Raw genomic sequence first — 144,179 nt, forward strand, 5'->3', positions numbered from 1 at the left:
AACTTTGAACAGCCAAGGTTTTAGATAGTCGCATTTTCAATTAAGAGTTTTACCATCAAACAGTACAGGTTATTGATGTTTCTTCCTCCTATTTAAAACATTTACAAAAAAGCTTGTTCATGAAAGATCTATATTACTAATATTTAAAGTGGAAGAGGATAAACATTCCTTGAAATATAACCCATTGTTCGATAAAAACACTACAAAATTACAAGAAAGTTCTAGATCTCTATAAAATGTTTTTTTCCAAGACAGAATGATAAATCATCATTATTATATAGAGTTTTAAGTATACATGAATGTCATAGCTATATTGTCACGTGTGAAATGTAATGATATATTTTTCTGATCTTGTTCTATAAGGAACATTTTAAGTCATAATTATGAATATTATCTGATTAATAGTATATATTTTGCCACAAGAGGGAGCTGTTTACAACAACCAATAATATTAGCTTTCCAAAATGAAAAAGAAGTAGAGAAAATGTGCAAAGTTGCAATAAATTGAATTTATGTCTTTAATAATGCCTTTTAAATATTAGGCTTGGTTGTTGTTATTAAAACCCAATCAGTTATCCAGATTTATTTACTTATACCTTCATTCAACTGGCATTGAATTCCATGGAATTTATAGCTCTTCTTAGTTATGGACAGTGTTCCCTCTAATTTTTTGGGGGGTGGGGTGGAAAAGTATAGTGTCTGAGCGGCAGTCCCTTTGGGACTGGGCGGCACAGAAATATTAAATAAATAAACAAACAAACAAATAAAAAACCCACCCTGTTTTGCCTCAGAGAATTTCAAAATAAAATACTGTACTGTGTGTCTATAACAGTGAGCTCATAATAGGGCAACTCTATCAATATCAAAATGCCACTTAAATAGTTTAGCTAGTTTCAAACTAGATTTTGATTTTCTTTCTCTCTTCCTTACTCCCATTCTTTCTCTTTCTCTTTTCCTTCCTCTCTTTTTTTCTATCTGTTTCTCTCTCTTCCTCTCTCTCTCCTTCCCTCTCACTCTTTCCCTCTCGGCTTCTGGGCAGGTTTGAAAAATTCTGAGTTGATGATGATTTTTAAGTGAGCAATTAATCACTGCTCAGCTTAGAGGGAACTATGGTTATGGATATAGATAACTCATTAGAAATACCCCTTTGTACAATGTTGCTAACTACAAAGGTGCCTCTATTTATTGGGCAGCAGATTTTCTACAACTAATTACAACAACAGGCCACCATCTAATTGAGGGAATGACCTGAAACCAAAAAGTTATTTTTATTTTCTATCAATGATGTGTAAGGCCTTGGAATTTCTGCTTGCAGAATAAGTGTCGAGGTTAGGACATAATGGGACCAAAGTTTGTTCGATAAAGAGATATTTGCAAACAAAACAATGAGTTCAGAAATGGGCTTGGCTTGGGGGAGGGACATTTGGGGGGGGGGGTGAGCTTTTCTCTGAGCGACACAGAATTTTGTACTGATCCATTTTAAATTGCTCACCACATTTCCTTCCTAGCCATGTGACAGAACATATCATATGTGGCCCGACCAATGGCACACAGAGCATGATAGAAGAGCAGAAAGATAAGCACAACCTATGCGCCTGTCCCAGTTAGTCTCAAGGAAAAAGCATGAACATACTTCATTATACAGAAAAAAATTAAAGATGTATCCAATGGCCATTCTGGTGAAGATCACAATTTTCAATGTTTTGCATATTTCCATTGCCTTGATGTTCTGAATAATAAGTACACATTAACTAGGTTTAAACCAGGTTCCCATTGCCCCCATTAAAAATGAAATTGCCCCCCTGTAGGGCATGGGCTTCACATTGGGAATCGGAGATCTAGAACATTGTATAAGAGTGGAACAGTTTACTTAGGAAAGTTGTGGGTTTTAAACCCTGGAGATTTGGACATATACTTCTTAAGATGGTTTACAGTAATTGATTTTCCAGCAGATACAGTTGGTAATTCAATTGTTCTATGTATGTTTATGTATGTTCAGAGATTATAATGGGAACAACAAAACTTACTTTTCAGGGAGAAGAAATGTACAGGTGGAGTGACTCTTCTGCATCATGTGGTACTATTAGGAACAGTTGCCCCAAAGCCAGTTTAATACCATAAGCAGGTCCTTGTGTCAGTGTTTCTTTGTTCAGACCTCTATAAAAGTTGGGTTGCTGTAGAGAAAGTTCAGTTTCCTTCATGCAAGACGTTTGTTGTATGACCATCTCATCCCAATTCATACATGTTTCTGACTGTATATACTGCTTTATTAACTGAGACTTCTAAGCTGCTTCCATCATTCATATGCTGAAAGAATTAAAAAAAAAACACCACCACCAAAATCCATTCCAGAAAAGGGAAGAGGGGAACTTTCAGGAAAGTTATAGTCATAGAGCCAAGAGTAAGGGTGTCTCGTTCCCTACAAACTATACTTAACACCATACATAATGGCTGATATTTTAAAGATCTTTATTTCTTTTTCTGTATGATTGGGTAGAAGAGCAGTATTTGAAAAAGTGTTATTTTCTTAATTTAATCCTGAGGAAAAAATCTCATGGAATTCAATTTGGGCTCAGCAACATGCTTGAAATAAATATGTTTGGCTTCGTGTAATAACAACAGCACACTTTTTAAAGAAATTAAAAATTAAAAGATGAGAAATTTGACATGGGAATTTCAGGAAATAATTACAATCAGGATTTTTTCTTTTTAAAACATGACATCTAGTGGTGACAATTCTTATTAGCTAGATTTCCAGATTGCTGAAAACTATCCATTTGGAATTATAAGGATTTATTTTCTCTCCCAGATTCCTTCCTTTTATTAAAAACAAAAACACTGGATTATTTCTTGGGCAACCTATATGGATGCAGTTACTTCTTTTATTTCTTTTTTGATACGTTTCTTCATAAAATATTTTCCAACACTGAGTCATTCCTTTAAAAATGGAATTAGTAAATTTTGTATTTGTGTTTTGTTTATAAACATTCTGATACATGAAAAAATTTAAAAACTATGCAAATACTCTAATAATGCTTAAGACTTTCCTTGTGTGTATGTGTGTGTGTTTATATATATTTGTGTCTTTCTGTACCTGTATTTCCCCTCAAATCAGATTTTGGCTACTGCCTGGTCTAGTCTCTGCAATTTTCTTGGCAAGATTTTGTTGTTGTTGTTTGTTCTGTCTGGGTCACTCCAGAAGCCAATACCAACCCAAAAAGAGAAGCCAGACACACTGGTAAAAGGCAAAGGCAGTTTTATAAAATGCAAGAAAAACACAGGTAACAGAAAATGTCCTTACAAACAGGAAAATGCTGTATCTTCAGATATATTCACGAAGGCCAAAAGTCCATGCAGCAATACAGATTTCTTGCTGCCAAGCCGAGGCTGTAGATAGCAGACCTATACCTCCCACGGATCTTCCAAAGCTGCTGGGCCACAAGCCAGGAACAGAGATGCCGAGAAACAAGACAGGATAACGCCACGCCAAGCTGATAACACTCCACATGGCTTAAAGGGCTTGCCTGCCTTTTAAACCCTGCTGATGAGGACCACACCCAAACCCAGCTGTTTCTACTTCAATGGTGAAAATATCTCTTTAACTGCTCCTTTTGTTGCTCTGAACGTCGCTGTCTCATGTCAATGACAGCTTGTGCGCCATCACCTAATGACTCCAAGCTACTGGCTGGGGAGAGCCCCCCCCCCCCCCCGGGGCTCTCATGCTGTTCGCCTTCATCCAATTCCTGATTTTCCTCTCCCCCGTCCAACTGTTCAGCCCCCTCCTCTGCGCTGTCATCCTCCTCCGGGCATGGAGCCAGCAGAGACACAGCTGGTCCCTGAGCAGCCTCAGGCTGAATCACAACATTGTTGTTTTAACTTCCTTCCTAGGAGAGTATTATTCCAGGTCACTCAGCAGGCTTTGTGTCAAACGCAGGGCTAGAACTTATAGTTTCCTGGTATCTACTCTGATGCCTTACAAACAGCCTCCCTAGACTTGTGGCAGCCGAAATCTGGGTGAACCCAAAACAATTGGATTTTGCTTGAGTTAGATTATGACTTGCCTTGAATGTCATAGTCAAATGCTGAACTGTGGAGAAAACACATTCTTTTTCTTTGTCAACATTCCTAGAGCGCCCAGTGTAAAGATAATATGATTATATAGCTGGCTCGTGTGAAGAAAATGAAGAAAGACTGACTAACAAAGCATGGCATGAAAGAAAAGTGAATGGTTGAGTAGGGAGTAGAAATGGGAAACTTGTGTTGGTGGGGTTGATGAAATCCTCAAAAACAAGGTGAGAAGTTTGAAGGACAAAAGGACAGAGTGAAAGCTAATGTGCTAACAGAGAAGTATGAAGATGTATAGTAGATGGTATTGATGGAAACCTGATTCTTTTTACCCAATTCCTCTTCCTTATTATTAACTCTTTCTGCATTATGCACATATTTCTTAACCTGGAAGGGACCAGCCTGACAGGTATGCTTATATGTACAGTATTTATATATGGTCCTACAAATTACTTTACATTATGGTTCCCCTTCTTAAATTGACCTCCCAATTCCTGAATTTAATAAGTATATTTTATTTATTTATTTGATTTATGCTTTTTCTATTTGCTTTCATATATTTGCAAGGAAGGTCAAAATAGTTGGTCATAATGATCAATAAAAGCCTTGGTATGTGCATGTTAATCCATACTCAAAAAGAATATGAATTTGATTCCATGGTGTTGTGGTTAGCTCTGGCCCAGCTCCTGCCCCAAGGAATGTGCAGGTGGATGTGGGGGAAACATCCACATGCTGCAGGCCTGTTTTACTCCCGATGGAATCTGCCGACGAAGCCTCCTCTGACCAAGGAAGTGTGAGTGACAGGAAAGAGGCGAGTTTGGCAGACAGCCCAGGAGGAGATCAGTCATCTGTATCATCCTTGGGTTCTGAACAGGAATTAATGACACATGCGTAGAGTGATGCATAGGAGACAACTGAAGGATTATTACAAGAGAAAATGAGGCCACCTGTGGTTGGGTGGGGCTTCTGTAATTAGTCCTACAGATAAAAGTGCAACCTGGTGTTTTAGCCTCATGGTAGTTTATCTGATTCATTGTTTCGTCAAGATCGTGGTTTTTGTGCTGTTCAAGATTGTGTGTGGACTCTCTGGACTTTAGAATTGGACTCAATTTCCCAGTTATTGGGTGAGCAATTGGATTGCATTTAACCTGTGCCTTGTGTGTACCAGAAAATCCCTTTGACATTTAAAAAGGGAGCTGTTTCTGTTTTTCTGTTTATAAAAACTTTTGGGTTTTCCTTTTATCGTGCAGTGTGTGTCTTCCTGGACTAATTACCCTGTAATTATGGGCGGTTGAAACACGCCGGCAGAACACATAGTATGTTAGCCATCCTGACTCTTAGACTCTCTTTCCCTGCATACTCTTGCTGCATCTATATGATCTTCCTATATTAATTTAGGAATTAAAATCTGGACTCAATGTCATACATCTTGTCCAGAATCTTCAGATTGATAATAATTTTCAGCATAACTACAAGTCCCAGGATTCTGTAATCAGTAGCCAGTGAAGGGCTCTCAAAATTTTTACTACCACACTGGGTGTGATTTATGCAAGATGCCTTGTATTTTCTTTCAATATATTTCAGTGCAAATTGGGTACTCTGGGGTGGAGCTCCATTTTTGCTACCCCGCTGCCTCCCCCCCTCCCCGTCCAGGCAGTAGCCCACCGCTATCAGTAGCAAGATGAGCTGTAATGTGTACAAGAGATTCTAAAGTTTGGCCAAATGGATCCATATTAGTCTAGGAATCTGCCCTTTCAGATATATCAGCTGTGTTAAAAATCACCTTTTAAGAAAATCTGACTTCCCATCTAAGGAGATTGATAGTCCTTCAATACACAGAATCTGTGCCTCACTTCTATTGCAACTTTCACTGGTGTTTGAAAAATCAGCTGAAGTGTATGCATTTGATAGCCAAAATCACTTTAGCTTGGAATGATTTGCTAAATTAAAATAGCATAATAATTAAGAATTATGTTAAGAATAATTAACAAATACATCAACAGCTTCCTTACCTTTCAGTGGCCTGTGTGTGAACTATGCAAAATTGCTTTAAAATGAGAGTAGGAGCGTTTGATAGGTTTCTCCCCATTTTCAAAAACTCTTCTTTTGAATGGTGAATGGTAGGGTGATGCTTGGAGAAAACACTCAAATCAAGTATTTACAGTTCAATTTTATGCAAGGTAACCATGGAGCATCTGCCCTAACATTCACAAATTGCTTTGACATTTGAATGCAAAAGCAATTTGTCAGCTCTACTAAAGACTTATCTGGGTTTTAAAAAGCAAAAGAAAACACTCCAAGCCAGGTTTGCATATACATGTTAATTACTTCACTGCTCACCCACATCTACAAATCATCCCGGAGATGATACAGAGAGAACATTCACACCATCATGTATTAAGGTAATATGGTTTTGCAATGAATTGATAAGCACATTCATTTGTAATTCAAGACATAGAAATCAAATGTGGATGCATGTGAACTACCATCTAATTTAGGATAAATATCTTTTTGACAAGTTAGTCAATTAAGTGTTTTTTCAAGAGGTAGGATTCCACAATAGCAAAAATGGACAAGAAAATTAATAAGTATCAAAGGTGAATCAAAGTACCGGGTTGGAGGATATGCAGGTCTGTCTTTGTGACATGAAGAACCACATAAAGGCTATTTCTTGCCTGATGGTTTCCGAGTGGCCTTGTGACTGAAGCGTAATAAAGGTTTGTTGTGAACTATGGTAGATTGCACAATTGCCTTCTTTGCAGAGGTTTGCCATACTGAGATGTTCAATGGATCAGAGATGGTAGCTATTACAAGATATAAAATGAGTTTTGGTTTGGATTGTCTTAGAATGCATTAAGATACAGTAGTATGATTGCTGTAAGAATGGGTATCATTGATTTTTAAATACAATTGGGGATTTTAGACAGCCGTGTAATTTTAAATTTAATTGGATTAATTTTATTGTAATTTACTGTTTTTATATGTTGTAAGGTGCCCTGAGCCTTCGGAGAGGGGCAGCATAGAAATCCAGTAAGTAAGTAAGTAAGTAAGTAAGTAAGTAAGTAAGTAAGTAAGTAAGTAAGTAAGTAAGTAAGTAAGTAAGATGTTTTCTTCTGACTGTAATCATTTGTTCTGATTGCAAAGGAAAATATGCAACAAGCAAATTAAATACATTACAGTATTTAATACAGATATCCCCTGAACTAGGATAGATCACTTACCTTTTAAAGGTACAACAGACCTACCCGCCACCCGCCCCCAAAAACCCCTACAAAGGACAAACAGCTGCAACACCCTTGGGGTCATTGATCCTTAAAACCAGCTGCAGTGCCTCTTTGCCTCTTCCCCCATCCCACCCAGATAGGACCCCACATTTTGGCCTGTTCTGCATGGAAGGAGCCATCATTTTCAACACTACCTGTTGGGAATGGCAGATGCTTTGAGGCAGGGGTGGGCTACTGCCCAGACAGAGGGGAACGCAGTGGGGTAGCGAAAATGGAGCTCCATCCCAGAGCACTCAATTTGTATTGAAAGATGTTGGAAAAAATGTTCAGGGCATCCTGCATAAGCCATGCCTACAGTGTGGTAGTAAAAATTTTGGTAGCCCTTCACCAGTGTTCCGTCTAACTTGTTTTCGGTGTGGGTGGAAAAGTATACTGTCTGAGCAGCATAGAACTCTAAATAAATAAATAAACAAATAAACAAACAAATAAACAAATAGTGGGCGCGCGCTATCACGCATGTGCGAGTTCTGACATCCATAATTCGCTCCCCCTCCTTTCTCCTCCTTCCTCTCTCATTTCTTTCCTTTCTCCCTCCCTTTTTCTCTCTATCCTTTCTATCTCTCTTTCTTTCTCTCCCTCCTCCTTCATTCCCTTTCTCTCCCTCCCTTTCTTTCCCTTCTCTCTCTCCCTCTTACTATCCTTTCTATCACTCTCTTTCTTTCTCTCCCTCCTTCATTCCCTTATTCTCTCCCTATCTTTCTTGCTTTCCTTTCTCTCCCTCCCGCTTTCTCTATCCTTTCTATCACTCACTTTCTTTCTCTCCCTCCTCCATTACCTTTCTCTCCCTTTCTCTTTCTCTCTATCCTTTCTATCTCTTACTCTTTCTTTCCCTCCTTTATTCCCTTTCTCTCCCTCCCTTTCTCTTTCCTTTCTCTCCCTCCCTCTTTCTCGCTATCCTTTCTATCTCTCACTCTTTTTTCTCTCCCTCCTTCATTCCCTCTTTCTCTCCTTCCCTTTCTCTCTCTTTCCTCTCTCTCCCTCTTTCTCTCCTGAGGCTGCCTGTGCCTACCCTGCACCCCCCACCGCGGACGGAAAGCATTCGGCATCGGCGCATCATCATCATCATCATCGTATTTTTGATTTTGTACTTTTAAATGTATTTGCATATATGTTTAGAGTTGGTTCTGATTGGATCGGCATATAAATTCTGCAAATTAAAAATGCAGCAGGCATTACAGATACCTGGCAAATGTCAAAGAGTTTGGCACACTTTCAGAAATTCTTGAAGTATTTTATTAACTGTTACCAAGCATACTCAGCACCTTGAGAAGTCACCTGTTGATTTGTTAATTTTTTTCCCCTTCCATTTTGTTATCCCTTAGAATAAAAGTTTTTCATGGCATTCCTGCAAAGAAGAGGCACTGGTTTCTTTGCTTGCAGGAAAGCTTAACAATGGCTCTTTGTAATAATGGGCATAGACTCTCAAACAAAACATAGAACACTACACCCAGGAATCACTGATTAGTTGCGTTGGTTCTAGAGAATGTTGAGATATTAAAAAAAACCCTTTTCATTCAACAGTATTTACAGAACATTTGTATGGTAATAAATAAGTCATTACAATTACTACAACCTGTTCCACCAGACCTCCCCCGCCAATCCCAAATGTTATAAGCTTCCCACATGAGAGACACCCACATTTTGATTTATTCCTAGTGAGTCAGTGGTCTTTGCATTGTCCTGCCTTGCTCAAAACTAAAGCAGGAATTACTAAGAGCTCAGCGTTTCCATTTGTTTGTAATAGGCGAACGTACAAGGCAGAAAAAGGAGGACAACAGAGGCTCAAAAGTGCTTCAGATATTAACCGTATAGAGGGCACAGAATGTGATGCTGTGTCCTCTCATTTCAAGACCAGTTGATAACCAAGTTCAGTGCAAATTTTAATTTAAAAAAAGTTCTTTCCTGCTGAACCACTCCCCCTTCCTGTGAGGAAAGGATCCATCCTACATAACCCCCTGTGATTTCTTCTGCTGTCACTTTTTGAAACATTCAGTGGCTTCGTTTCACGTTGAGCTTGTGCCTTTCCATCGACGCCAAGACAGCCTTTTGTTCTTGCCTTGTTTCTTTTCCCTCTAGATCCTTCATTACTCCCGGGAATCCAATCCCAGCACAGCCACTGACTCAACTCATTTCATGTCCGTTCGCTGGAGCTGGATAAGTGGTGGTTTGTGTTGGAATTGACAAGTCTCTTTGCAGCACAGTGCGTGTGGACCACAGTGTCGTTGGGATACCGGACAAAGGCAGGTTCGCAGAAAGGTTTCTGGCACACCTGGCAGAGTTTTTTGTCAGAGAGAAAGACGGGGCTTTCTCTCAGTTTCACCTAAAAGCAGTAAGAAGAAGAGAAAACATCTGTAAGGTTCTTCCAATTTTGTTTTTGCAAAGCCACTACTGGTGAAGTAAAAAGCTGACTAGAGGAGGTTGAATGGACATTCTCTTACACTGGCTTTCAGCATTCCTTGATATACAATTCTAATGTTTATTTAGGAACATTATTTTCTCAATTATTTTCTGTTATGTCCTCCCTATCAAGAAGTAAACTCTTCATGTGCCCCTGTTGTGGTTAGCTCTGGCCCAGCTCCTGCCCCAAGGACTGTGGATGTGGGGGAGACATCCACATGCCGCAGGCCTGTTTTGCCCCCGATGGAATCTGCTGATGAAGGCTCCTCTGACCAAGAAGACATGAGTGACAGGGAGGAGGAGAGTGTGGCAGACAGCTCAGAAGGAGATCAATTATCTAGCTCCTCCTTGGGCTCAGAACAAGAGTTAATGATACAGCCACGCATGCGGAGAGCAATGCATAGGCAACAACAACTGAGAAAGTATTATCAAAGAAAATGAGGCCACCTGTGGTTGGGTGGGGCTGTGGTAATTAGTGAGGCTGCTATAAAGAGCAGCCTGTGGGTTTGGCCATTGTGGAGGATTATCTGATCATTGTGTTTCGTGACTGCTTTACTGACTTGGACCTTTTGTGTGCTGATTTTTCCCCGCTTTGAAACTAAACCAGGGCAAAGTGTGTTTCACTTTGTGAAAAAAGAAGGACTGTGAATTACCTCACAGCTGCAAGCTAAGTATCACAGAACTGATAAGGGACTTGTACAAATTACCAGTTTGTTTGGAGACGAGTGCTCTTTGCTATACCAAAAGAGGGCTTGGTTTAAGTGAATTTTCATTATAAAGAACATTGTTTTGAATTTTCAAACGTGTGTGTGTCTGAAATTGTATCTGTGCATTTTTGGGAAGAGTCTACCAGAGAGCCTGACAAAACAGCCCCCAACTCTCCGCCGGAACGATTGTTTGCAATATTTGGCGGGTTGTCGCTGAAAAAACTCAGGTTTTTTCACAAACACAAGTGTAATGTGTTTAAGTGATGCATTAACTTATTTTGTTTCATGCTGTCCACTGCCAACATTTTTAGACACAGTAAACATACTGGTCTTTCCTCGTCTCCCACCGTAGTCACAGTGAAGCCAAGTGCTACATATGCTTCCTCATATTCCTCCTCTTAGCTTTTGGGAGACTTATGTTTGTCTCATTATCTCCATCTCTCTCCTCTTTTCTTTTCACTCCTGTTAAATATTTTTCCATGGGATTTTTTAAGGGTTATCTGTACTTCATATCTCCTGCTCTGTGCTGTATGTATGATATATGGTTCAGTGCAAAAAAAACCCCCTACTCTTTGTGGCAAAAAAAGCACATTCTCTGGGGTCACGTCCCCCCCCCCCATCCAAGGAGCCTGCCCCACTATTTGAGAAGCACTGCTTTAGGTAAACTGTAATACTTAATGGCAACGATCACAATAAATTATTGGCAGCACCTTGGCAGTGATATGAGACTCTGAAAAGGCTCCTTAGAGCAGTGTTTCCCAACCTTGGCAACTAGAAGACATTTGGACTTCAACTCCCAGAATTCTCCAGCCAGCAAATGCTGGCCGGGGAATTCTGGGAGTTGAAGTCCAGATATCTCCAAGTTGCCAAGGTTGGGAAACACTGCCTTAGAGGTTTGGTTGGATCCCTGGAAAACTTGAGAATCTAATTACAGTGGAAAGGGAAAAGCAAAGAAAAATTCCAGAAAAGTGGACCCACTCGCCCACTCCTGCTCATACTTTTTTAATACAGATATAGCACAGGAAGGAGAGAGGAATCATAAGTTATGTACATATGAACCACAAAAATACTGGTCAGTATTTAATATTGTTCTACGATGAATTAAAAAGGAGAAATTTGCAAGCAAACTCCCCCAGTGATGGCAAACCTGTGGCATGGGTGCTACAGGTGACACACGGAACCATATCTGCTGGCACACGAGCCGTTACCCTAGCTGAGCTCCAATGTGTATGTGCATGCTGGCCAGCTGATTTTCGGCTCGCCTGAAGGCTTTGGGAGGACATTTTCAGCTCCAGAGAAGCCTCTGCAGCCTGGGGAGGACAAAAAACGGGCCCACCAGAGGCTGGGAAATTAGCTGTTTCAGGCCTCCGGGGGGCCTCCAGGGGAGTGAAGAAGGCCATTTTTACCAACCCCATGCATTGAATTATGGGTGTGGGCACTCATGCCTGCGCGATAGCACATACACTTTCAGTTCGCCATCACTAAATTAGACCCAATAAACTTACGTTTTCATGCTTGTAAATAAGGTTCTCAGCTTTTGCTAAGCTCAGTGCAATCTCCGCTGTTCTTTGCGAATGGAGACTTTCCCTCATTGCTCCCATCAGAAACGAGGAGAGAAGCTGTATGGACCAGCTGGCAGGAATCAGCTGCAAAACCCAGGCAGCATCAAATTCAGCTGCATGATTGTTCAGAAGGTCAACGGCTGCCATGTTCACTTCATGGTCGGGTGTGCTGGAATTGAGATACGTTGAGAGCAGCATATGAAAAAGCTTCCGTCTGTAGGGAAGGCCTTTGCTCTCAGAATTCCATAGGCAGTAGTCCTCAGCAGCTGAGAAGTCCTTCAGTTCATGGACCAGAATCTGTAGAGCCTTTTCATGTTCTTCTAGCTTCCCGTACAGTATTGCACACTCAGCGTGAAGATCTGTGCCAGCAATTTTATCTGCCAAATGTAAATTTAAATATAAACTTTGTGTTGCAGAATAGCAAGTTACGTTAGGATAGGATTGTATTAAATCTGGATTTCTAGCATAAATATATATATACTCTGCCTGACCCTGATTCTATAAAACCCAGGACAAGGAAGGGCAATAAACTCGCCTAATCTGCATTCCTGGGAAACGGGGCTCAGAATAAACCTCTCACTATAAACAAAGCTTTTCACAACTCGACAGGACATTATAGGATCAAAGGGGGAAATTTCATTGCCTGGAGCACACAAACAAATTGCAGGGCAATTAAGAAAGATAAAGCCAGATAAAGAAGAAGCCTTCAGAGAAACTAGGTGCGAATAAACATCTGCTTTTAGGAAGTTCCAAGGAGATTGTTTCTTGATATCTATGGGAAAGGAAGAACTCAAAAGGATACGTTTGAAGCTATATGGTTGATGTATCATTTGACATGTATATGTAATTATACCCCATTTCCTTATGTTCCTAAATAAAAAGGAGCGCATGGCTCTACACCATGTCACTTCACCCAGAGAGAGACAATGTGCCCAAGCTTTCTTTCTAGGATTCGCGTTCGTGAGTGACCCCACTGGGTTGCTCTTAGCCTCTTTTGAAGGCATTGCTTTCATTAGGACTCAGCAGCATCCACAGCTTTGTGGACAGAAGGGATGCTTATTTCAATTGGGTTGGCCTGCAATACAATTCACATCCAGATATTTTATCTCCTTCTTTAGATGCACACATCAAGATACTTCTACATTTAGTGAAATTAATCACAGTTCGTGAAATCTGTACTCAATCTGCAAAGGTTTAAAGCGATACAATATTCTTGATTATTTTATGCAATAAAAACTCCACTGAAAAAATAAATTCAGAACAAGATGCCTACAAAGAGTTCTGACCCTTCATGACTTCGCATAAGGCAAAACTGGGGGTGGGGGTGTTAATTCACATACTTTTATTCTGAAGAGATGTGCAAAACATTACACATGCAGTATACATATAATAATAGGGTATCATGATTAGTCATCACAAAAGATTTATAGCACTAGTTAAAACAATATTTTTATCAGCCTCTTCAGTAGAAAAGCAAGTTTGACTGCTTGATCAAAACAAATGCCTAGTACACATACAAAATTATAGTCTACTTGTGTTATAAAAATGATTTCTTTAAATTGAATCCAAGTGGATAATCTTAACCGATAATGAATTCCGACAGCAGTCATATTCATATGTCATATATGACTGCTGTTCTAGGATGATTCTTAGACAAACTCAAGATATTACTTAGTAATATGTAAATATTCTTAAATAATCCTTAGATAACAGCAATTTAAATGAAGTAATCAGCATGAACAATATCTCTGTCACAATCTAGATGACATGGAAGTAAGCAAAATGTTTATTATCACAATCTGCCTAACAATAAACTTTACCCAAACCTTTGTCACTTATAAATAAAAATACTTAGGGTGAGAAGAATTCTTCCAGGCATATTTTGCCAACATGATCACAAATCATATTGGAGAAATGTATGATTTCTCACACGTAAGGCCCAATGATGAAGAACTACCTAATCTATTTAATTTGAATCCACTATTAAATCTTTTCTAATACAACAGGCAAATGGAGAACAACCTGTTTCTTTTTTAACTACACATCTTTGTCACCATTTTAGAAACCAACTGTACATTTTAGAAATGAATTTTCCAACCATATTAACGCTTATTCCATGGTTATCTCCCAAGTTGGCACTCAAAGGCAATGACTGATTATTTTAACCTCAATGCTTTTTCTACATGGGAGAATAAACCTGTCTAATTCCCAAATGTTATAAACTTCATGAAAAGGGGTTTAGCAGAATACTATACAACACTTCCTGAATCTTAGAACCTAGATTAAAGTATATTCCCAGATCCCTAAAACATGTAATAGTTCAAATGGCACCTTCAGGTAAAGATAAGTTAAAAATGGCAAAACAGGATCTTGGTTCCATTTCAATTAATGGAATATTCAAGTGTTCTAGCACTAATTAATGGAACCATGCTTAATGGTTAATATACTCATCCTTAATGTTTAATATACTCATCCTTTTCCCCTCAATAAAAGTATTGTCTGTTTGCTTAAATTAAAATTCTCAGTATCAAATATTGTTATATAGTATATGTTTTATAATAATTACTTGAACTGCTTCATATTAGATTTTACCAGACTTCAGATTACAGTTTGTAGGATCAATTCTGAGTTATTCTGACTCCTAAACTAACCATAAGGCAACAAAAGTTGGTTTCGATACAAGATCTTAAACATACATAACTTCACATTATTTCGTGCCTTTCTTGACATCATATCTTTGAGCCTCTATAATAAATTTCAGACAATAGATCTAAGTCTTCTGCAAGCAATCACTTATCTCTGACAAAAGCAACTGTTTCTTTGCAGTCCACCAGGCAAGGGACCCAAAAGGAGATATAAATTAGTGTGAGAAGGAGGGAGGGAGGGAGGGAAAGAGAGAGAGGGAGGGAGGGAGGGAGAGGGAGAAAGAGAGAGAGGGACAGAGAGGGAGAGACATGGAGAAGTAGACTCAAAGATTTTGGAGTCTGGCAGTACACATCAGCTCAGCCCAATATGGGACTCAAATTCAATAGTTTAAACCAGAGTTAATCAAACTTGGCATCTTTAAGACTTGTGGATTTCAACTCCCAGAATTCTTCAGCCAGCATAGTCTACAAAACTTATAGTTGCCAAGTTGGGGACCCCTGGATGAAACCCTGAAAAAAATACGTTTCTTGCTACAGAAAAGTACTTCTGATAAATGTAGTTTGAAGTGTCATACCTAAAATGAAATGAACTCGGTAAAGGTCAGATCTCTGCAGAAGACTTCGCAGTTTTGTCTGCATTTTCATCAATTTCTCCTGTGTCTCGGCACCTAGTGACTTCAGATGGAGCACTTCATTGAGGTAAAGAACTGCTAGATGGGTGTGGTACTTTTCTTTCTAGGAAAATAAAAGTAACCAAGCCATCTTCAAAACAGTTTTCATACACCACTTTTTATCAATTATTTCAATACAACCCAAAATATTAAGACATAATGTAAACAGCTTCTATTACTTAGCTATGTTAAAAGTATAATACACAAAAAAACAAAGTCACGGTCAAAGTAATTCTGGGAGAACAATATTTTAATTTCTAAAGTTGTCCAAATATATGCCTCTGAGATTAAAGGAAAGTTAAAGAAAATTAAGTCAAAATATTTATTTCATACCTGTGCGGTTTTGCAAGATACAAGTATAGCATTAGACACAGCAGATAAGAATGTCTATTTTTTTTAACATTTTAGCTAGTTCTTTTTACACAACTACAGAAACTAACACAGGAAATAATGTAAAAAGTAATTCCTTATTTTTAATTTATTGCATGTACCATAAATACAAAACCTTGTATGTGTATTTTAAAAATCTAAATTTTATACTATTCCCACCATTCACGTTTACAACATCCAATGTCATTTGGCAGTTCTACTTTGAATTTAAATATACAAGGGGGATGAGGGAGGACTCAACCCTCAAGTTACTCTACAGAGAATAAGAGAATTAGACAAATATGTTGAATATAAAACACAAAATGTAAAGGCACAAATATAACCCGGAACACTCAGACAAACACATAATTTACATAATCCCTTTCAAAGCATTAATATTCTACACAAGTCGTTACCCAAACTTACTTTTATTCTTTTCTCTAGAACTAAGTACTCCAAGTATTTTACTAGTGACACCGGATATTTTTTAAGGCATTTGATGACATCATCTGGGTTAAAGCTGTTTTTCTCTTGGTCTTCCAGGGGCCTTTTAGTGAAAATGTATACACCAACCTAAAACAATATGACATTTAGAGATTCCAGAACTGGATAAGTACCCCTAACAGACAATTCACAGACCAGTTTCTGAAACACTTGACTCTTCTTTTTAATTTATTCATATAGAAATTTTTTTGGGGGGGAAACCTTAATGTGTACCAATGACCAAAAAAAAAAGCCCAGAATAAACTTGTGCAACATTTGCTAGATATGTATTTTTGGTAACATTTTGCAACACACTGTATTACAACAGAATGTAATGTTTGAAAAAAATCAACACAAAACTTAACATATTTGCACTTCTCTCCTTAAAATGAGGAATACAATTTAGTCTTCATAAATATTTTAGCAAAAATATTGCGTTTCAGAGGCATTAAATTCTATGCTCCAAAATCAAGGAAAATAAACCATGAGAAATACTCCTCTAAAAGCAAGAGGAACAACAAAAATGAGGGTCTCTTTTAGGGGTAAAACACTAGTACCTACAACTATAATTGCACCTGAATGATAGTTTGACACTGCACTGTGACTTTTTGCAGTGTGGGGGTTATGACACTGGAATATCAAAGAGACCGAATTAAACATTTCAGGACTAAAACTCAATGTACAGATCTAATTATTCTAGATAAGGCATCCAAGCAACAGCAGTTTTAAAAAATTCCCCCAAAGGATTTAGCCACATACCTCCTTGTCATGCTCTAAGATCCAGTCTGCGTACTTCCACACCAATTCATGGTCAGAACAGGAGGTTAGGAAGTCTACAATATAGTCATAAAGATCTGTTCGTGTAGAGTCCTGAATCTCCCCGTTGACTATCTGTATCCATAACTAAAGAAACAGAAGTTTCATTTCAATCTTTAAAAGGACAAATGCAATTTTTTTTTCTATTTAGCCCCAGGCCATCCTCCTAAAATAACAGACCTTGAGGAATTTATTTATTGATTGATTGATTAGATTTGTATGCCGCCCCTCTCCGAAGACTCGGGGCGGCTCACAACAGCAATAAAAACAATATCACAGTGGAACAAATCTAATATTAAAAACATATAAAACCCTATCATTACTTAAAAACCAAACAGCAACATTCATACCAAACATAAAACAAAGTATAAAAAATAGCCTGGGAGAAAAGTGTCTCAACTCCTCCATGCCTGGCGGTATAAGTGAGTCTTAAGTAGTTTACGAAAGACAGGAAGCGTGGGGGCAGTTCTAAGCTCCGGGGGGAGTTGGTTCCAGAGGGCCGGGGCCACCACAGAGAAGGCTCTTCCCCTGGGGCCCGCCAAACGACATTGTTTAGTCGACGGGACCCGGAGAAGGCCAACTCTGTGGGACCTTATCGGTCGCTGGGATTCGTGCGGTAGCAGGCGGTTCCGGAGATACTCTGGTCAAGCCATACATATCAGTTAGGAGGAGGTAGAGAAAACTAGGGCTATGCAGTGTTTCACATTCAAAAGCAAGAAGGTGCTTTAAACATGGAGGTCACCAGCAAACAACCTGGTTCCGTGATGGCGAACCTGTAGCATGCAGAGTCATATGGTGGAGCATGTGAGATTTTTGCATGTTTCAGCTCCAGCACACAAGCACGCACTGGTCAGCTGATTCTCGGCCTTGGGAAAAGCTGTTTTGTCTTCTGGACACAAGGAAGTTTCCCTGAAGCCTCGGAGGCAAAAAAAAAATTTCCCCCAATGGACAAACCGGAATTTTGGAAAAATGCACTTCCGGTTTGTCCATTTGGGCATTTTCTTTCACCTACCAGCAGTGGTGAGTTCATACAGGTGTGGTCCAGAGAGCCGCACCAATATGAACTCACTGATTTTCAGTAATTTTTTTTCACGGAGTCTCCATGTGGAAGAAGCCCTCAGCAGTGTTTCGGATGAAGAATAAAGGTCAGCATGTAGAGGGGCTGAGGCGGGAGGGCTTCTTCTGACATGGAGACACCAGAAAAAAAATAACCCCAAACCAGTGGATTTATACCGGTGAGGCTATCTGGACCACACTGGTATGAATCCACAACGTCCTACCACGCTTCAGAAAGGCCTGTGCACATGCGCGGGGGACAGCATGGATTAGCCTAGCTAGGAAACTTAACTGATACTGATGCTGTGGATATATAAAGAACTAAACATTTTTAAAAGTGGATAAATAAAAAGGGAATACAGAAATAAATCAAGGATTTCATTGTTTTTGCATTGTCCAAGTGTTTGCTAACAATGAATTTATTGGCTTTAAAAATATCCACTTGTGACTACTTTGTTGTTGAGTTCTTAACATTGTCCTGCAAGGTTGCTGAGTATACTTCTTTTGTGCACCACACTTACCTAACTCTTATAGCAAAGCTATCAATGCTTGATAAAACAGCAGGTTCTGTTTATCAACTGGTTTACTGAACAGACTGATGCTGATTAAGGACTGACTGGCTTAAAGTCACCCGCAGGCTTCCACACCTAAGGTAGGAGTTGAACAGATCTCCCACCTGCAGGTTCAGGACCTTCATCATTCCATCACAAGTTTTGAACAGACTTAAAGTGGAAAAAGAAAGAGCCAAGCCATTCTGCACACTAACCTGGAGAGCTGCAGCATCTTGACCGTTTGAGTGATACAGGAGCCCAAGTGCAAAAAACCTGTACAACAAGGAATATGAAACAACAAGTGATTTAGGCAATACAGCAGGAATAAGTACTGTATTTTCAGAGTATAAGACACACTTTTTCACCCCTGGAAAGGGGATGGAAATATTGGTGTGTCTTTTACACAAAATGCAGCCAAAACATCACCCCATGCATCCCACTTTTGCCAAAAACAGGCTTTTTTTTTTTTTTTTTTTAAAGGGGGAACACAGAAGCTTTGGGAGACATTCAGAGTTCTCCTGGGGCTGGGGAGGGCAACACCACAATGCATGGGAAGTTTGGGAGGTGAAAAATGGGTCCATTTTTTGCAAAAACAGGGGCATTTTGCCCTCTCAGCCCCCAGCAGCACTCTGCAGATGATGATGATGATGATGATTATTATTATTATTATTATTATTATTATTATTAATTCAATTTTTATGCCGCCCTTCTCCTTAAACTCAGGGCGGCTTACAACATGTTAGCAATAGCACTTTTTAACAGAGCCAGCTATTGCCCCCACAATCCGGGTCCTCATTTTACCCACCTCGGAAGGATGGAAGGCTGAGTCAACCTTGAGCTGGTGATGAGATTTGAACCGTTGACCTACAGATCTCCCAAAGCCTCTACATGTCATGTTTTTGTGAAAAATGGGCCTGTTTTTTGCCTCCCAAACCCCCCACATGTGGTATTTTTGTCTTCCCCAGCCCCTAAGAGCACTTTGCAAGCCTCCCAAAAGCACTTCAATTTTTTGAAAACAGGGCGTGCAGAGGGTTTGGGAGGCCTGCAGAATGCTCCTGGGGTCTCTGGAAATTGTGAACTATATAAAATTAAAGGCGGGAAGGAGAGGGCAAAGAAGCAGCAGTAATAGTATGTCTAAGGAGATTCTCAGTCATCCAAATCATGATTTTCTCAAAGGTCCTTTTATAAAAGATAACTGGACTTTGTTTTTTGCTTTAAGACATTTCGCTTCTCACCCAAGAAGCTTCTTCAGTTCTCACTGAATGAATGGTGGAGGATGGAAGGATTTATATTCCTTGCAGTCATCTGGTTGTTAGCACTCTCTCTGAGCATCTGAAGAAGCTTCTGGGATGATAATAATAATAATAATAATAATAATTATTATTATTATTATTATTATTATTAATAATAATAATAATTGGATTTGTATGCCACCCCTCTCTGCAGACTCGGGGCGGCTAACAATAATAATAAACACAACATGTACAATCCAATAATAAAAAACAACTAAAAACCCCTATTATAAAACATATACACAAACATACCATGCATAACTTGTAATGGCCTAGGGGGAAGAGCTATCTCAACTCCCCCATGCCTGGCGACCCATTTATGAGTCTTGAGTAGTTTACGAAAGACAGGGAAAGTGGGGGCAGTTCTAATCTCTGGGGGGAGTTGGTTCCAGAGGGCCGGGGCTGCCACAGAGAAGGCTCTTCCCCTGGGGCCCGCCAAACGACATTGTTTAATCGATGGGACCCAGAGAAGGCCAACTCTGTGGGACCTTATCGGTCGCTGGGATTCGTGCGGTAGCAGGCGGTTCCGGAGGTAATCTGGCCCATTGCCATGTGGGGCTTTAAAGGTCATGACCAACACTTTGAATTGTGACCGGAAACTGATCGGCAGCCAATGCAAGCCACGGAGTGTTGAAGAAACATGGGTTGAAGAAACAAGCCACGGAGTGTAGAAGAAACATGGCTCTCGCGGCTGCGTGAGAAGCAAAATGTATTCAAGAAAAAACAAAAAGCACTTTGAAAAAGCACCTTTGGTTGTATCTGCAGAGAGATAGTATTGCAGTATCTGTTTGTAAAAGGATTTATTATTTTTTATTATCAAATGATAATAAAAAAAGATTGTCACTATGACGGGCTTATGCTAAAGAGATGCAGAATTCTAGTTCAATATACCAAAAGGCGAACAGTAAAGTTGACAGGGCAATTAGGATAAGAGACTTACAAAGTATAGGATTATCTGGGGAATTCTGAGCTTACTTTTTGTGCTTCTCCAGCCACGCAGCACTGTCTGCCAGAAGGCAAAAATTCTCAGAGACCAGGAGATCCAGAAGACTTTCATGATTGGACTCTGCGTAGAGTTTCAACAGGGCTGTGTCAATGTCCTCCTTGTAGCCGTTTGTGACGTCGGTGCTGCGGACCTCGCTCAGATACGTCATGAGAAATTGCTTGCACTTGGTCATCTTCTCCGGGTCCCCTTGTGTAAGTTGGTTTAAGTCAGCATATTCATGCAGAGGAGGGTGGGACCGCATGAATGAAGAAGACGTAGGCAACAGTAAAGGGTAGAGAGAAATCAGCTCACGGACATCCAGCTGGCTGCTTCTGCAATTAGAATGTCAAAGGAGATGTAATAGAAAGGAAGACAAGTATGCCTCTCTCTCTCTCTCTCTCTCTCTCTCTCTCTCTCTCGCACACACACACACACAAAACACTAAAACACGATCTAAGTATTGCCCACAAAATCATATGCTGCAACGTCCTGCCTGTCAATGACTACTTCAGCTTCAACCGCAACAACACAACAGCACGCAACAAATTCAAACTTAATATTAATCGCTCCAAGCTTGACTGTAAAAAATATGACTTTAGCAATCGAGTTGTCGAAGCGTGGAACTCATTACCGGACTCAGTAGTGTCAACCCTTAACCCCCAACATTTCTCCCTTAGACTCTCCACGATTGACCTCTCCAGGTTCCTAAGAGGTCAGTAAGGGGCGTACATAAGTGCACTAGCCTGCCTTTCGTCCCCTGTCCAATTGTCTCTCCTTATCTCATATATCTTTTCTTCCTTTCATATATCTTCTCCTCTACTTTTATATCTTTTCTTTATATATAATACTTCATGTCTATCCTCTTCAATATGTATTGTGTATTGGAATAAATAAATAAATAAATGAATGAATGAATGAATGAATGAATGAATGAATGAATAAAATAAATAAATAAATAACAACAATGCTCCTTCCTGGGTACCTCTTGGTTGGATTACTGCAAGATATTCTATATAATCAAAGACAAATTCCTTCTGTGTCCAATCACACTTGGCCAATAAAGAATTCTATCATCTATTATTCTATCTATATACATGGGGCTACTCTTGAATAGTATTTGGAAGCTACACCTTAAGTTCTGGAAGCCCCTCAGATGGCACCTGACACTGCTTTGCTTGAGCTACACTGGTTTCAATTTGCTTCTGGATCCATCTGAATGTGTTGGTCATTAGATTTAAAGCTTTTTATCTAAGAAACATCGACTCTGGATAGGACAAGCCTGCCCCACTTATTACCGGGAGACAGGCTTAATTTGGATCCTATCTGCTGAAGAGTTTTGACTGGCACAGTCCAGGCCTTTTCTGCTGTGGCACCTGCATTCTGGAATATACTCCTGTTCGAGGTGAAGTCTGACACCACACTCCTGTCTGCCTGGGAGAGCCTGAAAACTAATCTTTGCCATCTGGTCTGGAGCCTTAAAACTAATCTTTGCCATCTGTACTGAGGAGGTAGAGAAAATTCCTACCTCCATGTCACCCACTGTTTTGGTTTTTAGCTTCTCTAGTTAACGCTCTTAATTTTAATTGCTTCATACAACATTTTTACATATACAGTAGTATCTCTAGATACGAGCTGCTCCACATGCGAGTATTCCAAGTTACGAGCTGAGATGCGAGCAAAATTCTGTTCGACATCACAGCTCAAATTCAGGATACGAGCCGAGCATCCACTAGGTGGCACAAGAATTCCATGTTTCCAATTATCTCGGCGCGAAAAGCAAAATGCATTTGTTCGAGATGCGAATTGATCGACATACGAGCTCGGCTCTGGCACGAATTAAACTCGTATGTCGAGTTTAATATTATACATCTGTGTAACTTTTTAGCAATAATGGCAGAGTAATTTGTTGTTTCTTCTGAAAAGCTTTTGGACTTCCCAATCTATTTGTGTGGACAGATGTCCACTAAGATACTAGAAACTAGATTCAATTAGAAGAATACTTCATCTGGGCTCAAGGAAATAGTAAATGAATTCTGCTAGGATTGTTAATGTCTATCCAGTGTGTGCACTTGAAAACTTAAGAACATTCAGCAAGGAAAACCCAGGGAGGTTTTATAAAAGTATATTTCAAAATCCTAATCCCACTCTAAACCAATACTTTAAAAAAAATCTGCACAAAACAACCTGTTTTCAAATTGTGCGCCCCTACTATTTTTAACAAAATGAAAATTTGTTTGTTTTTTCCTATTATGAACAGAACGATATCTATTTATAAATTAAAAGAGCTTTCACCAAAACCAGGCAATAATTTCCCTTTCCTTTTCTTAGCCAAAGCAGTTTTTAAAAATATGACAATGATTTAAATACATCATATACTCAGAAAATCTGGACTATACACATTTTATATTTCAGATCAATTAAACAAACAGTCAGTTTGAATAATAGATTAATGTAATTTTTTCTTCATTGAGGACAGCCTACAAAATAATTTATTCCTGTTTTGATCCTGGCTTGCTTTTACTGCATATCTCATTCGATATATGAGAAACTTGGACTGCAGAGAATGTAAACTGGCCAAAATTCTTATCAACCACATAACACCGAGAGGTACAGAATGTAATCTAGTTCAGTATCAGAATTTTCTTAGCCTAAATACAGTCCATTAGAAATCCAGCTCCCAAATTGCTCTCCCAAATTCTTCTTGGATTGAGACGTTTAAGATTCATGTATGATTATCAAGTAATTCACACTCAGCTATTTGAGCAGCAAATACACAACCTTAAGCAAATTAATACTCTGGCAGATGAGAAAGGCAGAAGCTTAGTCCTGTCACTATCCCAATGTACAGGAATCAAGATTAGTCTGTTTCCTTAGACATCCATTGGCTAAACCCTGTGCTTTTTATATGCTTTGGGCTATGTCCTAAAAATTTTAAAGCCAAATATATGAACCTGAATGAATGATTTTTTTAAAAAAGTTTTAGTCTTTTTAGAATGGTTTTAGATTAGTTATTTATACTGCTCAAAAAAATTAAGGGAACACTCAAATAACACACCCTAGATCTGAATGAATGAAATATTCTCATTGAATGTTCTGTACAAAGTTGAATGTGCCCAACAGCATGTGAAATTGACTGTCAATCAGTGTCGCTTCCTAAGTGGACAGTTTGATTTCACGGATGTTTGATTTACTTTGGAGTTATATTGTGTTGTTTAAGGGTTCCCTTTATTTTTTTGAGCAGTGTATATTAATTGGATTTCAGATGTCTTATTGTATGTTGTGGTTAGCTCTGGCTCTGCTCCTGCCCCAAGGACTGTGGATGTGGGGGAGACATCCACATGCTGCAGGCCTGTTTTGCCCCCGGTGGAATCTGAAGATGAAGGCTCCTCTGACCAAGAAGACATGAGTGACAGGGAGGAGGAGAGTGTTGCAGACAGCTCAGAAGGAGATCAATTATCTAGCTCCTCCTTGGATTCAGAACAAGAGTTAATGATACAGCCACACATGTGGAGAGTGATGCATAGGCAACAACAACTGAGAGATTATTATCAACAAAAATGAGGCCACCTGTGGTTGGGTGGGGCTGTGGGTTTGGCCATTGTGGAGGATTATCTGATCATTTGTTGTGTTTCCTGACTGCTTTACTGACTTTGACTTTTTGTGTGCTGATTTTTCCCTGCTTTGAAACTAAACCAGAGCAAAGTGTGTTTCACTTTGTGAAAGAAGGACTTTGAATTGCCTCACAGCTGCAAGCTAAGTATCAAAGGACTGATAAGGGACTTGTATAATTACCAGTTTGTTTGGAGACTAGTGCTCTTTGCTATAGCAAAGGAGGGCTTAGTTTAAGTGAATTTTCATTATAAAGAACATTGTTTTGAATTTTCAAACGTGTGTGTGTATGTGTCTGAAATTTGTACCTGTGAATTTTTGGGAGGATTCTACCAGAGAGCCCGACAGAACAATTGTATATTGTTTTTTTTAAAAATATGTTGTCAGCTGCCCTGAGTCCACAGAGAGGGGCAGCATACAAGTTCAATAAACAAACAAACAAACAAGCAAACAAACCTAATCAAGCAGTAATGAGCTAGACCAATATTTCTCAATCTTGGTGGCTTGAAGATGGGTGGATTCAGTATTGGGCTGCAACCGGAACGGTGGGAGATGCTGTCCCGGTAGTGAAAATGGAGCTGCGCGTGTAGCTCCAACTCACTGGTGGGCGGGCACACATGTCGGTGCAAGATTTTGCTTCTGCGCATTCACCAAAAGCCAAATTTCATGCGAGGGCACGCATGCGAACGAGATTTTGGCAATTTTTGCCAATTGTTTTTTTGCTTCCGCACAAATGCAAAAGGAAAAAAAAACGGCAAAAATTGGCAAAATCTCACCCTCACACATGATTTGCTTCCGGCGCAGGTGAAGAAGCCAAATCTCATGCCGACATGTGCGGTGCGCCCCAGGGTCGCAGAGCTCCATGGGAAGCACACTGGTAGCAGCGGCGACAAGGAGCCCTTGCCCGGGGGGATTGCATTTTTTATAATTCCCCAGGTAGCATTCACTCATCTTCAAGTCACCAAGGTGGAGAAACACTGAACTAGACTGCAAGAATGTTTCTTACCCCATCGCAGCATTACCTGAAGAGCTCTTTTGCTTCAAGAAACTGGAGCTGCGCAAACTGGATAAATCCTGCTTGCTGTAAAATCCGCTTGTACATTGTCTGCAAAACAAAGGGGGAAAAACAATTTAAGTCAAAATAGCAACTGCTAGAAAGTGACTAATGAACTACCTGGTTTCATTATAATAAGGAAGGAGAATTTTTTTTTGCCCCTATTCAGAGGTCATTTGCACATTGTTTGCCTGAGATATAGATCGAGAGAGCTGGAAATGGACTGCCCTTTCACCTTGGGACTGCACAGCACAACAGTCGGGCACTAGCTAATTTAAAAAAAATAATCCTGAGTACACTCCAAAAATGTAGTTGCAGTAGAAAGTTCTACATGGCATTCAAATGACTTCTGTACTATAATTAAAAGCATGCTTTAAAATGAAGGATCTTCTGGAGAACCAATCACACGGGAAATAGCACAAAAATATTAAGTCCACTTACGTATCTTAGAGCACTCTTTCTCAACCTTGGCAAATCTTAAGATGCAAAGACTTCAGATCCCAGAATTCCCCAGCTAACCTGCTAGCTGAAGAATTCTGGGACTGGAAATCCACACATCTTCTAGTTGCTAAGAAACATTGTCATGGAGGATGAACATGTGCTGCAAAAATGCATAGTTTCAAACATGCATGGCTCAAAATATATATAGAGTGCTGGTGAGACCACATTTGGAATACTGTGTTCAGTTCTGGAGACCTCACCTACAAAAAGATATTGACAAAATTGAACGGGTCCAAAGACGGGCTACAAGAATGGTGGAAGGTCTTAAGTATAAAACGTATCAGGAAAGACTTAATGAACTCAATCTGTATAGTCTAGGGGACAGAAGGAAAAGGGGGGACATGATCGAAACATTTAAATATGTTAAAGGGTTAAATAAGGTTCAAGAGGGAAGTGTTTTTAATAGGAAAGTGAACACAAGAACAAGGGGACACAATCTGAAGTTAGTTGGGGGAAAGATCAAAAGCAACGTGAGAAAACATAATTTCACTGAAAGAGTAGTAGATCCTTGGAACAAACTTCCAGCAGACGTGGTTGGTAAATCCACAGTAACTGAATTTAAACATGCCTGGGATAAACATATATCCATCCTAAGATAAAATACAGAAAATAGTATAAGGGCAGACTAGATGGACCATGAGGTCTTTTTCTGTCGTCAGTCTTCTATGTTTCTAAAACGTGCATTAGACCAGAATATCTCCGGGACTGTCTTCTGCCGCATGAATCCCAGCGACCAATTAGGTCCCACAGAGTTGGCCTTCTCCGGGTCCCGTCGACTAAACAATGTCGTTTGGCGGGATCCAGGGGAAGAGCCTTCTCTGTGGCGGCCCCGACCCTCTGGAACCAACTCCCCCCCAGAGATCAGAGTTGCCCCCACCCTCCTTGCCTTTCGTAAGCTCCTTAAAACCCACCTCTGTTGTCAGGCATGGGGGAATTGAGATATTCCCTTCCCCCTAGGCTTATAAAATTTATGCATGGTATGTCTGTATGTATGATTGGTTTCTTAAATTGGGGTGGGGTTTTTTTTTAACATTATTTTTAATATTAGATTTGTACATATTGTCTTTTTACTGTTGTTAGCCGCCCCGAGTCTACTGAGAGGGGCGGCATACAAATCTAATAAATAAATAAATAATAAATAAATTTGTAATTTTAGGCATATTCTTCTTTTCATGAAATGCTTGCCAAAGGTTCTATATCTGTGAAGGTGAATCTTTTTTTCCTCGGATGCTGAAAGCGTACGTGTGGCCTGCTATTGCATGCACATCATCATCATCATCATCATCATCATCATCATCATCATCATTATAATGTGTGCCCAAACCCATAATTCAATGCCCTCCATGCACCCCATCCCTTGCACATGCATGCATGAACCCCCCAATGCTGCCTCACCCCCGTTCATGTGTGCACAACCCATTTGCCCATTTTTCCCAACTTCCGGTGGGCCCAGTAGGCCGGAATCGCCCTCCGCATGAGCCAAAAATCAGCTGGCCAGCATACACATCTGAGGCATGCGTGCCATAGATTTGCCATCATGGTTCTAAGCCAGGAATAGGCAAAGTTGGCTCTTCTATGACATGTGGACTTCAACTCCCAGAATTCCTGAGCTAGTATGGTTGTTTCCAGGAATTCTGGGGGTTGAAGTTCACAAGTCCTAGAAGAGCCAACTTTGCCTAAACCTGTTCTAGGCAATCAGAAGTACATGTTATTAATTTAATCAATTTATATCACTAGCAATCTTTACTAAGGGGAAATAGAAACAAAAAATCTGAATTAAGGCCCACTATTTTAAATTGTTCTAATTATATTTTTATGGCCATACAATAATTAACCATTTTCAATTATTTAGTCCTTTCACTAGTTCAAGCACAAGCTTTGTTAATCCTACAAACCACTCTTGATTTATAGTCCAGATATCTTCTACCAAATATAAAGGTAGCTGAACTTCGTTACACATTCAAAATCCAGGCTTCCTGTTTCTGGAAGAAGATAAGCATGTTTACACGCCAAGGCCAAAGTCACAAAACTGGAATGGATGTACCAGGACTTAAATTAAAATGACTAATGTCATTCAGGCAGTCCTCAACTTACAACAGTTCATCTAGGGACTGTTCCAAGTTACAATGGCACTGACAAAAGTGACTTATGAACATTTTTCACATTATGACCTTTGCAGCATCCCCATCAAAATTCAGATGCTTGGTTCCTATTAATGAGTTGCAGGGTCCCGGAATTATGTGATCATCTTTTGTGACCTTTGGACAAACCAAGTGTCAGAGTCTAGGCGGTGTACACTAATTTAAAAAGTATACAACAATTAAAATCCCAATAAAACAAGTCAATAAAAACAATCCATGAAAACAATAATCACTTCTGGGCCTAGCTCAATGACCCCAGGCCTGCCAGCAAAGCAATGTTTTTAAGGCTTTCCGGAAGGCCAGGAGGGTGGGGGTGGTACAGATATTTGGGAGCAGTTGGTTCCAGAGCGACGGAGCTGCCACAGAGAAGGCTCTCCCCTGCCGTCCCGCCAGTCAGCACTGTTTGGCTGATGGGACCTGGAGAAGGCCGACCTTGTGGGCTCTAATCGACCTCTGGGATGTATGAGGCAGAAGATGGTCCCATAAATAAGCTGGTCCTAAGCTATGTAGGACTTCATAGTTGATAACTGTTGTGAGTGGTCCTCAACCAATTCTGGCAATGATAAATTCTGAGGAGGATAAGCCAGTCCCATCTTGGTACCCTGGGCCAGTGGTTTTGCCAGCTGATGTAGAGAGTGAGAGTGAGATAGACCTGGATGAACCTGGGGGACCACCAGAGATGGCAGATATGCCAAGGAGGATAATGTCTGACTTGGAGGAGGTAGACCACGAGCCTCTGTTAGATGCCAACTTTAAAAGACTAAGAATACTTGAATGGGAAAAGGAAATAATCTGTAGTTTTTAACTCTAGGGAATTGTTGACCACTCCCAATTTTTTCACCTCTGGAATGTTAATTGGCTTTGATCGGCCGGGACTCTTATCTCTTCTTTGCTTTCACTGGGAAACAATCTTGGACATCAATACCCTTGAAAACGTCCAAAGATATTTCACCAGAAGAGCCCTTCCCTCCTCCAATCGAAACAGAATACCCTATGAAAATAGACTAACAATCCTGGGTCTAGAAAGCTTAGAACTACGGCGCCTAAAACACGATTTAAGTATTGCCCACAAGATCATATGCTGCAACGTCCTACCGGTCAATGACTACTTCAGCTTCAACCGCAACAATACAAGAGCACGCAACAGATTCAAACTTAATATTAACCACTCCAAACCTGACTGTAAAAAATATGACTTTAACAATTGAGTTGTCGAAGCGTGGAACTCATTACCGGACTCAATAGTGTCAATGCCTAACCCCCAACATTTCTCCCTTAGTCTATCCATGATTGACCTCTCCAGGTTCCTAAGAGGCCAGTAAGGGGCGTACATAAGTGCACTAGTGTGCCTTTCGTCCCCTGTCCAATTGTCTTTCCTTTATCTCATATATCATATATATTTTCTTCCTTTCATATATCTTCTCTTCTATTTTTACATATTATCTTTATATATATTACTTCATGTCTATTCTCTTCCATATGTATTGTGTATTGGACAAATGAATGAATGAATGAATGAATGAATGAATGAATGAATGAGTGAGTGAATGAATGAATGAATGAACGAACAAATAAATAAATAAATAAATAAATCGGCCAAGATGGACTATAATGCTTGTAAAATTCTGCTTCTTATGTAAAAGAATTTGCTTTAAAATAGCATCAAGTGGGATTCTTCCTTGATTTTCAATTGGTATAGGCCGGGAACAGAACAATAACCAACACTTTAAATTGTATCTGGAGACCAATTGGTAGCCAGCAGTGCAGTTCACAGAGTGTATCCAGGCACACCACAACAGCTCATGCGGAAACCAGATTCAACTGAGCTATTAACTCATCAACTGCAGTGATTCACTGTGGCTAGAAAGGTCATAAAATGGGGCAAAACTCACTTAACAAATATCTCACTTAACAGCATGTTTGGGCTCCATCATAAATCGAGGACTAACTTCATTTCTCTGCTGAATAGAATCTAATGTATATTTTGCCTTTTTTACTGTTAATTATACTTGTCTAACCACATTCACTACCAAATTGCATGCTAATTAAAAAAGCAATGTCTTAATAATCATAGTGGCAGCTACATTCTATTTAGTACTGCATTGGACACTTTAATTCCTTTAATTCAAGCTGGTTATCAGAAGAATTTCAGGAATAACTGGTTCCCTAAGTTTGCTTGCCTCCAATTTCCAGCTATTTCTCTTGCAGTTTTGAATTTGCAAGCTTTTAGACAGAGATCCCATTCTTTGATTGTGCTCAGGACAAAGGAACATGATACAATCACATACTGGAGGGCAAAGCAATTGGATGCCTTTACCAATGCAGGAAAACCAGTTGGTTATCAAAATCAGTGTGTCTCATGCTCCAAATACTTGAACTATCTTTGATAAATGTATGGGGTCTTAGGGAGGGGTCCACCTCTGGTGTAGGGGCATGTCATGACCTTTTACAGCAGCTCATATAATAATAATAATAATTGTAGTCAGTCATTATTAATAATAATAATAATGACTGACTACAAGCATAGACATGATGCTGTGGCACAGATGATCCACTGGAACTTGTGCCAGAACTACCATTTACCAGTGGCAAAGAACTGGTGGGATCATAAGCCCGAAAAAGTGGGCGGAAATGAGCAAGCAAAACTACTGTGGGACTTCAGACTGACCGAATTCTGAAGCATAACACACCAGACATTGTGATTGTGGAGAAAAAGAAAGTATGGCTCATCGACATCGCAATCCTAGGAGACAGCAGAATTGAGGAGAAGCAGCTAGAGAAATTAGTGAAATACGAAGATCTAAAAATCGAGCTGCAACGACTCTGGCATAAGCCAGTGAAAGTGGTCCCAGTGGTACTTGGCACGCTGGGCGCAGTACCAAAGGATCTCAGCGGACATTTGAAAACCATCGGAATTGACAAAATCTCCATCTGTCAATTGCAAAAGGCCGCTTTACTGGGATCGGCAAACATAATTCGCCGCTACATCACGCAGTCCTAGGTCTTGGGAAGTGCCCGACTGGTGATGAAATACGAAATCCAGCATAGTGATCTCATTTGCTGTGTTGTACTGACATAATGATAATGATAATAATAATTATATAGAAACATAGAAGTCTGAGGGCAGAAAAAGATCTCATGGTCCATCTAGTCTGCCCTTATACTATTTTCTGTATTTTATCTTAGGATGGATATATGTTTATCCCAGGCATGTTTAAATTCAGTTACTGTGGATTTATCTACCACGTCTGCTGGAAGTTTGTTCCAAGGATCCACTACTCTTTCAGTAAAATATTTTCTCATGTTGCTTTTGATCTTTCCCCCAACTAACCTCAGATTGTGTCCCCTTGTTCTTGTGTTCACTTTCCTATTAAAAACACTTCCCTCCTGGACCTTATTTAACCCTTTAATATATTTAAATGTTTCGATCATGTCCCCCCTTTTCCTTCTGTCCTCCAGACTATACAGGTTGAGTTCATTAAGTCTTTCCTGATACGTTTTATGCTTAAGACCTTCCATCATTCTTGTAGCCCGACTTTGGACCCATTCAATTTTGTCAATATCTTTTTGTAGGAGAGGCCTCCAGAACTGAACACAGTATTCCAAATGTGGTCTCACCAGCATTCTATATAGCGGGATCATAATCTCCCTCTTCCTGCTTGTTATACCTCTAGCTATGCAGCCAAGCATCCTACTTGCTTTCCCTACCGCCTGACTGCACTGTTCACCCACTTTGAGACTGTCAGAAATCACTACCCCTACTACTACTATTATTATTATTATTATTATTATTATTATTATTATTATTATTATTATTATTATTATTTACCAGATTTGTATGACGCCCCTCTCCATGGAATTGGAGCAGCTCACAACAAAATAACACAATATAACAAATATAATATTAAAAAACATTTAAAACCCAACATTAAAACCATGCAACACAATCATTCTATACATAAACTATATATGCCTGGGGGTATCTTACTTCCACCATGCCTGGCGACATAGGTGGGTCTTTAGCAATTTACAAAAGGCAAGCTGTTAGGGCAGCTTGTTCACCTTTGGTGCCCACCTATCACTCAGCTCTCACCTGTGGCTCCTGATAGCTGTAGCATGCACACGAGCAACAGCTTCGACAGGTTGGCCAAACCAGGCTGAGAGTAGCCGATGGGTCATTGACCTTCGGTGAGATAGGGACTTGTCTATCTTGAGCATGTGAAGACAGATTCCGGTGAACTGAGCAGAAGAAACCTACTAGAATAGGTCAACAGTCATGAAGGTGGTCTCTGCAAGTGATGTGGTACGCTGAGAGCACAGCAAGACACAGAAGATGCCCTAGTCAACCACTAGAAGAAGGGAAACTCTGACTCCAAACCTCCACTGCCTTGTGGCTATATCCATCATTGGAAAAGGTTTCAAGAATAAAAATTGAGGCAAAATCCAGAGCTGTAGTCCCAGAAGGAGTTCATGACTGCATACAGCCATGTTCTGATAACTCCTGCAACATACCCTGTTTCCCCGAAAATAAGATGTACCCCGAAAGTAAGGCATGTCAGAGGTTTTGCAGAATTTGCTAATATAAGGCACCCCCCGAAAATAAGGCGTAGTCAAGTTTACATACGGTACGGTAGAAAAACATACCGTACCATTCAAAGCTGTTCATAGCGGCACCGTAATAATGTGGCGACCCCTGCTGGCCCCTTCCATCGCTTTGTACCATCCAGTACAGCAGACACAGTCTGCTGCTGTCTCACCACCATTACGGTCTCCACTACAGTGCGTAGACTGTAGTTCCTCTGGTGGCCGGAAGCTGCAATAGCGGGAGTATACTGTTGTACCATATAAGTGCCGTCGTTTGTGTGGGTGGGTGCCATACTGACAGGTACCGTACCGTAATCAGTGAACCGTATGGTACACTTTCTTTGGGGGTGTCAGCTTTTCTGCCTGTGAATTTGTCTTATTTGAGAAATATAAGGCACCCCCCGAAAATACGACGTAGCACAACTTTTGGAGCAAAAATTAATAAAAGACAGTGTCTTATTTTCAGGGAAACATGGTAGCTGGAACCAATCATATTGGCCTTTACCATTGGATTAGCTTAGAGATGTGGAGAGGGAGGATCTGCTGCTTGGGTAACAGTCTTTCCTCCATAGTAACCTACCCAGGCTTCATGTTCTGGGGAGTCCAGAGGATAACGCCATGGTCTTTCAAGACCGAAGGACTTTGATAGATATCTGAATCATTGTAAGTGTGCTAGTACACTGCACCGGTAAACAAGACTTGATGAAGTCAGTAAATTGTCTTTAGGTAAAAACATTTAGATCAAGGGTAAGGCAAACCACAAGATGTTTAAGATTTTTAAAAAACATTTGTTAGAATATTCATCACAATTACAATACAATATTCATCACTCCTGAAACAGCTAATTTAACCACAGAGCTGTAGAATTCACTCAAGTGCATTCCCAGGATTACCACTGTGCAAAACATTTTAAATTTGAACCATTTAAATGTTTACAACACCCCCTCCCCCCACACACCTGAGCATAAAACAGTTTACTTCAAGGAGCAAAGAGACTGCTTCACGCATACAATATTTTTATAATATTAAAAAAAACCCCTTTTGAACTTGTAACAGAACTTTCTGAGCTCAAAGCACGCTTTGAAGTACATACTGGAAGTATTCCATTTCATATTCAAAGCAAAATAATACTCTTGCTTAAAACAAAAGATTCAAATTCAAAACATTTTGTGTGTCCTTACCTAAATCTATCTCTTAAAGAAATAATACATTAACAAACACATTTTTAACTTCATAGTTATCCGAGTACAGTCATAGATGTTTTAAAATCAGAGGCAGACCTGAAATTTCTCCTTTGGAATATTTCTTTTGGCTCCCTTTGCTAACACCAGTGCTTCTTCAACTCTTCGGCTGCCCAAAAGGTCTTGAATTTGTTTTTCCAGAGGCAGTGGGACCAAGAAGTATACCCCTTTGGTAGTAGCTACAATTACTTTCCCTGAATTTAAAAACAAAACAAAATGTCCAATTTCCAAAGCAAAGCATGAGAGAGAGAATACGTATACTCTTTTAAAGGGAAAATAAATATTTCCAATGCAGGAACCTACAAAAACACAAACATTTTTCTCTTTGTAAAATTGTAAAAATGTAATTTCTGCTAGGGCTGAATAATTCTCTTTCACCATTTCAAGGGAGAAATAGTGATCCCGGATACAAGTGCCAGCAGTTATTTAGAAGATCTTTATGATCACAAATGTTTGCTGATCTTTCATAAATAATTTTCCTTTTTATTCATTAGATGAGGAAATGAAACTCCAGTTTACAACAGTTCAGATTTGCTGAGGTTTTCCTGTTATTTATATATGATTGCCAACAGAAACAGAAGCTTTCATGCAGCAGTTAACAAAAAGTACTGTTGATGTTTAGTGTCTTATACAACAAACCAATCACTATAAATGAAATAAAGGCAGGTTCTGGGTTCTCTCAATCAAATACTTTTGACTCCTGAAGACAAGTCCCTGTAGTTTTCTGCAACAATTTTGGAAGTGACTTGCCATTACTTACTATATTCCTAGAGAGAAAGACCTGGGCTACAGTCAACCAACTGATTGGTTGGTTGTTTATTAAATGTATATGTCACTGCCATTAAATGTATATGTCACTGCCATTAAATGTATATGTCACTGCCATTTCACTGTCAAGCAACTCTGAACGGTTATTGTGCCCAAGGCAACATACAATTCCAGAGTCTCCCACCTTTTAACACAGCACTTCAATCACTAAACCAGACTGATTCTCTCCCTCTTATGTACCTTCAAAATCTTGTAGGATATGCCCATCCTTAAAGGGCAAGGTTTGCTTCTGCTGCTGGTCCAGCATGCTGTGCACAGTAATGAATTCTTCATCAAGAGCAATTACATATGGAAAATAGAGGGCAGCCCCAATCACCTTTTCTGACCAGCGAACAGGAGCTCGCTGGGAAATGCCGTCCACAGTTGCAAACATACCTGCCAATTTATAAAGAGAGGAAATTAGAACTTTTTGACCCTGAATTCCAAGGTGCTATTTGTATTTATACCTACTGCAAAAGGTTACATGGAGCATTGCAATAATTTCCAAGCATGACCCAAATTATTATTTTTATTTTTATTTACTTTTACATTTACATATTTATTTACTTATTTACTTATTTACTTATTTACTTATTTACTTATTTACTTATTTACTTATTTACTTACTTACTTACTTACTTACTTACTTACTTACTTATTAGATTTGTATGCCGCCCCTCTCCGAGGACTCGGAGCAGCTCACAACAAAAACAATACAAATCCAATACTAAAACAATTTAAAACCCTTAATATAAAAACAATCATACATCTCATAAAGATCATGCATAAAGCGAAAACAGCCCAGCGGAATCAATTACCCCATGCCTGACGACAGAGGTGAGTTTTGAGGGGTTTGCGAAAGGCAAGGAGGGTGGGGGCAGTGCTTATCTCTGGGGGGAGTTGATTCTAGAGGGTCGGGGCCACCACAGAGAAGGCTCTTCCCCTGGGTCCGCCAGACGGCATTGTTTCGTCGATGGGACCCGGAGAAGGCCAACTCTGTGGGACCTAACCAGTCGCTGGGATTCGTGGGGCAGAAGGCGGTCCCAGAGATATTCTGATATTATTGTTGTTATTATTGTTATTATTATTATTATTATTATTATTATTATTATTATTATTTATTGGATTTGTATTTACATTTAATTTAATATCACAATTCAGGGACTCTATTGCCACAGTTCAGTCAATTTCTCTGTGCTTTGGGTATCTTTAATTCTTATTGCTAGTATTAAATTTCACTTTGAAGCACAGAGTTGGAAGGATCTTAGATATTACTTGCTCATCTCTTGCTCAACGAAAGAATTATATTATCCCTGGCAAATGGCCACCCAATCCAGCTACTAGCAATGAAGACCTGCCTACATAGTCTTGAAGCAGTTCATTTCATTGTCAAAAAGATTTTTAATAACAGTTCTTACTGTCAGCATTATTTTGTTACTTAAATTGTGGTTTTTGTTCAGAAAAAAGTGCCATGGAGTTCACTAGTACTTACTTTTCAAGGGAACTATTTAGCAATCACAGTTAACACAGAACTTCCTGCATCATATTAAAAAAACAGGCAGTGGCTATTGATAAAATTCAGACAGTGCCATTTATCAACAGAAAGAAGAGGACAATTGCAGATTGTATTATAAACTATTTATCTGTTTAATAAACAATTTAGATCACACATTTCACATGTTTTTGCATACTTAAATAAGAAATTCATCCCAATAGTTTTTATTCCATTTATGAAGAGCAGTTTAAAAAAATGATTACCTTTCAGAAAATTCAAGCATATCAGAATTTTGAACCCAAAATTATATGTTTAAATTAATATCCATGGTAGAAATGCTACTGTTCTATGAAAAGAACATTAGAAATATTAAGTGACAGCTTTTAGATGATATTTAACAAAGCTTATCTATTTGCTCTTTTATATTTTTACTCCATTTTACTATTGCTATCTTGATTCTTTTGCAGAATGTTAAGGATTTTATATGGAGAAAATAACCAATTACAGCTTTAGAACTAATTGCTTTATTTAATACTTTAATCCATTTCTTTTTTTTTGATTGCTCTTATTGTTAGAAATCAGAAGGATGTACTTATCAGAGAAATGTGGAATGGACACAAATAAAATCCTAATTTCATAAAGAGAGGTACTTTCCTAAATGAACAACGAACTCTGGATATTTTTAATGATAAGACAGTAATCCAGTCTAACATTCACCAGCATTTTGTGAATTTTGATTTTGCATTTTTTTTTTTTGTGCAGAAGTCTTGCAAAATTATTATGCGGGAGGAGGAAGGGTTAAGAAAAGGTAAAGCAAAAGTCCCCAAATAATGAGTTGAAGAAACTTACCTAATCCCCCAGGTGCAGCCAACAGGAACTCTTCCCTGCCTATTCTTTTCACAATTGGTCGCTTCTCTTCACCAGTGTAAGGAAAGAGCTCCTGCGAAGCTCCAGTATTGTAGTTCAGTATAATATATTGGTTAGTGAGAGCAAGGCATAAGTAATAGCCATCCACCGCTACAGCATAAGGCTGTTCTCGCGTGCAGCATTCTTTCAAAATCTGCACTTTGTCCTCGTAGACCAAATATATTTGGATGGTCCTCCGTTTCACTGAAACAATACATACTTCCACACAGAATGGATCCCCATTAACAGGGTTCTCATTCAACGTGAACATCAGGACTCCTTTGATTCTGGCCCCAGTGGAGATGGGTTCCAAGTTGATCATGTTCACTAAACTGATGGTATTGTCACAGAGCACCAGAAGTCTGTTCAGGGCAGAAGCTGCTTTCAACTCTCCCACAGCTTTCCGGCAACTGAGATACTTATGCAGCTGCTTGGAAATAGAAAAAGGTGTTTTTTCAGAAGGGGAATTTTTCTCCTCCAGGAGAAAATGGCAAATGGAACCCTCATTTGTTCCAATGTAGAGGTTCCGTCCACAGCACTCCACACATTCGATATGGATTCGAGATCTGTCACCCATCAGCAGCTCCCACTCAACTGCGGGAACAAGCTTGAAGGCCTTGACACTCATTGTGCTTTCCAGAAGATGTCCCACTAAATGAATAAATAAAAAGAAAGAAACTGGATTTCTGGACTTCTGAGTTGAAAACTACATTGTCTTTTCATCATTCAAAACGCCAGGTTTCTCTCTTTAAAACTTTAATGGCATGAAATTGTCGATTTTCACAATACCTGTTCATCAAACTGAATAAACTTGAAGATAACTATTTTAATATAATTGAACTCTTGCATTTGCAGCTTGGACAGCCATAGAAATTGTACCTGTAAATGTAAATAAAAACAAACCCTGCTCATACATAAACACAGATCCCTCAAAATAATAAGACAGATGTTAGTTTCATGACTGCTTAGCACCCAAAACTTTGGAGCATAAAGTGGTGCCTCTACTTACAAACGTAATTCGTTCCGTGACCAGGTTCTTAAGTAGAAACATTTGTAAGAAGAAGCAATTTTTCCCATAGGAATCAATGTAAAAGCAAATAATGCATGCGATTGGGGAAACCACAAGGAGGGTGGAAGCCCTGTTTCCTTCCAAGAGATTCCTAGAGAGGCCCCACGGAGGCTTCTCCCTACCTTTTCCGGCCCTATTTCCTCCCAGGAGATTCCTAGCAAGGCCCCACAGAGGCTTCTCCCCACCTTTTCCGGCCCTGTTTCCTCCTAGGAGATTCCTAGCAAGGCCCCACAAAGGCTTCTACCCACCTTTTCCGGTCCTGTTTCCTCCCAGAAGATTCCTAGAGAGGCCCCACGGAGGCTTCTCCCTGCCTTTCCCAGTTACAGTTTTGGAGGCTTGGATTTGTAAGTGGAAAAATGATTCTTGAGAAGAGGCAAAAAAATCTTGAACACCCAGTTCTTATCTAGACAAAGTTCATAAGTGGAGGTGTTCTTATGTAGAAGTACCACTGTACTTCCATCACTTCAAGAAGTTATCATCATGAGAATTACCGGAACTTAAGTCCAATCACAATAAGTAGCCCTATATTACAGACCGGCTCAGCACAGTATGTAATATCATCTAGCGCTGGTCTCAACACATCTGTGCTACACAGTTACCTAAGAGAAATGCTGTTATTTTCATTCCAGATTTTTGGAAGCATGCTATAGGCAACTGTGCAAAACAGGTATCCTTCCCCAGTTCAATCATATTCAGATATGTTCTATTTTCATGGTTGATAAATTCTGTAGAATTTAAATTGAACACAAGAACAAGGGGGCACAATCTGAGGTTAGTTGGGGGAAAGATCAGAAGCAACGTGAGAAAATATTATTTTACTGAAAGAGTAGTAGATGCTTGGAACAAACTTCCAGCAGACATGGTTGGTAAATCCACGGTAACTGAATTTAAACATGCCTGAGATAAACACATATCCATCCTAAGATAAAATAAAGGAAATAGTACAAGGGAAGACTAGATGGACTATGAGGCCTTTTTTTTGCCATCAATCTTCTATGTTTCTATGTTCCTAATTTGCCAGTTTTCAGATAGAATATTTTCTTGGTAATATTGTATTACTTATAAACAGTGTAATCTAAGTAGGTTTATTTAAAAATAACTCTCATTATACTGGACAAGCTTTAGTCCTCAGGGGTAAAATGTTATCAGTTCGGCCCGGTTCAGGCGTATCACTAGCGGCAGCCATCCGTTGTTCCGTCCCCCTGCCGTTGCCATTTTCTTATTTTTAACGCTCTGCACATACGTAAAGCCTTCTGCCCATGCACAGAGGGTGAAAAGGCGTGTGTAATGGTGGCACATACGCAAAGCACACACTTTCGAACTTGTAGGGAAGGTAAGAAGATTTCACTGCTGCCTTAGTCCCTCTTCACATTGGTGTCTGCAGTTGCAGACACTATAACAAAAAGACTGAGCAGCTTGTAGGTTAAACCCATATTATTTATTTATTTATTTTATTTTATTTATTTATTAGATTTGTATGCCGCCCCTCTCCGTAGATTCGGGGCGGCTATCAACAATAATGAAACAACATATAACAAATCTAATATTTAAAATAATTAAAAGACCTTTATTTAAAAAACCAAACATACCCTGCATAAATTGTATAGGCCTAGGGGGAAGGGAATATCTCAATTCCCCCATGCCTGATGACGGAGGTGGGTCTTAAGAAGCTTACGAAAGGCGAGGAGGGTGGAGGCAATTCTGATCTCTGGGGGGAGTTGGTTCCAGAGGGTCGGGGCCGCCACAGAGAAGGCTCTTCCCCTGGGTCCCACCAAACAACATTGTTTAGTCGACGGGACCCGGAGAAGGCCAAATCTGTGGGACCTAACTGGTCGCTGGGATTCGTGCAGCAAAAGGCGGTCCCAGAGATATTCTGGTCCGATGTCATGAAGGGCTTTATAGGTCATTACCAACACTTTGAATTGTGACCGGAAACTGATCGGCAACCAATGCAGACTGCGGAGTGTTGGTGTAACATGGGCATACTTAGGGAAGCCCATGATTGCTCTCGCAGCTGCATTCTGCACGATCTGGAGTTTCCGAACACTTTTCAGAGGTAGCCCCATGTACAGAGCATTACAATAGTCGAGCCTCGAGGTGATGAGGGCATAAGTGACTGTGAGCAATGACTCCTGGTCCAAATAGGGTCGCAACGGTGCTTTTAGAACAGATTTTCCAAAACATAGTATCATCTAATTTACATTACATTTAGCAGGTGCAGAATGCAAGACACTCTGACCTACTTGGATGAAACCAACATTCTAATTATTTAAACAAAATTTGTATGAATGTAAGTTTGCACTACATTTAGATCTAAAAACCCCAAGAGATTCTAAATAATATTTGATTAAGTTGATTAACATGATTTGAATGATTGCACCTACTTTTTAATTTTTTCTTCTTCTTCAATACTCAATACTTACTACCACAAATATATAAGTAACCAAAGTATGGGAAATTACAATTAAGACTGTGATTAAAAAATACATAGTTTCATCAAATCTACAGATGAAACTGTCTTTCAGTCTCAGCCTCATGTACATATGAGGAATACTAATCTATTTTATGGGGATATTGTAAGACTAACTAAAAATGTAAAGTGCATTTATAATCTGCATGCACTTAAATATTAATAAGTCTATAAGTAACCAATTTACTGTAACGCACAAAATAGAAGTAACAATGGAACCTATATGGAGCCCTAAATAAACCTTTAAAGCAAGCATCCTAATATAGTTTAATTAGGAAATATAAGCATATATATTCCGAAATCCTGATAATCCCAGTATCTTCCTTAGGCATTCTACCATACCTTTAAAATGGCACTGCTTCAGTAAGTGTTCAATGACACCTGGTCTTTAATGGGTTTTTTTTCTCAACTATCTCTGCTAGCCTTGCATACTCTTAACTTCAGCTGCTATAATCGAACACATCTGGAGAACATCAGATGTGATGCAAGATTCTGGATTGAATGCAGGGAATAAAATGCTGGATTAGAAATGAAGTCCAGCCCACACTAAGCCAAACCTTATGGATGACATTATATCAGACATTGTTCTCCCAGACCAGTGGTTATCAACCTTTCTAATGCCACGACCCCTTAATATAGTTCCTCAACTTGTGGTGACCCCCAACCATAAATCAAGCGCCAATAATCCCTGAAGCTGATTGGCAGGAAAGGGGACACCCCCACTATAAACACCTGATTGGTCAGACTGTAAAAATATGTTCCAAGGTGCCAGAATAGAAGCTTTTAGTTCCTAACACCATGGGAAATTTGCGACTCCTGTGAAACGGTCATTCGACCCCCAAAGGGATCCCGACCCCCCAGGTTGAGAACCACTGCCCCAGACCTACCCAACTCATAGGATCAGGGGGGGGGGCATTGGAGGTGGGAAATATCCTTTTGAGCTTCTGCAGGAAAGGCAGAATATACATTATACGAATAAATTTTATCTATTGCAAATTATTGTCATTTTTCTCTCTTTTTTTGGCCTTTTTTTGGTTAAATTATTGTCATTTTCAGCCAGTCTTTGGTGAGCATTAATTCTTTCTCCTTCAAAAATCCTAGCAATAAATCTGGCACCCGCTGTCACTTCGGTTTTATTGTATCCAGGGAAGGATCTGGCGCAAGAGATCCACCTGTGCCAAGTCTCACCTACTTCCACCTATCTCCGCTCCCCCTGGGTCTCCATTGAGTCCGCCTTTCCTTACCATGAGCGAAGCCTCACAGGCTCTTCTCCAAATCGCCCTCCTTCAATTCCCTGCAGGCTCAAGGCAGCCTTGGCCGGATCCCGTCCTTTCCTGCCTCTTTCCCCACGGAAGATGGGTGGGACGGGGCGTTTCGCATCCTCTTGGTTACCCGCTGGTCAGGCCGGGCTTTTTCCGCCGCACACGCCCCTCTCCAGGCTGGGCGAGGGGCTGCTACACCGGCGAGGACCACGGGAAGAGGCCGGAGGCGGGAAGGGGGAAGGCAAACAGCAGGTCGGGCGCAGGAGTGGAGGCGGCTATGCAATCTGCCGCCGCTCCTCTTCCACCCTCCCCTCCTCCCAAAGCCGTCCGCCGAGGCCTCCCTGTCAGGGCAGGCCAAGCCGGCGCTACCCCCGGATCCCCGGGAAAAATCCGCGGCTCCCTTGCCCAGCGCCGGGCGTTCCCGCAGCTGGTTCTTCCTCCGGGGGCGGCTCCCCGGCCCTTCCGGTCACAAGGCGCAGGCTGACAGGCGGATTCTTCCCGCGGGCTGGTGCGGGGCTGGCTGTGTTTGGCCCGCTGGGCGGGTTTGACCGGCGTAAAGTTTCGTCAGGGCGCAATCCTCGGCTCGGCGATGGGGCGGCTTTCGGAGACGGCGTTTGGGGCTGGGTTTTCCACCGGAAAGCGGGGTAGGATTCCGCAGCTTTGGCTCCTCCTGTGCGTCGAAGGCTGGACTGAAGCGGCTTCCTAAATCCTCGGTTTCTCTCTTTTTTTATTATTTGATTGAAAAAGTTTTATTTACACACATATATGCCTAACACAAAAGACATTTAAAAACATTGGATATTTGTGTAGCGAATCTGTTGTACATTTCTTGTTGTGCTCACAACCTATTGCATAGCTATTTTTAATATATTGTTATTGACAAATCATATATACTGCTCAAAAAAATAAAGGGAACACTCAACTAATGCAAGAATGGGATCTTAAAATTGCAATTTTAAGTCCTCGGAAAGGGGCGGCATTCAAATCTAATAAATAAATCTAATAAATAAATCTAATAATAAATATAATAATAATAAATATAACAACAATAATAATAACAATAATAATAATAATAATGAGATTGATTGTCAATCAGTGTTACTTCCTAAGTAGACAGTTTGATTTCACAGAAGTTTGATTTACTTTGAGTTATATTGTGTTGTTTAAGTGTTCCCTTTATTTTTATCTCCGCTTCCTCCGTGGGTACATTTTCATTTTCCCAATATTGCGCAAATATTATTCTTGCTGCAGTTATGTGCAAAATCAAAAATATCTGACTTTTTTCAAATTTTCCCCATATTATTCCCACTAATTTTTCCTGTATTCCCACTAATCCTCGGTTTCTCAGGTGCAACTTGGGAAAGAGAACTGCTGGGTAAACGTTAGACCTAAATGCTTCTCTGATGTTGGATTTAAAACAGCGCACAGAATTGTGTTAACAAAAATGCTCAGTGTGCAAAAAAAGAGAAAAATAACTGCCCCGGAACCCCCAAGAAAAGATCTGGAGGATTGTTCACACAATTAGTTTTTTGGCCTACCTCGGCTGGTGCATTTAGTCCATTTTTATAAAAATGAACATTGTTAATTTAAAAAATTAAGGGTTGCAAATGTTAAGTGCCTGCAGCTCTTAATGACATTATTGAGTATGAGTAAGATAAATATGACATACTACCACACCTGGAAAAGACCTAGTTAAATATTTGTCATCTCAATCTGACTCTGGTGGTAAATTTTAGCTCTTTCAAAGATATTTCTGTAATTTCTGTAATTTTGACCCCATTATTTTATCTAATGTAATAATTGAGCACTTAATTACTACTATATGCAACTGATGGTTACGTTTCTCCTGATATATATACACAGCTCCAACTTCCATATATAAACCAGAAAGCAGGCCAGAAATTGGGAAACCATAAGTTCTAGTTCTTTGGGCACAAAGTCAGCTGTGTGACTAGTGGCAAGTCACACTCTCAGGCAAACCACTCATGAAAAATGATGGATAGATGCATTTTTCCTGTCTTACTTACCTTGGAGATGGGAGCCATGTTGTCCATTGGGAATGAGACTGAAACTTAGGATTCATATAGTAGAAGACTTCTGTTCCCACATAGGGTTCCCATGTATCCCAGTAGCTGAGCTGTGGGAGTTGGGCATCTTTAGAACAGTCTGTCCTCTGTGGAACTGTTTAGATTGAATGAACTCCAGGAATTCCATTTGAATAGGATAACAAACTTTGGAAAGCACAGCCAAATATTAACAACCAGTCTGCAGGTTAATGATTTCTTTATGATATCTATTGCATATAAGATATTCAGGTTTCTGACATTGCACTATGAACATTCTGAAGGCCAGCATGAATTAGATTGATAAGCAATTGATTTTACAGCCAGGGTTCTAAATTTGGGAGTAAATCAAAACAACATTTTTCAATATTGCATTTCAAGCAGAGATCCATGATAAGGAAAAAACTCCTGAAATATTTGTAGCTCTCAACAACAAAACTTTCTATATTTTGAATTAATAGAAATTATTTCTGTTCATCAGAAATGTTATAAAAATTTTAAAATGTCATTCTTTTTTCACATATTTTCCTCTGTACAATGAATGATCCATTTAAAGTTTTGTTATATTTAAAGAGAAAAACTGAGTATTCTACACTGAATAGACTGTCTTGTTCATGAATTGTTCCATACAGAATATAGACAAAATAAAGGAGATGCATGCCACCAAACAATTGTCTTCTTGCTGAGATATCTGTCTGAATGCACAAAAAGTAGCTTACGTAAGGTAAACCCATAAGGATGACACAATGCGTAAGGTTGGGTTTTACTATTTATTTCCATGCCCTATTGATTTTGCAGAATGTCTGCAACAGAGATTATATTATTGATAACACATTGGATTAATGAGGTCAGAAGGTGGTCTAGGAGAAAGCCAGGTTCAGATGAACTGAATGAGCTTATCCTTAGAGAAAGGGGCTATCAATGTCATGAATCCACATTTTAAAAGCTATTTGTAGGGTACAGGTCAAAACATCTTTACATTGAACTGGATTTTTGGTGACTTCAGAGATACATCCATAGAGATTTTCTGGTAACATCATCTCATTTTATTTATTTATTTATTCATTTATTTATTAAATATATACAAGATAAGAGGTATAATATAAATATAAATAGTAAATGGGTACAAGAAAAAATGGAGACAGTAGGACAGGGGATGGTAGGCACGTTGGTGCACTTATGCACGCCCCCTCCCGAAATGCACAGCATAGATACCCCGCAGATGAATTTTAGACAAGACTGTTGCTAAAGCAGTGTTTTTCAAAGTTACAATTTTAAGATTTGTGGCATTCAACACATACTGGCTGAGGAATTCTGGAAGTTGAAGTCCTCACGTGTTGCAAGTTTGAGAAATGCTGCTAATGAATGTTAACAGAGTTGGGAGGGACCTTGGACGTTTTCTTGTCCAAGCAGGTGATTCTATACCAATTCCGGACAAATACTGTCCGGAGCACCTACAAGTTTTTGAGGCAAGACGTTTCACTGATTAATTGTTCTCACTATAGGGAAATTTCACCATAGTTCTTTATGGAATCTCTCAATAGGTTTCCATCCATTATTTCTTGCCCAGCCCTCAGGTACTTCGGAGAATAGGTCGACCGCCTCTTCTCTATGACTGCCCTCAATTATTGGAAGACTTTTATGTCAGCTAGTCCTTCTTTTCATTAGACTAGGTCCTCAAACTTGGCAACTTTAGGATTTGTGGACTTCAACTCCCAGAATTCTCCAGCCAGCATAGCTGGCTGGAGAATTCTGGGAGTTGAAGTCCACAAGTCTTAAAGCTGCTACGTTTGAAGACCTCTGATAGATGTACCCAGTTCCTGCAACTGTTCGTCTTATGTTTAGTCTCCAGCCCCGATTCATTTTAAAATTTAAACGAGTATTCACGTAAGAATTTCAAGTTTCATTTATTGGATCAAACATAGAAAGTAGAAAAGTGAAGAATATTGCATTTTCCCTGAGATTAATTTGCCTCAACGGCAGCTAGGCTGAAACTCCCCCTTTTCGCTCGCTCGGTCGTTCTTTAAAAATGGGAACCCGGAAGGGAACCTCTATCACCTCTACTTTTTCCTACCTCCGCGGCGCTTCTGCTGAACGTCGCTCGCCGACGCGCCTCACCGAAAGGAACCTTTCGAAGGAATGCTCGGGTGGCCAATCAGGATCGCGCTGGGAAAGATGGCGGCTTCCGGGGACCGCGGGCTCTCCGCGAAGGCTGGAAGCAGCCGTGGCGACGCGGCGCGGGTGGACTCGGACCTCCTGCTGCACCCGGAGCTCCTCTCGCAGGAATTTTTACTCTTAACGCTGGAGCAGGTAGCGAAAAAAGGGAAGTCGGGGCGGCAAGGAAGCCACGGGCTGGACTCGGGGGTCCCGGTATCCGCTTTGCAGGGTCTCTTCCGGGCATATTTGACTTGGCCACAGCGCTGGCCCCCCTTAACATTCCCGCGACGTTCGTGCCCAGTCTGCAGACTGGCATTCTCCTTTTGTGCTGTTGGTAGCAACGCAGACCCGCAACCTGGTAGAATAACTAGTGATCACGCGTTCTTTATAAAGGGCAGTCCTTTATTATTTCAGAATTATGTTAATAATAAGAATTGATTCATTTAATTTTCTTGAATTTTCTTTGGATTTTTCTTTGTAAAGCAACGATATAATCATACACATTTTTTAAAAAAATATTTATTTATTATTTATTAAATGTATATGCCGCCCAACTCTGTGCCCAGGGACTCTGAGCACAAAAAACTAAACAAAAACTATTTATTTATTTATTTATTTATTTTATTCATTCAATTTTTTAAATGCCGTCCTTCTCCTTAGACTCAGGGCGGCTTACTACATGTTAGCAGTAGCACTTTTTTACAGAGCCAGCATATTGGCCCCACAATCTGGGTGCTCATTTTACCCATCTCGGAAGGATGGAAGGCTGAGTCAACCTTGAGCCGGTGATGAGATTTGAACTGCTGACTTGCAGATCTAGCAGTCAGCTTTAGTGACCTGCAGTACCACACTCTACCCACTGTGCCATCTTGGCTCTTTCTGGACTCTTAAAAACAATTTAAAAACCCACATTAATAAAATCATACATCCCTTCTGTGGCCAGATCCAGGAGATAAACCACCTGATGAGCGGCCCCAGACCTGAGGGCAGATCCAGGTCTTTAAGGCTTTCTGGAAGACCCAGTAGGGTGGGGGCAATACGGATCTCGGCCGGTAGATGATTCCAGAGAGCTAGTGGTGTTACAGAGAAGGCCTTCCCCCCCGTGGCCCTGCCAACCAACATTGCTTAGCTGACAGGACCGGAGAAGGCCGATCCTGTGGGTACTTATTGGTCACTGGGAGCTGTGCAGTAGGTGGTGGTCCCGAAGATAGTCTGGCCCTAAGCCATGTAAGGGCTTTAATCTCTTTATCTGGCCCACTCCTATTGCTCTCAGTTGATCTCTGTCTTCTGTCTCCTGCCACTTGCAAGGTGTTCCTGGCATGAACCTTTACCAGATAGCCGACGATGCCAGGATTGGTGAAGCACAAGGCAGAGCACAACACAAGGGCATCCGAGTGTAGGCAGAGGGTGGGAGGAAAGGTGAGCCAGGCAGAGAAAGTGCACCTTGCCAGCAGTGAGAGGTAGAAGATGGAAAATATCAGCTGGGAGCAGTGGAGGTGCAGGGCAGTAAGAGTGGTGGAATGGCAGGAGTAGAGGAGTACAGGGCTTCAGGGATGGCAGAGAGCAGTGTGCCTGAATGGTGGATGGAGAAGATAGAATAGAATATTATTGGCCAAATGTGATTGGACACCCAAGGAATTTGTCTTTGTGCATATGCTCCCAGTATACATAAAAGAAAAGGTAAGTTTGTCAAGAATCATAAGATAGGCACATGGGGAGAGAGGAAACAAAGGTGAGGAGAACAAGGGCAAGAGAACCGGGACTACTAAAACTGCCATTGTTAAGCAGTATCTTTACGTGATGTATTGTTTAATAACTGCATCATTTAGCAAAGGAAATGATGGCCCCAATTAGGGCCATCAAGCAAGGACTATCTGCATCTCCTCTGTTATAAACATGATACCCAATGTTGCAAATCTATAACAGGTAAATTTATCATGACACATAAGAGATTCTTTTGGATTCTCCCCTACATACCAGCAGCATAGTGTGTTAAGAATAAGGAAATGTGTAGCTTCTCTTGCTTCATTTTTGTTCCATCTAGTAAAATTTACCAACTTTTTCCTAAAAGTGTAATAATCAGAATAATCAGAATTTTTATATTAGGGAGACCTTCCATCATATTTGATAACCATCTAGTATTATAGGCATCTTCTGTTTTTGTAGGTCTAAAATAAAATGTGTGACAAAAACTTGCCAGCAAAACTTTGGTGATTTTCTGTCTGCTGTGTTATACAAAGTATATTGCTACACATAGAATTGCTTTCAAGCACATTATTAATGGTAATATTAATAACATAATTTCTATTGTTTTTCATCAGAAGAATATCCCAGTAGAAGATGAGGTGAAAATCAGTAAAGATGGCCTTACTGACTTGTATATTCAACATGTCATACCATTGCCTCAGCGTGATTTGCCCAAAACCAGATGGGGGAAACTAATAGAAAAACAAAGAGGTCAGCAAGTGTTGAAACATGGCACCCAAAGGTAAGTTTACAGTATTTGGTTTCTCTCCAAAATCTTGAAAAATCTGTAACGGGGGCGTTTGCCCAGGTTCGCCTGGTGCACCAGTTGCGGCCCTATCTGGACCGGGACTCATTGCTCATAGTCACTCATGCCCTCATCACCTCGAGGTTCGACTACTGTAATGCTCTCTACATGGGGCTACCTTTGAAAAGTGTTCGGAAACTTCAGATCGTGCAGAATGCAGCTGCGAGAGCAGTCATGGGCTTACCTAGGTATGCCCATGTTTCACCATCACTCCGCAGTCTGCATTGGCTGCCGATCAATTTCCGGTCACAATTCAAAGTGTTGGTTATGACCTTTAAAGCCCTTCATGGCATTGGACCAGAATATCTCCGAGACCGCCTCCTGCCTCACGAATCCCAGCGACCGATTAGGTCCCACAGAGTGGGCCTTCTCCGGGTCCCGTCAACTAAACAATGTCGGTTGGCGGGCCCCAGGGGAAGAGCCTTCTCTGTGGCGGCACTGACTCTCTGGAACCAACTCTCCCCAGAGATTAGAACTGCCCCTACTCTTCCTGCCTTCCGTAAACTCCTTAAAACCCACCTTTGCCGTCAGGCATGGGGGAATTGAACCATCTCCCCCTGGGCATGTTTACTTTATGCATGGTATGCTTGTGTGTGTGTCTGTTAGTATATGGGGTTTTTAAAAATCTTTAAATATTTTAAACTTATTCGGATTCTTTATGATTTGTTTTACTCTGTTGTGAGCCACCCCGAGTCTTCGGAGAGGGGCGGCATACAAATCTAAATAATAAATAAATAATAAATAAATAAATAAACATAATAGAAAACCAACTTATCTTGAATTAGACAATATTATTTCCTGCATTTTAATTTGTTATTAGATTTTTGTCCAGCTTTCTTTATATGGAACTCAAGATAGTGACATACTTCATATTCCTGCCTCCTATTTTCTCCACAATAACAACCCTGAAAGGTGGATTCGGCTGAGAGTGAGTGACTGCCCCAAAATCACCAGGTGGCTTTCACACCTAAAGGAAGCCTAGAACTCACTATCTCCTGCTTTCTAGGTCAGCATATTAAATCACTGTAGCAAATTTATTATTTGCATCCTCCCAAATTGTCTTTCAAGGGAGGAAACAATTATAAAGGAAAGTATAGTAGTAATTGATAACTTGCAGAGAGCCCACTTCTGCATTCCTCATCAAAGGGCAGAAGAGGTAATTATCCTGTAGGTCAGAGGGAGAAATGAATCCATTTAAGCAGGCCTCAATAGAGGGAGGAGATTTTACTTGATTCTTGAGGCCTGCTTTCCACAGGAGATTTGGTGGTAGTGCACCTGTATAGGTAATCAACACTCCTTGATAATAGCTCTGTGACTTCAGACTCTCTCAGCTTTATCTGAGAAAAAGTCTGCCAATGGAAGAAGGGAAACCGTGATTATTTTGATCTACTCTTTGTCAGATAAATAAAACAACTATTTTGTTGTCTGCATTGGCAATTTAATGTTATACATTATGAGGAAAAAACCTTGGATGTCAACATAAATTAGCGTTGAGCTCAAAACAGGATTAACATGGAACTGCTTTCATTTATATGTATATAATATATTTCATGCATAACCCAAGTACCTAATAAGCAGCCTGTTGCTCCAGTTGTAGCATCTTATCTGAAATTAGTGGCACCAATGCAAATCATAATTTAAAAGAATTACCACGATCTGAAAGTGGATCAGCTCTGGAAAAGAATCTTGACAAATTTCTAAGCAAAAAACATCACAAGTGGTCAATGCTGAGGCAAAGGATTTAACTGGGAATCTTAGTCCAAAATGATTGTCTATCTTGGAATTAATCTTTGGAGAACATATGTACAGATTTGGACTATTTCAGTTTAGTTTGTGCAGTTCTTCATGACATTTTGAAATGATTAGTGTTCTTTATCCTTAGACTGGATTAGTTGTGAAATCAATGCACAACAGATGATACAAAAGCATTGCCATTTGTGTGAGATTAATTCCTCATCAGTTTGAATAGCTGCAGTCCTGATTTAAGTATGTGTGTGTGGGGAAATTATATTGGAATTGACTGAACTCTCTTCCAAATAGTTATTGAAATGGGGTATTATTTAGAATACCCTAATAATTTTTGTTTCATATATATGATGATTTTTTAATGTCACTTTTTCTTGTTCAGCATTATGGCAATGGAGAGTCTAAGAAAAAGGCCTCTCATTGTGTTTGATGGTAGCTCAACAAGTACAAGTATTAAAGTGAGGAAGACTGAGAACGGAGCTGCTGATGGTTTAAAAGCCCTTTCACCTGGAAGTACATGTAAAAGACTGCCTTTTCCTTCAAATTCCACATCGTGCATATCTGCTTCCACTTTCTCGTTGGATGTTAAAGGGGAATCTAGGAATAATGAGGGTAAACAGAACAATATTGTAGTGAATACGTCACCTGGTAAAAAGTCATCGACTTTAGAGCCTCTTACAGGAACCACTGTTGTGAAATTTAAGAGGACTGCTCCAAAAGAACTGGATTCATTAGTAAGTATATATACTATTTTATGAGGTCATTCTTGAATGATCTACCAGTAAATGTGTGTGTGGTGTGTGTGTGTGTCTGAAAATGTTTTCTAAGAAAATGGGAGGGTTTGGGGACATTGCTATATACTCAGTTGCAATGTACACTGAGTATATAATAATCTGTATTCTCCCTCCCATGTTCTAAATTCTCATTCTCTGGGATCTTAAAATATGTTAGATGTCAGGTGCAAGCAACTAGACCCACTCAGGGATAGGCCCAAGATTATTTATTACTAGTAGCTGAATACCCATGCTTCGCTAAGAAATTATGTGATCAGACTTGATAAATTGACAGTTAAAGCTTGAAAATTTATGTATAATGTTTACTAGCATCAGAGCATGTTAACATAAGGCAAGTGGCAGTTGGAACAGAGTTCTTTTCTGGTGGGAAGGGGGAATAGAATGTCTAACTCCTTAGCATCCAAGCGTGTTAACAATATTTCTCTGTGGCGGCTCCGGCCCTTTGGAACCAACTCCCCCCAGAGATTAGAATTGCCCCCACCCTCCTTGCCTTTCATAAGCTTCTTAAAACCCACCTCTGCCATCAGACATGGGGGAAACTGAGATATTCTTTCCCCCTAGGCCTTACAATTTACACATGGTATGTTTGTATGTATGTATGTTTGGTTTTATAATAAGGGTTTTTTTAGTTGTTTAGTATTGGATTGTTACATGCTGTTTTTTATCACTGTTGTTAGCCACCCCGAGTCTGCGGAGAGGGGCGGCATACAAATCCAATAAATAAAGAATAAATACATAAATATAAAAATACTAATGATCTGATGGTCATTTTAAAAAATCCTTTCTTAGTGAGCACCTGGAAGCCCAGAACATACATGCCAAGTTTGAAGTTTGTAGGCTTTACGGTTCTGGGGATTTTGTGATGATGCATGAGTGGTATTTGGCTTTATATATGTATATATATATAGATTAGTCACCTATGCAAATATACACCTAAGAGTTTGACCTCAAATACACTGCTGAAAAAATAAAGGGAACACTCAAAGAACACATCCTAGATCTGAATGAATGAAATATTCTCATTGAATACTTTGTTCTGTACAAAGTTGTGAGTGCTGACAATATGTGAAATTGATTGTCAATCAGTGTTGCTTCCTAAGTGGACAATTTGATTTCACAGAAGTTTGATTTACTTGGAGTTATATTGTGTTGTTTAAGTGTTCCCTTTATTTTTTTTGAGCAGTGTACAGTGATCCCCCGATCATTGCGAGGGTTCCGTTCCAGGACCCCTCGCAATGATCGGTTTTTCGCAATATAGTGGTGCGGAAGTAAAAACACCATCTACGCATGTGCGCCCTTTTTTTTCCATGGCGCATGTGCAGATGTTTTTTACTTCCGCACCTGGGAAGACCCCCGCCCAACAGCTGAGGAGCCGCCTGCCCGCCCGCCGCTTGTCCGGCCGCCGCTGGTGCCGCCGCCGCTTGTCCGGCCACCGCTCGTGCCGCCGCTGCTCGTGCTGCCGCCACTCGTCCGGCCGCCGCTCGTGCCGCCGCCGCTCGTGCCACCGCTGCTGAGGAGGAGCGAGAGGAGCAACAAAGTCCCGCGCAAGTGCATCTTCTCCAGGCGGGGGCAAGAGCGGCGGGGCGAGTCCGCAGGAAAAAAGCCGCGGGCGACCGAGCGGATCCTGCCGTTTGCGGCACTCGACGGGCAGGGGCATGAAGGATCTCCCCGCTGGCCTCGGGAGCGCGTGGGAGGGTGGCGAGCCTAGGAAGACAAGGCGACGCCGGCTGCCGTCGAGGTAGAGGAGGAAGCGGATCGGCGCTCCGCCCCGCCAGGGTTCCTCTCCATGAGGGCGTCCGCCGAGCTGCCCGTCTTCAATTCACCGTCTCACCCGGGCTCCCGATCCTGCTGGGCGGCAGGGAGACTCGGCGGGGAGCACGCGCGTCCGGGACCCAGAGCGCCCTTGTGGCCGCCCATTCATGCCGCTCCGTCGCTGGCTTCCCCTCAGGAGACGCGCCTGAGTGGCCTTTTTGCTGTTCCTCTCAGGAGTTCTTGCGGGGGAAAAGCCGCTAGCCGGCTTTCGGAGCTCCTCCGGCGTGACCCGGCTTCTGGTAGAAGCCTTCTCTCTTTTTTTTCTTGCTGCCTTTCCTCGCCAAGCGCACGAAAAAAAAGAGAGAAGGCTTCTGCCAGAAGCCGGGTGACGGCGGAGGAGCTCCGAAAGCCGGCTAGCGGCTTTTCCCCCGCAAGAACTCTTGAGAGGAACAGAGAGGAACTGCAAAAAGGCCACTCAGGCGCGTCTCCTGAGGGGAAGCCAGCATGGCGAGCGACGGAGCGGCATGAATGGGCGGCCACAAGGGCGCTCTGGGTCCCGGACGCGCGCGCTCCCCGCCGAGTCTCCCCGCCGCCCAGCAGGATCGGGAGCCCGGGTGAGATGGTGAATTGAAGACGGGCAGCTCGGGCAGCTCGGCGGACGCCCTCATGGAGAGGAACCCTGGCGGGACGGAGCACCAATCCGCTTCCTCCTCTACCTCGACAGCGGCCGGCGTCGCCTCGTCTTCCTAGGCTCGCCACCCTCCCACGCGCTCCCGAGGCCGGCGGAGAGATCCTTCATGCCCCTGCCCGCCGAGTGCCCCAAACGGCAGGATCCGCTCGGTCGCCCGCGGCTTTTTTCCTGCGGACTCGCCCCGCCGCTCTTGCCCCCGCCTGGAGAAGATGCACTTGCGTGGGACTTTGCTGCTCCTCTCGCTCCTCCTCAGCCGCGGGGAGAGGCGGGCATGTGGTATTGGGCTTGGTGGAAAGTCTGGGGGCAGCTGCAGCAACTCCCCTCCCGTGGCTGCTGTTGAGGCGGGAGCGGGGGCAGTCTCCGGCGCGCGGCTCTCTCCATTCTTCTCTTTCCCCCTCTCGGGCTCCGAATGCGGCGGCGGGAAGAGGAAACGAGAGCGCGAGCGAGCAAGAGGAGGGGGGGAAGCCCAGACGGGATGAACCGTTTCTTGGGTGGCGCGTGTGGAAAAGGGGAGCGAGGGGCCGGGCGGGTTGAGGGAATCAAAGAGGGGTGGGGGTGCTGCTCTGAGGCGCTCGGAAAGAGTTTTCGGAAGGCTCTCGTGTTACGGCGAAAGGGCGTGTGGAGAGCCTGATGTTGGCGGAATTGGGGACCAGCGAGGAGCCGAAGAAACCCGCTGCCCACAGAAAGGGGAAACACGGATGTTTGGCTCCTCGCTGCTGCTGGTGCGGCCGCCGCTTGTCCGAGCGCCCACCGCCCGCCCTTCGCCCGCCCACGCCGTTGCTCGCGCCACTCAGCTGGGAAGCGGCGCTGGGGTTTCCCCGCCGCCCACGCAAAGGGGAAACCCCGGCAAGAGGGGGAAGACCCAGGGAAGCCGCCCAGCAGCTGATCTGCCCGGCAAACTCCACCATCTACGCATGCGTGGCCATAGAAAGAAAATGGCACGCATGCGTAGATGGTGTTGTTTACTTCCGGGTTGAAAAATAGCGAAGTACCCTGTTCGCAATGGTTGGGGACGCAATAAACGGGGGATCACTGTATTTACTTTCTGGAACAGATTTTAAGCTGGAATGTCTCTTAACTCCCACTAGAGGGCCCCCCTCCACATCAGTTGAGGCTCTACCACATTTGCTTAAGGACATTTACAGAGATATTGCCTCCTGTGATGCTTCAAGTTGTGAACTATGTGGGATGGAGGACCTAGGTATATAGAGGAGATTTTATAGAGGAGAATGAGAAGCCTGCTGAGGAAAGGAGACATTAGTGTGCCAAGAGATTAGTGTGGCAAGAGCATCAGAGCATGTTAACATAAGGCAAGTGGCAGTTGGAACAGAGTTCTTTTCTGGTGGGAAGGGGGAATAGAATGTCTAATTCGTTAGCATCCAAGCGTGTTAATAACAATATTTCTCTGTGGCGGCCCCGGCCCTTTGGAACCAACTCCCCCCAGAGATTAGAATTGCCCTCACCCTCCTTGCCTTTCATAACCCTCTTAAAACTCATGTCTTAAATGGAACCACTTGTTCTAGAACACGGGTGTCAAACTCGACCATGTCACATGACATATCATGACTTTTTGCCTTTGCGGAGTCGTGTTTGATGCATCCGACCTGCAGGCCGCTAATTTGACAGACCTGTTCTAGAGGGACTGCAGCCTATGCCCTTAACTCACCATCCACACTTTTCATTGTGTCACTGGACATTGTGGAAGATACAGATGAGTGCAAGAAATAAGAGGCAATAAATAGTAAAGTAATTATAAACATCCTTTAATTAATTTGGGATACATAATAGTATTCCCTTCATTATGTTCAGTCCATACAGGAACCTTATATGTTATGGAAAACTGAAGTTCTTTTTAAATATTTTAAAACTCCTTCGTTTTAACCACTAGATGGAATCAGAAATCAAGTTCTGGATGCTTTAACATGTCTCCTTAAATAATCTAATTCTTTTCTCCCTCCAGAAGCCGCCTGAGTCAAAAAGGAAGATTCAGCATATAATATGGCCATGAACCTACAAGAGTTGGAAATGCAAATGATGCTTAGTCTTCATTTCAGTACAGAAAAATTGTACTAACCAGAGATGCAGATTGCAGTGGGTAGTTGCTTAGAACTTCACGGTACAAAGAAAGCACCATATATATGTTCACCATCAACTTGAGAGTATTTATCTTGCACTTTGAATTTACACCCCGTCTTGGAAGTTAATTTTGGTAGAACAGAATTGTTTTACCAGCCTTTCTTCTGCATTTTTAATTGAAGTCTATACATCAAGTCTTTGCATGATTTGATATAGAAAGTTTCTAACTATTCTGTTCAGTTGTACAATAGTATATTTTTAAAACACATACTGTATATTTAAATAGTATGGAAGACTGTTTCCCTATTTTGCTGATTTTACTAAAATATTTGCACAGAATAGTTACGTTGAAAGGCCTAGAAAAACCATTTCTAATTTTTAGGTGCCAATATTATTTTTTTGAGAAACTATTTGGGTCCTTTCCAGTTTTCTTTAGGTGAAATCCTGAGCTGTACACTAGTTTTGCTTCAAATTGAAGTTTTTGCTAAAATGGAAGATCAAATGGATTTCTCTTGTCTGTAGAGATACATAGTCAGAAAGCTCCCGCCCTCAAGATTGTGTGTTGAAAAAAAACCTGTGAATCAGAACTGCATTTTTATACAGTATGTGATCGGTGTTTTATATAGCATTTTTAAGGAAAGCTTATTTAACTACAATTAAATAATGTCTGACAAAATTGAGAAGCAAAGTAATGCTAGCTCTTTACTTATGCAGCTAGAAAAGAGATGAATTTAGTGGACGTTTGCAGGGGTGAAAGTTTTGTCTGTGAATAAATTGTTTGAAACTTATTGTATTTTTTTTTTATGTGAGGCAAAAAACATCCCAAGGTTTAAAAATATTAGAATCACATTTGTATGCACAATGTAGTTTTACATCATTAATGAAAGTGCATTAGTTAAAGGCTCTGAAGAAGCTGGCAGCATTTTCCTGATACAGATAATTTAGTTTCAGAACTTTTAAATTTTAGCAGTTTCTTCACAATGAACGCAACCAGAAGTGAGGTATAATTGTTGTAAAAATTGCTCGTATTGGGGAAGGAAAAAACCAATTACCACACTGAATATATTTAACGTGTTGCTATCAGTAAGGTAGATAAAAGACATATCACTTCTGAACATTTATAAGATTTAGTGCACAATCCTGTATGCTACTGCTTCACGGTGAATTTTATTTAACATGTTTAACTATTCACTCTGATTGCATTAACTGAAATAATTTCCATTGCCTCTATTGTGCCCCAAAACATCACAGAGCCCTTCAGAATATAAAGAAATAGTGTATTGAAGTGTAGTTGAATTCGCTTCTTAAACAATTGTACACGTTTTCTACTTGAGTACTGTATACAATTTAATTTTGTGTTTTTGTATTTGAATTGCTGTCATTTTATTAGCGCATCAAGATTAAATTAATTTAAGTGTGATCTCTTGTATAGATCATCTTTATACTATGGTTTTATCTTTTATCAGCTTGTTAGGCTGATTCAACTGAGGGGTTTTTGTATAATAGAATTAAACATCTATGCCAGCATTGGTGGATCAAGGTACACATAACAGCACTGTCGCAACACTGGAAACATTTAAATGGTCTTTAGAAGTGGCATACAGTAGCTTTACTCTGTGCTATCAATAACTACGGTATATTGGATTTTTTAAAAAATTTAGTACTTTTGATTATAGCTTGATTTTATTATCCTTTGGAATTTATTTATCTATTTAATTGGATTTGTAGGCCTCCCCTTGGTCAGTACATGTATAAGGGCTTGTAATTCATTTTTTAAAATCTAGGTGTGTTCTACATGTTTAGGAATTGCAAACTAGCAGCTGTAGATTGCAGATCCAAGAAAAAAATTATGCTTACAAAAACCATAAATAACTTCCTATATGGTCACCAAATATTCTTATTAAAAATAACACAATAATTGTGTTCCTGACATGTAGATGACAGAAAGACATAGATTTTAGATTCCAAAAGTTTTGTTCACATGCCAATTTTAGTGAATGACTATCTGGTGAAGCAGCCTTACCCTGAGGAAAGGGCAAGAGCTGATACAAAGATTTGAGTTATTAATATTTTTGCATGTTTTTAAACATGCAATTAATTTCAAAGATAGTGGCTCATCATTTTTGGGAAGCTTTTAGCGTAGAATTAGAATAAACCAAGAATAAGCCAAGAATAGGTCAGGTGGGATTGTTCAGTAAACAGTCCTTAAAATAACATGAACTAATTTTTTGTCCTCTTAATTGAAGCCCAACATATTGTTGGTAACTCCTGCTATGAAATAAATGTACTGTATAGCAGTCTCTGATCTGAAAGTCAGTTACCATGGTCACATTTTCACAATACATAGTGGTTTTCTCAGGAATGTAATTTCTGCACACTGCATTTGAGCATCTTCATGTGTAGGGTTTTTGATCCAATGTCATGGAAAATCGTGTAGGTGGCATGTACCATGCTTCTATTTTTCAGTTTACTCTAGTTTGAGCATTGATGTATGCCAGGAAAGGGCAATGTGGCTAATGTGAAAATGGTCCTATGGGCAAAGAAAACAGATTCTGGGCTGGGATGTTTTGCATTTCCATCTCACATGGTATCAGAGGATGAAATCATAGAAACAAAACAACTGGCCATTATCTGCTCTGTTTTAAGGGTGGTAGTAAAAATGTTGCTATGGTGAAGGGTTTTATAAAGATGCTTTGGAGTTTTTATTGGAGATTTCTATGTGTTGTTTTTATTCTGCTGTTTGTTCTTAGTTTTAAAAAAACACCCTATTCCCTGCTGCAAAAAAAAAGCACACTCCCCGGGGTCAAACATCCCCCTAGCATTGCTCCACGCGTCCCCCGAGGGGGGGGGGGGACACTCCACTATTTGAGAAACACTGCTGTAGACTAACAGCTATTGTGATCAAGGTCTCCACAAATGAGGAAATTCAGCAAATAGACACAACGCATTATCACAACTACAACAGCACAAGAAATAGAGTGAAAGGTAAATTTGCATTATGCTCTATTATTTCAGGAAATTAGGGCAACTTTGTTTTCTCCATATTTAGTAGTTAACTATGTCACATATTTTATCATATACAGTGTTCCCTCGATTGTCGCGGGGGATGCGTTCCCAGACCGGCCGCGAAAATCGAATTTCCGCGAAGTAGAGATGCGGAAGTAAATACACTATTTTTGGCTATGAACAGTGTCACAAGCCTTCCCTTAACACTTTAAACCCCTAAATTACAATTTCTCATTCCCTTAGCAACCATTTAGATTATTACTCACCATGTTTATTTATTAAAGTTTATTTAAAAAAATATTTATTAAAGGCGGATGAAAGTTCAGCGATGACATATGACATCATCGGGCAGGAAAAACCGTGGTATAGGGGGGGGAACCGCAAAGTATTTTTTAATTAATATTTTTGAAAAACCGTGGTATAGCCGTTTCGCGAAGTTCGAACCCGCGAAAATCGAGGGAACACTGTACAGTGGAACCCCGACATAAGAGCTGCTCTACTTAAGAGCAACTCGAGATAAGAGCTGGGAGGGGAGAGATATTTTTGTTCTACTTACAAGCCCAAATTCGAGATACAAGCGCCAAGGAGCTGTCTCCTGAAGCCAAACGCTAACTTCCGCGTTCGGCTTCAGGAGACAGCTGCGAAGCGGCGCGCGTGTTTTAAAAGGTTGCAGCCGGCCTGGGGGGCTCGGGGGGGTGCTTGCAGCTTTCTTTCTTGCTCTTTTTCTTTCTCTCTTTTACCTTCCCTTCTATTTCTTCTTTTCTTTCTCCTTCCCACCTTCTTCCCTCCCTCCCTCCCTTCACTCATTCCTCTCTTACTCTCCCCTTTCATAAGTTTCCTTGCTTCCTTCCTCTGTTCCTGTCCCTTCCCCCTTTCTTTCTTTCTTTCTTTCTTTCTTTCTTTCTTTCTTTCTTTCTTGCTCTTTTTCTTTCTCTCTTTTACCTGCCCTTCCTCTATTTCTTCTTTTCTTTCTCCTTCCCACCTTCTTCCCTCCCTCCCTCCCTTCACTCATTCCTCTCTTACTCTCCCCTTTCATAAGTTTCCTTGCTTCCTTCCTCTGTTCCTGTCCCTTCCCTCTTTCCTTCCTTCCTTCCCACCCTCCGTCCATTCATTCACCCATTCCTCTCTTGATCGCTTAAAGCCGGTCCCTGGTGCAAAAAGGGTTGGGGACCTCTGTCCTACAGGATTGGGTGGCAGAGAAGTTGAACATATGTAAATTTAAAAGTTTAAGAAAGTTTACAAGTTAAGTGAAAGAAACTTCATTATTCATTTATATGTACATGTACATTTCTTCATTAAAAACATGTCTTTCTGCATAATTTAGACTAACTTTGTGAGTTTTTTGAGGGCTGGAACCAATTAAAATTATTTATATTAATTCCTATGGGGAAAAGTCGTTCGAGATAAGAGCTGCTCGACTTAAGAGCCCAGGTCCGGAACGAATTAAACTCGTATCTCGAGGTACCACTGTAGTTTGTAATTGTGAAGCCAATATAAAATGCTTTGATTTTACATTGGTTTCTGAAAATTGGCTGTTTTTAGAAATCAACAGTTCCTCTTTTTAGGTAGATTCATATTTTAAAGAGAAAGATTCTACTCAAGCTTTACCTTAATGGTTAACATTTATTAAAACGTCCTAATTCAGCAAAATACATCATTTTGCTAGAAATACATTTATTACTTTAATCTGCAAGGTGCAATGAAATTTCAAAAATTTGTTAGGACTAAAAACTGTATTTTGTGCAATGATCTTGCAACATCCTGAAATAATGTGTTGTATATTTGCATTCACTAAACCTGGGCATTTATTTGGAAGCAGGTTCGTGTGTTTGGAAATGGGAACAGCTTTGATTGCTAATGAAAAAAATAGCACTCTTTAATCAATCTTTTTAAGGTATGGCACAAATATAGTATTACTGATGTGTACCTAAATTAACTACATTATTATCATCTATACATTTGTCAACGGAGAAGTTTAAATATGTATTCTTCATCCACCAGCACACTAATCAGTGGCAAGTGTAATTCTTCAGAAAATTGTATTGTAACTGGCAAAGAAAAAAATATAGTGATATTATCTAAATCACCCAAATTTTATATTGGTTGTTTTGCATTTAGGAATGAGAAGTATTGCTTGATAACAGATATAAAAAGTATTACCATTTCTCTGTTATATCTACTCCCAATACATTTCTAGTCTAAAAAGAGGGGGGGGGAACTCAGATATAATGCCTACACAAGTTCTCCCTGTTAGCCAGGCTCCATCATTCAGACCAAATCTTTTTATTCCTGATCTCTCAGTTAGACTTCTGCACAATTTGAAACCCTGCTTTAATTGCTCCAGAACAACTCTAATACATTCTAGTGATGTTTTACTTGCTTTCGAGTAACTAAAAAAAGTTTCTTTCAAATGAATTCAATTCCTTGGAGATGAACTTCTCAATGCCAAAGTGGCTTGCCTCTACCTTCAAGATTTATTTATTTTTAAAATTCTCAGTCAAATCTATAAGCCTTGGAATTTCAGGTAGTTTCCTGTCCACATATTAAACAAATCTGTACTTGCTTAGCTTTTCAAGATCAGCTGATGTTGACTAGGTTCTACCACCTAATTGCTGACACTTTAGTAGATGCTCTCAAATCTGATCTTTGAAGGGAGGCTGAGGTCTGTAATGTACAATAAAACTGCAAGTATGACCAGCATTCATGGCTCTATTTCCTTTGTATATATATATTGTATATATTAGCGAACCTGTTTTTTCTCGGGTGCTGAAATAGTGTATGTGCAACGCTATTGCACGCGTGCCCACATTCATATTCATTGCCTCCCTCCGCTCCTGCATCCCCATTTCCTGACTTCCGGTGGATCCAGTAGGCCCATTTTTCGCCCTCCCCAGGCTCCAGAGACTTTCTTGGAGCTTGGGGAGGTAAAAAACACCTTCTCAGAGCCTGGGAGGGAGGCTGTTGCCCTAGTTCAACTCCAGCACGCGTGTCAGCTGGCGGGCAACCACATGGGTACTGAAGCTGAACTAGGGCAACAGCTTGTGTGCCAACCATGCCATAGTTCGCCATCATGATATTGTGTTGAGGCCTAGCATTCAAAAAGAGCAAGTGTTAACTATTGCTGAGAGGGGAAAAAATACTTTCTGCACTTTTGATTAAAACCCATTCACATCATTATGTATATTAGAAAACATGTATTGTAAATACAACTCTTTCCAAAAATGCTTTTCATCTTTTAAATGTCTTTCCCACATTCGGGACACAGGATGTCATCTCGTTCTGTGAGGAAACCACGGCCCACCAACGATAGGGAACATTTCTTGCAGTTGAAACAATCGTTGTGCCATTGCCGTTCTTCAAAAGAAATATACTTGGTGCCACCAAGCCCTGAAAAAAAGATAGCATGAGGGGAAAAAAAGTGAGGTACATCAATGTGAAGTAGTTGGAACTGGATTATTAGGTTATAAAGCAGCCTTTTCTGACTTCCAAAGAGGAAATACAGTGATACCTCGTCTTGCGAACTTAATTGGTTCCGGGATGAGGTTTGTAAGGTGAAAAGTTTGTAAGACTAAACAATGTTTCTCATAGGAATCAATGGAAAAGCGATTAATGCGTGAAAGCCCAAACCTCATCCCTTTTGCCAGCCAAAGCACCCATTTTTGCGCTGCTGGGATTCCCCTGAGGCTCCCCTCCATGGGAAACCACACCTCTGGACTTCCCTGTTTTTGTGATGCTGCAGGGGAATCCCAGCAGCGCAAAAATGGGTGCTTCGCTGGCAATGGAAGTCCCAAGGTGGGGTTTCCCAGCGAGGGGAGCCTCAGCGAAATTGCAGCATCGCAAAAACACGGAAGCCGCCCCGAGTCTTCGGAGAGGGGCGGCATGCAAATCTAATAAATGCATACAGATCTAATAAATACAATACGGAAGTCCTCGAAACCCCACCTCCGGACTTCCACGTTTTTGTGATGCTGCGATTTCGCTGAGGCACCCCTCGCTGGGAAACCCCACCTCCGGACTTCCATTGCCAGCGAAGCGCCCGTTTTTGCACTGCTGGGATTCCCCTGCAGCATCGCAAAAACACGGAAGTCCGGAGGTGGTGTTTCCCATGGAGGGGAACCTTGGGAATCCCAGCAGCGCAAAAATGTGTGCTTCGCTGGCAACAGAAGTCCGGAGACAGGGCATCCCAGTGGCGGCGGCTTGGGTTTGTAAAGTGAAAATAGTTTGGAAGAAGAGGCAAAACAATCTTAAACCCTGGGTTTGTATCTCAAAAAGTTTGTATGACGAGGGGTTTGTAAGACGAGGTATCACTGTAGTGGACTGAAGATGGCCCCCAAAAGCTGAGCCAATGACTGCATTGGACTAAATAGACAGTAATTTTCTAAATGAGAGAGGCTTGTCCATAGTTGCTCTAGAGCAGTGATGACAAACCAAAGGCATCAGTGCCACAAGTGGCACGCAGAGCCGTATCTGCTGGCACGCGAGCCGTTCCCCTAGCTCAACTCCAACGTTCATGTGTGTGCTGGCCAGTTGATTTTTGGCTCTCACAGAGGCTCTGGGAGGGCGGTTTTGGCTTCCAGAGAGCCTCCAGGGGGATGAGGGAAGGTGTTTTTACCTGGGCCCTGGGGAGGGTGAAACATGAGCCTACTGGGCGCACCAGAAGTTGGAAAACAGCCATTTCCGGCCTTCAGGGGGGCCTTTGGGGAGGGATGGAGGAATCTGTTTTTGCCCTCACCAGGCATTGAATTATAGGTATGGGCACCTGCACATGGGCAATAGCACCTGAAGAAAAAAAGGTTCGCCACCACTGCTCTAGAGCAGGAGTATCAAACACAAGGCCCCTGGGCCAGCTCTGGTTTCTGAGGCTGTCCTGGAAAATGTAATGGCCCGTCCTGCGTGGCTTCAGCCCGGGCTACCCAATGCGAAGGGAAAACATCGGGCCAGCACCTGAGATCAACCACAGCCCTGATGTGGCCTTGTATGAAATTGAATTTGACACCCCTGCCCTAGAGTCTAAGACAGTTGCTTATTGTGAGAAGAATGTATGACAGCAATCTGCACCAGATTTAGAGTTTTGGCAGAAATAGACAGCTTGCTCAAACAATGGTTGGCACCTTTTTATATATACTGTATACTGTATTTTATGTACACTGAGAGCATATGCACCAAAGACAAATTCCCTGCATGTTCAATCACACTTGGCCAATAAAGAATTCTATTCTATTCCATTCTATTCTATTTATTCCAGTTTGCATACTTCCATATTACATTTTTTTAAATTACTCGTTAATTGCTATCCAACTATTAAGAACATTTGGGTCAATGGTTTTACAGAACAGGTACATTTCCCTCACTCCTTTTGGAATTATTAAAAACAAAAATCCTTTTGGGAAAATGCCTATGTTTTGCTTATAAAAAACAATTTAAAAATTGGACACCTGAGGGAACTAGAAGCAATTAAAGTTTACACTCAAAAGCAAAAGGATACTTAAACTCAATTTGCAAGTCTAGAATGAAGCAAAATATTTTAACGAACATACTAAAGGATATTTTTGAAAGATGGACTCAGAAGATAATTTTTACACCGTCTGCCTTTGTAGAAAGATTGTGTCTAAAAGCTAACGGCAATATCCAAGTACCTACCACTTATTGGGTTAGTACATCCTGCACACTTCTTGGCATAGAGGCTACAAAAGCAGTTCAGACAATATGCAAACTCATCTCGGGAAGTGAAACGTTGTCCAGATAGCTGTTTTTTGCATCCAGTACACACGAAACACTCTTTGTGCCATGGCTGCTCTCGGTAAGTAATTCCTCCAGTAGTGATTGGCTGTTTAAAATAGGAGTCGAGGGAAGGAAAGAAAAGGAAGAGTTCATTTTTTATTTACTATGTGTCGTTCATGTTCTTTAACCTAAATAAAATGCAAATGTTTTAGAAAGAAAGAAATCAAAATAATATTGAGCAGCAGCTCCTAATATTTTAAGTTAAGATATTGTCCGATGTCCAACTAATCCATAGATTTCTATTGGGTGAAATGCTCCCGGTTCGCTCGTGCCTATTGGTCGCTGGAGAGCCAGTCACGAAGGGAGTGTGAAGCTCCACCCAATTTTGATAGCCCTTCACTGGCTACCGATTACAGAATCCTGGGACTTGTAGTTATGCTGAGAATTATTATCAATCTGAAGATTTTGGACAAGATGCATGACATTGAGCCCAGTTTATAATTCCTAAGCTAATATAGGAAGATGATACAGATGTAGCAGGAGTCTGTAGGGAAAGAGTCTAAGAGGCAGGATGAATCACATACTATGGAATCAAAGCCATGTTCTTTTTGGTAGACCTTCACCGGCGGAGCCTCATGCTCCTTTCACGACGGGCTCTCCAGCAACTGATAGGCACGAACAAACCAGGAGCATTTCACCTCTGGTTTCTATTCAAGGGAAGTTTTCAAGATTACAAGTACAAGAAGGCAACACCTTCCCTCTCCCCAAAACACACAAATGCATTACCATTTTCTCCCCAAGGTAATTTCTATTTCAAATCAAGTTCCCAACCCAACAGACTTCTCCAAAGAAATCAGTATTGATCCTCAAAGCTTGATGCGGCTATCCATTGTTGTTATTCATGGTTCTATTAAAATAGTATTTCTTAAATTATTTTCATATAATAAATATTTGGGGGTGGTGTTTTTAATAAATAATCTGAAACTTCATAAGAAAGTCAATGGGCTCAAGAATTTGTGGACTCATGCCTCAGATTGAATTATTCTATGAAAAGTAATAATTTATTAGACATTTATGTCGCCCCTCTCTGAAGACTAGAGGTGAACGAGAAAGATCAACAATGACTTTGTATCTTTATATAACAAGAGAATCAAATAATATTCTGGACTTTTGTACTGGAATAGCAATAGATCTGTAGAATTTGGACACTTCCTCAAAGTATCCTATAAGCATTTTGCCACTGAAACTAGTTAATTTTCTATGTGGATCATATTGTAATAATGTCCTATGATCATAATGTAGATGTAGCATAGATATTAAGTTGGAAAGGTTTATAGCTGTTGCATAGTTTGAAGTTCTAAGCAGCTTCAATAACTCAGCATTTTAATAACCATCCTGAGACCAGATTTCAAGTTCCAGATCTGACTTCCTCTTTATCAATTGACTCAGAGAAAGTGATTTTCCCCACTACCATCAAATTATATTAATCTGTAGCAATTCCTGAGTAGTCATAAAGTGTCCAAGAAATTTGCCATCCTTGTTATTTATCCCCACCTACCACCATTGACTTTCAGTCCTAGGCATTTGAATCCCTCTCACTGTAACAAGGTATTGCAAAACTCAACATATTTTATACACTCTAAAGCTAACTTCAGATGGCATAGTAATAAAAAGAAAATCCTACTTAGTTGAAATAATCTAGCCCAATACAACTTAAGGTTTAGAGGCTGAAGGCAAGATAAAGACAACATAATGGAGACATGATATTGCCAGAACATGTGTGTATTATGGTTAGATCAAGGGTGAAGTGCTCCTAGTTTGCTCTTAGCTGTCGGTTGTCGGAGAGCCGGTCACGAAAGGAATGCGAGGCTCCGCCCATTCGGATGGATGGCACCATTTGGGTTCTTTTACCCTCTGCGCATGTGAAATCATTCTGTGCATTTTGTGTTGAGCACACACATGGAATCTGAGTTAAAGGCATTGAGGGCAGACCTCAGCAAAGTCAGTGAAAAGATTGACCTAATCCATGCCAGAACGGCCAGATCGGATCCAAGAGCAGTGATAGTGGCACCAAACATGTGTCACCCCATTGATCGCCAGGGTTGACTCGGCTGATCTGGCTGTCCAGGCGGGTGTCCCCTTCCTCCCTCACCATTCCATGTGCGTCCGTCCCGAAGCCGCGCTCGATGGAAGAGGACAACCTTCGCAGATAGAAGGAGCGTACCGATCTTCGGTCAAGGGTATACGATACGAAAGCATTCTGTGCATGCGCAGAGGGTAAAAGAACCCCTATGGCAGCATCAGGGTGAGTGGGCAGAGCCTCGTGCTCCCTTCGCAACCGGTTCTTCGATGACTGACAGGTACGAGCAAACCAAGAGCATTTTACCTCTGGGTTAGATGCAAGCAGGAATACAGTTGCAGCAGTAGCAGGGTGAACAATGCACTAACAAACTCCAGGCTACTGCAACATAAATGTTTAAACAAATAAGAAGCCTCAAGTTTGTGAGTCTCTGTGTGGACTTCAAGTCCCAGAATTCCCCAGCCAGACATGCTAGCTAGGGAATTCTAGGTTGAAATTCACCTAAATTAAAGTTATCAAGGTTGAGAAATACTGCCCTTATAATGAATAACTGAAAGCACAGCAAAAGCAGAGTTTTCTCCCTATTCCCTGCTCTGGTCTGATTCCTTTTTCACAATTATGTCATTGATAAGAAAGGTTTTTATTTTAGATTAATTTATCTTTCAGCATCAGATTTAACAAAAGAAAGAGCAAGTTATGGTAGGATAATAGCCTGGCTTGGATAAAGAGGAGAAGCAGACAAAATACGTATGTCGGAGCATAACATTTCATAGCATAATAAACTTCACCTTCTTGCACTGTTCACACTGCATAGCAAACTGCTTCTCATAGCAGGGCACACAGAAATTCTGGTTGTCCTTGGGAATGAAACTCTTTGTTCCAATGGGCTGTTGGCACCGGTGGCAGATAAAACAGGTCTCATGCCAGCTGCTTCCCTTATATTCCATCTTCCGTGTCCCTAGGAGAAGAATAAATCCAGGACCACCCTTTAAGTCATTATAGCACCAAAACACACGGAGATTCCATGTTTCATTTCTACCTATTTCATTCTCTAGTTAATAAAAGGGAAGAATCTCGACTGGTTGCCAAAAGATAGTCATGAATAATGGCAACCCATAATCTTTAATTTCTCAGATCCTAAATACTAAAAACAAACCCTCTGAAGAATAATCTTTCCTAAATTGATGTCCTTCAGAAACCACAACAGATATGGTTAACACAAGTGGCCACTAGATGGCAGGAAAAGATATAAGAGTTTTTGCTGACATCTAGTGGCAGTGTGTGTTATTGCAGTTTGAATAGGGCAACCCTGGGCATTTTAGAGTAGCATTTCTAATTGACCCCAAAGAGGGTTATTTATTGAATGAGTTCACAAAATGGAGCTAGGGCAACAGTAGTGAGTTGCTCCCAGTTCAGCCCGGTTCAATCAACCAGTAATAGCAACGGTGGGAACACTCCGGCCACCTGCCTGGGACGCTTCTGCACATGTGCAGAAGCGTTGAGCACCCACACAAACCAGTAGTGATGGTATTTAGAACCCACTACTGTAGGGCATCATGGTTGGTTGAAACACAGCTATTAAAATCTTGGGATTTTTGCTTCTTTTCGAGGGGACAGGAACTGATTCTTATTAGAGTAGATCTATTGCAGTAGATCATTTTAAGTCTTAAGCAAAAGGATCTATGTAATTCCCTTTTATAATGAACAAACATGAAAAATTGTTTCGTCTTTCATAATTCATTTTTTTGGTAACAGCAATATGGCAATATTAGTTTATAAGGAAGCTTTAAAAAGAATGGAGGGAGGATAATGTAGAACTAGTTAGAAAGCCTAACTCCATAAAAAACAGAAAACCTTCCAATTGTACTTACAATATAGATGTTGTGACTCTGCTTTCTCTGCAGCATCAGCCTACCACTGTGGTTCTTGGCCTTTTAAAAGACATCCAATGCAGCTCCCCTCCCACCCTTCATCTCAGCTTGACTGCCCTGCATGAAAAGCCTTATGTGCTGTCTGAAGAACATACCATATTTTTCGGAGTATAAGACGCACCGGCGTATAAGACACACCTTTCTTTTGGGGGGGAGGAAAATAGGGGGAAAATATCTGCCTACCAGATATTCATCTGGCTAGCATCCTTAGTCTGGTCAGCTTCAGCACATTATTTTATTCCCTGGTTAAGGATTAAAAAGAACCTTATTTGGAGAGAGTAACAATGAATGAGCTTGCAAACTGGTAAGAGCTGGGAACATCATTAGGACCCGGTTAGGGCTGGAAAGAAACATTTGGAGCAAGTAGACCAATGAAAAAACCTGCAAAGACTTAGGGCTCGGAAAACATTCTTTGCAGAGAGTAACAATGAAAGAGCTTGCAAGTCCCTAAGAGCCAGGAACATTGTTAGCACCTTGTTAGGGCTGGAAAGAAAGGTTCTGAGCAAGTAGAGCAATGAAAAAACCTGCAAAGACTTAGGGCTCGGAAAACATTCTTTGCAGAGAGTAACAATGGAAGAGCTTGCAAGCCTCTAAGAGCCAGGAACATTGTTAGCACCTTGTTAGGGCTGGAAAGAAAGGTTCTGAGCAAGTAGAGCAATGAAAAAAAACCTGCAAAAACGTAAGGCTTGGAAAACATTCTTTGCAGAGAGAAACAATGAAGGAGCCTGCAAGGTAAGAGCTGGGAAGATCATTAGCAGCTAGTTAGGGGTGAAAAAAAACCAGCTTAGAAAAAAAGCTACATTCAGAATATAAGACACCCCCAAATTTTTAGCCTCTTTTAGGGAGGAAAGAGATGCATCTTGTCCTCTGAAAAATACGGTATTTCTACCAGACCATTGGAAGGCAAATAAAAGTTTTGATACAGCAGCTTGCAAAAGAACCTTCCTCTGGTTTTAGGAAGTTTTTCACGAAAACCGCCTTGTGTCTCCAGAGGGGACGAGGTCTAACCTGGCATGATGGTCTTTTTGCACTCGCTACACTTGGAGGAGTATTCATTTGAGTAACATTCGGTACACATGAGATGCTCCTCCTTCGCAGCAAAAGGTTTGTCCACCAAGGAGTTCTTGCACTGGAAGCAATGGAAGCAGGTTTCATGCCAGTGACGATCCTTGTAGGACAGGTCCTGTAGAAATCCCAAACCACATATGGTAAGCCCAAGAAATACTCCATAACTTTGGAACAAATTGACCATAGCATTGTACGTGAGGACTGACAACTAATGGAAAACATATGGCCAGATATGATATTTGAATCCATCTAAATTTAACCTCTAGTTTGCTAGCTAGCATTCATTTTTTTTAAAAAATCTTTGAATAAGCCAATAATGCTATCTTTTTTAATAAACACAACCTGCATGAATGGCCCTTTTGCCCCTCTTTTCTATAAAAAAATATACTGCTCAAAAAAATAAAGGAAACGCTCAAATAACACACCCAAGATCTGAATGAATGAAATATTCTCATTGAATCTTTGTTCTGTACAAAGTTGAATGTGCACAACAGCATGTGAAATTGATTGTTAATCAGTGTTGCTTCCTAAGTGGACAATTTGATTTCACAGAATTTTGATTTACTTGGAGTTATATTGTGTTGTTTAAGTGTTCCCTTTATTTTTTTGAGCAGTGTATTATGCACTGACATTTTTTCATGTTTTATCCTTGGGCTATATGCAATATCTTTGAAGTCTGTCCAGAGTTCGATACTTGTAAGAATGAAGGTGAATATATGTGTCCCAGGATAATGTTGCAGGATCCAATCTGGGTTGGTCACCAGGGCCAGGATCCGATTCCAATATTTCCAATGTAATCTACTGAATAATCCCCTGCCTCTGTGACAATGTAGGACAGATGGGGAGGAAGCTACCTTTTAGCACAGAATTTTATATTGTCAATTTTGTGTTTTTAATGCTTCGGTCCCCTGAAGAAGGGTGGCATGGAAATTCAAATAATGAATAAAATAATAATCCAAGAATGGGATCTTAAAATTGCAATTAAGAGATTATTAAAAAGAGATCATAATGAGATACTTGCATGTCAAGCTTGTCTGCTGCACACAAGTATAGATGTATTATTGATTTATTGATTTATTTAATTTTATTTGTTTTGTCAAGTATGTATGTATTATTATTATTATTATTATTATTATTATTATTATTATTATTATTTATTAGATTTGTATGCCACCCCTCTCCGTAGACTTGGTATGTATTGGTGGTATACCAAGATATAATAATATTTATATACATGATACTAGTAAAAGAGAAACATTAGAACAAGGGTCGGAAGGCACTCTGGTGCACTTATGCACGCCCCATACTGATCTCTTAGGAATCGGGAGAAGTCAACAGTGGATAGTCTAAGGGTAAAGTTTTGGGGGTTAGGTGATGATACTACAGAGTCTAGTAATAAGTTCCATGCATCAACTACTCGGTTACTAAAGTCGTATTTCCTGCAGTTGAGTTTAGAGCGGTTTACTTTAATTTTCTATCAGTTGTCTGCTCATGTGTTATTGTGGTTGAAGCTGAAGTAATCGTTGACAGGAAGGACATTGTAGAAGATGATTTTATGGGCTATGCTTAGGTCACATTTGCGGCGACGTAGTTCTAAGCTTTCTAAAACCTAGGATGGTATGTCTAGTTGCGTAGGGTATTCTGTTGTGAGTGGAGGAGTGGAGTGTACTGGGAGTGTACCAGCCACTCAAATCATGTATCATAAAGATAACTCACATACATATTGCTCTTCAGCAATTTTGGAAAGTACTGTCTACTGTTTCTGAAGCAGCTTGAAAATGTGTGGGACTGTGGAAGTTCCATTCCCAGAATTCTCTCATTCTGGGAGTTGAAGTCCATACATCTTCAAGTTGCTAAGTTTGAGATACATTGATCTATTGAAGTGTTTTTCAACTAGTGTGCCGTGAGACATGGTCAGGTGTGCCGTGGGGAAATTAAACATGGGTCCCCAAACTACAGCCTGCGTGCCGGATATGGCCCACGGAGGCCATTTATCCAGCCTGCCGCCAGCCGCCTACATCCGAACATAAACATTCCCCTCACAATCCCTCTAGCTATCACCGACAGGAAGAGTGGAGGCACAGGGAACGCTCACTGACCAATCACCTTCTAGGATTCATCCCGAACACTAGCGATGAACCAATAGCAGGCCGCCTCTCATCCACACCCAGGAAGGTCCCCGCTTGGGCTGCCGTACACTTGTCATTGTGTGGCCACAGCGAGTAGTTGAAACTGCTGCTCCTCCCCATGGTCCCAATTTCTAATCCTGGTCAGGACTGGAGGTAAATGTTGCCACCACTAGATGAAGCCTCAGCCTCAGCTGGTTATGTCTATCCGGATGGTGTATATAGATATTTGACCTTTTTCTTTTTATAAGAGGCCCCCGCAGAGGGTGATATACTATATTATTAACTATATGTACAATATGTACCGTGTTAGAGTGTCATTTTGTGTCATTTTGGTTGGTGGTGTACCCCAGGATTTTGTAAATGTAAAAAATGTGCCGCGGCTCAAAAAAGGTTGAAAATCACTGATCTATTGCATATCATTTCTGGGAGTTGCTGGATGGTTAATACTGTGTAACCATCAATATAGAACATTTCTGCTTGGTCATTCCTTCCCATTGTAGTTAACACATCAAGCTTCTAAGTCAAAGCATAAACAAGCATGTGTGAGTACACTACTTTTCACCTATATTCCCCCATCGCTAACAAATATTTTCTTAGTTGTTCATCCAGAGAGGAAGGGCCCAACATCTTCTATGACTCACTTATTTGCTCTTGCAAATGGGCCTGTAGTGTAAGAGAGATCAGGTAGCGCTAAGCTTCCTCAATCCCTCTGTCTGAGTTGAAAAGTTCAATTAATTCCTGGCTTGCTCTGAGATATGTTGAAGGCAGGCCAGCAAAGGGATCGAGGAATGTCAACACACACAAAGAGCATAAGTTTTTTTTTTTACTTTTTTTTTTTAAAAAAAATCCTGCTCAAAAGGAATTCTGGGAAGAAACAGTTTATCATCTTTAGGAATTGCCACATATTAACTTCTTCTTTTTTTACTTTTTGGCCTTGCTTCTGCTTGGCTGTCCTCCCAGAAGTCTAAAGTAAATTAAACTAATAAACTAATTAATCATATTAGTTTGTCTTGGGCACTTGGCAAGCAGCTCACTTTTATCAACATTTGCAACATGTGGTGGTCACATCTGCAATTTTTGCTGTTTTTTGCTGGAGTTTGACATTTACTTCCAGTTTTCAGCAAAAAGTGCCCATTGGATATAATGGTTTCATTTAACAACTGTGGCATTTGTTTAAACGGTCATGGTATATGCTTAGCAACCACTGCAAAAACTGTGTGTGTGTGTGTGTGTGTGTGTGTGTGTGAACTCTTGAACCATTTCCAAAAACAGGTGAGGGCTGGGGTTGTTTTTTTTCTCGGTTATTATTTGGGTGCTTTTTACTATCTCTCCCTCTTTTCCTCTCTCTCTTTCCTCTCATTCTCTGCCGCAATCATTTTCTCATTTCTCTTTTTTCTTCCCTTTTTGCTCTCATTTCTCTCTCTCTCTTCCTTCCTCTATTCTCTCTTTCTCTTTCCCTCTCTTTCTATCTCTCCCCTTTCTTTCTCTCTCTCTCTCCCCTCTCTCTTCTTTCTCTCTCCTTCTTTCTCTCCCTCTCCCTGTCTTTCTATCTCTCGAACCCTTTCTTTCTTTCTTCCTCTCTTTCTCTCTCTCCCCCTGTCTTTCTATCTCTCCCCCTTTCTTTCTTTCTTTCTTTCTTTCTTTATTTATTTATTTATTTCTTCCTCTCTCTCTCTCCCTGTCTTTCTATCTCTTCCCCTTTCTTTCTCTCTCTCTCTCTCTTTGTCTCTCCTCCTTCCTCTCTTTTCTCTCCCTACCTCCTCTTTCTTTCCTTTCTTTCTCCGATGGATCCGCCCCCCCCCACAGATGGACATCAGGCTGGCAATGGGCCAGCAGATCCGCCCTCTCCCCCACGGACAGCAATCGGCGGATCTGGCCCCCCCCCCCACGGACGGCCATCAGTGGTACCACCTCCGTGCCCTTCCCTTGGCTGTGTCCCATGGCAGCTGCCGTTGGTGCAGCTACAGCGGCGGCTCCTCCTGGACCAGGCCTCACTTGCTGGTGCCGCTTTCCATGCAACTCCAGCCTTCTCCCACCTCGCAGCTGGCACTCCAGAGAAAGACGGAGAGAGGGGCAGATAGGGTGGGTGGGGGGCAGAGGTGAGAGGCCAGGGGTGCGAAGGGGGCAGAGGCACCTGGGGGGGATGAGGGCATCCATAGTCGCCAGTGGTAGATATAGGTGATGGGAGAAGGAAAGGGAGCCGCGGCCACCCCCTCCCACCACGGATGGGCCGGTGCCGAGCCTCTGAGTTGCGGCTTCCTCGCTGCCCCCCCCCCGCCCCATGGGCTGGCACTTTCATCATTCCCCGCCCCCAACTCCAATGCCCGGCTCTGTTGCGCGGCCTTGAAAAAGGGTGCTCGGGGGGTAGTTTTGGGGCGCGTGGCCATGTGGACACATACCTTAGAGAGAACATTGATATGGACCAGCTGTTATAAGCAAAGTCTGCTTTGGCTGCTTTGAAAAGTCCCAATGAACCAGAGCGATTTGCAGGGCAAATATTTCTTGCATCCCTTGACATGGGTAGAATGAGGTGGGCTACTGCCCGGATTGGGGGAGGGAGATGCAGTGGGGTAGCAAAAATGGAGCTCCACCCCAGAGCACCCAATTTGCACTGAAAGATGTTGAAAGAAAAGGCATAAGCCACCCCCCCCCCCCCAGTGTGATAGTAAAAAATTTGGTAGCCCTTCATTGGGTAGAATCCTTGGAGAGATCTGATGGCAAGTAAGGAAGTTTAGACCAGGGGGGAAAGCAAGGCAGCCTACCTTACAATCACAGCCAATTGGCTTCTTACATTCCTCACAGGTGTTGGAGTACAAGCTCTCATAGCACTTGATGCAGTAGGGACTCTCCTCCTTCAAAATGTATTTCTTGCCAAACAGCGTCTCCTTGCAATAGTGGCAGTCAAAACGTTCAGTCATGTTGGCATCAGGGATTTGATCCGTCTGTCGTCAAAAAAGATGAGAAGCGTTAAATTCAAAATGGGTGGAACATCAGCAGGGAGGAAGAAGAGGAGGAGGAAGAGGTGAAAAAGATTATATATTCCTTCTAGGAGCCGCGGGATGATATAAAGGACCCTTCAGACATGGTTATCTCATGGCTTGACTACTGTTTGTAACCCAAAAGCTTCAATGGGCCCAGAAATCAACAGCATAGACAGTGATGTGCATCTCATAGAATAGAATAGAATAGAATAGAATAGAATAGAATTTTATTGGCCATGTGTGATTGGACACACAAGGAATTTGTCTTGGTGCATATGCTCCCAGTGTACATAAAATAAAATAATTTATTTATGTATTTATTTATTTATTTATTTATTTATTTATTGATTGATTGATTGATTGGATTTATATGCCACCCCTCTCCGAAGACTCGGGGCGGCTAACAGCAATCATAAAACAGCGTACAATAATAATCCAATACTAAAAACGATTAAAAACCCATTAATATAAAAAAACCAAACATACATACAGACATGCCATACATAAAATTGTAAAGGCCTAGGGGGAAAGGGAATCTTAATTCCCCCATGCCTGGCGGCAGAGGTGGGTTTTAAGTAGCTTACGAAAGGCAAGAAGGGTGGGGGCAATTCTAATCTCTGGGGGGAGTTGGTTCCAGAGGGCCGGGGCCGCCACAGAGAAAGCTCTTCCCCTGGGTCCCGCCAAGCGGCATTGTTTAGTTGACGGGACCCGGAGAAGACCCACTCTGTGGGACCTAACTGGTCGCTGGGATTTGTGCAGCAGATTTGCCAAGAATCATGTGATACAACACTTAATGATTGTCATAGGGGTCAAATAAGCAATGAAGAAACAATCAATATTAATAAAATCTTAGGATACCTATGTATGTTTATGTAATGGCTATGTATGTCTATAATGTGTGTCTACGCCTATGTAACAGCTCTGCCCCACAACCTACGTTGGTTCCCAATGTGCTTCCAGGTGCAATTCGAGGTGCTGGTCACTGCCTACTTGGCAGAAGGTATTTTAGCCTGAGAGACCACCTATTTCCCATGGTATTTGCCTGGCTGGTTCAAGGAGTTGGCACCCTCTGGGTTCCTTCAGTTAAACAATGCTATGTCCAACTCCAGTTAAAAACTCCAAGACAAACAAAGTTCCCATTTATTATACCGGCACATCTGGGGAAACCCGAATCTGAGAATTCCAGGTTTTCCCTCAGTAAATCAAAGCCTCAAATCCAGCCTTTGCACCCATCAATCCATCACATGGTTCAATCACAATCTGTCCCAACTCAAGACATCCCTACAACCGCTCCTTCTCAGGTGCAGGAATACCATGACCTTGATTGTAAAGAAGAATGCTATTACAGTATGTCTAATGCTACTCCTTTTACTAAATTCCCCCTCCTAGTTACCCCCCTATTTATCCTCCATACCAACCTACCTAGGCTTCATGCTCTGGGGAATCCAGAGCATGATACCATGGTCTTTCGAGACTGAAGGATGGCAATGCAAAGTTACCCAAGTGCTCGAATATGGCAGGTGGAAGCTTTCGACGATAATATGGCTTCCAGAGTTGACATGCTGTCTATCAGAATGTCAGATGTGTGGCTTCTGTAGTTGTATCTGCTCTCTGAAACCCAGTTTTCCACCCAGATTCCAATGGTCCCTACCCTACTGATATTTCAAAGGACCCTGAAAATGTGTTTTTTCAACCAAGTCTTTGGCAGGATGATTGACCCCTCTTTTCTTCTTTTTCTTTCTTCTATTCTAGATTTGCTTTCTCTGTCATCTTTGCTTCTTTTGTTGTGTTGTGTGTTTTTTTTGTTTTGTCTTTTTGTATCATTTTTTAAAAATGTTTTTAATGATTTACCAACTATCCAAAGTCATGGAAAGGAGGCAGCATGTAAATCAGGGGTGAAATCAAGCAGGTGTTGACAGGTTCTGGAAATTTTGAGTATTTCAGAGAACTGGCAAACACCACCTCTGGCTGGGGTGGAATTGGAGATTTTGCAATATTCTTCCCCAGGGATGGGGAGGGAATGGGGATTTTGCAGTACAGTGTTCCCTCGATTTTCGCGGGTTCGACCTTTGCGAAAAGTCTATATCACGGTTTTTCAAAAATATTAATTAAAAAATACTTCACGGTTTTTCCCCATATACCACGGTTTTTCCCGCCTGATGATGTCATATGTCATCACCAAACTTTCGTCCGCCTTTAATAAATATTTTTTAAATAAACTTTAATAAATAAACATGGTGAATAATAATCTAAATGGTTTCTAAGGGAATGGGAAATTGCAATTTAGGGGTTTAAAGTGTTAAGGAAAGACTTGTGATACTGTTCATAGCCAAAAATACTGTATTTACTTCCGCATCTCTACTTCGCGGAAATTCGACTTTCACGGGCAGTCTTGGAACACACACCCCCGCGAAAATCGAGGGAACACTCTATTCTTCTCATGCCACACCCACCAAACCACACCTTCTTTAAATGAAGCATTCAGCGTTATGAATATAAGAACATCAGCAGTGCCTGTAGAAGACAAAACAACATGGAGCCTGCACCAATTTTCCCCTTTAACTTTTGGATATGACCAAAGTCAAATTCAGTTTAATTCTTGGCCTAATCCCCATCAGACTGAAATGGACCCTCCTTATCTCCAGACAAAGCCCAATGCAAAATCATCTGGACCAAAGAAGGCTCATCTCACCTTCCCACAGTCTAGTCCAACACCAGCCCTAAGGGAATTACAACATAGAGAAGCCCCAACATTCCATCCTATATCAATCGATGATCTCAAAATTCCATCTCCATCACAATGGATTTCCCAGCTCTACTGCCCTCCTGAAAGGTCCATTTACCTAACAATAGAGCTAACCACAGGTACACTGACCCTGACAGCCAGGCAGAAAATCACATTTCCTCCCTTGTATCAATATGTTTGTTTGGGGTCTCTCTTTTTGTAAAGCAGCCCCTCAATGATCCTTGATTAAACATGGTTCTTCTCTTTAATGTTCTTCAGACTGAATCATGACAAAGCCCTGCTGGATTAGAACCCTGGCCCATCTAGTCCAGCAATCTGTTCTTACAACTTCCAACCAACTACACAGGGAAGTCCACTAGTTCATCTGTAGAAGGACCTCTGGGGACCAGCCAAAGTACCATCAATTCTGAAAAACCATGAAGGTTTGGCTTTTTCACTATCACTGAGATAAAGTGAAGTTGAATTCTATGAATTCTATACTTTCATGGATTGGAAATTGTGGGTTATCTAGCATTTGGTTCCATTATTGTTAGGCGCTACCCAGTTACGTTTTACACGATGTGGTGCTATATAAACTGTATATATGTACGTACTGTACATACTGTATATATGTACATATGTACAAAGTATAAAAATAAGACTAGCAACTAATGTCCTTTCCCATTTTGGGTAAAAAAATAAAAAAATTAAAGAGCTCAAAGGATATGAAAATATTATTGTCTTCACTGTGATATCTACAAAGTTTCTAGCAGCAGATGAATTTTTTGTTCTTCAACAAAGATAGCAAGGGTAAGAGTGCTGAAAACGTACCTTTAATTCACAAGTTTTAATATCCATCAGTTGGAATAATCATCTCACTTTCCCTGATCCTGCACCAGAAGGAAAAAAATAGTTTACCATGATTCTCTACATATTAGACAACTTTTTAAACATGGAAATTGGTTTTATTGCAAGATAACTGAGTTATGCTACATTCATAGTTTAAAGTGTATCAAATGAAGAATAAGGTGAAAGATTATATGTTGAGTAGAATTTGTGATGGAAATGTGAAAAATAAACTCCAATCACTCTTTGAATAGTAAACAAATGCAAATTAGAGCTAAGGGGGGAAAAAGCACATAATCTAGTAAATATTTGAACCCCCGCAATTGGTGGTGGTGGTGATGGTTATTGTCAGTCGGGTGATGGGCACATGCACTGTGCACTGTTTTATGTTTGTTTTATGTAACCTTATGTGCAAAACCAATAAAATATATTTTTAAAAAAGTGTATCAAATGAGAACTTTGAATCTCCTGAAGGTGTAAATTATGTCAGCAACCAACCAGGGTCATTGAATTCCACGCACAATTCACTTTCATCCCCTGTCTCAAATTTTCAAAACAAGAAGTGAAAGAAGGGCAATTGGGCAACAGCAAAGAATTACCAAGACATTATCTAGGATTTTACAATATAAATAGATGAGTGAGATACAATTAAAGGATACTGTTGCTAGGAAATATCAAGTTGGCTTTGAAAAAAGTTCCTTTTGTGCCTAGCTCAGAGAAAAAGAGCCACCAATTGCTACAATTATTGTTGATCCTGTATTTGGCCACCAACCAACCCTTATAGTGGTATAAAATTTTACAGTAATCCATTGGAAAAATATATTGTACTAAAAGGATATGACTAACTTGGAAAGTATGAATGTTTATGGTTGGCAATAGACTGATGTCAACTTGTGATCATTCTTTTAGACACTTCAGGATTTCTTTCAGTCGTGTACAGGTACAAGATTTCTGTTCCTCTCCATTTCTTAATCCTATGCCTGCAGACATTTGAATCATGCATTACGCAGCTAAATCATAATGTATTTTGCTTAGAGTTAGCTGAGAATGTGAATTATGAACTCTGTCAAATAATGATCTCAATTTAAGTAATACAGCATTATGACATAAGCCAGTTTAATGTCTGAGGTTTGATATCTCTCACATCCCTCAGCTTTTGGGAAAGAAATAAAAACTTACAACAAGTCAAAACTCCAAAGGATATCAAAGAATTGTCTTGGCAGTCACCAAATTGCCCAGAGACTTCTAGAAAGATCTCAGGGACATTCGTTCTTCTTCCTTCCTCTTTACACAATTAGTTTCCTTCCCCCATAAAGGAAAAAAAAGTGACTAAACTTATTAAGGATTTGTCAACTCTACAGGAAAAAAGAGACTTCCTTTTAAGAAATCCTCATCTTACTTTTTTGGAGTGTGTGGGTTGTTTTATAACTCTGTGGTGATTTATTCAATCTGGTAGCATGCAGGCCAGCTCATATTGGGCTATTTAACCTGGGGAATGTTTAGAATGTGCACTTTTTCTTCTCATGCAATAAATTAAAGTCCTAGTTTTAATCAGCAACAGGAGCTTGGCGTGGAGCGCAGATTTTTCTAAGGTTGTGGGTGACAGCCTGGTACAATTTTTCTTTTCTAGGTTCAGTGTTGAGTTTCAAACTGTAGAAGAGAATCCAGTCTTTGTATTTGAAAGTATCCTAAGTCAGTGATGTGAACCGTTTTCCCTCCAGTGCCGAAAGAGTCTGTGTGCACGCTATCATAATTCAATACCTGGGGAGAGTGAAAACAACTCCCCGCCCAAGGCCCTCTGGAGGCTGGAAACAGCCTGTTTCCCAACTTCTGGTGGGCCCAATAAGCTCGTGTTTTGCCCTCCCCAGGCTCCAAAGTCTTCCTTGGACCTGGGGCAGGGTAAAAACACCCTCCTCCATCTCCCGGATTTATTTATTATTTATTTATTAAATTTTTATGCCACCCCTCTCCGTAGACTCGGGGCGGCTCACAGCAATGACAAAGAACAATGTAAAATACAAATCTAATATTTCAAAGAGCTAAAAACCCAGAATTTTTTTAAAAAAAACATATACACAACATACCATACATAAATTATATAGGCCTGGGGAAGATGTCTCAATTCCCCCATGCCTGACGACAGAGGTGGGTCTTAAGGAGCTTACGAAAGGCAAGGAGGGTGGGGGCAATCCTAATCTCTGGGGGGAGCTGGTTCCAGAGGGTCGGGGCCGCCACAGAGAAGGCTCTTCCCCTGAGTCCCGCCAGACGACATTGTTTAATCGACTGGACCTGGAGAAGGCCAACTCTGTGGGACCTAACTGGTCACTGGGATTCGTGCGGCAGATTCTATGGAAGCCAAAAAAACCTTCCCAGAGCTGCTGTGTGAGCCAAAAATCAGCTGGCCAGCACACACATGCAACTTGGAGCTAAGCTAGAGCAACGGTTTGCGTTGCCAGCAGATATGGCTCCACCTGCCACCTATGGCACCCATGCCGTAGATTTACCATCACTGCCCTAAGTAGTGTATGCATGTTAGTTTAGTTCAGAAGACATAGTTGAACTATATGAAGGGCATTTTTGAAAGCATATCTCTTTATAAAATATTTATTATTATTATTATTATTATTATTATTATTATTATTATTATTATTATTTTGTATTGTAATACATCTCCTTGTAAATGCTAGGGATCCAGGCAGAGCTGGACTACTGCTCGGATGGCCGTGGAGACACAGTGGGGTAGTGAAAATGGAGCTCCACCCCAGAGCACCCAATTTGCACTGAAAGACATTGAAAGAAAATGCAGGGCATCCTGCTCAAGCCACGCCCACAGTGTGGTAGTAAAAAGTTTGGTAGCCTTTCACTGGCTCCAGGCCTGTCAAACTGGTGGCCTCTGGGCCGGATGTATCACACATAGGCCAGCTCCACAAAGGCAAAAAACATCATGATATGTCACATGAGACAATTGAGTTTGACATCCATGTGTAAGACAAATGAGGAAAGTATTATAGTAGTTTTTTCTATTCATATAATATAGTTTAGACCAGTGTTTCCCAACCTTGGCAACTTGAAGATATTTGGACTTCAACTCCCAGAATACCCCAGCCAGCGAATGCTGGCTGGGGAATTCTGGGAGTTGAAGTCCAGATATCTTCAAGTTGCCAAGGTTGGGAAACACTGATCTAGAAGACGTAGATTGTGACAATATATAATTAAAATCAATGGGATTAAATGCACTGATTCAATTTTTAACCAGACTTAAATGGAGCATGAAGTCCTTTTGATAGACTGAATTTCAAACCTTCAAGCTCTGCAAAAAAATTATCTTGCTTTGGGGGAAGGAAGGTAATAAAGAAATATAATGAATGATGAACTAAATAATAATTTATTTTAGCAGCATTCCGAAATTATCTTGAATCTCATGTGCAGTAATCAAAAGATATTATGAATAAAAAAGAAAGTGCAGTGGGAATCATCTACTATGGTGGAAAGAGACATTCTAGCATTCTAGATTAACAATGAAGTAAATATGTAACTCACAAAATATGAAAATGGATGTTGACTGTAACATACATCATGTACCAGCATGTACTACAGAAGAAACAGTATAGCTGTCAAAGGGTCAATGGAAAAAAGAAACTTTGCTCCATACTCATACGATAAATTATGAATGGTATAATTTTTCTGGCATGTAATATGGAGATCGGGAGATTGCAAACAGGCAAGACACCCTTTGTTTTCTGTGCTTCGGCAACTGGAAAATTTAATAGGGTTCTTTGTTCCTGTAGGCTGTAGGGAACAGGATATATTTCCAGGAAGACAAATAAACCAAGACGCCACCCATTTCTGATCATCTCTGGGGCTTATTCAGCATTGCATCTGCCGAATAAAATGTTATAATGCACAACGGCATGCTGAGATATCACTCAGCTAACTTGTCACAAGCAGAAAAGAGCGATTTCTCGGAAGATCAAGAAGAAACACATTAACTCCTGCCCTATCACCAGCCCCTGTCTGGAGTTTTTTTTTTCCAAAAAAGGGGGCAATTGCATTCCCTATTTGGATAGCTTATATATGCTTAGGGTTTTTCTGTCCTGTCCCAAGCTCACAGCCCCCAGCCTTTGTTAATTACAGCAAAACCTCTCAAGATTCATTGATTGGTTCAAAGATTCTTTGGGACACACACACACAAAAGGGAGGTGTACTTACAGGCAGATAATTAGTAGCAGCCTCTGGAGCTGGGATGGAGAATCACATCATTTATGAATGGGTAACCAGGTACTCTGCTGTGAGAGAAGGAGTGTGTGGTTAGCCAGGGAAATCCTTGCGTCTGGGCACTCTGGAGTCCTTTCCCACTGTCTGTGTGGTGTAGAAGAAGGCGTCTGCCTTCACAGTCTAGTGAAAAAACCCTGTGTATCATTTTACCATATATGGATAGAAAAGCACCAAGACACTCACTCTCTCGGCTCAAAGCAGCCGGCATTCCCTGCAAGAGTCACTCCTCTCCACACCTACCTCTCTCTCTCTCTCTCTCAAGTCATCACCCTGCCTTTGATCAATTCCACTCCACAGGGCTTTCAGTCATCATCGCCTCCTCATCGGCCTCCCGTCTCCCGTATTTATTTCCTTGCGACAGAGGTGCCTGAAAATTGAAAATCTTTCTTTCTAGTACCCTGATTGAAACGGCCACGGTTTGCATCGGAAAGAGAGAGCAAGACGTTCACAAATGCAGTTTTTACAATATTTGCTTAGGTGTGTCCACACCCTCTTCTTTGTCAATCTTACACCTCTTCACCTAGTTAAGGTGACAAACAAGAGGATGACGATATTGGATTGCTCATGCTTTACTGCCCATTGAGAAGTAACCTAATATCTAGAGCAGCCTTGCTTCGTCCAGATGTTGGTGAAAAGTGGTGGGCAGCAAGGGTGGGCAAAGGCCACATGCCCCAGAATTCAATGAATTAAATCTTCCCTCCCTTCCCCTCTCCTATCCTTTCTTTTCTAAAAAAAAAAGTAAACCTCATAATAGAATACCTCACACCTCCACTCGAAACCGAATACCCTACGAAACTAGACTTGCAATCCTAGGTTTAGAACTACATCACCTTAAAGAAGATCTAAGCATGGCCCATAAAATCATCTGCTACAATGTCCTTCCTGCCAATGACTACTTCAGCTTCAACCACAATAACACACGGGCACACAACATATACAAACCAAATGTAAACCACCCCAAACTCGACTGCAGGAAAGACAACTTTAGTAATTGAGTATTTGATGCATGGAATTCACTACCAGACTCTGTAGTATCATCTCCTAACACCGAGCACTTTTCCCTTAGACTATCCACTGTTGACCTCTCCTGATTCCTAAGAGGTCAGTAAGGAGCATGCATAAGTGCACCAGAGTGCCTTCCGTCCCCTGTTTTTAATTTTTTTTACTAGTATCATGTATATAAATATTATTATATCTTTGCATACCCCCAATATATGAGCCAGGGTGGCACAGCAGGTAGAGTGCTGTACTGCAGGCCACTGAAGCTGACTGTAGATCTGTATGTCAGCGGTTCAAATCTCATCACCGGCTCAAGGTTGACTCAGGCTTCCATCCTTCCGAGGTGGGTAAAATGAGCACCTGGATTAGGGGGCAATATGCTGGCTCTGTTAAAAAGTGCTATTGCTAACATGTTGTAAGCCGCCCTGAATCTAAGGAGAAGGGCGGCATAAAAATCAAATCAAATCAAATAAATAAATAAATAAACAAACAAACTTGTCAAAACAAATAAATAAAATAAAAATAAAATAAAAAAAATAGCTGAAGATATCTGGGTGGTTTACAATAAACACACTGAAAAGGAAAATAAATAAGACACCAGATTCCCTTAACAATCCTGCTACTAGCTTAACAACTGCAGTGATTCCCGTAACAACTGTGGTAAGAAAGGTTGTAAAATGGGCTAAGCTCACTTAACTAGTATCTCACTTAGCTGTTGTGGTTAGCTCTGGCCCAGCTCCTGCCCCAAGCAATGTGGAGATGGAGGTGGGGGAGACATCCACATGCCGCAGGCCTGTTTTGCTCTCAGTAGAATCTGCCAACGAAGTCTCCTCTGACCAAGGAAGCGTGAGTGGCAGGGAAGAGGGGAGTTTGGCAGACAGCCCAGGAGGAGATCAGTCATCTGTATCATTCCTGGATTCTGAACAAGAATTAATGACACATCCACGCATGCGTACAGTGATGCATAGGAGACAACAACTGAAGGATTATTACAAGAGAAAATGAGACCACCTGTGGTTGGGTGGGGCTGCTGTAATTAGTGCTACAGATAAAAGTGCAGCCTGGTGTTTTAGCCTCATGGCAGTTTATCTGATTCATTGTTTCGTCAAGATCGTGGTTTTTGCTGTTCAGGATTGTGTGTGTGGACTCTCTGGACTTTAGAATTGGACTCAATTTCCCAGTTATTGGGTGAGCAATTGGACTGCATTTAACCTATGCCTTGTGTGTACCAGAAAATCCCTTTGACATTTAACAAGGGAGCTGTTTCTGTTTTTCTGTTTATAAAAACTTTTGGGTTTTCCTTTTATCGTGTGGTGTGTGTCTTCCTGGACTAATTACCCTGTAATTATGGGCAGTTGAGACATGCCGGCAGAACAGTTAGCAACAGAAATGCGGGCATAAGTCGAGAACTACCTCTAATAGTTCCCCCCCCCATTACAGAGTGAGATTGCTTTCCATTCAGCATTAAGTTGGGAAATAGGTCAGCATTAAATTTGTTGCTCCCATTTTCCACCCCTTTCCAGTTTCTTCTATGTCTTTTCCCAAACTTCGCCCATGATCTGACTTTCCTCCAAGTAAATGTTAAAACAACCCTATTCAGCTTCAAGATGCCCTTGGAAGGCTACTGAATACATTTTCTGATAAGAAAAATCAACTCTTCCCTATTCTTGCCACATTGCTCCCATCATTCATGTGCATTTATACAATGTGTATAAAACAGTGGTATTTTACCGGTTCGCACTGGTCCAGGCGAAGCAGTAGCAGAAAAATCTCGCTGGACCACGCATGCGTGCCCACCAGTGACCCAAAGCTGCACGGACATTGCACCGGTAGCGGTGGCAAGTAGCAACCCCCACCTGACCTGGACCCTCCAAAAACAGGACTTCTGTAGCTGGGGATTGATATAAGCTCTTTGCTTACCAATCTTAACAGCTCAACAGGGTCATAACAGATCAGGTGGTTCCTTGGTATCCACATTTTAACTAAAGGCCAATACTCATATATAAACTACTCCAGCTCTAGACAACAAATAATTCCCTCAACATTGTCAAACTTTTTACTAAATCTGCGCTTCTATTTCTACTAGTTTTTCCTCATCATTCTTACCATCCTTTTCCTCCCACTTAGGACTGTATGACTGTAACTTGTTGCTTATATCCTAAGATTTTATTAATATTGATTGTTTCTTCATTGCTTATTTGATCCCTGTGACAATCATTAAGTGTCGTACCACATGATTCTTGACAAATGTATCTTTTTCTTTATGTATACTGAGAGCATATGCACCAAGACAAATTCCTTGTGTGTCCAATCACACTTGGCCAATAAAGAATTGTATTGTATTGCATTTCTAAACAATATTGGTCTGACAGGATAACACAGTGATATCGAACTTATGGCACAAATGCCACGGGTGGCACGCAGAGCCATACCTGCTGGCACGTGAGCCATTGCTCTAGCTCAGCTCCAACGTACATGTGTGTGCCGGCCATTTGATTTTGGGCTCACACAGACACTCTGGGAGGGTGTTTTTGGCTTCCAGAGAGCCTCCCTTTGGAACATGGGGAGGGTGAAATATGAGCCTACTGGGCCCACCAGAAGTTGGGAAACAGGCTGTTTCTGACCTCCAGAGGGCCTGGGGGGGAGCTGTTCTAGCTTTCCCCAGGCATTGCATTATGGGTGTGGGCACTCATGCATGCATAATAGTGCATGCAAATGCTCTTTCGGCACCCAAGGAAAAATAGGTTCACCATCACTGTGATAACAGGTAAGGTGAATGAACATATAGCATTCTGAAACATCTCCAGGCACTTCCTGACACTCAATTGTTTTTTTTTTTAATAAGGACTAAAATGGAATGCAATGGACTTTGCACACTGCATTTTGGGAAGGGAGAGGGAGAAGGGTGTGGAGCAACGTCTGTTGGCAGAAGATTTGAACAAGATAATTAGAATTGTGACCTCCACAGCTTGGTACAAAGCGACGATTATGAACAAATGTAAAACAGGAGCAACCAATTTTAAACACCACCTTTTCCTAGTATGGTAGTATATGAAGCAGATTTAAGAACCGTCTATATACCCATGTACTGTATATATATTTATTCCCTTAAAAATGGGGCTGGGCTTCCATGTCACATGGTTGCAGCTGTTATTCTGCCTTTTCTGGGGATCTCTGTAGATGCCCCTGCTTTTTTTCCAGTTGCTAGGCAACTTAGAGAGAAAGCAGTTAGGACTGCAGTTTATAGGACTCTTCTTAGCAAATATGTTATAACCTGAAGAAGAAAGCTTGTACTTCCTTTGCATGATTCCAGTATGTATGTAACACTGTTGTTATTACATATTACATATTACATATTACATATTACATATTACATATTACATATTACATATTACATATTACATATTACATATTACATATTACATATTACATATTACATATTACATATTACATATTACATATTACATATTATACTTACAGTTTATAGTTATAGTTTATTAGATTTGTATGCCGCCCCTCTCCGGAGACTCGGGGCGGCTCAGAACATAACAGTGATACAATACATTACAAATCCAATAGTAGAAAATTAAATCAAATTAAAAAACATTAATAACATAGTAAAATCCTTAACTATACAATCATACACATTCAACCTAATCCATCATACAGTAAGGCCGAAAGCATAATAAAAAAAGGGGGAGGGAGAAGGTGGTAATTATCCCCACGCCTGGTGACAAAAGTGTTCAAATCTCTGGAGGGAGTTGATTCCAGAGGGCCGGGGCCGCCACAGAGAAAGCTCTTCTCTTGGGCCCCGCCAACCAACATTGTTTGGTCGACGAGACCTGGAGAAGGCCAACTCTGTGGGACCTAATCGGCTGCTGGGATTCATGCGGCAGAAGGCGGTTTCGGAGATATTCTGGTCCAATGCCATGTAGGGCTTTATGGGTCATAACCAACACTTTGAATTGTGACCGGAAACTGATCGGCAGCCAGTGCAGGGCACGGAGTGTTGGCAAAACCTGGGCAGATCTTGGAAGCCCCACGATGGCTCTCGCGGCCACATTCTGCATGATCTGAAGTTTTCGAACACTTTTCAAAGGAATTATATATTATATATTATATATTATATATTATATATTATATATTATATATTATATATTATATATTATATATTATATATTATATATTATATATTATATATTATATATTATATATTATATATTATATATTATATATTATATATTATATATTATATATTATATATTATATATTATATATTATATATTATATATTATATATTATATATTATATATTATATATTATATATTATATATTATATATTATATATTATATATTATATATTATATATTATATATTATATATTATATATTATATATTATATATTATATATTATATATTATATATTATATATTATATATTATATATTATATATTATATATTATTATATACAGGGCTTATCCCCCCCCCCAACACAATGTTTAAAAACAAAAATAACAATAGGAGATCCAGTTGAGAAGGAGCAGAGATTAGATGATGAAAAGTTTCTCCCTAGTTTTCTAGTCAACTTTCCACCCTGTCACAAATGTTATTTTTGTTTCTCTCAAAGACAAGATTCCAGTGCCCGTATTAACTTCCATTCAAGAGATAAAACTGCTGAGATCTCCTCAAACTGTTTAAATTTTCAGGCTCTTGCATGTAATTTTTAATTTTTAAAAGAAATATCAGCAGAAAAATGGCTAGCTTCTCAAATGGTTGCATACTACCACTCCAACAGCAACTAGATTCTTAATAATAGTATATATGTGTTTGAAGTATTGGTTTAGTATCAGTGATCAATTTAGTTAAGAATTATCTACAGTGATTCCGTAGCCTCCAAAATAAATATATTCCATCATGTAGCAACTGGGTGGGGAGCTCAGAACATCTAGTATGTCAGGAGGCAGATCAAAGTTCATTCATGATTATTACTGGATGTAGCTCAAGCTTTAAAAGAATCAGTTATGAAGTGAGATCCTTGACAAATGTGTTGATCTTGCTGAAAACTTTCCAGGACAAACATAATAAACCTAAAAGCTCCTGAGCAAGCGCTAGTTGGTAGCACTAGGACTGTATCACGTCTATGTTTGTTTTAAAACAATGGCTGCAGTGAATTTCCTACAAATCTTGGAATAACAATTATGATGGATCATATGTCAGCATGTACCCATAATTTTCCACAAACCATCTTGCCGAAGGCCTAAAAGAAGCATAACTTCTTTTTCTTTCTTTTTTTTAAAGAAGAAGTTATGCTTCTTTTAGAAATGGAAATGTATTTGGTGGAAATGAAAGAGGATTAAATAGGAATTTTCATAGAGAACTTTCTCTTCCACTCAGAAAGGTACAGGGGTTCCCTAGGGAGTTTTGCAACCCTATAAATGCTTTTTCTCCCTTTAATCTGAAAAAGAATAGCTGGAAATTTAATCTTTGAAGTTGCATTCCTTCTAAATCTAGAAGAAAAGAAAAAGCTATTAGTTTCTATTTTTAAAATCAAATATATTATTAAAAATCTATGTTAAACTTTCTTAATATGAAAAATGTCCAGTTTATTTTTTCGTGTTTTCATATACTAGGAACTTTACCCAAGGATACAGCTAAAAATTATATATATATTTTATTTATTATATTTATTTAAAATTATATATATATTTATTGCCTGTTCTATGGTGTAATGGTTAGCCCTCTGGACTTTGAATTCAGTGATCCGAGTTCAAATTTTGGTGGAACCTCCTTTTTTAAGGGGCGTACATAAGTGCACTGGTGTGCCTTTCGTCCCCTGTCCAATTGTCTTTCCTTTCTCTCTCTTATCATATATTTATTTATTTCTTTATTTATTAGTTGGACTTGTATGCCGCCCCTCTCCGAAGACTCGGGGCGGCTCACAACAAGTAAAAACAGTCACAACAATCCAATTAATTAAAATATTTAACGATTTAAGAAAACCCCCATGTAGTAGCAAACACACACACAAGCATACCATGTATAAATTAACATGCCCAGGGGAGATGTTTAGTTTCCCCATTCCTGACGGCAAAGGTGAGTCTTAAGGAGTTTTCGGAAGGCAGGAAGAGTAGGGGCAGTTCTAATCTCCGGGGGGAGTTGGTTCCAGAGAGCCGGCGCCGCCACAGAGAAGGCTCTTCCCCTGGGACCCGCCAACCGGCATTGTTTAGTTGACGGGACCCGGAGAAGGCCCACTCTGTGGGACCTAATCGGTCACTGGGATTCGTGTGGCAGGAGGCGGTCTCGGAGATATTCTGGTCCGATGCCATGAAGGGCTTTAAAGGTCATAACCAACACTTTGAATTGTGACCGGAAATTGATCGGCAGCCAATGCAGACTGCGGAGTGATGGTGAAACATGGGCGTACCTAGGTAAGCCCATGACTGCTCTCGCAGCTGCATTCTGCACGATCTGAAGTTTCCGAACACTTTTCAAAGGTAGCCCCATGTAGAGAGCATTACAGTAGTCGAACCTCGAGGTGATGAGGGCATGAGTGACCTCTCTTTCTTTCATATATCCTCTCCTCTAAGTTCACTTTTACCCTTATATATATTACTACATTTCTATTTTTCTTCCTATGTATTTGTGTATTGGACAAATGAATAAATAAAATAAAAATAAATAAATTAGGGGAGCCATTACTGTTTGCTTCTTCATTTCAGGGAATCTAGGGCCAGATTAATTAGAAATCTTCATTTAGAATCTAACCTAAAATGCTTACATACTTCGTCCATATACCATTTCAGACCAGTATTGGATTCACATAATATGCAATGAGGACAATAGGACAGGAAGGGTAGGCACACTGGTACACTTATGCACATGCCATAAACAAACAAACATCATTGATCAAGAGCAAAATCCATCATTTGCCAGGATGCTGGTCATGGCAATGAGTTGCTGTGGCTAGGAGAATCTTGACATATCTTGTGAAATAAGCAAAATGGTGCCACCATCCCCTAAGCAGTAACAATAGGAAAAAGTGAAACCACTTGTGAAGAATACTGAGACTGTCAGCTTCTTTAAAAGTGCTTTATTCTCAGTAGCAGAGATACAATTGAACTTGTGACTTCAGCTCTTGGTGCGACTGACTGAAACAGTGTCAGCTTGCCTCTTTTATAGTCTCACTTTCCCGCTTAAACACAACTGTCACTTTCTTGAATTTCCCGGTCAATTTCTAAACCAATCACATTTAAACATTTCTGATTCAACTATTTACATAGACTTAATACATATTCAACAACTTGTTCACAGAAGCAGCCAAAAATCTGTCATGTCTTAGTAACAGCTAACCGAACCTCATTCTCTTTCCTCATTTAAATCAACCAATCATTAAATCAATCGGTCTCTCAAGGAGAGGGAGAAAGGCTGGTCATGTGTATCAATCATAGCTCTAGAGCTTTTTCCAAAAAAAGCCCTAACTCTAAGAATATGTTAGACCTGATAATAATGTGTCAGTCAGGTGTTGCCCAAGTAAATGGCTCTCCCAAACTCAAGTGTCTCATATCTTTTTTAAAATATAACATTTATTTGTTTGTTTGTTTCAAATATAACAAAAAAGACATACACAAAACATATACATACAACATTTGGGAAACAAAAGTTTCCCCACTTTTTTTGAATGTTCGATCAGAGAATTTTACTTCTTTCACATACTGTAGTATTAATTCTTTAATTCTTTTATTTGACGTGATGCTTTGCTTTAATTTTTATTTATTTCTTTGCTGCTCTTTCCTTTAACCAGTCATTAAATTTTGCCCATATTTTATAATAATCTGAATCTTCCTTTCCCTCTAATTTTTCTTCTCATACTCAAGTGTCTCATATCTAAATAGCCATAGAGAGCAGCAGACTCTGACTGTATTTTTTTATTTTATTCAGTTCAATGGTGAGCAACTTCAGAATGATTCTGGGCAGCTCCTAGTACAATAAATAGAATCTAAACAATAGAATAGGAGCTGCATACAACAGCTTATGCTAGGCAGATTTCAACTCCTGACTGAGATTTCAACCACAGCACTGAATGAAGATCCTAACTGGTATCCAGAGAAGAAAGCAAATATTACTCAAAGCTTGGAGTACTGAATACAGTAGTCCCTCACCTATTGCTGGTGTTACGTTCCAGACCTGGCCGCGATAAGTGAAATCCGTGATGGGGAATTTATCGACTGATAGTACTTATTTAAGTATTTATATTGGAATTGTTTGGTAAGTTTTCATTGTTTTAAGTGTTTATAAATCCTTCCCACACAGTATTTATTTTAGATACAGTATTTAAATACAGTATTTACAATTTTAGATTATTTTTTTTTAAACCTGCCGATCGAGTTTGGCGGGCTGTTTAAATCTGCCGATCGACTTCCTCAGAAACCCGCGATGAAGTGAAGCCGCAGTAGGTGAAGCGCGGTATAGCGAGGGACTACTGTACTACGGTTTCAGCTGTGGGCCTGGGCTGAGATAAAGGCAAGATCTTAATGGATAATGGTTGTGCTGCAGTTAGGTTAATGTGGAGGCAAACTCTTAAAAATAGTACTTCTCTCTTCTCCATAAAGTTTGGTTTATTGAAAAGTCAAATTCTCACAGATTTGAAATTAGATTTAATCAGCGGTGGGCTACGAGCCGGAACGCTAAATTGTGCTCGCCGCTGCGGCTCGTAAGTTCTTGCAGGACCAGCGCGATTTTGCTGCTGCACCTGTGGAGGAAGTAAAATCGCACACGGAACCGCAGGTGCGCCCATGTTTCAGCATGCGTGGAAGCAAACAAACCTCGCTGAAACACGGGCGCACCTGTGGTCCCGTGCGCGATTTTACTTCCTCCACAGGTGCAGCAGCAAAATCGCGCTGGTCCCGCAAGAACTTATGAGCCGCAGTGGCGAGCACAATTTAGCGTTCCGGCTCATAGCCCATCACTGGATTTAATGTTCTAGCCATAAACTTATACCAGGACATTTGCTTTAGAGATCATACAGTATGCATAAATTGCACTGTGAAAGAGAAGTAACACAAACTGCAATAGAGTTTATGAGACTTACAGAAAAGGGTCTTATTTTAAAGCATCAACTATTCTGGTGAAAACTTTCCCTAGTTCATTGATTCGTTTCTATTTTCATTTTATTATAATGGAGTTAAATGCGTAAAATGTCAGGTGTTGTCTTTTTCTGTATTTTTAGCTATAGGAGTGCTATGTATAATGTAGAGAAAAATAATTGCTATGTTCATTTGCAGTGTCAGAAAATACTCATAACCATGCTAAATTCCCATGCAGTATAAACACGTTTGACAAACTAAACATAGTAGTCTCTTGAGATCACTTTAAAAGGCAATGTGCTATGCAAAGCATTTAATCATGGATGTTTGGCAGCTCTGGGTGCTGCATTTGCACAAAGATAGAACGAAGTCTCTTTTTAAAAAAAAAAAATTGACAGAAATCAGTGGTGGAAGCCTTTCTTGGCAGTGCATCTTCTTTCCAGCACATGAATGTTGGATTGCTAATCACCTTTGCAGGACATTTGGAAACACCACCAGGGAACGTATAACAAAATGCCAAAAATAGACATGTTACTTTTTTATTTCATAATTGGAGAAATATTGACAAAGCTTTCCAGTTTGACAAATAGTTGCAAAGGGAAAATTCAATGTACCTTCCCCCCCCGGACTATTGTTCCATTTTGTGCAATCAAAAGCAATCTTTTCCCCCCCCCCTTTTCTATATTTTACTTAACAGGAAGAAATTTGATAAGTTTCCAAAGAAATGGACACACACAGCCCCAGACAACCATTTGTATAGATACAGTAAGAACTATCAAGATAAGATATATAATATCCTCGAGGAATTATTTTTTTTATACTTTAGGTCAGGGTTGTCTGACTTTGACAACTTTAAGACTTGTGGACTTCAAGAATTCTTGGGGTTAAAGTTCACAAGTCTTAAAGTTTCCAAGGTTGGAGAATCCTGCTTTAGGCTGTTCTTGATCCTGGGCAATGGTCTGGACAAGTCCATGCATTTTTCTAGCTAAGGTTTTTCAGAAATAGTTTCCCTTGGCTTCCTTCAGAGAGCTGAGAGTGATCGCTTCAAAGTCACCCAGCTGATTTTCTGGGTAGCATTAGAATTCTCAAATTTCCATTTATTATTATTATTATTATTATTATTATTATTATTATTATTATTATTATTTATTCGATTTGTATGCCGCCCCTCTCCGAAGACTCGGGGCGGCTCACAACATGTAACAACAAATCATAAATAATCCAACAATTTTTAAAATGTTTAAAGATTTAAAAGACCCCATATACTAACAGACATACACACACACGCATACCATATATAAATTAAACATGCCCAGGGGGAGATTTTTCAATTCCCCCATGCCTGACGACAAAGGTGGGTTTTAAGGAGTTTACGGAAGGCAGGAAGAGTAGGGGCAATCCTAATCTCCGGGGGGAGTTGGTTCCAGAGGGCCGGTGCCGCCACAGAAAAGGCTCTTCCCCTGGGGCCCGCCAACCGACATTGTTTAGTTGACGGGACCCGGAGAAGGCCCACTCTGTGGGACCTAATCGGTCGCTGGGATTCGTGCGGCAGTAGGCAGTCTCGGAGATATTCTGGTCCAGTGCCATGAAGGGCTTTAAAGGTCATAACCAACACTTTGAATTGTGACCGGAAATTGATCGGCAGCCAATGCAGACTGCGGAGTGATGGAGAAACATGGGCATACCTAGGTAAGCCCATGACTGCTCTCGCAGCTGCATTCTGCACGATCTGAAGTTTCCGAACACTTTTCAAGGGTAGCCCCATGTAGAGAGCATTACAGTAGTCGAACCTCGAGGTGATGAGGGAATGAGTGACTGTGAGCAGTGAGTCCCGGTCCAGATAGGGCCGCAACTGGTGCACCAGGCGAACCTGGGCAAACGCCCCCCTCGCCACAGCTGAGAGATGTTTTTCTAATGTGAACTGTGGATCGAGGAGGACGCCCAAGTTGTGGACCCTCTCTGAGGGGGTCAATAATTCCCCCCCCCAGGGTAATGGACGGACAGATGGAATTGTCCTTGGGAGGCAAAACCCACAGTCACTCCGTCTTATGTCCTTTAAACTGCAGGTAGGAGAACATGCCATTCATGAAATGCTATTGTAGTTCTACAAGTCAATGTTGAGTCTGGGTCAGCATACGAACAAGTACACACTGTTCGTTTGGCAAAGTTTTCAGATGTGCGCCAAAGGCGCTTTTTTTTCAAGAGGCAACTTGACCTGCTGGTTTTTCTTTGAAGGCATTTTACTTATCACCCCAGAAGCTTCTTCAGCTCGGAAGAAGAAGAAGAGCTGAAGAACCTTCTTGAATGGGAAGGGAAGCATCTTCAAAGAAAAATAAGAAAGACTTGAAAAAAAAAGCACCTTTGGGACAACCATGACCTGGAAGGCTGAGAATCTCCATAGATATTTTCAGAAGTGGTTTTCAGTGCTATTTCTGAGATATTTTTTTCAGAATCCCACGCTAGATCTAACAGTGCGACCAGCTCAAAATCACCCTGTTGGCTTCTGTGCCTACGAGAGAACCAGAACTCATGGTCTCCTTGCTCCTAGTACAGCACATTTAATGTGCCATAATACTGTCTCTCATTAAATGTGGCCTCCCTTTCAGTGGGATGGGCAGTGTAGAAATCTGAGAAAGAAATGTTCAGATTTTTCCTTTTTTGTGCAAAAACAAACACTGCATAATACAGGAGAGCTTGGATTTGGAGTAGAGAATGACCAACCACTTTGAAGGAAAAATATTTTTCAAAGCTGAGTTAGAAAAACACAATAACTAGAAACAGATGAAACATTTTTCCTTGCAGTTCTTTCAAGGACTGCCGTTTTTTTCAAGCAGCTTTATTAGAACGGGCGTTTATGTTTATGACCATTGAAAGTCCCTATTAGGACTAAAAACTGTAGCCCTCTGCACCTTTGGATACTTAAGTGCCATTTAACTGGAATGGTCTTGCTTCTGAGTAGATGAACCTTGGATTGAATTATAAACCTACAGTCTTATCACCTGGGAGTCCATGATCCGAATCAAAATGCAAAGTTAGCCCTTGATTACTCCATAACTAAAGTAAAAATACAGCTGTGGTGAGATACAATTTATGCAGTACAATGGTTACCTGTTCATAAATCTAAAGATCCCATAGTTTCTCCAGGAAGGGAAGGGAGAAATATATTGTGCATTTTCATGTTTCTCACAGACAATGGGGTGGGGGTGGGGGAAACTTTGCTTGCCTTCAGCTGCATTGCTGAGTGGAAAACACAAACACAAACACACACCACTTTTAGTTCTTACCTTCAGATATCTGTATTCCCTTGGAGAATGAAGAAGACAAAGACAGGCAGACAAACTGTGTTATTGGATTACCTAAACTATGCGTTTAACCATCTGGCTGTCAAGGGTTCATTTGCCATATGAGCTATAAATATAGTAGCTCTAAAGAAAGGGCCATCCGAAGAGATAAAAACCCTTAACATCATTATAAGTTCCAGCCTTTTAAGGTATCACTAAAGAGAACCCAAATTGGCAATGGAAGAGAGCCATTGGTCAAGATCGTCCACTGTGCTAGTCAGTTCATATTCAAGTGTGCACTGTGATAAGCAACACTTTGAAAACCCACAAAGTTTATTGTGGCAGATACTTTTGTGAGCTGGAAACCATGTCATCGGATGCCCTCAATCAGCCCATTACTATGTTCCATTTCATATGGTTTTTAAGATATATTTGAATCTTCTTATACTGCTTAGAATTGTGGTTTGCTGAATAAACAAGGAACAAATCACAATCAGTTTTGAAGAAAAATCAAAGTAATCATGACTTTTTGAGGCATTACTTCTCCTTATAACCAAAAGAAATCAATAGAGTACATAAACCTGGAATAAACCCAGTATTCTAAATTCAGATATAATGGCAAGTGGTGGTCAAAATAAGTGACAATTTATAAAACAGCAATACTTGATGTTTCTTATTCAAAATCAACCGTAACTTCCTTCTTGGAGTGGGTTTATACATTATATCGAGTCAAAACCAGACAAAATGGATTCAATCTTCAATAAATAAATTGCTGTACCAAATGCAAACTGGCTATGCCGTGATCTCTGCAGTGTGCAGTCTATATATCTGATCTCATATCTATTTAACCATGGTTAAGTGAATCATGGTTTATTAAACTAATTCAATGTTCTGGGTTTGAGCAAGACATCAGATCAACCACACAGGCTAGGCATAAAACTTGCTGGGTCAACCATGTGGCTTGCCAATTTAGGGTTCAATGTAATGTACAAAGAGCATTTTTGTCTTAAGTCTAGTTTGACCTTTAAACGACACGAAAGCCTACATATTATTATGTTAATATCTTATCATTATAGAAGACAATACAAAGGAGTGGCACTTGTAAAGTAAAAAAAAATCTTCTAATCAGGGTAAGGAATGAATCAATAGTTACTTCTTGGGGAGACAGTGGTGAGAAAGAGAGTGAGGGAGAAAGAAAAAGAGAGATGAGAGTGAGGGGAGGGAGAGATGAGAGAGACAGAGGAAGAAAGATGAGAGAGATAAAGAGAGATGAGGGAGAAAGAGAGGAGATGAGAAAGAGAGAGAGAAAGAGTGAGAAGGGGAGAAAGAGAAGGAGAGAGCTGAAGACAGATGAGATAACGAGATGAGAGATAGACGCAGAGAGAGAGAGAGATGTTTAAAAGAAAATACCTGGAGCCATAAAGCCTGGGTATTTATTTATTTATTTATTTATTTATTTATTTATTCATTCATTCATTCATTCATTCATTCATTCATTCATTCAATTTTTCTCCTTCTCCTTAGACTCAGGGCAGCTTACAACATGTTAGCAATAGCATTTGTTAACGGAGCCAGCATATTGCCCCCACAATCCGGGTTCTCATTTTACCCACCTTGGAAGGATGGAAGACTGAGTCAACCTTGAGCCTCTGATGAGATTTGAACCGCTGACCTACAGATCTAAAGTCAGCTTCAGGGGCCTGCAATGCAGCACTCTACCTGCAGCGCCACCCGGGCTCTATGGGTGGCTGGGGAGTGAGTGGTGTTGAGTTGGCCATGTCCACCTAGGTTTTGTGGCTCCTGGAGTTTTCTTTTCTGTGGGAAATGGGTCCAAATGGCTCTTTGAGTGTTTAAGGTTGCAGACCCATGTTCTAGGAGAATCTAGGAACTGAAGTCCATACTTCTTAAAGTTGCTGAAATTGAGAAAACATGCTCTAGAGCAGTGTTTCCCAACCTTGGCAACTTGAAGATATTTGGACTTCAACTCCCAGAATTCCTCAGCCAGTATTCACTGGCTGGGGAATTCTGGGAGTTGAAGTCCAAATATCTTCAAGTTGCCAAGGTTGGGAAACACTGCTCTAGATGACCAAATGATGTCATAACTATGAGTTTGCAACTTAATGGAATTTTGATGTATCCACATTGTTTTCATGGATGTGGACTATCCTCTGTAAGGCAGTTACTCTCTCCAAAATGGGCAGAGCATGTAGCCCAGCTGATTTGTTCCCTGGGGAAGATTGGGGGGGGGGCATTTCCTGTCTAGCCTGCTGAGAGGAAAGACAATTCCAGCTAGTCTATTGCTACTGTATTCTAATCCATTTTATCCCTTCTTGCTTCGGCTCTGCTCTTATTGCCAGGAAGAATGGCAAGCGAGGAAAGAATGGGAACAGCTCTACAAATAATCAAAACAGCCTGGAGGCATCTCAAATGGAGTTTATATTTGAGTTAGAAAAATTGCCAGATGCAAAAGCAAATTATTTCAAAATTCTATTTGGTCATTTTTTTTTTCCTGACACATTGGGGGCTTGACATTACCAAAGATGAATTACCAAAAATGAACAATAACAAATCTTATTTTAAAATGTTATGTCAGATGTTGTGTGGGTTTCTCTCTCTCTCTCTCTCTCTGTGTCCTTGATACATTAAGCCTGAGCTTCAGCACAATTATTTGCAATTTCTAAAAATGTGGATTTCAGCAATTTGGTGTCACATTTTGCCTACGTAATCACAGGATGATTTCTGTGATCTGCCAAAAAAGAGGAGTTTGCTGGGTAGTCATATGTCATATGTATGAAAATACACATGTAATATGCAGAAAAGACGGCTTTAGCAAGAGAGTGGTCAACAGCTGGAATGCTCTACCCAACTTTGTTGTTACATCCTCAAACCCCCACAGCTTCAATCTCAAACTGTCTACAGTGGACCTTACCCCATTCCTAGGAAGTCCCTAAAAAGGACTGGTGCATAAGCGCATCATAAGCGAACATAAGTGCACTGGTGTTCCTTTCGTCCCCTGTCCAATTGTCTTTCCTCTCTTTCACCTATCATATGTATTCTCTTCCTTTCATATATCCTCTCCTCTAAGTTCATTTTTACCCTTATATATATTATCATATGTCTATTTTTCTTCCTATGTATTTGTGTATTGGACAAATGAATAAATAAAAAATAAAAATAAATAAATAACATGTCTACCATCCCTGTCTTAGTGTCCCCATTTATTTGTACTCATTTGCTTCCTTTGTTTATGTTTATGTTTATATCTATACCTGTACCTGTACCTGCTATCATGTACATGTTTGACAAATGAATGAATGTGCACAAATGTTTTACATCCTGGTTTTAGTGTGTTGGACAGAAATTTAGTTTGTAGTTTTCATGGCTGAATGAGGATCTGAGTTAAATAAAGTTGACCATGGATTAGCTAAAGTTGTGAGAATAAAATGCATGCTACCTTGTGTGCTATCTGAAAAATAATTTTGAAAATGTACTTTTTTTGCATTGATAACTTGATGTTCACTAAATAACATTTCAGGCACATTTGGCAGTGTACTTTACCATTATTCTAAGATATTTAAATCAGAAAACAAGAAAGGGTTTATCGTTTTAGTGCCAGGATTGATTATAGGAAACAGCCCTTTGTATCAACAGGAAAAGGAAGAAGTACCAGATTCCTCCATAACTGGTCTGTAGAAAGAGAACAATTTGACCTGTATAGCTCTGACAAGTTGGTATCAGAATGCATTGACAGCATGCCACATTCTTCACCTAGACGAGCTTGCCAAATAGATGCTCTTGTTAAATTGACATCACTCTCCAGTTCATTAGGTTAAAATCTTCACTTTAATGTCACGAGTTTAAAAACAGGATCTTCAAAACTAATAAGTCCTGTAAGGAACTGTGGTATAGGATGTAACATGAAAAGATAGAGGCATGGGAAGATTTTATGGCTTAGGCCACAGATGTCCAAACCTGTTGCCTTTAAGTCTCCTTTTCTTCCAACTTCCAGAATTCCACAGCCAGGCATGGAAGTTGAAGCCCACAAAGTTGGACACTACTCACTAATAACTCAATAATAACTCAAAGTTGGACACTATTCAATAATTAAAGAACATATTGGCCCTGGTCTCACAACATAAATGACCCAGTCCCAGTTATCTGTCCCCCCCAGTTTTGCCATTTTATATCGGCAGAAAAATGGGAATATGTTGGACATATATTGCAATGGGCGGCCTTCCTCTCCTCTCCTCTCCTCTCCTCTCCTCTCCTCTCCTCTCCTCTCCTCTCCTCTCCTCTCCTCTCCTCTCCTCTCCTCTCCTCTCCTCTCCTCTCCTCCCCTCCCCTCCCCTCCCCTCCCCCTCCCCTCCCCTCCCTTCCCTTCCCTTCCTTTCCTTTCCTGCAAATAAAAAGAAGGGATTTACCCACTTTTCCTTCCTCCTCCACCCCCATTCTGTACACCTCTCACTTCTCTATATGCCCAAGGGGAATGAAAATCCAAACAACTACAGAGATGTAAATGAGAGAAACCCTCTCTAAGACTCTGTCTTAATCTTGGAATGTGAAAGGCCACTTTTTGGTTTGAAAGTTCCTTTGCTTAGTCTTACAATTACTGGATTGGGATCAGCTAAGGATGTACCACTTTATACCTCAAAAGTTAGCTAATTATGAGCTAGTAATACAATACATGTCTACTCCTGAATAGATATACCATCTCTCTTTATTGAGCAATTCCCTTTTTCTCTTTATTGACAGAAAAGAGTGACATATGGTATGCAATATTTTATGGGGGTTTAGTGCTGTGGCTTTTAAATGAAGTGGTTTTACCTCCAAGAATTAAGATATTCCCCTCTATAATTTCGGAAGGTTTTTTTAAAAAAAACAAAGACATAAAATTTTACTCTGTCATTTGGTTGATAGATTGAAAATACTGGCAGGCTACTCCATTTTGTCTAGAGGTTTTGTGGATGAAATGTCTGTACTCCACTGATGATGTAAATAGAATGCCCAATTTTTAAACAGAAACAGAATAGAGATCAAAAGCATATAGAAGATCAAAAATGGACTAAGCATATGCTATTTATTCCTCAATTAATTTAAAAATTCATATAAAGAACAGATCAAAATAATTTTATCCAATATTAATTGGATAAAGGGTTTTTCCCCCCAATTACCTTGGAAAAAGAAAAAAGGACATATTATATGTGTTCAAGAAACACACATGAAAAGTAATAGAATAAAACTGTTGGAATACAAATATCTTGGTTGGATATCTGTGGCCTTGGATATATTGGAAAAAATTGAGTAGTATATGTAATTTTTTTTTATTGTGGACTCCGTACAACTAAACCAAGAAGAATAGGGATTTCTAATATTACATTTTCAGCCTTTCTATTAAATACTTTTTCCCCACCCTCCCCGCTTGCCTTAAGGGCTAAATTGTATGGATTACTATGTGCAGGATGTTTATGCTTTGGAGATTTTCTTCTGGTAGATTCTGTTTTTCCCCAAGGAACTGCTGAGCATAGCTGAAAATTAAGGTGGTTTACTGTCAATTTACATAACCAAAAATGTAGCATTAAATTAAGTTTAAAATACAGAGTAGGACATCTTTTGTATAAAATAACACAATACAATGCACTAGCCCTGCAATCCCAGGCCAAACAGCATTGGTAATCATACTGAATTTCTATATCTATATTTTCTGTCTATGTTCCTATTTTACATATTGTGCAAAGATCTGGCTATTTTATGGAAATTTCACTGGATTTTGCATGGAATACCTAAAATATTTTATTTCACAGTTCAGCATGCAATATTCTGATGGTTACAAAACCATCTTCGATGCCATTGTTGACTTTTCAGCTAGAAGGAGAATAGAGTTCTTATCTATAATAAAAAAGATTTGACCCATTTATCAAAATAAATAGAAGAAACAATGAAGAATATAGTCACTTTCCATGAATAGATGGAGATAAAGATGTGCCTGCAGAAGAATATGAAAAAACGCTCTTTTAGTAGAATGTCAATCATATTCTAATAGGATATCAGTCATAACTCAAAGAAAAATTCTGCTGTTTAAGCAATTCTTCTAAAAATCAGCTAAATGCAGCAGTAGTTAAATGAAATGTAAAATATCTGCTGCTGTCACATCCTGTTTTGTTAAAAAATATCTTAAAGGGATAGAGTACACAGAATATTGCACGCTGAACTGTGAAATAAAATATTTTAGGTATTCCATGCAAAATCCAGTGAAATTTCCATAAAATAGCCAGATCTTTGCACAATATGTAAAATAGGAACATAGACAGAAAATATAGATATAGGAATTTTAGATTTAAGATAATAGTAATTGCAAACTCATAGTAATATGAAAATTCTGGATTAAGATAGGTAGTAGGAATTTAAGTAGAATAAGCAAAAAGATGCCCACATGCATACTGTACCAGTAATGGATTTCACTTAGTTTTGCTACCAGTTTGGTTTAGACTATCCACTGTTGATCTCTCCTGATTCCTAAGAGGTCAGTAAGAGATGTGCATAAGTGCACCAGCGCGCCTTCCATCCCCTGTCCTAATGTTTCTTTTTTTACTAGTACAGTGGTACCTCTACTTACAAACTTCATTCTTTCTGTGACCAGGTTCTTAAGTAGAAAAGTTTATAAGAAGAAGCAATTTTTCCCATAGGAATCAATGTAAAAGCAAATAATGTGTGCCATTGAGGAAACCACAGGGAGGGTGGAGGCCCTGTTTCCTCCCAGGAGATTCCTAGAGAGGCCCCATGGAGTGCAATCTGACTACATTTCCCCTAATCCAATGTCTTAAAGAAATATGTCTTAATACAAGCTAACTACAGTGGTACCTCAAGATACGAACCCCTCGTCTTACGAACAACTTGTGATACGAACCCGGGGTTCAGAAAAATTTTGCCTCTTCTTACGAACTTTTTTCGAGTTACGAACCGGCGTTCGGAGACTGCTGGGAAGCCGCGTGGCTGTTTTAAAAGGTGACAGCTGGGCGGCGGGGCTTTCCAGAAGCCTCCCGAACGCTGGTTCGTAACTCGAACAAAGTTCGTAAGAAGAGGCAAAATTTTTCTGAACCCCGGGTTCGGTTCTGGAGGTTGCTGGGAAGCCCCCCAGCCCGGATGTCACCTTTTAAAACAGCCGCGCAGCTTCCCAGATGTCTCCCGAAGCCGAACGCCAAAGCTGAACTTCCGCGTTCGGCTTCGGGAGACAGCTGGGAAGCCGCGCGGCTATTTTAAAAGGTCACAGCCAGCCTGGGGGGCTTCCCAGCACCCCCCCGAACCCCGAACCCAGGTTCGGGGGGTGCTGGGAAGCCCCCCAGGCCGGCTGTCACCTTTTAAAACAGCCGTGCGGCTTCCCAGCAGTCGCCGAAAGCCGTTTTTTTGTGGGGGGGGGGGTTTGGTTGCACGGATTAATTGACTTTACATTGTTTCCTATGGGAAACAATGTTTCGTCTTACGAACCTCCTCCTTGCACCAATTAAGTTCGTATCATGAGGTATTACTGTATTTCTGTCTATGGTGACAGCACACTTCCCACCTGAAATTTGTGAAATTACACTACTAACTAGTGAATAAACTGAAATAAACAAAGGTATAGGCTAAATAATGCAACTTAACTGAGATAAACAACATAACGTAACTATCAAATTGACTAAATAAAAAGGCACAGCATAACAGTGTAACTTAACCATGTAAGTAACTATCATCAAACAATGCAAACATCTTACATTAACCAGAGTACAATCTGACTACATTTCCCCTAATGCAATGTCTTAAAGAAACATGTCTTAATACAAGCTAGGAAACCTTGACCTCTGATTGTTTAGCTTGGAGGCTAAAGATACAGCATGGCCTTCTCCATTTCGAGGAGACACTTGTTCAGCAGGCTGAGGCAAAAAGGCAGTCCTAGAACCAGCAAAATTGGGGGGCCAGGCAGGGGACAGAATGGTTCTGCGCTCAGTGCAGAAGATATTGCCACTCTCAGATTGGGCTTTTTAGCCACACTAGATGCTGTTCTAGGAGCTCTTTACAGAGCACAGTACCATAGTCTTTCAAGACTGAAGGTTGCCAATAAAATATCTCTGTCTATGGTGACAGCACAGGCTCCTACCCAGAACATTAATAAATGGAATACCTATGCAAAAATCCCCGAACAACAGACACATATTTCCTTTCTGGGCAGTGTCAGAGAAGTCTGCTCAACCCTTTAGACTGATCATCTTTCAGAAATGCTATTCAGTTGCAAACGGAAATGAAAAACATCTGTTTCCAATTCAGGAATATTAGCCTCTTTCCTGAATAATCTCTCTAAAATGACTTAGGCGAGCAGTAATGCCCAGTTTTAGTAACTTGAGTATCACTGGCAGTGAAGATATTTCAATTACACCCACAAAATTTCTGATGCTTTTATATTATACCTAGTGGGCTGTACTTGGAATTTGTTTAATATGCTATCTCAGCATCTTTCTGTTTTCTTTTTTGAAATACAAAAAATTAGCAGTTTCAAATTTCAGTCAATATTCAGAAAATCTGTCCATACTACTAAAAAGACCCTTAGGGATCTAAATAGTAACTTTGAAAGGAAAAAGAAGAAGCAGAAGACTGAGAGAAAGTAAATGTTGTAGTTTGTGGTTTTAGTGATGTATGAACTCTAATCAAAACCAGCAGTACTTTCATTTTGGCCAAAGGAAAGTTAAAAGCCGGTCAAGAATATTTTCAATTGGTTGTTATCAAATAGTTTTCTGAGCTAAGGTCACACTGTCCTATTAAGCCCATTGCTTCCATTTTATTATCCACAAGAACAATACACACAATTGTATTTGACTACTATGATACAATCAGCTACTCAGTTGGGGATATTAGATTAATGAAGACAAGGTGTCTCAGTTTATGTGGGCTCCTTGGATTTGTGGCCTCTGAGTATTAGATACTTAATCATGCTCTGATTTATGAAACAATCACTTCATAAACTTTTCTATTCTGAATACAAAGTGTGTATCTGTGACTGTAGGATACTAGATTTTTTTGTTAAAATAAAACAAAAACCAGAGAGCACAGAGGGGATAAAACTCACCCATTGTTTCCTAAGTATTACATCTAGATATAGATTACTTTTGTGAAATATAGCAAAACATTATTATTAGGAAAATTTAATGCAGTGGAATGCAAAGAAACAAGATTAAAAAGAGGAAGTGAACCTTGTTCTTGTCCTTCATATACTAATTTTATTGTTGAAATATTTATATCTCCACATTTAAAGCAAAATAACTGCTCACAGAAGCAGTCGTATACACAGATTTGGTTTTTTAAAAAACTTTTTATTAAATTTACCTGCCTTCCATTGAGGACCTGTATAATGCACGAGTCAAAAAAGAGGGCTATGAAAATATTTACTGACCCCTCGCCTCCTGGACATAAATTGTTTCAACTCCTACCCTCAAAATGATGCCATAGAGCATTGCACACAATACAACTAGACACAAGAACAAATAGATAAGGCTCCTCACAACCATCTCAGCAGAATAGCCTTCTAAAATTATATGGCTTATTTTTCCTACCCTCATCACCTAGATGAGAGACAGATGTTCTATGCTTGTGACTGGCAGAATTAAGTCTTTTTACTAGTGCTACTCTTGCACATACTTGGCAAAACATGTTCTTCGGAAAATGAATCAATATTGTTCCCCATTGTTTGCTGCATCTGTGCGCACAACAGGACTTACACTTGCTGACATGACTGAAGTCTACCTGATCCAGTTGCAAATGCTTCCTATCATTAGATGGAACATTATCATTATTTCAGTATGAAAGGTAAAGGATTGGAGCCAGGGATGGGCTTCAAAATTTTTAGCAAGGGCTTCTCTGCCCAGTTACCGGGTGAGTGGGGCTATGGTGTGCATGGCCTAGTTGGTTTCCTGCACCACAGTAGGGGAGGGGCGTTTTTGCCCTCCTCGGGGCTCCCGCAATTTTCCTCCAGCCTCTGGGAGGGCAAAAATGGCCTCCCCAGGCTCAAGAGCTCCTCTGGAGGCTAGACATGGGCCCATTTCAGGCCTTCCTGAACTTCTAGTAGACCCATTTTTCCCCTCCCCAAGCCTCCCTTTGCACCCTGCAGTTACCTGGCATCCAAAACAGGCCGTGTGGGAGGGGTGGTGTGGGCAGGGCCAGCCAGGTGTGGGATTTGGGGGGATTCTGCTCTGCACGGAATTTAGTTAGAGGTTCTCCCAAATCCCAGCAGCTCATCCCTAATAAGTGTGTTTACTTTTTATTTATAACTGAACTGCAAATACCTTTTACATGTACATTATACATCAGATAGTATCAGATCCTTCCAAAGATATTTATTGTTGCCAGTGAAGAGCTACCAAAATGTTTACTACCACACTGTGGGCGTGGCTTACACAGGACGCCCTGCATTTTCTTTCAACATCTTTCAGTGCAAAATGGGTGCTCTTGGGTGGAGCTCCATTTTCAGTACCCCACTGCGTTCCCCCACACCCATACGGGCAGTAGCCCACCCCTGATTGTTGCTCAATGAATAAATCAGAACCAAATTTTAATTTTCACTGAAACATACAATCGATGACTTGCCCTGTTGACTGAATTGGGGTCGGTCTTGCCAGGACACTTAATAAAAACTTGCTTCAGAAAACACTATAGTAGGGTATTAAAATCACAAAAAATGAAGGGCCAGGGAGCCCCTTTTAATTTTGCATTGTATGTTCTTTCCCTTCTCTAACACCGAGAGGGATAAGGATGAGAGCAATTTGGTAGTTATACTCATGTTATTTAAGCAGTGAATTAAAGCTTAGAGTCTTTTTTCTACGCAGTGATCAGTGCACTTTTGCCATATGAAGGTTGTTGTCCTTTTTAAGTCAATGCGCAGCAGTGTTGCTTATCAGAGTCACATTGGAACATGGGCCTAAACTTAGAAATTGGTTGTACTGCTGCTGTCCAAAGTGTCACGTCCCACAGCTGCACCCTGCCCAATTTCCTCTTCTCGTCTTTATATGTAAGGAAAAAAATTCTGAGAACAGAACTGCTTGCTCCAATGCACTGATTCATCTTTAGAGGTGATGAATTGTTACTGATGTGTGACTGGGACTGAAGTAGCTTGCATCTTTTTACTGCTTTCCTATTTTATACTCATCAAGACTTTCTGGAATATCAGAAATATTATACTGAATATCATTCTGGACCATATGTCCATGCCTCACTACTAAGAGTATTTCTAGAGCAAAAGATCCAAAACGTCAGAAGACTCAGCACAGCTATTTGATCTTATCAGATCAGATTTACAAAAGGAAGACAAGATCATGTAGTCCAATTATATGTCCAAGCATTACCTCATTGGCTATAAGAAGTCCCTTACTATATGCCAGTGATGGCAAACCTCTGGCACAGGAGCTGCTGCCCTAGCTCAGCTCCAATGTCCGGAGGCCCCTTGGAGGCCAGAAATGGCCTGTTTCCCAATTTCTGGTGGGCCCAGTAGGCTGGTGTTTTGCCCTCCTCAGGCTCCAAAGACTTCCCTGGAGCTGGGGGAGGGTAAAAATGCCTGGCATGTGAGCTGCTACCCTAGCTCAGCTCCAATGTGCATGTGTGTGCTGGCCAGCTGATTTTTGGCTCCCACAGAGGCTCTGTGAGAGCATTTTTGGCTTCCAGAGGGGGATGGTGGAGGGCATTTTTACCTTCCCCCAGCTCCAGGAAAGTCTTTAGAGCCTGAGGAGGGAGAACACGAGCCTACTGGGCCCACCATAAATTGGGAAACAGGCCATTTCCGGCCTTCAAGGGGCCTCCGGGGGGGCTGTGGAAGGGTAAAAAATGCCCTCCCTCATTCCCTTGGAGAATGCCATAAACTTTCTTCTAGAGCCTCCGTACAAGCCATTGTACAGCATGTTGGAGTTGAGCCATTCCCCAGGGAAGCCTGGGGAAGACAAAACACGAGCCTACTGGAACCACCAGAAGTTGGGAAACAGGCCATTTATGGCCTCCAGAGAGTCTCCGGCGGGTGGTGGAAGCTGTTTTCGCCCTCCTCAAGCATTGAATTATGGATGTGGGCACTTGCGCATGTGTGAGTGCGCACATTTATGCTCTTTCAACACCTGAGGTAAAAAAGGTTCACCATCACTGCTATATGCCATATGGTAAAAAAGCTTGAATTTCATAATACAAAATCTTCAATTCTGTGAGTGTGTGCAAGAGAAGGGGGAGAGGGAGGGAGGAGAGAGAAAGAGAGAGAGAGAGGGAGAGAGAGAGAGAGAGAGAGAGGGGTGTAATTATTTTCATGAATGGATTCATATGCATTGCACTTTGAATCAACAGAAAAACATGCTCCCATAATATGCACTACTTGACAGCTGGGGTCCCTCTACTTTTGTGATGAGGCTTGCAAGTGGTCCTGTCTTTACAGTTCTACTGTGGCGGATCTTAAGAGCAGCAATTGGTGGATTCCCTGGCTTTGTTTCCCCGCCCACCCAGTGTCACCAACCAATGGTAACATCATCACCAATTTTCTTACTTAAAAGTATGACAGGGCAGGCCTAAGCTGATATGAATGGATAACTACAGTGGAAGCTTCAGCAACATTTCAAATTACCTGATCGACAAGTCACTAATATAGAGGTGCTTATAATCTTGCCCAGTCCAGCTGGTTGGTAGGGGAGGGGCGAGGGGAGGAAAAAGAGGAAGTTCATATAATACATTGATAGAGATCTCCTCCACTTCAGCTCAGATAGTTCTCCATCCTAGTTTCCTCTCATCTGGCCTATTTTTTGATAGAGGTTATTGTTCTTCCAGAAAACCAATAGTTGTGTAGAAAGGTATACCGTAAGTATTTTTGTCATTTACGGATAATCTTCAAGATGGTCCAGACTAACAGATTCCATAAAGACTACAGGAAATCCACTTTATTGTTGCAGGATATAATAACAGAACATTGAAAGCCAAACTCTGATCCCTCTTATCAACGATAATCCATCCACTTTTGAGTTTCTTTCTCATTTTCTTTCTTTTTAGGAGCTAAGCTGATGCTTATGTAACCAGATTTGCATTCCTTCTTCAAGGTTATTATAGCTGGGAAGACACCTAGGAGAAGAAGAGGGAAGCTAATAGAACTCTGGTCAATTTCAAGAGTTCCCAAATATCTCAGAAAACAAATGTTGCAAAGAAATGGTAGTGTGTAACAGAACCCAGAGGTATACTGGGAAATGATACCAGAACAGGAAAAATGACACAGTCTGCCTGCCAAAGTAAAAAAATGCACAGAAAGTAAGGCCACGAAAGACTTCAGTATTCAGTGTTGGTATCCTAACAGTATTAGGATAGAACTACATGTATTAGAATAGAGCTACAAAAGGGTGGAAGGTCTTAAGCATAAAACGTATCAGGAAAGACTTAATGAACTCAATCTGTATAGTCTGGAGGGCAGAAGGAAAAGGGGGGACATGATCGAAACATTTAAATATGTTAAAGGGTTAAATAAGGTTCAGGAGGGAAGTGTTTTTAATAGGAAAGTGTACACAAGAATAAGGGGGCACAATCTGAGGTTATTATTATTATTATTATTATTATTATTATTGTTATTATTATTATTGTTGTTGTTATTATTATTATTATTATTATTATTATTATTATTATTATTATTTGTATGTCATCCTTCTCTGAAAACTCTGGTATTCTGAAAATGTACAGTGTAGGAAGAAGTCTAATGGATTTCCAGAAGATTGATAAGTTAATGTATGTAAGGATCCATGCGTTCCCTAAATGGTGGTTCAGGCATTACCCTGGTTAGACTCCTTTGTGGAAACAAGGTGCCTGGTTTTTCTGCAGCTCAACACCAAATGGCCTTGGAAGGCAGTAACTGACAACTAGGAGTGGGGAGGAGGTATGGCTTCAGCAGGCTTAGCAAATACTAACTTTTTATTGGTGAAGGTAGATAAACTGAATGAGGCAGTCTTAGATGATTCATGTGCCAAGACTTGTTTTGAGATAATGTGCAAAACATTACATTAAAGGTGAAACTATTTTTTTTTTTTTTTTTTGTCCTATGGCATTCCAGGATGTGGCTATATAAAGGTGAAACTATTAAGGAAGAATGTAAGCTTCCTCCGTGATTGGTTGGAAATGATGAATGGGCACTTTTATGCTGTAGTTGAAGGGATACAAGCAGTGATGGGCTGCTGCCCCCACTGGTGGGAGGACGCAGTGGGGGTATTAAATTTATGAACTATTTATTAAATACTTAATAGGTTTTTTTATTGTCCTTCCTTCTCTAGTACCTTAGTATGATCCTTAATTACTTTTAAAATAGGAAATAATTAAATAGTATGCTTTTACCCATAAATGCTTTAGTCATTTTAATCATTATCTAAAACTGATTTTTTATAATAATTAAAGAAAATTGAGCCACTTGCCTAATCTGTTATCATACTGAACCTTATGGGTTCAGTACAAAACCTTAGAATGTTACCCTGCTCCTCAACAAATAATGCTGTCCATCATTTGTCCTTTTTGTGGCTATTCAAATAATGTGACTTAACCAACTGAAAAAGAGTCGAAGCACCTATTTGAACACTTATCTTCGTTGGTAAGCCACTCCCAAGCAGTCACATGACCTTTAAGCCACCCCAGTCATATGATTGTCAAGCCACTCCCACCTGGTCATATGGCCAGCAAGTCACTTCTACCCGGTCACATGACCATCAAGCCACACCCACAAAATAAGCCATGCCCACAGTGTGGCAGTAAAAATTTTGGCAGCCCATCACTGGAGACAAGGATAAAACCAGCAAAAGGAGGAAATAAAGTTAGTTAGTCTTTGGAACACTGAAAAGAATCTTTCATTTTTTATTTGTCCAGAAGAGTCTTAACCCAAGTACCATCAAGACATAAAATTTCTCTAGTCTCTGGAAACATTGCTTTTGCTACATCACAGTTTATGACATCAAAGTTTGCTTGCATCTAGACAGACACTTTTCTTTAATAATCATGCAATTATTTAATTATAAGCAGAGCTCACAACGTGAGAGAGGGAATACAGATAGAAATAAAAATAAATTCTATAGTTGAGAAAGCAGGAACATCTGTTGATTGCCAATGGGACAAAAAATATGCAGAGAACAAATTTAAAAGTCTTCATCTGGATTAAGATGATCATTTTTCACAGTTTTCAGAATTTAAATTCCCAGAAAGGACAACATGCAAAAGAAATAATTAAAATTAATTTGTATTTTCAGTAAGGGAACAAAATAAATTCTCATAATAACCTTTAAAAATTCTTTAAATATTTTAGATACATCAGACTGGAATCCAATTCTTAAAGCACAGTGCTAGCTAAGTGCATAAGATTTCATGGAGATCACCCTCCAGGTTTTACAGTTCATATTTCGTATTTCAATAACTGTATTCTATTGACTGGTGTATTATAGTGTTCCTGCTTGGGCAGGGGGTTGAACTGGATGGCCTTCATGGTCCCTTTCAACTCAAACAAACGAACAAACAAACAAACAAACAAACAAACAAACAAACAATAAATAAATAAATAAATAAATAAATAAATAAATAAAAATTAAAATAAATAAAATAAATAAAATAAATAAAATAAATAAAATAAATAAAATAAATAAAATAAATAAAATAAATAAAATAAATAAAATAAAAATAAATAAATAAATAAAACCACAGGTACACTAAGGTTTATGGAAATTCTCATTCATCCAGGCCAAAAATCACCTTTGTAAACTAGAGTTGTACAAATGTGAAAATATGATAACATTCACTATTTCTGGATATGCTGCAGGATATGCATAATGTTCTATATATACATTCCCTTAGTTTACATATATGCCAACCATTTCATCCAACCGCTTGCTTTGGGTTGAAACTTCTCCAAAGTTCATCACAATTTGGTTTAGTCATTCCAGAAATGTCAAGGCTAAGATTAGCAATGGGAAGCAACATTTTGTTCAATTGTAACCTGGTACACAACAGAGTTGTCAATAATGAAGGTACAAAATTAAGAAATAATCCTGAAGAGCTCTTGTGCAGATGTGCACAGTTGGAGAGAAAGAATGAGCAAGAGAAACATTATCAGGAAACTATTTTGTTTTTACTTGGAAGTTCTAATTTCTTATATATATATAAGAAATATATATATATATTTGTTTTCATAATATATATATATATTACGAAAACAAATATATATATATATATGTAGATTGTTCTGAGTTCGGGTTTTGCCCTGTGTAATATTTTGCATGTTTATGCGACGTTTCGGCGAAATCACATTCACCATCATCAGGCTGAAGTTTCCAAGCTTCGTGCTGTTGTAAAATGGAATGTTTGTAACTGTCATTTCTTCCTAGTATATAGTGTGGGGGTGGAGATTTGGTTTGAATGTAGCAAATAGATTGGGTGATTATGTTTCAGTGATCTGATTGGTTGGTGTAATCATAATTATTAGAAGGATTGACATGGTGATTTTTATGAAGTGATTTTGTTTAAGGCTGGTTTCCAAATTTCAAAATTCCAAATTCATAATTATTAGAAGGATTGACATGGTGATTTTTATGAGGTGTTTTTTTTGTTTAAGGCTGGTTTCCAAATTTCTGGTAGGCGGGACGTGTCATCTCTTTTATTTATGCAAAGGGGGCTCCTCTCAATTTCTATGGCTTCTAGAGCAATTCTTCTATATAAATTCTCTGTTTTGTGAAGTAATTTAGTTTTTTCAAAGTCAATTTCGTGCCCTGTTTTTTTAATGTGCTGGACAAGGGAGGAAGTCTTTTCTTCTTTTTTAACTGCATTCACATGTTCTGCAAGGCGTGCACTTACTCTTTGGTTGGTTTGTCCAATGTATGTGGCTGCACATGTTTTGCAAGGGATTTCATAGATTCCTTGGTATTCCAATTGGATTTTATCTTTGGGGCTCCTTAGGATATTAGATATTTTTTGGTTGGTGCAAAATGAAGTTTTGATGTTATGTTTGTGCAGAATTTTACTAGTAAAATTAGTAAAATTCTGCACAAACATAACATCAAAACTTCAACACAGGGCAAAATCCGAACTCAGAACAATCTACATACATATACCCGTGAAAATTTACGAAAACACGCACACACACACACACACACACACACACACACACACACACACACATATATATATATATATATATATATATATATATATATATATATATATATATAATTGGTTTTTGCACACACATAACGCAATACAAACAACATACAACAGTGCTCTGTGCATGTGTCCCATCACCCGACTAAACATACATTCCCCACCACCAATTGGGGGGGTTCAATTATTTACGAGTATATATTCTGTTATTTCCTCATTAAAACAAGTTTAATTAAAACAAACTGGAGAAACTGATAGAACGATGGGACAAGGTAAAGGATTATATGTTAAGTAAAATTTGCGACGAAAAGGTGAAAAATAAACTCAAATCACTCTTTGAATTGGAAGTTCTAATTTCTAACATTTTAAAGGCAGGATTATTACAAGATTTGTTCAGGAAGAAAAACTGCTAATACTTTATATTTTTATGTTAAGCTTTGAAATATGTTCTCTGTTTTGGCCTTAGAGTATGGGTGGGGAACAATGGCTAGTTTTCAGGTTAAGGACAGTTCCGAGATCTGTCCTCAAGTTAAATTTGTATTATTCATATATTTAGAACAGCATTATTGTAGAACAATGTATAAGTAATATTGTGTAATGAATTTGAACCATTGTGTATTTAACTTGAGTCCTTGTGTATTTAATTAGGCTTTGTTCTTAACTATGGGTCATGCTTAAACCATGGCGTTCTTCATCTGCGAACTTGGTGTATTGATGAACCAGAACTTCTTGAAGCCCCTGGTTGCAAGGCTACTAATAATGCTGAGGGCAGCAATTCCTGACCTTTCTTTAGCATCTAGAAAATTTTCCAAAATTGATTCTTCAGCAACATATAGAATGTCCACACCCAGGTGAGCTGCCTTGACTATCTGGCATTTTCATAAATAGATATTCTTAATCATTAAGATATGAAACTGAAAAAAACATGACCAAAGATTATTTTCCTATAGCAAAGATCCACACATACATTACCTGTCAGTTCCTGGGAGGACTTATAGAAATGTGCTATTATCATTGTGCATTTTAATACTGACCCAGTCACTCAGTGCTGAGCTCAACCAACCAACAGCTCAACTAGTGCTATACAAAATGACCATTGTCAAATAATTAAAGTATCATCTTTCTTTTTATTTATATTCAGAGGCCAATTTTTTTTAAATGCACACTAAAGAGATTAAAAACATAAAATTGAATATATTATATACGTGTTATCAAGTCACTCACTAGACAACAATGGGATAAAACTTCAGTTTTAGAAATCAAAATTCTTCCTATATAAACCAATGGCCACAAAAATACCACCAACGGATATGTAACAAGTCTATAAAGGCTGTGAGACATGATAGTCAACAAAGAGGTTGACCTGTCTCTGTTGTATATATGTACAGTTTCCTTCCCTCCCTCTTTCTTTCTTTCTTTCTTTCTTTCTTCTCTTTCTCTTTTCTTTTTCTTTCCTCTTCTCTTCTTCAATTCTTCTTTACTTTTTTCTTTTTCTTTTATTAATGTGCTGTATTTTTCTCTCCTTTTTATTCAATTAAGACATTAACTACCTACTATGATGGAGGTTTAATGCAAAAATTATATATTTGTATTTGTTTTTATATTCCTCATGCTCAGATTTCTCTCTTGTGATTTGTAAATGTAGACACATATATATTGTGGTGTTGTTCTTTCTTCAATAAATAAACTTTTAAAAAAGAATATATTATATACACATACATAGACTGCAAAATATTAAAAGTGATAAGCAGTAAAGCAGTAACTAGTTTTAGAGAAGCATAACTTTATTCCTTAAATGTTGGCTAGATTCGCTGGCTGGGGAATTCTGGGAGTTGAAGTCCAAATATCTTCAAGTTGCCAAGGTTGGGAAACACTGGGCTAGATAACCCAGCTTGGGCAAGTTTAAGTTGATTGATTTCTGAAGGCAGTTGCAAAACTGAAACACTTTCACAGTGGTGAAATCCATTTTTTTTTTTTACTACTGGTTCTCTGGGCGTGGCTTGGTAGGCGTGGCAGGGGAAGGATCCTGCAAAATCCCCATTCCCTCCTCACTCCTGGTGAATATTGCAAAATCCCCATTCCCATCCCACTCTGGAGCCAGCCAGAGGTGGTTTTTGCCCCTTCTCTGAACTACTCAAAATTTCTACTCCTGGTTCTCCAGAACCTGTCAGAACCTGCTGGATTTCACCCCTGTACTTTCTTAGAATTTTCTGCAAATAAAAACCGTATAATCTTAGATCCAGTCTTTTCTACCACCACACCTACCAAGGAGTGGATGGAGTAGGTAAGGTTGCCACTCCTGAAATAATTGGCAATTCAGTAGGGCGTGGGCTATTGTTTTCATGGCTGTGTTCCAGCATATGCACCAGTGATCTAGATAGGGTGTGGTATTACATTTCCTCTCCATTAGATTCAAGGTAACTTATGTAAATACATTTCTGTAAAAAAGGGAAAGCATCTTATAATTTTTATTTTTAATAAACAAATAAAATTCTTTCTATCATCAGTTTCCTATCTTTAAAAACAGATTCAGTAAATTGTGAAAGATTCTTGGAGTTTTTAAAGAAATGCTATATATATTTAGGAAATCCCTGAAGCCAAAGGGTTGGGCTATCAAAAAAAAAAAATCAAATGAGTCAGTGGAGAGCAGGTGAGCCCAGGAAATGAAAAGTTGTTGAGAACTGATCTTATGCCCTGAGATCTTTCCTTATTCCTCAGCCTAGCTAACTGCCTGCAGATTTAATGAAGATACTTTTCTCTTACTGCATTTTAGTTTGTCTATATTCTTTAGAGAAAATCTTCTACTTTGACTTGAACATGTATTGCTTTTTAAGGCCAAGACTAGATCAGTGTTTCTTAATCTTAGCAACCTCAAGACATGTGGCCTTCAACTAAATGTAAATCGCTCCAAACAAGACTGCAGAAAATACGATTTCAGCAATAGAGTGGTCAACGCCTGGAATTCACTACTGGACTCTGTTGTTTCCTCCCCCAATCTCAAAATCTTCAACTTTACATTATCTACAATAGACCTCTCCCCTTTTCTTAGAGATCTGTAAGGGGCGTGCATAAGTTCACCTTTGTGCCTACCGTCCCTGTCCTAATGTCTTTTTATCTTTTCTATCTCTATACTTATACAGTAGTACCTCTACTTAAGAACTTAATTCGTTCCATGACCAGGTTCTTACATAGAAAGGTTTGTAAGTAGAAGCAATTTTTCCCATAGGAATCAATGTAAAAGCAAATAATGTGTGCAAACCCATTAGGAAAGAAATAAAAGCTTGGAATTTGGGTGGGAGGAGGAGGAGGAAGAAGAGGAGGACAGTTGCTACTCAGAGTGAAGGGAGCGTTTCTTTTCTCTGGGTGCTGGCAGAAGTTTATTCCCTCTCCAAATGCCCAGAGAAAGCAAAATGCTTTGTTCGCTCTGGACTGCCAAAGCCTCCTTAAGCACTACTGAAAGGCTCCTCTGGCAGCCAGAAAAGCCTGAGATGTCCGAGATTAACAGGGGAATGGCAGGAAACTGGCTGGGCCTTCGTGCCGCTCTCAAATTTCCTGGGAAATTTTTCTGGACTTAACTTCTTAAGTAGAAAATGGTTCTTAAGAAGAGGCAAAATTCTTGAACACCTGGTTCTTATCTAGAAAAGTTCTTAGGTCAGTGATGGCGAACCTATGACACGCGTGTCAGCACTGACACGCGTAGCCATTTTCAGTGACACGCGGCCGTTAAGGAAGTCAGGTGTCCATTTTTCTAGATGAAGAAATATCGTCGCTTCGCGTTCCCTTTCATTGGGTGAGCCGATTCTTTCCATTAGAACAAAACCTGTTCCTTCCAAAGAGCCCCTTTCTCTCTCTCCTTCCTTCCTTCCTTCCTTCCTTCTTCCCTCCCTTCCTCCTTTTGCCTCCTCCTTCCCTCCCGTCTTTTCCCTTCTTTTGAAGTTTGCTCTTTGCTTGCTTTTTCTGTCAAACCTTTGCAAGGATATCTGTCCCAGGCTTCTGGAAATAACCTGCAATTCACGTGAGAATTCGCCGTTTCAGTGAGTCTTTAGGGCAAGGGCGCCCCGCCCTCTCCTGCAGGAGTTTTTTTTTTAAAAAAGAGTCCGGGGACTATTCTGCAAAGTAAGACTCGACGAAGCTTGTTTGTTGACTTGAGGTCAAAGATTGAGAATCTAGAAAGGTGCCGCTTGGAGAATCAAGAGGGAGTGCCACTATGAACAGGAAATTTGGAGTGCCTGGAATCGGTTACCAGACACTTTTAGCACAAAATTATGGTTTTTTTCTCAAGGTGACACACCACCCGAGTTATCCTGGGGTTTTTGGCGAATTTTGACACACCAAGCTCAAAAGGTTGCCCATCACTGTCTTAGGTAGAGGCGTTCTTAAGTAGAGGTACCACTGTACTTATATTATGTTAAACATACTACATTACTATATTTGTATGACAAATAATAAAGGAAGGAAGGAAGGAAGGAAGGAAGGAAGGAAGGAAGGAAGGAAGGAAGGAAGGAAGGAAGATGTGCTGATTGGGAATTCTGGGAACTGAAGTCAACACAGCTTAAATTTCCCCACGCAGAGAATCGCTGAGCTAGGTTAATGAAGACCAAGAACAATTTCACTCCCACTCCTGTTGCCAGTTTGGAAAGAAAGCAGCAGACATAAGGGACTACTGAAGTCTTACAAACAAGTAAAACCTGGAGAGAGATGGGAACAGGGAGCAAAGCCCTGCATGCCCACACAATCTTCCACATGTTGCTGTGAAGTTAAACCAAACAATAACCAGTAAATTTCACATGATTAATATGGGGTAGGTGATATACGTATATTAAATAGCATTGTTGTAGAAATTCCTTTTGGTAATCCATTAACAACAATAGAAAACGTTTTATCCTTTGTTTTGTCTCCCTTCTTCATGCCTTCCTGAAAGCCAGACTTCTACTTCCCATCACTATGGGCTAATATAGCTGACATGAATCTGTCATTCAGACCTTGATCAATTTCTGCTTAGCTACAATAGTATTCATTATGACATCAAGGAATTTTGCAATTTATAATTACTCATTCAAAAACATGTACGTAGATGATATATTCCCCAAATAGAGAGACTACATGCACTATAACCCCCAATTCTGGAATATTTGCAAATAGCTATAAGAAATGATGACTGAGAAAACAAGGAATTGTTGGATGTGAAAATTATACAATTCCTCAAATTGCTGTTTTTTGTAATACATATACAACTATTCAGCTGTTTAGTAACCAGCTAAATGCCACATCTTGTTGAACTATAGCTGTTGAGTATGTTGAGAACATACTGTTTACTCCAAGGTTCACTATTCGAGTGGGGAAATGGAGACCGTTGATTGGTACAGCCATCTGACAGCTCTGTATAAAAGGGAGGGCTATCAGCCTGGCCCTTTGTTGGATTTTACTTGTTACTGCAATAAAGAGCTGTGTTTTGCAAGCCTGTCTCAAGCCTCTTTGTCCCAGAAATCAACAATAGCTAACCTAGAAAGTCTAGCCCAGTGATGGCGAACCTATGACACGCGTGTCAGCACTGATACGCGTAGCCATTTTCAGTGACACGCGGCCGTTAAGGAAGTCAGGTGTCCATTTTTCCAGATGAAGAAATATCGTCGCTTCGCGTTCCCTTTCATTGGGTGAGCCGATTCTTTCCATTAGAACAAAACCTGTTCCTTCCAAAGAGCCCCTTTCTCTCCTTCCTTCCTTCCTTCCTTCCTTCCTTCCTTCCTTCCTTCTTCCCTCCCTTCCTCCTTTTGCCTCCTCCTTCCCTCCCGTCTTTTCCCTTCTTTTGAAGTTTGCTCTTTGCTTGCTTTTTCTGTCAAACCTTTGCAAGGATATCTGTCCCAGGCTTCTGGAAATAACCTGCAATTCACGTGAGAATTCGCCGTTTCAGTGAGTCTTTGGGGCAAGGGCGCCCCGCCCTCTCCTGCAGGAGTTTTTTTTAAAAAAAAGAGTCCGGGGACTATTCTGCAAAGTAAGACTTGACGAAGCTTGTTTGTTGACTTGAGGTCAAAGATTGAGAATCTAGAAAGGTGCCGCTTGGAGAATCAAGAGGGAGTGCCACTATGAACAGGAAATTTGGAGTGCCTGGAATCGGTTACCAGACACTTTTAGCACAAAATTATGGTTTTTTTCTCAAGGTGACACACCACCCGAGTTATCCTGGGGTTTTTGGCGAATTTTGACACACCAAGCTCAAAAGGTTGCCCATCACTGATCGAGTCTATACTGCTCTCCGTTGGAATAAAATAGGCCAGGAATTGACACCATTTCACTTAAAAAATTTTCGGACTCTACTGTTTATGCATAGATAAATGTCTGACAGACATGGCCTCCTCTAAAATATATTAGAGCATTTCACAATATCCCACTTTACAGGCTGGATTTAAAGCTGTTTCTGGAGCTTCTGGCTCCAAGGAAGTCCTCTATGCAGACATTTGTCGGTTAGGCAACACTACAATGTCAATTAAATAAGACTCGGTCCAGCTTGTATTTGACAAGCAAGCCACCAAGAGTCCAAAGCTCAATTAATGACCCTTCAAGACAAGGGATTATCCAGACTTCCTCACTGGAATCCAGACATTCTTAATTAATGGAAGGAACTCAGGATATCCGGATGTATTTCTGAAAGAAAAAAACAAATAACAAAAAATGGCTCATGGGAATTATCATTCGCTCTCTTTTCAAAATATTTGCCCCAATGAAATTCCCCCCCCTTTTAATGAGGGTTTGTAAATGTATTTAGCTGAGAAATGCACATTAAAAATGGATGGAGCTTCAACTGCATCACTACAAGCAGCTTCTTGACATTTCTGGCCATATTTTGTAGGCATCCCTGAATTCTTCTATGAATTATGGCAGATGGTATCTCTTAGCTTATACTTCTTGCCAGAGCTGTCGGGAGGAGGGATTATATGCCATTCCAAAGCTGGAAGGAAAAAGCATAAATATACTCTTTATTGTCACAGTGCCTTTCAGGGAAGAATGGTTTCAAAATGTTGTTTGGTTTTTTTGCAAAATAACCTATACCCTCTCCCATCTCTTTTCCAAAAAATCTACGCAAAAATTGGGGAGAAAGTTTGCCAGATATTAGCCAAATTCTATGCCATATTTTGCAAAAAAAAAAAATCTTGTGCAACCATAAGAGATTAAAAAATCTATTAACGCATAAACTCCGATGTATCACAGTCTACCTTTTCTAAATTTTAGGAATCATATTGTTCATCCAAATTTGACTCTTGAAAGCAATAAATCTTTTTTTAAGATGTGTATCTTTGTCTTGAAGTAGTAAAGTTTAACTCATTTTTAAATGCATGTCAGGATATTTAGCTTAATGTGGATTGATTTCAAGTTTTGTATTCCTAAAGGCCACCTTATTATGCATATGATTCCAAATATAATCCGGATAAAACCAAACTGGTGCTCTGCGAAGAAAAAAAGCCCTCACTGGTATCAAGAAATAGGGGTGGGGGCTAGGCAAACATTTTCCTTCCTCTTTATACCCAGCCAGAGGGGAAGGTTAAGGTGAAAAAATGATTAAGTCTTATAGAAATAAGGAAAAAGCCAGGTGGGCTTTCTTTTACTTTCTTTTTATATTTTTCTCATAATCTTGTAATATAGAATAGAATGCAGAATGCTTTTGCCCTAGCAGCAGCCAAATCTCTATAATTTTTTAGCTTCAGAATAACTTTCTCAGGCTGAATAACAAACCCCAAGCGCTAATTGTTTCAACCGATTGCAACTACAGTACAGTATATCTTTTCACAACAGATTCTATGTGACTCCTGACGCCTTTTCACATGGTCACATTTTACACATACCATTATGGGAGGTTTAACTAACCCTCCATGCCTCTGATGTAATTGGGCAGGATGACTTCTTCCATCCCATCAACTTTCCTTTTGTACTTCTTTCTGCTGTACTGACCATAAAGGGAAATTGGAGGCTTTGTTCCCTCTTTTTCAAAAAAAGATCCCTTTTGTCAGGGGTACTCTAATAAATTGTATAAAAGTTCTTCCGAATTGGTTGCTTATTGCAGAGAATTTACTGAGGCAGAATCTGCAGCCAATTTGGCAATTTTTATTCACTGGAAGAAGAGAAGGGGAGGGCGGTGGAGGGGAGGGAAAAGGAGGGGAGGGGAGGACAGAGGAGAGGAAGGAAGGTAATAGCAAAGGAAGGAAAGATTTTCAGTGCCAAAGATACTTTGGGAATTTTTACAAACGTGAGGGAAAGGTGTCTGCGGGCCACTAAAGAAATCAAGATGGCAGCCACAACAACATGATTAATATTATACACCTTCTTTACAGACACATCTAGGTTTTCTTATTCTTCCTCCTCTTCCTCTCATCACACCAGAGATACATTTCCTTTGAGAGAGAGAAATGGAGCCATCTAAGGCAAGTGGCTTATAAGCTTTGGTCATCTTCTGGAAGAGAGACAGAAAAGAAGAAGTGTAATTAACACGCACTTGTTTCAGTTGGCTCTTTTTTTAAAAAAAAAATTATTTTTATTGAATTTTCAAAAGGACAAACAAGGACATACAACACTAAACATTTAAGGAGCTACCATTGCTCCGCTTGTCGTAGAAGTCTAACTAATACAAAAATATAAAAAATCCTAACTGTAATCAGATCAAAGCAGAAATACCACACATGTAAGTTACATTCTTGTTAGATTTAACTCTATATTTTTAATATTAAACTTATTAATTAAATTTCTTTATATTTTAAAATATTCTATGCTTATACAAAAGAAAAGGGAAAAAAAGATTATTAGTAATACTATTTACTATTTCATTCTATATTATAATTAATTATTAATACCATTTTTAAAATTCCACCAATCATATACTTTATCCCATATTTTATAATATTCTGTTTCAGTTTGATTATTTAAACATTTAGTCATCATATCTAGTTCTGCACATTCTATATTTTTTTTAATTATAATTACTTCAGTATCTTTTGGTATTGTTTTTTCTTTCCATTTCTGTGCAAATACTATTCGAGCCGCAGCCAATATATGTATTATTAAATAATAAGTTTCTTTTTTATACTTTGTATTTGAAATACCCAATAAAAAGAGTTCAGGAGATTTTTTAATCTTCTCCTTTGTTATTTCATTTATCCAATTCTCTACTTTGTTCCAAAATATTTTTGTCTCAGAACATGTCCACCACGCATGATAATATGTACCGATTTCTTTTTTACATTTCCAACAAATAAGCGATACAGACAGAAACATTTTAGAAATTCTATATGGTGGAAGGTGCCATCTGTAGAACATCTTAATTTGGTTTTCTTTAAAAGAAATTGATTTGGTTATTTTCCAATTATACATCCATATTTTTTCCCATGTATCTAAATTTATCTCTTTGCCTAAATTTTTGCACCAACTGATCATATTGTTTTTCAATATCCAACCTATCGTTCTATAATTTAATAAGTATTTATACACATTTCCAATTGTTTTTGGATGATTTTGAAGTAATAATTTACTCAATACAGTACATTATTTTCTTTTTAAAAAATATAAGTCTTTACATCTGTTTGATATCTGGAACTGATCTGCATATATTGCCACCAATCTAAGTCAATACCTAAATCATATAGTTCTTGTTTTGTTCTTAATTTAAATTGATCATCTAACAAATCCCTATATTTCCACATCTTACCTTTTTCTTTAAGGTTCGGGTGTGTAATAGCTTCAATAGGTGAAACCCATTCTGGCATTACTAAAAAATGGTTTTTCTTTATTTCATTCCATACTTCTATCAATGCTTTCCTAATAATATTATTTCTAAAATAAGAATGTGTTTTTAATTTATCGTACCATAAACATGATTAATATTATACACCTTCTTTACAGACACATCTAGGTTTTCTTATTCTTCCTCCCCTTCCTCTCATCACACCAGAGATACATTTCCTTTGAGAGAGAAAAAATGGAGCCATCTAAGGCAAGTGGCTTGTAAGCTGCGGTCATCTTCTGGAAGAGAGACAGAAAACAAGAAGTAGGAAGCAAATGGGATCATGAGAAAGTCACTCACACTGTCCTTAAGAGTGACCTTTTAAAGAACATTCCGCACTATAAAATTAGAACGTTTCACACCACTTAAACTGTTTCCTGTGCCAATGTATTGTGATATGCACAACTGGAATAAGATTATCATTTTCCATCAGTGTAATTAACACGCACTTGTTTCAGTTGGCTCTTAAGGGTTAGAGCAGCTTGGTATCTAGGCAGAAAAGTACAATTATCTTAAAATGGACATACATTCCATGGATTTCAGCAGTGCTTAATAAGGTACTACTTCTAGGCACCCTGCAACTGGAATAAACAGTTCACTATAGGAAATCTTTCCTGGTACAGAAATGGAATTATTAGTTTTGCTATTTTATCTCTAATAAAACAGTGTGTGGATCAATCAGTAGTATTCAGGGGATTCTGGGTTTAATCTCACAATTCTGAACTTTGAAGTGACATTGAGCTGCTCAAAGAACCTCAAGTTATAAATTTCCGCTCAATTTGCTCAGATGTGTGGAATTAAACTATCCTCCAGTCTGTCCATATCTTTGCTACGTGGAAGTAATCAGGATTGTACTTCAAAAACAGGTGAGACTTAAGGCATTATTCTAAAGGCATCAACCTACCCCTGTAGATAGAATGTAGAGAAGAGCAATAAAAATAATTAGAGGACTGCAAGTTAAAACATATGAAGAATGGTTGCAGGAATTGGGTATGTGTAGTTTAATGAAAATTAGGACTAGGGATGACATGATAGCAGTGTTCTGGGGCTGCCACAGAGAAGAGGGGCCAAGCTATTCTCCAAAGCAGATTGAAGGCAAGACAAGAAGCAATGGAAACTAATCAAGGAAAGAAGCAACCTAGAACTAAGGAGAAATTTCCTGACAGTGGAACAGCTTGCCCCTAGAGTTGTGGGTGATTCATCACTGGAGGTTTTAAAGAATGGATTGGACAACTATTTGTCTTAAATGGTATATGGTTTACTGCTTGAGCAGGGGGTTGGATTAGAAGGCTTCCAAAGTCCTTTCCAATTATGCTATTCTGTTATTTACAGATAAATAAGAGCTGCAACAAGATTCTGGAACTAACTGCATTGTCCTCTGCACTGAAGCATCATGTGACTCCTCCTTAAATAGCCTCAGGGCGTGACCCAGTAAGCAGCAGCGCTACTCATGAGGAAGCCTCCTCCTGAGTAACCACTCTTGCCTCCTATAGGCCCTGCGAATCCTAGCATCAAGAAGAGGCTCCTCCTCTTCTCCTGAGTCACTCATCTCAGGAGGTGCAGAAGACCCTGATTGCTCTTCAGCCTCTGACACTACGTCCTCTTCACTGTCAGTCTCGGGTACCAGGAACACAGATCGCTTGTACCACATCTCCACTGTCTCTGAGTTCTCTGGATTCATTGCAAATTAAGCAGGGTGCAAATGGACCATAACAAGCAGCCAATACATTTTATAAATAAATTTGTCCGTCAGCATGCTTATTGGTGGGGGCCCATGTTTGGTAGGGAACAAGTCAGCAGAATGAAGACTGAATTTGAAAATGGGCCTAATCGGGTTTGGAATTGTAAAAGGAAAAAAAAGTAGAGAGAAAATTTCCCATTTTTCCCTATGAGAGAAGTTTTGGACAGGGGTTTGGGAATGTTGATGTCTATTCTAATCTAAAGCCTCTCTCTATTCCCCTCTGGTCACATGAGCCAGATCAGGTGTACGCAGCCTGCCTTGTGCTGTGTGGCAGATACATACAAATGAAGATATGGTGGACATGTCCCCAAATAAAAAATACATGGATCTTCAAAATTACCACACTTAAACTGATATTAAAACCAGAGACCTTTCTTCTAGGCATAATAAATCAAAAACTTAAAAGAGACTATTATTATTTAATAAAACACATGATTACTGCAATTAGAATTACAATAGCACAAAATTGGAAAAAAGAAGAAACACCATCAGAAAGAGAAATGATAAAAAGTATATACGACTGTGCAGAAATGGACAGATTAACCCAAAACCTTAAAAATAAAGAAGAATCAAGGTATGAAATTTGGAAAAAAATTTATGACTGGGTCGAGACAAGAAAAAAAAATGGTAGTAAAAAACTAGATGTTCTTAAAATCAATCCGAGACATAAAATAAAGATCGAATCAATCTGACTTTAGATTAATTGTATGATAGAACAAATGTTTGACAACTGCTCATGCCATAAGCTGCATATTGATATCAAAAGAAAAAAAGAACGGTGAGGCTAACAGTTCAACGGGGAGGGAGGGGGAATTAGGGGCAGCTCTGTATAAGGTATTTTAGAATTTAAGTACAACTACACAAATAATAATTATGCTGTGAAATGATACAATATGTACAACACTATATGCCTGCTCTTTTTAATCCTTGTATTATAATAAAAAATTATTTTTTTAAAAAAACAAATGAAGATATCTTTTGCTGGCAAAGGGACAGGAAATAATCCCAGAAGCTATGCTCCGCATACTTTCTCTACTTTCCGTTTTCAAGCAGAAAAAAGATTGTCACCCCTAAATCCAGATGTTATAATCTTTCCTCTTCTTGTAGCTTAGATGTTTAGTTGTGAGTGCAAGCCTTGTTGTTGTTTTTTGCACTCCAGAGCTTCGGGAAGCTTCCCTGAACCCTCTGGAGTGCAAAAAATAGCACATCGGCAAACTGGAAGCGCGTTTTCCTGAACTTCCAGGTTGCCTATTTGGGCATTTTTTTTCACCTACCAGGCTTTAGAAAGGCCTATGCGCATGTAAGAGGGGGCAGCGTGGGTGGTGCACATGCGTGGGAGAGAGGGTAGAGATCTGGGCACGTGCATGTATGCTAGCACACCCATACACTCCCCTTTTGCCATCACTGGACTAGATGGTGAATTATGCAATTGATATTTTACACTATTGGAGTGCTACATTAGTGTTCTATATCAGTTGTTTACAGTAATGGGCAGCCAAAAATTTTACTGTCACACTGTGGGTGTGGCTTATTTTGTGGATGTGGCTTAATGGTCACGTGACTGGGTAGGAGTGGCTTGCCAGCCATGTGACCAGGTGGGAGTGGCTTGAACGATCATCATCTTTCAAGTGAACTGTTAAGTCCTCGATTTACAACCTTACCAGTGTCGCTCGCTGGGGTGACAATTTGCTTCAAGTTTCCCACGCTCTCCTTCCTGGGTCTACCTCAGGCTGGGTAGTTAGGCGAATGGGTGCCGATCAGCTGTTGAGAAAATAGGGGGGAGGAAATGGCCCCCCTGTAACTCCTGCCGGTGCTGATCTCCCTGCTATTTTCCAAGGAGGAGGAGGATGGAAGGGGGGGACAGTCAGCTGGAGCTGGGCACACAGCTTCATTTCTGCGTTCCACCAAATCCTGCCTGCTGCCCATCCCTGGGTATACAGTATATGGGGCCTTGTCACTCATTATAAGATTTTATGCAAAAGTGCTGAGTAGGTTATGTTTAGTAAGAGAAGAAGCACTCATTGCATTATTTATAAGTGAGCTTCAATATTTGAATGCTTTTATATCTAAAACAGTTACTAATTGTGCTGTGGTTAGCTCTGGCCCAGCTCCTGCCCCAAGGAATGTGCAGGTGAATGTGGGGGAAACATCCACATGCCACAGGCCTGTTTTGCTCCCGATGGAATCTGCCGATGAAGCCTCCTCTGACCAAGGAAGCGTGAGTGAAAGGGAAGAGGGGAGTTTGGCAGGCAGCCCAGGAGGAGATCAATCATCTGTATCATCCCTGGATTCTGAACAAGAATTAATGACACATCCACGCATGCGTAGAGTGATGCATAGGAGGCAACAACTGAAGGATTATTACAAGAGAAAATGAGGCCACCTGTGGTTTGGTGGGGCTGCTGTAATTAGTGCTACAGATAAAAGTGCAGCCTGGTGTTTTAGCAGTTTATCTGATTCATTGTTTCGACAAGATCGTGGTTTTTGTGCTGTTCAAGATTGTGTGTGGACTCTCTGGACTTTAGAATTGGACTCAATTTCCCAGTTATTGGGTGAGCAATTGGATTGCATTTAACCTTTGCCTTGAGTGTACCAGAAAATCCCTTTGACATTTAAAAAGGGAGCTGTTTCTCTTTTTCTGTTTATAAAAACTTTTGGGTTTTCCTTTTATTGTGTGGTGTGTGTCTTCCTGGACTAATTACCCTGTAATTACGGGCGGTTGAAACACGCTGGCAGAACAAATTGTATCATAGATTGCATCCTGGGTCGCCCCCTTGCCTCAAGCTGGGTAGCTAGGTGAACGGGTGCTGCCAGAATCATAAATTCTGCCAGCACCGCTTCCACCCATGCCTTCTGCTTGCACCTCAGGCGGGAGGTGGCAGCACGAGGCTGGAGGGGAGCTGAGCAGGATAGAGGGAAGCTTGTCCAAGGCCAGGAAGGAGGAAAGAGGAAAAAAGCAAGGAGTACAGACACAGCAGCAGCAGCAGCAGCAGCAGGGAAAAAACGAGAGCTGAGCCAAGAACAGTAATCCAGGAAGTGACAGCCGCTGATCAGCTGGAGCTGCGCACACATCTTCATTTCCGCCAGTGGAATTGCGTTCCACCCCGTCCTGCCTGCTGCCCACCCCAGATTGTTTATCCTTTGATAGGCACAGGGCCTACTTCACCTTGAGGGATCCTTAGTGCTGTCTAAGCTTTCTTGCTTTCTTGCAGATGTTTCATTACCCAAACTAATGAAATGTCTGCAAGAAAACAAGCAAGCTCAGACAGTACCAAGGACCTCTCATGCCAACCCTGAGCTACAAATATTCTCCTTTATTAAATGCTTCATTTTTCTACATCAGCCATAGCTACTGTGTCAAAAGCAGGACTGCCCCCTTGTGTGCGCATGTGATCCAGCAACTAATTCTCCTTCCCAAGTAATAATAAACAAATGCCATTGTTTTATAGGCACAAGAGCTGGGACTTGTAACAGATTCATCAAAAAATTAAGAAACAATATCTTCAAGTATGCATAATTTTAATTATGGATACATTATAGGAATAAATACCTTATCTGTACCCTTTTCTCGCTGGATCTTCTCAGAATTATGCTGACATTTGTAAACTGTTCAAAGAATGCTGTAAAGTACCACAGAGCTTTAAAGTCTAAGTGTTATTGCTATTATATTATTCTTATTCTTATTCTTATTCTTATTCTTATTCTTATTCTTATTCTTATTCTTATTCTTATTCTTATTCTTATTCTTATTCTTATTCTTATTCTTATTCTTATTCTTATTCTTATTCTTATTCTTATTAAGAATAATATTAAGAATAATATTAAGAACAATATTAATATTAAGAATAATATTAAGAATAATATTAATATTAAGAATAATATTAATAATATTAATATTATTAATAATAATAATAATAATAATAATAATAATAATAATAATAATAATAATATCTGTTCTGGGGGGAAAGCTGATAATTTAAACTGGGGAAAAGATGTACTGTATAAACATAGAAACATAGAAGATTGACAGCAGAAAAAGACCTCATAGTCCATCTAGTCTGCCCATATACTATTTTCAGTATTTTATCCTAGGATGGATATATGTTTATCCCAGGCATGTTTAAATCCAGTTACTGTGGATTTACCAACCACGTCTGCTGGAAGTTTGTTCCAAGAATCTACTACTCTTTCAGTAAAATAATATTTTCTCACGTTGCTTCTGATCTTTCCCCCAAGTAACTTCAGATTGTGCCCCCTTGTTCTTGGGTTCATTTTTCAATAAAAAACCCAATGATTGCGGTTTTTCCATAAATACCTGAAAATTATCCCCCACACACACCAAAGAAAGAAGGGGACAGAGATATGGGATAAATAGGGACACCACTTATTTTAATTTTTTACAAAACGTGTGCAGGAATACAATGAAATAAATCAACCATAGATCTGCTATATCCCTTTTTTCCCCCTCTCCACATCCCTTCCTACAATACAATATACCTTATATTTTCAGTGCAATAAAAAGCAATAAAGGGCCATCTGAACGTTCCAAGAAGATGTGGGCTTCAAAATTTTTAGCAACAGGTCCTTTGCCTGGTTGCTGAGTGGCCGTGGTCAGGGTGGGCATGGCCTTTTCAGCCTCTGCACCACAGTGGGACTGCTACTGGTGCGTTGTGCATGCACCTTCAGGCAGCGATGGGCTATGAGCTGGAATGCTAAATTGTGCTCGCCATGGCGGCTCGTAAGTGCTTGTGGGGCCAGTGTAATTTTGCTTCTGTACCTCTGGAGGTAGCAAAATCGCACATGGAGGCACAGGTGCGCCCATGTTTCAGCAAGGTTTTTTGCTTCCAAGCATGCCGAAACATGGGCACACCTGCGGCTCCATGCATGATTTTGCTACCTCCACACATGCAGAAGCAAAATCAAGCTGGTCCTGCAAGCACTTACGAGCTGCGGTAGCAAGCGCAATTTAGCGTTCCAGATTGTAACCCACCGCTGCCTTCAGGTCTCTGATGTGCACAGGTGTGCGTTCTGTTGAGATTTTGCTTCTGTGCATGCTCAGGAAGCAAACCCTTATGAGGGGACATGCATGCACATGAGATTTTGATGATTTTTATTGCTTCTGTGCATGCGCAAAAGCAAAAAACCACCAAAATCTCACATGCATGTGGATCCCCTTGCGAGATATTGCTTCCTGCGCATGTGCAGAAGCAACATCTCACTGCGACATGTGCTCACATCAGAGATCCAAAGCTGCATGTCCAGCTCCAGTTTTACTACCAGTGCAGCATCCTCATTTATTTATTTATTGGACTTATTTGTATTTGTATTTTGTATTTATTAGATTTGTATGCTGCCCCTCTCCGAAGACTCGGGGCGGCTAACAACAATATAAAAAGACAATGTAAATAAATCTAATATTAAAACAATCTAAAAAAAACCAATTTAAAGAACCACTCATGCATACAAGCATACCATGTATAAATTCTATAAGTCTAGGGGGAAGGGAAATTTCAATTCCCCCATGCCTGACAACAGAGGTGGGTTTTAAGGAGCTTGCGAAAGGCAAGGAGGGTGGGGGCAACTCTGATATCTGGGGGGAGGTGGTTCCAGAGGGTCGGGGCAGCCACAGAGAAGGCTCTTCTTCTGTGTCCCGCCAAACAACATTGCTTATGCCACCCCTTCATGGACTCAGGGCGGCTCACAACATTTTGATAAAAAAGATACAATATATAAAACATTTTTAAGCCAATTAATAGAATAGTTAATTTAAAAATTATTTTAAAACTAATCATTAAAATCGAACAATCACGTGCATACTATCACACATTTATTAGGCAGAGGCTGGAGTCTAGTGACCCCAATCCTGACGACATAAGTGCGTTTTCAGGTTCTTACGAAAGGCAAGGAGGGTGGGGGCAGTGCAAATCTGTCGGGGGAGTTGATTCCAGAGGGCCTGGCCCCCCACAGAGAAGGCTCTTCCCCTAGTACCCACCAAACATTGTCTAATTGATGGGACCTGGAGAAGGCCAACTCTGTGGGACCTAACCGGATGCTGGGATTCGTACAGCAAAAGGCGGTCACACAGGTAACCGCACTGGTAGGAGCCCAATATTGAGTGAGAGCATATTTATTTATTTATTTATTTGTTTGTTTGTTTGTTTCTATTCATTCATTCATTCATTCATTCATCCATCCATCAGATTTGTATGCTGCCCCACTCCGCAGACTCGGGGCGGCTAACAGCAATAATAATACAATGTAAACAAATCTAATATTTAAGTTAATTTAAAACCCCAATTTAAAAACCAATCATACATACTATCATACCATGCATAAATTTTATAAGCCTAGGGGTAGGAAGAGTCTCAATTCCCCCATGCCTGACGACAGAGGTGGGTTTTAAGGAGCTTACAAAAGGCAAGGAGGGTGGGGGCAACTCTGATATCTGGGGGGAGTTGGTTCCAAAGGGTCAGGGCCGCCACAGAGAAGGCTCTTTCCCTGGGTCCCACCAAATGACATTGTTTAGTTGACGGGACCCGGAGAAGACCCACTCTATGGGACCTAACTGGTCGCTGGGATTCGTGCGGCAGAAGGCAGTCCCAGAGATATTCTGGTCCGGTGCCATGAAGGGCTTTATAGGTCATAACCAACACTTTAAATTGTGACCGGAAACTGATCGGCAACCAATGCAGACTACGGAGTGTTGGTGTGATATGGGCGTATTTAGGGAAGCCCATGATTTCTCTCGCAGCTGCATTCTGCACGATCTGAAGTTTCTGAATACTTTTCAAAGGTAGCCCCATGTAGAGAGCATTACAGTAGTCGAGCCTTGAGGTGATGAGGGCATGAGTGACTGTGAGCAGTGACTCCCGGTCCAAATAGACTCCAACGTTTCTTTTTGAGCCTCTAAGAAGGCAGAAATGGTCCCTGCAGGCAACGGAGGCCAGAAACAGGCCTGCCTGTTTCTGGCCTTCCTGAATTTCTGACAGGCCAATTTTTTGCCTTCCCCAAGCCTTGGTGCACACCCTGCACTTACCCACATTCAAAATGGACCACATGGATACTCTTTAGAAGGGAAGGGTGGGTGGGATGTGGCCTGCCAGGAGTGGGATTTGGGGTTTCTCTCAACTGCACAGAATCTTAGCTAGAGGTTCTCCCAAACCTCTGTAAACCCCCAGCAGCACATTCCTGGTTACAAGGTTCTTTGTGTATGAGAGAGGGGGGATCCCTTTTTGTGTTTTCCTCATAACTTGATCACATTAGGTCACATTATGATAAGGGACATGTTTGTTTGAAAACAACTTCCTGGAATTTCTTTCAAAGCAATAGGGCTGACAATGCAATGTTTAGCACCTGAGCTTCCGTGTATATTAGTCAGACAGCATCAAGTCACTTTTGACTCTTGGTATCTTCATGGAAAAATTCCTCAGTAACAATTCATAGATCTAAGAACAGGCCACTAATCTCTTTAATCTCGAGAATTGGTTTTATCTGTTGTCTTCTCCTCCTTCTCTTTCTCTCAGTCTTGGCAAACATAACAAGTTTTTTCCAGTCCCTCATCCACATGGTTAATACGCTCAAGTATGTGAGTTTCTGCTTGTTGATCATTATCTAAAGAAAGCAATGTCTTTATTTAGTTCAGGATTGGTATTATGTACTGTACTGTTTTTTATTATTGTTGTGAGCCGCCCCGAGTTTGCGGAGAGGGGCGGCATATAAATCCAATAAACCTAACCTAACCATTGAGGGTTTGGTTCTTCATGCAATCTATGATACAGTTAGTAACTGTTTTAGATATAAAAGCATTCAAATATTGAAACTCATTTATAAAATAATGCAGTGAGTGCTTCTTTAATAAATATAACTAATAATAATAATAATAATAATAATAATAATAATAATAATAATAATAATTTATTAGATTTGTATGCCGCCCCTCTCTGAAGACTCGGGGCAGCTCACAACAATAATAAACAGTAAACAGTAAACAAATCTAATATTTAAAAAGAGATATCTAAAAAACCCATTATATAAAACCATACAACACAAGCACACTATACATAAAACTATATAAGCCTGGGGAAATGTTTCAATTCCCCCATGCCTGGCGGTATAGGTGGGTCTTAAGCAATTTACAAAAGACAAGGAGGGTGGGGGCAGTTCTAATCTCTGGGGGGAGTTGATTCCAGAGGACCGGGGCCGCCACAGAGAAAGCTCTTCCCCTGGGCCCCGCCAGATGACATTGTTTAGTCGATGGGACCCAGAGAAGACCAACTCTGTGGGACCTTATCGGTCGCTGGGATTTGCGCGGCAGAAGGCGGTCTCGGAGGTATTCTGATCCGATGCCATGTAGGGCTTTATAGGTCATTACCAACACTTTGAATTGTGACCAGAAACTGATCGGCAGCCAATGCAAGCCACGGAGTGTTGGAGAAACGTGGGCAAACCTAGGTAACTAACTCAGCACTTTTGCATAAAACCTTATAATGAGTGACATGGCCCCATATATTGTATACCCAGGGGTGGGTAGCAGGCAGGACAGGGTGGAACATGGAAATGAAGCTGTGTGCCCAGCTCCAGCTGACTATCGCCCCCTCCCTTCCTCCTCCTCCTTGGAAAGTGGCAGGGAGACCAGCACCAGCAGGAGTGGCAGGGGGCCCATTTCCTCCCCCCTCTTTTCTCAACAGCTGATCAGCACCCATTGGCCTAGCTACCCAGCCTGAGGTAGGGGGCGACCCAGGAAGGAGAGCACAGGAAACGCGAAGCAAATTGTCACCCCAGAGAGCAACACTGGTGAGGTTGTAAGTCGAGGACTTAACAGTTCACTTGAACGATGATGATTGTTCAAGCCACTCCCACCTGGTCACATGGCCAGCAAGCCACTCCTACCCAGTCACATGACCATCACCCACAAAATAAGCCACACCCACAGTGTGGCAGTAAAAATTTTGACTGCCCATTACTGTGTATACCTACAGAGGTTCATGTTCCTTCAATGTCTGAACCTGCACTAATCTTGCTTTGCTGCTCGCTATTTCACAGTGATTAATACCAACAGCAATGAATAAAGGCCAGTACAGATTATGTCCAGCAGAGGGCAAGAAAAGCTAGAAATTGAAATAGAATAGTGATAGTTGGCATCTCAGAGAAATTAGTTCAGAGTCCTTACCAAACTACAGTCAATAGCCATCAGATACGCTAGGACTACAACTCCCAGGATTCATAGTTGCAATGCAAGGCATTGCAATTTATAAATTGTCTCTATGCAAGTACCTTTGCTTTAATACACATCACACTGAACTTATAAGTGAAAATACACTGCTCAAAAAAATAAAGGGAACACACAAATAACACATCTAGATATGAATGAATGAAATATTCTCATTGAATACAGTAGTACCTCTACCTAAGAATGCCTCTACTTATGAACTTTTCTAGATAAGAACTGGGTGTTCAAGATTTTTTTGCCTCTTCTCAAGAACCATTTTCCACTTACAAACCCGAACCTCCGAAACTGTAACCGGAAAAGGCAGGGAGAAACCTCCATGGGGCTTCTCTAGGAATCCCCTGGGAGGAAACAGGGCCAGAAAAGGTGGGGAGAAGCCTCAATGGGGTCTCTCTAGGAATCTCCTGGGAGGAAACAGGGCCAGAAAAGGTGGGGAGAAGCCTCCATGGGGCCTCTCTAGGAATCTCCTGGGAGGAAACAGGGCCAGAAAAGGTGGGGAGAAGCCTCCATGGGGCCTCTCTAGGAATCTCCTGGGAGGAAACAGGGCCTCCACCATCCCTCTGGTTTCCCCAATCACACACATTATTTGCTTTTACATTGATTCCTATGGGAAAAATTGCTTCTTTTTACAAACTTTTCTACTTAAAAACCTGGTCACGGAACGAATTAAGTTCGTAAATAGAGGTATCACTGTACTTGTTTTGTACAAAGTTGAATGTGCTAACAACAAAATGAATTGATTGTCAATCAGTGTTGCTTCCTAAGTGGACAGTTTGATTTCACAGAAGTTTGTTTTACTTGGAGTTATATTGGGTTGTTTAACTGTTCCCTTTATTTTTTTGAGCAGAAATGCCTCCATATCTGTTTTATAAAATATAGATTAGCTCCAAAAAATGCTGTGGGAGTAGAAGTAAATTGTTTGAATAGTCCAACTGCAAACAGCTCATTTATAATCTACTTCTGCAACACAAGTTTGATTTTGGAATTCTAAATCTGTTCCAGAAATAAGTTTCTGTAGAGCCAGGATTAAATTCAATCCATTTCAGCTGCTTAGTCATTTTTCAAGGGAGAATTTGTTTAATTATTAAAGTACAGATAGTCCTCAAGTTACAACCGTAACGGATCCTGCCCATTTCAATCATAGATTGCGACAGTCGTAAAATTGATTGGTCATATGACTGACCCAATTTTATGATCTTGTTTGTGACAGTTATTAAGTCAACCCATGGTTCATTATTGACTGGTTATTAAACATGGACACATGATTGCAGGATGCTGCAAAATCCATAAGCAGTAATAGGCTCCTATGAGTATGGTCAGGTATGCAGAACCAGCAAAAAAATTTTTTTTCTTTTTTCCCCTTCTTGGCTCTGGATATGTTTTTCCTATCACAATAAATGAAGTTGAATGTGTATAATTTTAGAAGAGTTGTGCTTGCGTGTATGCGTGTGTACATGCACTTTATATAATAAATATTGTATATTTTTGTGTGCCTGTATATAATATGTATGTACACATATGGCATATATACATATGTGTACATTCTTCTATTTAATTCTATATAATAGAATTAAATAGAAGAATGTACACATATGTATATATGCCATATGTGTACATACATATTATATACAGGCACACAAAAATAGAATTAAATTGTATATTTTGTATGTTCAGTAATAGTAAGGGAAATTGTATCTCATGAGTGACATCAATTTGGCCACCTTTAAGCCAGTCACATGACCTTTAAGCCACCACCTGGGTCACATGATCATCAATCCACTCCCACCTGGTCACATGGCCAGCAAGCCACACCCACAAAATAAGCCACACCCATAGTGTGGTAGTAAACATTTTTGCAGCTCTTCACTGGCTATAGGTGTGGCCTAGTTGCTGAGGTTAAATGGCTTGAGAGATCTGGTCTAGCTTTGTTATTTATGGTGAGTTTGAGCTTGTTAGGCATGAAGGAGGATCTGTTAGGTTGTAAGTATATTTTAAAGGTATGTCCCTCCTAGTTGGTCAAGGCATTCTTGGAAGGGACATGCAATTGGATCCAGACTTGGGAGAGGGGTTAATTTGACTCCAAAAGCAAGTAGCATTCTTTGTACACCCCCGTCTCTTGTTCCAATTGCACCTGTTTCAAGATCAGAAGCTCTGCTCCTGGTTACTCACCTCTTAATCACCTACAATTTCTGCAAGGTATTCTGCCTGGTCATCCTCAAAAACTATCTTTAACTATTGGAATGTAGGAACATGGTTAGTAACGGGCACACCTGGTTACTCATAATTACACCTGCATTTTGTGAGCTGTGCTGACTCCAGCACAGGGCCACGTTATTTCAGATGCTACATATAAAAAATCACCCTATGTATGTGGTTGATTGTGGTTATTTTATTATTAGGGTGTTATATTATTTTTGCTTAACTTTGGGTGTTTGTTAAAATTGAATTAATGTAAACTTTCCGAAATGATAAACTCGCCACTTACAAGGAGAATACAGTGTTCCCTTGATTTTTGCAGGAGATGCGTTCCGAGACCGCCCACGAAAGTCGAAAATCGAAGTAGAGATGCGGAAATAAATACACTATTTTTGGCTATGAACAGTATCCCAAGCCTTCCCTTAACACTTTAAACCCCGAAATTACAATTTCCCATTCCCTTAGCAACCATTTAGATTATTACTCACCATGTTTATTTATTAAAGTTTATTTAAAAAAATGTTTTTTAAAGGCAGACAAAAGTTTGGCAATGACATATGACGTCATGGGGCGGGAAAAACCGTGGTATAGGGGGGGAAACCGTGAAGTATTTTTTAATTAATATTTTTGAAAAACCGTGGTATAGACATTCCGCGAAGCTCAAACCCGCGAAAATCGAGGGAACACTGTATCAGGAATTGCTTTGAAGCCTGAACTTCATTGATCAGGACCTGAGGACTCATGGAATGAAATTGAAGGCATTGTCAAGATTGACAAGCGTGAAAAGAGACTGCCAAAAACAACAGAAGAAAGTAGTAGAAATTGCCGAGAAGAGAAGAAAAGCTAACGCCAAGAAAGACAAAGATTTCAGGAAGGACAGAACAATGAACTTTAGAGAGCTGTTTGAAGAGATAAGAAACAATGTTATGATGACGTCTGTAAAGAAACTGAAACTGGAAGCAAACATGGAAAAGCAAGGCAAAGCTTAAAAAGTGTCTCCAAATTCAGAAGAGCTTCTAACACAATAGTGCTATAACAGCATCTGTTAAGTCTCATTTTATTGGTATGAGGTTCTAACCTGACATTGATACTTGATGGAATTGATACTGGTTCAAAGAAGATAAAGAAAAATGGAGTGTATGGAAATAGTGATGTCAACATCCAAAAATCCTTAGAAGATGTTATCTACTTAGAAGAACCTCTAGCTTTAAAAGATAAGATTACATCCACTCTCTGATCATTACCAAGTCAGGAGGTTTCAGGAATTTATGGAATATCTAAAGAAATATGACAACAAAAGAAGGAGCTGGAAAGGTTATCACCAAACTATGCATACAAACCTAGAGAACCACACAAGGGCCAATATACCAATGCCAAAGAAACGAGACTTAACAGATGCTATTATACAAGTCGGTTGACCATACTAACTTAAGAAAAGAGAGAATCCCAGAACATCTCATTATTTTCATGCAAAATCTGTACACTGGATTACATGCAATAATCCAGATGGAACATTTAGGTCAGTGATCACTGCAAGAAAATAGCAGAATGAACTTTATACCGTTCTAAGTGCATATGAGCACATTTTTTTAATTAAAAAAAACCATGAAAAAAATGACAATTTGCTCTTCAATGATCAAGGAAAAGTACACTGCTCTAAAAAATAAAGGGAACGCTTAAACAACACAATGTAACTCCAAGTAAATCAAACTTCTGTGAAATCAAGCTGTCCACTTAGGAAGCAACTCTGATTGACAATCAATTTCACGTGCTGTTGTGCACATTCAATGTTGTACAGAACAAAGTATTCAATGAGAATATTTCATTCATTCAGATCCAGGATGTGTTATTTGAGAGTTCCCTTTATTTTTTTGAGCAGTATATATGTCCTGTATTTCCTCAGTTTAATTTTGGACTTTATGTTATCTCTGAATATGGGTAGTTCTCAACTTACGATTAGAATTTATGTTGTTAAGCAAGATGGTTGTTAAATGAATTGCAACCAATTTTACAATCTGTTTTTGGTATGATTGTTAAGCAAATCACAGCGTTTGTTAAGTTAATCATTTGTGCGTTTCACCGATATTTTGTGGGGAAGCCAAAAACCTTGGCGAAATGCACCTGCACATGCATCCTTATGTGAGATTTTGCTACCTGCACAGGTGCAGGGAGTAAAATTTTGCTCGATCCCACACTCGTGCTCCAGAGTTGCAGAGCTGCACACCATTAGCCATTCCAGCAGCAGCCCATCTCTGGCCACAGATACAGTGATACCTCATCTTACGAATTTAATTCATTCCGTGATCAGGTTTGTATCTAGAAAAATTCATAAGACAAAGCAATTTACCCTATAAGAATCAATGTAAAAGCAAATAATGTGTGCAACCCCATCCCAAAAGTCAACCCTTTTGCCTTGCACCACTGGGAATCCCCACCTCTGGACTTCCATTGCCAGCCGAAGCACCCGTTCTTGTGTTGCTGGGATTTCCCTGAGCCTCCCCTTGCTGGAATTCAAAGCCGCGCCAGCAGAAATGAAGGGAATCCCAGCAAGGGGAGGCTCAGGGAATCCCAGCTCTTTGGTTGGCAACGGAGGTCCGGAGGCGGCGATTCCCATGAGGGGAGGCTCAGAGGAATCCCAGCACTTTGGCTGGCAACGGAAGTCTGGGGGCGGGGCATCCCAGCAGCGGCGGCTCGGGTTCATAAGGTAAAAATAGTTCAGAAGAAGAGGCAAAAAAATCTTAAACACTGGGTTCATATCATGAAAAGTTCGTATGAAGAGGGGTTTGTAAGACGAGGTATCACTGTACATTCTCATTGTGCCCGGAGAGATAAATATTTGCTTCTACCTAGGATTAACTCAGAGCCTCCTGATTGTGAGGCAAGAGTTCCACCTCTAGGCCACCGCACCACTCAGATTCACTTCATGAATGCTATTATATAAATATGTAGCAAACAGATAATCATCCCTTTGCATTGGACACTTCATATATGTCCACTACAAACCGTTTCCAGTTTCTACTCCCTAGTACCTATTCAAACTTGTTGAACAGAAACTGCCTATAATAAAATTTATATCATTTGTCAGATTACAGCAGCCACCCACAAAAGGAGGAAAGCAGAATAACAGGTAATTGGCAATAACAGGGCAAAACCATATTACTTCAAACTCTATGTCATTATTGCTAATGCGCATTCTGCCTCACATAAAATAAAATAAACACCACCACTGTAGGTTGAGTGGAAAGTAATGTTCACAAATGCTTTTCCTGCCAGAAACCCATACCACATCTCAGACATCAACACCCTTGAAAATGTCCAAAGATATTTCACCAGAAGAGCCCTTCACTCCTCCACTCGAAACAGAATACCCTACAAAAATAGACTAACAATCCTGGGCCTAGAAAGCCTAGAACTACGGCGCCTAAAACACGATTTGAGTATTGCCCACAAGATCATATGCTGCAACGTCCTGCCGGTCAATGACTACTTCAGCTTCAACCGCAATAACACAAGAGCACGCAACAGATTCAAACTTAATACGAACCACGCCAAACTAGACTGTAAAAAATATGATTTCAACAATCGAGTTATCGAAGCTTGGAACTCACTACCGGACTCAATTGTGTCAACCCCTAACCCCCAACACTTCTCCCTTAGACTCTCCACGATTGACCTCTCCAGGTTCCTAAGAGGCCAGTAAGGGGCGTACATAAGTGCACTGGTGTGCCTTTCGTCCCCTGTCCAATTGTCTTTCCTTTCTTTCACCTATCTTATATATTCTCCTCCTCTCATATATCCTCTGCTCTAAGTTCATCTTCACCCTCTTTTATTTTATCACATGTCTATTTTCTTCCTATGTATTTATGTATTGGACAAATGAATAAATAAAATAAATAAAATAAAAATAAATAGGAATATTCATAAAATGAAAGAGGAGAGCAGGAATGCTCTGTTGCTGATTTGTGTTGGTTGAACAATGGAACCTGAAAGCTGCATTTCAAGGTCAAATAGGTAGAGTCCAGGTCCCCTCTTCAAATCTCAGTAGGGATCTTTTTACTAGTTGCGGTATTTTTGTGAATCAATTCAAGATCATCAATGGTTTTGTGAAAGGCCAATACAAATACACATGGATCATTTTTTAAATACAAGTCAAAAAAGTCAAAAAAGAATGTGTTGTGGTTTATTTTTATTTATTATTATTATTATTATTTATTATTATTATTAATTTGACTTCTATGCTGCCCAATCCTGAAGGACACAGGGCAGCATTTTAAACAAATGTCCTTGTTTTATTAACATATATTGATTTGGATGGTGCAAGCTTATATATGCATCTCCAGAATGCAAATCTCTAGATCTGTGCTGTTTGTTTCACCCTATTAATGTCTACGCAGTGTTGTGATTCAGCCTGAGGCTCCTCAGGGACCGGCTGGATCTCTGCCGGATCCATGCCCAGAGGAGGAGGACAGTGAACAGGAGGGGGAGGACCAGGCAGACGGGGGAGAGGAACGTCAGGAAGAGGAGGAGGGAGAGCAGCCTGAGACCCCCGGAGGGGCTCTCCCCAGCTAGTAGCCTGTATTCATTGGATGAAGATGCACAGGCTATAATAGACATGACGCAGCGACGTGCAGCTCAAAGACGGGGCCAATTAGAAAGGTATTTCCATCCCTGAATTAGCAACTGCTGGGTTTGGGTGTGGTTGTCCTCAGCAGGGTTGAAAAGGCAAGCCCGCCCTTGCAGTCTTGTGGAGAGTTATCAACTAGGAGTCCTGTGACCTTGCTTTGATTCTTGGCGTCTCTGATCTTGGCTTATGGCCTAGAAGTCTGGAAGACTTGGGGGAGGCATGGGTTTTATTATCTCCAGTGTTGTTTTTGCCAGCAAGAATCCTGTTTTATTGCCTGGCCTTCGTGAAATCTCTGTGAAGCTTCATAGTGTTCCTGTCTGCAAGAACAGTTTTTGTTACCTGTGTTTGCTTTGAATTATATAAACTGCCTTTGCTTTTTACCAGTGTGTCTGGATACTCTTTTTGGTTGGTGTTGGCGTCTGGGGGGACCCAGACAGAACACGCAGGAATGATCAAAACCATAATATTGCTAACTTTACTTTGGTAGAATAAATGCATACCAACTTTCCTTCCTATTATATATACAGTATTTAATATATAATTGCATGAATACACAGAGATATAAATCTTTTCTTCAAGTAGTAATATATATGTGAATTCCCGTGAAATTGGTATTAAGCATTAATTTCTTTCTTACCCTTACCTTTTGCCACATATTATGTTTTTCCCACAAAGAACAAAGAACAAAGATTTACAGTCAATCAAGTGATATCACTGGCATTTCTGTGAGATGATTGGGGTCATAAAAGAAAGCTGGCAGAAATAATGAAGGCACACTAAAACTACCTGGTTTTAAGCAGACATAAAAAGTTACGCTGGGCCGTCTCAGCTTAAAAGATTTAAAATAATTAGAGTTGAAAAAAAGGTGACCAAGGTTTCCTGCTACCCCCAGGCTGCCATTCTCTAGTGTTTTATTGTTCTTCTCCTTGGGAACAACATCCTTCTCTTTAATGTAGTTGTAGAGTCTGGCTCTAAGATACAGTGGTAAGAGCCATGGCGACACAGTGGTTACAATGTAGTATTGCAGGCTAATTCTGCTGACTGCCAACTACCAGCAGTTCAGTAGTTTGAGTCTCATCGGCTCATGGTTGACAGCCTTTCATCCTTCCGAGATTAGTAAAATGAGGACCCAGTTTGTTGGGGGCAATGTTGCTGTAAACTGCTTAGAGACAGCTGTAAAACACTCTGAAGCAGTATATAAGTGCTATTGCTAGTGCTACAACACATAATTACACCTGTAGCATTTCACTTCAACCAAAGTGGCGTTTTTGTTTTTATTCTATCATATCTATCTATCTATCTATCTATCTATCTATCTATCTATCTATCTATCTATCTATCTATCTATTTTATTTCATCAAGTATGTATTAGATAACAGATATAAGTATAAACAGAACTATGAATAAATGAAATGGATACAAATAAAAGGGAATATTAGGACAGGCATAGTTGGCAGGTTGGTGCACTTATACACGCCCCTTAAAGACCTTTTAGGAATCTCTTACTGAGATTGGCAGTAAACAGTCTAAAGGTAAAGTTTTGGGGGCTTGGAGAAGAAACCACAGAGTCAGGTAGTGTTACTGAAGTTGTATTTTCTGCAATAAAGTTTGGCATGGTTTACCATAGGTTTGTATCTATTATATGCTTGTGTATTGTTGTGGTTGAAACAAGTCTTCATTGACAGGTAGGAAATTGTAGCAGATAATTTTATGTACTGCACTTAGGTCGAATCAAAGATGGCAAAGTTCCAAGTAGTCTAAGTCCAAAATTTCAAGTCTGATGGTATATGATATACTGTTGTCAGCAGAAGAGTGGAGGACTCTTTATGTGAAATATCTCTGGACTCGTTCAATTGTATTAATGTCTGATATGCAGTGTGGGTTCCAGACAGATGTATTCAAGAATTGGTGTAGCAAAAGTTGTATGCCCTAGTTTGCAGTTCAATATTACCGGAGCAAAAGGTAAATAACTCTTAATGGGGTTTTTTGCAATGCTGTTACAGTGAGCTCTGGCACTTAGGTCACTTGAGATGAGTACTCCAAGGTCCTTGACAGAGTGAGGGTCATTGCCAATGTGTAAGACAGAGCATTTGTTGGTTGAGATTTGGAGTTGTCAATTGTTTGACCATTCTGACACATAGTCAAGGTCGTTTTGTAGAACAGCAGCACTGCTGCTGGTGTTGAATAGTTTTATGTCATGAGCAAAGAGAAAACAGTTGCTTATAATATGATCACAAAGGTCATTTATACAAAGTATGGAGAGTGTGGGTCCTAAAATGCTTCCTTGGGAGACACCGCTGTTCTCTGGTGCAAGGTTTGAAGGGGTGTTCCCTATTTTGACTACTTGTTGCCTGTTTGACAAGAATGCAGCCATAAGATTTTAGTTTTCGAAGTAGTTTGTCATGTACTACTGAATCAAAGGCTTTACAGAGGTCTATATAAATGGCATCTATTGCTTTACTCTGGTCAAGTTGTGAAGTCCATATGTTTTTGCAGTGTAAGAGTTGCAGATTGCAGGACAATTTTTTTCTGAAGCCAAAATATTTGTTTGACAGTAGATTGTTGCTCTCTAAATAGAGGGTAATGGATTGGTTTGTGACTGATTCCATGACTAACACCTGCAACTTCAAATATCAATCAACAAATGCTCTACCCTCCACATCGGCCAAAAGAATCCAACCCTCATATATAAACTGAATAAACAAAATCTCACAGCTAACCCCCACTCAGTAAAAGACCTTGGAATACTAATATCAAATGCCTAAATGCTAAAGCCCACTGCAACAATATCACCAAAAAGGCTTCTAGAGTTGTTAACCTGATCCTACGCAGCTTCTGCTCCAGCAATCTCACACTACTCACCAGAGTCTACAAAACTTTTGCCAGACCCATCCTCGAATACAGCTCATCTGTCTGGAACCTATACCACATCTCGGACATTAACACCCTTGAAAATGTCCAAAGATACTTCACCAGAAGAGCCCTTCACTCCTCCACTCGAAATAGAATACCCTACGAGACTAGACTTCAATCCTAGGCCTAGAAAGGGTAGAACTAAGACGCCTTAAACAAGATCTAAATATTGCCCACAAGATCATATGCTGCAACACCCTGCCTACTTCAGCTTCAACCACAACAATACAAGAGCACACAACAGATTTAAACTTAACATTAACTGCTCCAAACTTGACTGTAAAATATATGACTTCAGTAACTGAGTTGTTGAAGCGTGGAACTCATTACCGGACTCCATACTGTCATCCCCAAACCCCCAACACTTTACCCTTAGATTATCTACGGTTGACCTTTCCAGATTCCTAAGAGGTCAGTAAGGGGTGAGTACAAGTGCACTAGAGTGCCTTCCGTCCCCTGTCCTATTGCTCTCCTATATCTCCTATACCTTTCTTCTATTCCTATATCTCTTCTTCTATTCTTTCATTGATATGCTGTATTCCTATATCTTATTTTCTATTATTTAAATTAGTGATAGAAATATCCTTT

The 144,179-nt window shown here is 40.2% G+C and overlaps 3 protein-coding genes across 7 annotated transcripts; 1 reads left to right on the plus strand and 2 right to left on the minus strand.

The window, feature by feature from the left end:
• Positions 1–8,559: 8,559 nt before the first annotated feature.
• Positions 8,560–42,730, minus strand: TGFBRAP1 (transforming growth factor beta receptor associated protein 1). 2 transcript variants are annotated; one of them, XM_070751069.1, is made up of 13 exons: positions 42,005–42,730; positions 38,011–38,100; positions 37,165–37,872; positions 35,022–35,216; positions 34,053–34,207; positions 25,515–25,597; positions 20,874–21,215; positions 18,822–18,879; positions 16,943–17,086; positions 16,127–16,273; positions 15,236–15,395; positions 11,959–12,392; positions 8,560–9,669 (listed from the first exon to the last, which is right to left on the minus strand). In XM_070751069.1, exons 3-13 carry the CDS (start codon positions 37,847–37,849, stop codon positions 9,481–9,483), a joined length of 2,592 nt encoding a protein of 863 aa, XP_070607170.1. In that variant the 5' UTR covers positions 37,850–37,872; positions 38,011–38,100; positions 42,005–42,730; the 3' UTR covers positions 8,560–9,480. The 2 variants fall into 2 exon arrangements, with proteins under 2 accessions (XP_070607170.1, XP_070607169.1); XM_070751068.1 differs by lacking the exon at positions 38,011–38,100.
• A 3,452-nt stretch (positions 42,731–46,182) lies between these two features.
• Positions 46,183–57,272, plus strand: C4H2orf49 (chromosome 4 C2orf49 homolog). 2 transcript variants are annotated; one of them, XM_070751075.1, is made up of 4 exons: positions 46,183–46,395; positions 48,564–48,730; positions 50,922–51,273; positions 55,737–57,272. In XM_070751075.1, the coding sequence occupies exons 1-4, from the start codon at positions 46,225–46,227 to the stop codon at positions 55,782–55,784; spliced, it is 738 nt and encodes a 245-aa protein (XP_070607176.1). In that variant the 5' UTR covers positions 46,183–46,224; the 3' UTR covers positions 55,785–57,272. The 2 variants fall into 2 exon arrangements, with proteins under 2 accessions (XP_070607176.1, XP_070607177.1); XM_070751076.1 differs by lacking the exon at positions 46,183–46,395 and adding an exon at positions 47,019–47,922.
• A 3,189-nt stretch (positions 57,273–60,461) lies between these two features.
• FHL2 (four and a half LIM domains 2) lies at positions 60,462–83,099 on the minus strand. Of its 3 annotated transcripts, XR_011559050.1 has the most exons (9): positions 82,855–83,047; positions 82,549–82,625; positions 78,325–78,383; positions 74,550–74,729; positions 69,599–69,773; positions 67,448–67,617; positions 64,499–64,685; positions 61,906–62,245; positions 60,462–61,824 (listed from the first exon to the last, which is right to left on the minus strand). XR_011559050.1 is itself a non-coding variant. In XM_070751074.1 (8 exons), exons 3-8 carry the CDS (start codon positions 78,349–78,351, stop codon positions 62,094–62,096), a joined length of 891 nt encoding a protein of 296 aa, XP_070607175.1. In that variant the 5' UTR covers positions 78,352–78,383; positions 82,549–82,625; positions 82,855–83,099; the 3' UTR covers positions 60,462–62,093. The 3 variants fall into 3 exon arrangements, 2 of the variants coding, with proteins under 2 accessions (XP_070607175.1, XP_070607174.1); XM_070751074.1 differs by having other exon boundaries at positions 60,462–62,245; positions 82,855–83,099; XM_070751073.1 differs by having other exon boundaries at positions 60,462–62,245; positions 82,549–82,734; positions 82,855–83,039.
• Positions 83,100–144,179: the final 61,080 nt, after the last annotated feature.

Source organism: Erythrolamprus reginae, chromosome 4 (assembly GCF_031021105.1).
Source record: "Erythrolamprus reginae isolate rEryReg1 chromosome 4, rEryReg1.hap1, whole genome shotgun sequence".
NCBI classification, from domain to species: Eukaryota; Metazoa; Chordata; class Lepidosauria; order Squamata; family Dipsadidae; genus Erythrolamprus; species Erythrolamprus reginae.

Bases quoted from the DNA above. Each gene is read 5' to 3' on its own strand.
- TGFBRAP1 (XM_070751068.1), bottom strand. From the start codon at position 37,849: ATGAGTGTCAAGGCCTTCAAGCTTGTTCCCGCAGTTGAGTGGGAGCTG. The intron at 34,208-35,021 runs GTACATAAGAGG...TTTTAAATTCAG, and splicing joins TATCCTACAAGATTTTGAAG to GGAAAGTAATTGTAGCTACT. The intron at 17,087-18,821 runs GTTAGTGTGCAG...CTGTTTCTTTAG, and splicing joins AAGATGCTGCAGCTCTCCAG to TTATGGATACAGATAGTCAA.
- FHL2 (XM_070751074.1), bottom strand. From the start codon at position 78,351: ATGGATATTAAAACTTGTGAATTAAAG. The intron at 69,774-74,549 runs GTAGGCTGCCTT...GGATTTCTACAG, and splicing joins CAATTGGCTGTGATTGTAAG to GACCTGTCCTACAAGGATCG. The intron at 64,686-67,447 runs GTGAAGTTTATT...TATTTTAAACAG, and splicing joins AGTGTGAACAGTGCAAGAAG to CCAATCACTACTGGAGGAAT.
- C4H2orf49 (XM_070751075.1), top strand. From the start codon at position 46,225: ATGCTCGGGTGGCCAATCAGGATCGCGCTGGGAAAGATGGCGGCTTCC. The intron at 46,396-48,563 runs GTAGCGAAAAAA...GTTTTTCATCAG, and splicing joins TACTCTTAACGCTGGAGCAG to AAGAATATCCCAGTAGAAGA. The intron at 48,731-50,921 runs GTAAGTTTACAG...TTTCTTGTTCAG, and splicing joins TTGAAACATGGCACCCAAAG to CATTATGGCAATGGAGAGTC.